The following is a 144179-nucleotide window of genomic DNA, read 5'->3' on the forward strand; positions in this document are numbered from 1 at the left end:
AAATGTCTTTTCTCCATAGTTTGTTCATAGATTCAATCAAAGCATTTCCAATCAAATCCTTGCTTTCTATTTGTAGAGCTTCAGAAGTGGATTATAAAAGGTACGTGGAGCCCTTCCCCCTTTCTTCTTTCTGTTCCCCAACAGTTGAGTTCACAAGTATGGGGACAAAAACAGGGAGCTGTGGGGCCCAGACTGAGGTGTGGGAGCCTGGACGGAAGAGGAAGGCATAGGTGTGGGAGGCCCTGCACAGTCCTGGAGCTCAAGGCCCAGCGTCCCTGAGAGGCGAGGGGCAGGGAGGGAGAGAGACGGGGCTGGGTCAGGAGGCGTCACACAGGAGCACAGGGACCGCCCAGATGGGACCTCGGGCCTGACGGGGGCCACCTGCAGAAGAGGGGGCCCGGCACAGGGGATCTGAGAGGATGTGGTGAAGAGGACACACACGGGAGGGACAGCAGCGGGGTCCGCAGCAGAGACGACCCAATGAGGGGTGTTGGAATCCAAGGGACAGTGAGGAGGACGTGCGTGGGGATAGGGACATCAGAGCCTGGGTCCACAGGAGGAGACTGGACAGGGAACCAAAGATGTTGATGATGGGAGGCAGCGTCCTGACAGAACAGGGAGGTCACAGATGGAGGGACACCGAGACGATCCATGTGCAGTTTGATCGGAATTGGAAGACTTGCTAAGAATTCATGGTTTTCCATATACTTGGTAAGAACCATAGACCGATAGTTCTACAGATCCACCGGCTGTAGTCCTGGATCTCCAGTACCACAGACTCATGACGTGTCCACACACATAATCCCGGCTCCTCCCTGAGGAGGCCCATGAGCAGTGACAGCCCCATAGCGACATGCACACCGAGCACAACGAGGGCCCAGACCTTGGTTTCCCGAAGTCACTCTCCCCTAAGAGGATTCAGGGCTACTATGAAGAATGGCTGCTTCCAGGGCCGGGGCAGAAAACCCCAAGGTGAGCTTGTCCAGAGAGTAAGGAAGTGCTCAGAGACTAATGGGGACAGGCCAAAAGACATGGAGGGAGCTTGGAATGGCCACCACGGGCCAGATCTGGGGCGATTTAAGCACCAAAATAATAAGCTTTCTCTTCTCCCTCACGGTTTGCTTGTTTCCTTTGGTTTGATGTATTGATCAATGCAGGCGGGATGATAGAATAAGAATATCACCATTTGGCAACCACCATAATAATTGACTCAAGCAAGAGTCATCAATGGATGCTCCATCTAGTCGGGGAGATTTTGAGGAGTAACCTACTATTTACAGAGGCTCAGAGTATCTCCACACAAGATATTTGGGAATTACGAAGGGTAATAGAAATGTTACTGTGGACAAACCAGGCAGGCTCTTCTTCACCTCATGATCAAAGTCAGCATTGCCAGTAACGGAACCCAGCACGTGCCTCCAGATGTGCTGCACTGGGAAGAAGTCAGCATCATTCGGGTGACATTTCTGCCCAGATGGCAGACAATTCCAAACTGAGAGAGTGTCTGCAAAATGACTGACCGATACTCTCCAGAATGTAAATGTCATGAAGAGCAAAGGAAGACTCAAGAACTGTCCCAGATGAAAGGAGACTGAAGAAACACGACAGTTGGACACAATATCGCATCTTGGATTTTCTTTGCCTATAAGGGGTCTTGCTGAGACAATTGGAAAAATATGAATAAAGTCCATGGGTTAAATATTAATCCTGAACCAATTTTCATCATTTCCTGATTTTGATAATTATGCTACAGTAATGTAAGATAATCCCTTTTCTCTAGGAAATACACACTTAAGTATTTAGGAGTAAAGAGGCAACTTACAAATGGTTGATATATTATATACTTACATTGATATTTATCTAAAAAGAGAGGAGAAGGGAGAAAGCATAAAGCAAATATAGTAAAATGTTAACATTTGGGGTAAAGTACCCAGGAATTCTTTCTACGATTCTTGCAACTTTTCTATAAGTCTGAAGTTACCAATACAGAATATTTCTAAAAGAAAAATAATTTTTAAAAATAAAGTGAACAAGTTAGGACCCATTGGATACAATACACCGTGACTCCATACTGATAAATGAATGGAGAAATGAAAACAGACAATGATGAGGAACAGAGATATTTACATAGTCTGAAAGGTCTCCGCCGTGAAGCACTAATGAATTGTACAGTGAAAAGAGAACATCACAGAAGAGAAAACCGGCAGATACTACCATCAGTGATCAACGTTAACAGCACCAAAAAATGGCACAAATCAAAATTGTAGTCACATCACCAGATGCAAAGAGAAGAGCACAGGACCACTTCTGTGATGCTCTTGTGAAAAACATATGATCTGAATCTTATTACAGAGAAACATCAGAAAAACCCACATCGAAGGACAGTCTACATTACTGGAACTTACTCTTCAAAAGAGTCAAGGTCATGAAAGTCACTGAAAGACTAGGGAACTGTTCCAGACTCCAGGACATGAAGAGACATGACAATTAAATACGATCTGTGGATCTGAACATGATCTTTGCGCTATAAAAAGAATATGAGGATTAAAGGACAGAATGCAGTAGTGTTAATTTTCCGATTGTGAAGGCGCTAGGACAGGTCAGTGGAACGTACTGTCTTGTAGGAAATAAATAAATCAGGGATGATGGCATAATGTCAGCAATTTGCTATCAAATGAATCAGGCGAAAAAAGTTCTTTGTGTTAAAACTTGGAACTTTTCCCTAATTTTAAACTGCTTCCAATAAATAAATACACTCAATAAATAAAAAAGGTGAAAATCCTTAGACAAATCTTATTTCTCTATGAGGACAGATCTATGAATCAGTGTTTAAAATTATATCCAAGTGTTATGGCACTATAACCATCGTAATACATCCAAACATTGCTCATAGCAATAGCAGCAGATATCAAAATGATGCTTGCCTAAATCTTTAGGTTCATATATGGTGATAAAAACTGAAAAATACAAAAAAAAAAAAGCTATCAGTTAACACCATCGAAGTATTAATGACAACTTTGTTGTTTGGGTGTTGTTAAACACTGGTATTCGGATAGTTTGAGTACGTAAAATGCAATACTTCTTGTTTTCATTTCATTGCAAAGTTAGTTAGATGCCAAGAAAACAGTTTAAAATACTATTAGGTTTGTGCAAATGTAACTGCGATGTAAAGGGTTTAAAACAGCTGAAAACACCTCAATTAATTTTGCACCTATACACATGATACGAAATAAATTTTCCTATACACATATGATACAAAAATATTTTCCTTTAGTAAGAATTTCACATGCCATATGTTTTGGGATACAATTAAAATGTTATTTAAACAGCCCAGTAAATACATTTGTGTCACGTCCAGCGCAACAAGAGCAGTGAGGGTGCGAGAAGGGATGGTTTGGGTTAAGTTTTTAAGAAAGAAACAAACAGAGACTTAATGCAGTTAAATCTCTCAGGAGGCCAGGGGTCTCTCAGTCTCAGAGGACTGGAGCCCAGAATAAGGCTGACTGAAGGTTTTTATTGATAGCTATACAAATACAAGAAAGTAACATTGTTTCTTACACGGTCTGTGAGACTCATACATCATAGCAGAAAAATGTTTATTCCAATCACCCTTTATCTATAAACAGCCGAAGCACAAGGTCCCATGATGTCTAACCTAAGGTATGTACCTTTTCAGGGTCAAGTCTCTCATATTGTAACAGCTCCATTGAGAGATAAGTGGAGAGAACTGATCTTTATTGTATTTATGACTTCTGTCACAAACAGGTGCAAGGGAAAAGCCAGGGCCGGCAACAGACTTTCCCAGGCAGGGGGAAGGGGAGGCAAGGCCCCTTTCCATATTTCTTTAAGGCAGCTCATTAGGGGTCCCCACTCGGTTCCGCCTAGCTTAGGTTGTATCTCCCGTGAGATACCTTACTCGTCTTTGGCTGCAAACCATCTTTTGGGGACCAGACAGAGAGACATAAGGTGTAAACACAAGGATGGAAGAGAGTCCCAGAAAGACACAATCTTACAGACTCTTCTTTCCTTAAGGAAAGACACGGGGGGACAGTTGGCTAGGCTGCTGTGTGACTACACATTTGTACTATTTATATTTTAGATCATATACTTTTTATTCAAAATTTGGACATATTCTTTTCTTGCATTCTCAGGGTCATCAATAGGTAATGGAGGATGTGTTCGATTGTATTCAGATTCTAAGTCAGCAGCTGGAAAGAAAAAGAAAGAATTATGTTCTTTAAAATACAACTGAGTATAAGTGTTAAGAAGAATGAAAAAGCCCGTATATGAGGCCACAGTGCACAGCAGGAGATCATATTCAATATAATTTGCCCACGGCGGCACACTGACTTAACTGCGATTGTGGCTAAGTATCAGAGCTTCTGGTTGTCTCATTCTTCATTCATTTATTAACAAGGTCGTACGACAAGCACTGAAGTTACAAGATGAAGATGACACGGTCCACCCCAGACCCATCATCTACTATAAACTGAGGGAACAGATGAACAGGCAATTTCCATTCACAGTCCCCTGTACCATACAAATGCACAACAAGACGCGGGTGGGACACACAGAAGGGACCTCCCAATATTGGCTGTCTGCTCTCTGGGGGAGCTGATATGTACGTTCATTCCTGAAGGACAAGGACAGAGGATGCCAGATGGCGGGAAGACGCAGATGCAAAGACTAGAGTGGGGGAGAACACCTACGGAATGAGAAGTGGTCTAGTTCAGCTACACGCTAGAGCAAAGGGGCAGACGAGGGTGGGTAGCAAGATAGAAGGCTGAAATATCTGGTGAGAACTAAATTGATTTGGGTGTTTTCATTCCATGCACAGGAATTTGGAGTTTCTCCTGAGGGTACATGGTAAACTAATGACAAAGTCAATGACTGGAGATTTAAATGTCACCCATCAGGTGACAGCTACAGGTTTTCCCCAAAAATAAGACTGACCGGAAATTAAGCCCTAATGCGTCTTTTGGAGCTATAATTAATATAAGACCTGGTCTTATTTTCGGGGAAATAAGGTAGTTTGGCCCTCCCAGGAAGTACCGTATTTCCCCGAAAATAAGACCGGTCTTATATTAATTTTTGCTCCAAAAGACACATTAGGGCTTATTTTCCGGTTAGGTCTTATTTTCGGGGAAACACCATATATGAACTGTAATTGCCTAAGTATCACTAGATAAGTCTGGTTATTGGGCCTCATATCACTGGTAAAAACATGACAAGTTGATGAAGCCCAGTTTTCAATGTGCAGGTAGACAGTTCCATAGGGATGGCAGAAGAAAGGAAGGGGACAGACCAGAAATAAAAAGAGATACATAGACTCTTGAGATACTTAAAAAGATATACAATGTCGTAAATACTCATACGACCTTGTCTTCACTATGAATGTTTATGCTTTCACCTTTTCTATTTGCTATGCCCAAGAAAATATTTAATGTAGTATCTCTTATCAGAACATGGAAAGGGATGCCATTTACTATTTACATTTTATTCCAGAAATCAATGATATCTAACTTCAATTAATACATTTTGGCAACATACCGAATTTCTGTCGTTCTCTAGTTATTTCTTCCCGCATTTCCTGCAACAACTGAAATAAATCAAATCTTATTATACCATTTAAGGTAAACAAGAGACTTTATTGTAGAAATGATATATATCTTATGAAATGTGCTCTTTAAATAATACCTTTAGAGCCTAGACTTAACGTACAGATTGCATAAATACAAAAAAGTTAAAAAATAAATAAAATAAATTGCTTCTTATTTTGATTTTACATAATAGAGACCATCTATATGAGATGCTATTTAGCTTAATCTGACCAACAGTGCAATTGATATTGGTCTACCGATGATACATAATTTCAAAAGGGTGACGTTTGATTTGATTGGTACAAAGAAGTTTAAACAAGTCAAGTCATATTGTACACTGAATGCATTACTTTGCAATTCTTAGAAAAATTGTCCTTTATAAATGTTTCTTGTTTTTTGTTTTTACTTTAATGGACTTTTCCTTAAAATGAGATTTCCGTTCTAGCATTTCTAGAAAAGTAATCTTAAGGTGTATTCTAGGCTATTCATTTTTCAGCATAGAACCTTAAAGGCATAAAATGATGAAAGTGGGACTGTGACGTCATGTGACAATTCTACTGACAGAAACAATAACCAAAACGATTTTCCCGTCTATGACTGAAACATTACTGTATTCGTATGGACAGAAAGATTTCCAAAAAGCTGCTTGAATAAAGTATGACCTAGAGCTACTTTTCAAATTTACTTTCTTATTCATGACGTTGTAGAGTTAGAAACAAAAAATAGTATATAATTCTTTAAATGTAACTTTGTTCCTTAGAAATCAGGTCCAATTTTAGAAACACTCAAGTAGCTGTAGTTATAGTCCATTTAATTATGAAATGTGTGGGAATATTTCAAACTATATTACAAGTGTCCCAGTCTAGAGTGTTCTTACTTAAACCTTCCTTCTGAAAGCTATCGTCTCACGAAATGTCCAAAGAGTGCTTAAAATAATATCCAGAACCCAATAGACACTGTGGTGACAACAATGTGACACCCAATCCCTGTACAAATTTAGGGGTGAAGAGAAATTCGTTGGCCATCATATTTTCCAATAGTTGCATAACACTTTTTTGTGTGAATGGCTTGATAGACAGGGCTTATAACATCAATAATGTGAGAACAACATCACTAGACAGGCCGTGTGAAATCAATTAACTAAATACCATATGAAGGGAGAGGACTTTCATGAAACAGTTTTAAGTTACTGTTAATCAACAATATAAAATGTAAATCACATTTTTACACGACTTGAATTAAGGAACTACCAATGTAGCATTATTATTATTCGCCCCCAAAACAGCTCTTTTCCTAAATATTTACTTCAGCTCTTTCTACTGTGTTTCCCCGAAAATAAGACGTAGCTGGACAATCAGCTCTAATGTGACTTTTACAGCAAAAATTAATATAAGACTCGGTCTCATTTTATATAATATAAGACCGGGTCTTATATAATATAATATAATATAATATAATATAATATAATATAATATAATATAATATAATATAATATAATATAATATGATATCAGACCGGGTCTTATACTAATTTTTGCTCCAAAAGACGCATTAGAGCTGATGGTCGAGCGACGTCTTATTTTCGGGGAAGCACGGTATGTTTGTTTCCTGGTGAGGAGTGTGTTCAGATGGTGTGAGTAGCTTGAAGTCCAACATTAATAAGGACAACACGTCTGCAGTCTTATTTATACTTTTCCATTTATCAAATATAGCGAAAGGTGAGAAAACTATACATAAAATAATGTATCAGCAAACGTTAATTCAAAGGATTTCAACTAGAAGGATTTTCTCCTAACTGGCGGTTCTCACTAGACTACGTCTCGGAGAAAGCTCAGGTTCCCGTGGGACACCCACGGGATAGCACAGCTTAGGAATCTGCATCCCTCCTTTAGCTAGGGAGCTCTACGGTCTCTGCTTTGCTTTGTTTTGTTTTAATTGGGGACTATTGAGGAACAGTTTGCTTTTCCAGGATGTCAAGTCCTTCTTTTTTTTCAATCTAGTGTGGATGGTGCATCTCACTGGCCAATGTGGGACTCGAACCAGTTACCTTGGTGTTATGGGCACCTTGCTCCAACCACTGAGCCAACAGGCTCCCCACCAGCAGCCCAATTCCAAGCTCAAGCCGTTGCTTCTCACGGGTCTATGTGGGAATCGAACTGGCAACCTTGGCGTTATGAGCACCGTGCTCCAATCACTGAGCCAACCGGCTGCCCACCATGGTTCATCTCCAAGCTCAAGCCGTTGTTTTCAATCCAGCGGTGGAGGGTGCAGTTCACTGGCTCATGTGGGTATCGAACCGGCAACCTTGTCGTTAAGAGCTTGCACTCTAACCAACTGAGGCTTCTGGCCGCCAGTGGTCTCTGTTTTTATATACCGTGTTTCCCTGAAAATAAGACCTAGCTGGACAATCAGCTCGAATGCATTTTGGAGCAAAAATTAATTAAGAACTGGTCTTATTTTACTATAATATAAGACCGTATATGATAAGATATGATATGATAGGATATGATGTATGATATGATATGATATGACATGACGTGACATGACGTGACATGACATGATAAAATATAATACCGGATCTTATATTAATTTTTGATCCAAAGACATAATAGAGCTGATTGACCGACTAGGTCTTACTTTTGGGGAAACACAGTAATAGAGTTTTAAACAAAAAAATTTTCTCAAAAACGGTACTATTCTTTGAGAAAAAGCATATTTTTCAAGTCTGAAACTCAGTGATTTAGTGAAAGTCCCTAATTTTACATAAGAGGCAACCAAGGCTCACAGAGATTATGGGTCACCTTTTGGTCACCAAACCAATGAGCGAAGGGCCAGGAATGGGATAAGTCTTCCTACTGAGGCTAGAGTGCTATGCCAGCTACTAACTCATATTCAAGAAAATTCCATCAATTTCTAAGTACAACTCAAAGAAAATGAATACGTAAAACTTTATCATGAAGCTCAATAATGTTAAGGCATGAGAAACAAAGTAGTACCTTTCTAACTCAAGTATAAGCTTTAAAGTCATGAATAAACATAAAGACACACATTAATATCACAACTCCTATTAACAGAAGTCAACACACTCAATTTATAAAGCATAAACACTTCTAAACACACAGCAGGGAACTTGAAGGAGAAAATCATGAGTTAAAGAAAGCAAACTCAAGTTGTGGAAATTCTTCCTTAAAATGACTTTTCTTTTCCTCAGAATCAAACTTGGTTGACCAATATAAACCAACACAGGTATTATTCATTTTGGGGGTTAACTATGGCGAAATTGAAAACACAAAACTGATTTCTCTTTACCATCTAGTGCACTTCTGTCCAACCTCACAACCTCACAACTGTATCGTAAGTCTTTCCAGTGTTCTGTAGTGATTTGGGACACTCATCTCTGGATCTTGACAGAGTGCTGCCTTTCCATCTCTTATTCAGCCTTGCGTGATTGGGCAACCCAACGCCTCGCGAGGGAACAACGTGGCCTTGGAATAAGGACGTTGACTTTAACATGAACCATTTTTCAATTTATGAGGAAATACTGAAAACTAAACACCTCTTTCCTACCAAAAATTAATTAAAGGAAAAATGTCCACCAGCATATTCTCTTGCACTGCTTATGCCTTTACACTCTTTCATCTTCTGATTTCTGTGGTGAAACTGCTGAGAACATTTTAATTGTGCATCACGCTTAACAATTGACAGAAGCATTGGACATTCACTTTCTTTTTGTAACCAGTCCTTCCTCCAGGTTCACCACTTTGAAGGACTTGGACTCCATTTAGCTGAAGGGCTGTCTGAAAATCCTTGGCTTTGTTCTCCTATGATTTATTAAGGGGAAGCTAAATGAAAACATGAGTTTGGAGCCCCATTCAGCACAGGCCTGTGCTATCTTTCTCTGCATTAAGAAGGCCACAAAACATCATCAAAACCAGAAACCACCATGTACTGATTGAAACGGATATTCTTTGGAATGATGTAAACATCATGTCAAGTGAGACAACCCCTGTCTATGTCCACCGATATCTACACCTCATCAGGCATATATAGTCCAAGAAAGTTTCTTCTGCTCAACACACTACAATTCCTTAAAAGACCACGCATCTGTAAAAGATAAGGAGGGTGCACTGGATGTGAAAGGGAGGCAGGATGGAGGCAAGGACAGGGACAGGCCCACAGCTGCAGTTCCAGGTGGACAAGGCTGAGCCTGAAGCCCGAGCAAAGAGAGTAGCGGAGGAGGCGACGGGGTGCAGCTCCCACATCACAGCCCAGGGGTGGCTAAGCAGGGCAGCAACAGCCTCCTCCCAGCTCCCCAAGAATCCCCACCCCTCTCCAGATGCAGCATTGCTGGCACCATTAGGGGCCAGTAGCAGAAGCAGAAACAATTCTCCAGTCTCAAGACCACACACAGTGCTACCAGTAGACATAGGGAACCAGGTAGCATCTCAGTGGGCTCAAGAACAGGCTCCACTCAACCACCCACTTCCCCCACCTGAGTGGTGGTGGTGACCAGAGACCCTGGAGACCTGGATACAGCGGCAACACCCACCTCCCTGGTCACCCAGGCCTGGACTCCCACACCCACAGCTAAGCCCCCACCCCTGGACCTCTCATACTCAAGGAGCACCTGTGGGAGAAAACAGAAACTACACTATTGTACCATCTACTGAAAACAAACGAGAGACCTCCAATTAGATACCTGTTTAATTGTTCAAATCGAAATGTACCTACATAAGAAAGTGTTCAGTACTTCAAATGTGCCTGTTGAGGAACAAGCCATTCAGCAGCATGAACAAGCAAGGTGACACGGTAACACTGAGACAAGATGACACTACTCCCGAAACCAAGTCAAAGTCACAGAAGATTGTGATCTCCGTGACCGAGATGTCAAAACAGCAGTCATGCTCTCTGCTCATCACACAGAACAGCTAAGAGACTTGTAGGAGGATTACTTGAAGGTGGGCAAACTGGGCGAGCAGGGAAAGTAGCAAGGGAGACGAGGCCCGCATCCATGGCTGCGGAGGTGCAGGTGGTCCCAGAACAGAACAGAGACCACAAGAGCCAGGAGGGGGGCTCCTTCCCTGTGTCCCACAGCTGATCTCCCTGCCCAGAGAGCAGCATGTCCAGCATTTGATGCCGTAACCTCAGCTGAGACTTCCAGCTGGGCCCTAGGTCAGACAAGGGAAGTAAACACCGTACCTGGGCCCCTCCCCTGACCCTCCCAATCCTACCCCTACCCTTTTAGAGACTCAAGCTGGCCCCTGAACTGAGGAGTAGTGTCACATTACAGAGGAGCCCTAGTGCTCAGGACCTGGAAGGACCTGGTTTGCAGCTGCTGTGACCCAGGGAAGAAGCTGGGAAGAGTGTGACACTGCTGGGCTGGGAGAGAGAAGACTCCTCAATCCCCAGCCCCCACCTTTTCTGACCTGCCTAGGGCAGGGCAATTACAACTGTGGAGACACGCCCAGGGGTCAGCAGTAGGCAGCAGTCCCAGGTCTGGGCTTTCAGCAGCTCAGAAATCTCCCACCCTCCACACACACACACACACACACACACACACACACACACACTCGGAAGAAGTGCCCTAAGACTCAGGAGACCTGGGCACAGGGCTAGTTGTGTTACTCTCAGTGCGCATATATGCAGGCAAGAACAGGAACTGCACTGACTGTGTAGAAACTACCATCCAGACGCCATAGCCTCACTCATCTAGAGCTGCAGTTCCAGGGTCACTCTGGGCACCAGGTGACCGGCTCTGCCTGAACAATACACAAAGGACTCTGGTAGAGCAGAGGACGACCTGGAGGTTACGTGGTGGGCTTCAGCCAAGACTGGCGCTGCTTTTCTTGTTTTGTTTGGTTTTTGTATCATTGATACGTTTGCCTGTGTTGAGTGTGGGTTATTGGTTGTTTTTACACGTGAGTGTATTTGGTTTTTTCTTTGTTGTTGTTGTTGTGCTTCGTGATTTGCTTTGTTCTGAAATTGCCCTACATCGGGACACAGCCCAATGGTCACAAGATTCAACACACCCAGACACCAACTCCAGAGCAAACCAGAGTATTGTTGGGTTTGACCTACAAGTGACACACCCGGAGGGAATTCTCTACAGGCACAAGAGCCCATAGGGGCCGAGCCTAATTTGAGTGGTCAAGCCTCACGCAGCACATCATCCACCGTGGGCAGAGCTAAGTCTCACAACTAGTCAACCTAGGATCAATCCCACCTACTGACAAGCGAAAAGCAATGAAAGTTCAACTTTGACAGGACAATAGACACAAAACAAGGGTCACCTTTCGAGCACACGCACAGGAGAATAGGGAAGTGGTTCAAGTCAAATATAAAGGACACACACTATATAAGATGACCAAGCAAAAACCAAGAACTCTAGAGGATCTACGTAATCCATCGAAGCAAACACAGAGAGTCAGCTAGAATGGGGACACAAAGAAACATGTCCCAAATAAAAGAACAGAAGAAACCTCCAGAACTGGAACAAAATGAAATAGAGGTAACCAACCTATCAGAGACAGAGTTCAGAACACTGATGATAAGAATGTTCAAAGAGCTTAGTGACGACATAAAGAAGGATAGAGAAATCATAATGAACAACCAGTTAGAACTAAAGAATACAACAACTGAAATAAAGAACACACTTGGAAGAATTACCAGTGGGTTGGATGAGTCAGAGAATCGAACCAGCGACTTAGAAGACCAGTTAACAGAGATCACCCAAGCGGAACAAAAATAAATCCATGTCTACGTGGTCATTTAATCTATGACAATGGAAGCAAGAATTTACGGTGGGGTAAAGACAGTCTATTCAATAAATGGTGTTGGGAAACCTGGACAGACACATGCAAAAAAATGAAGCTGGACCACCTCCTTACACAATACAAAAGAATAAATTTAAAATGCGTTAAAGACTTAAATGTAAGATCTGAAACCATAGAACTCCTAGAAGAAAATATAGGAAGAAACTTGACATATATTACCCGGAGTAAGATTTTCCCTGATATATCCCGTTGGGCAAGGGAAGTGAGAGAAAAAGTAAACATGTGGGATTACATCAAACTAAAAAGTTTTTTCACAGCAAAGGAAACCGTCATTAAAACAAAAAGGGTCCCTACTGAATGGGAGAAGATATTTGCCAATGATATATCCAAACTTTATGGAAAAACTCACTCAACTCAACTCCAAAAAAACAAACAACCCAATTAAAAAATGGGCAGAGGACATGAGGAGACATTTTTCTAAACAGGACATACAGATGGCAAAGAAACATATGAAACACTGCTCAACCTCACTAACCATTAGAGAAATACAAATAAAAACCACAATGAGATACCACCTCACCCCAGTCAAAATGGCTATCATCAATAAAGCAACAAACAACAAGTGCTGGCGAGGACGTGGAGAAAATGGAACCCTTGTGCACTGTTGGTGGGATTGCAGATTGGTGCAGCCGCTATGGAAAACAGTGCGGAGGTATCTCAAAAATCTGAAAATGGAACTACCTTATGACCCAGGAATTCCACTCCTAGGTATGTATCCGGAGAAATCCAAAACTCTAATTCAAAAAAAATGTATGCACCCCTATGTTTATTGCAGCACTATTCACAAGAGCCAAGACATGGAAACAATCGAAATGGCCATCGGTAGACGACTGGATTAAGAAACTGTGGTACATTTATACAATGGAGTGTTACGCAACCATAAAGAAGAAGGAAATCTTACCATTTGCAACAATTAGGATGGACCTAGAGAACTTTATGCTAAGTGAAACAAATCAGATAGAGAAAGACAAATACCTTATGATCTCACTTATATATGGAATCTAAAGAAAACAATAAATGAGTGAACTAATCAGAAACAGTCTCAGAGACATAGAGGAAAAACTGAGGGTTGCTAGATGGGAGGGTGAGGGTGATAAGGGGGACGGTGAGGGGTTAGAAAGCACAATCGGTAACTACAAGATTGCCACGGGGAAAAGAGAGTCAATTTGGTGAATGTAATCAATAATGTAAAGATTTTGTAGGGTATCCGATGGACACTTGTCTCATTAGGGAGACCACGTCAGGGAAGATGTAAATGCCTGACCACTGCACTGTACCCCTGAAGCTGAAGCTGAACAATAATGAACGTTAATGTTAACTACAATTTTTACACACACACACACACACACACATACACACACACACACGTATGTGTATATATGGTTACAAGAAGTGGAGTACAGCACTAGGGACAGAGGCAGTGGAAATGTAATGGCTGTGTGTGACGTCAGAGGGGTCGTTGATGAGGGGAGAGGGGTCATCATTATGTGAGGCATACAAAGTATAAATGTTTAACTATTACGTTGTTTTCTACACCTGAAACTAATAATACAAAAAGTTTAAAAAGTAAATAAATAAAACTCATTAACTGAAAAGAAAAGAAAACACGCAGAACTAGTTTCTGCACAGTAAAACAAACAAATAGCACTTCTTGATGACTTTCAGGCACATATATAACTCCTGTCAATCAGCAATCTGGCCCTCAGCCTAAATAACCCAGTTCAATACAGTCTAGTCATGGCCGAAGAGAAACAGGGCTGAGCTATTTTCAGCTGTAGCCCCAGCAAGAAGCTGAGTACGTTATATACTATATTATATAAAATACTATATGTCAATAGTCAAAAGACATACAGTATTTACTTCTAGGGCCAAAGATTAGCACGAACCAGGAAAAACTTGTTCTCCTGAAACTAACGACATACATTATACTTCACTTAATTTTTCAACTACAAAGGAGATAACAGACTCTCTGCCACATATTATATACTCCCCCATGAAAGAATTATTATTTCATCATCCTTTTGATGCCTACTGCTGCCTAGAGAAAAACATTCAAACTCACTTAAAGCCCTCCTCAATTTGACCTCTACTAACCGTTTAAACTAATTTTCTATATTGTATGCTGCATGTAAATTAGACCAATTGTTCCGAGCAGATGATTTGTGCTTTCCTTCCTGTATTCTGCATGTTGCTTAAATGTAATAAACATTTTGGAGGGGAAAACAAAACAAAACAAAACAAAGAAACAGCAGTCATGAAGAATCTCACTGAGATATAACAACACTCACAAGGCAGTTCAATGAGTTCAGGAGTAAAATTAATGACCAGAAGCAGTACTTTATCAAAGAGATGGAAACTATGAAAAAGAACCAAACAGAAATCCTGTTGGTCAAGAATGAGTATTTTTAATAACCATGTCACACGAAGAAAACAAGTTGTGATTTAAAGATTCTCTAGCATTGCCACCTTACTCATCAATTATTCAAATGCTGTCAAGACATATAGACATAAGTGAGCTTCATTTTAAAAATTCAAATATTTGCTTAATGTCCCTATTTAGAATATGTACAATTGAGAAGCAACTCGTTTTAAAACACTGAAATAGATAATGCTATGAATAAAATAAAACTTAAGGATGTACTCTCTTGTTAGAAGATAACTTTAAACATAAAAACAGAGATTAATCTTTTTTAGTATTACAAGTTTGCTGAATTCATAAAAAGGATTATATCTGTTTCATTTAATAATAAACATCCATTTGTGGTTAAGTGTTTGGACGTCCATCATTCACTTACGCTTGGCTCAGACTCCCCTTGCTAGCACTGCATCTACAAGTTGACAAGCACTTTACAGCCATCGTAGGTAGGAATAGAACAGTTCCCAATAGCAATGGCACCCCCCTGCACACTAACAAACACCCATCATAGACGGGAACAGGATGGTTCCCAATTGCAATCGCAATCCCCTGCAAGATGACATCCATCATAGATGGAAACAGGACAATTCCCAGGAAAAGACAATTGTAACAGCAGCCTCCTGCAAGCTGACGAACACCCCACATCCTGCATGGAGAAATATAAAGCCCCAGCACTCCTTCTCATCGGTGCAGCTGTCCCCCATTGGACTCTACCCTGGCACAACTCCATTTGCCGGTATCTCTCTATGACCCCTCTGTTCCTGCAGCTGTCTCCATCAGACTGCTCTGGCAAACTTCTGCAAATATGTCACTCTTACACCACTGTCTCCACAACTCTCCCTCTCAAACTGCCCTGGCAAAACTTCTGCAAGTTCCAAACAGAACTCTGTCTTTCCTGTTTTGACTTTCAATAAATCTTTTCTCTGGATACTCTTGTAGAGTCTCATAAATTTTTTTCTGTGAATGACCAGGGGTTAATTCTATGCCAACACATATTCTTTATTTCTGACTGGTTCTTTTTTATACTTTTATCTCTATTTTTATGTGTCCTATCTCTTTGTTGAAGTTCTTCCTGAGGTAACTGAGCATTCCTATAACCAGTGTTTGGCACTCTGTGTCTGATAGATTACTTGTCCTCATTTTGCTTAGTTCTTTTTCTGGAGCTTTGTTCTGTTTTTTGGTTTTTGTTTTCTTTGGGGGGTGACACATTTCTTTGTCTTCCCATTTTTGGCTGTCCCCCTGTGTTTGTTTCTACATAAGGCTGGTATACCTCCTGATCTTATGTGATAAGTAGAGTAGTCTTATGTGGTAAGTGTCTTGTGGGACCAGTGGTACAGTCTCCTTGGTCATCAGAGCTGGGTACTCCAGGCATGTCCCTTGTGTGGGTTATGTATGCCCTCCTGTGGTAGTTGAGACTTAATTGCTGTTTGCAGGTCAGTAGGAGGGATTGACCCTTGGGCTGATTGCTTGGGAGGACTGGCCATGACCGCAGTGGAGAAGCTGTTGTGCAGAGGCTGACCCTACAGAGCAGGTTTGCTTTAGCAGTGCCCTAGTGCCTGCCCAGTGTGCCCTTTGGGTGTGTGTCATCCTTGGAGGTGGCCATGTGATGAACTGGCCCATTCCAAAGGTGGCCACGGGGCCTGCCAGCCCTGGAGCCTCCTGGCGGGGACACAATGAAGGTCAAGTTCAGCTGCAGTCTGTGCCCTGCCCTACCTAGCATGAACCACAAAGCAATCCAGAGATGGTCGCCACCTGCACTGTGCTTGAAGGTGCCCTGAGAGGCCACACTATGAACCAAGGCTCGTTGTTGCTATAATGCCAGGATTCAGCCTTCTCAGCCAGAGGTACAGGATGCTGCTTGTTTGAGTTTTGTGAATCTTTGAGAGATTTTAGGAACATCCACAGCATGAGCAGGCTATTTATATGGAAAAGTTCTGGAAGTGGCTTGGGTATGCCCAAAAGTTGGGTGGGGCATGATCTCAGGAAATTACTAGGGTGGGGCAGGTTAAAGGTGATAGCCAATTTGATGGAGACTCAGATACAGCCTCTGTGTGCATTTGCATGCAGGGATGGGGAGGGTACAACAAAGAAACAATGGCTAGCTCCTGCAACTGGGAGAAAGCTGCCTCTCCAGGCTTCACTCTGTAACATGACACTTCAGTTCCTTCCTGTATGTCCCTGGCACCTTCTGAGCTCCTGCCCCAGCTCTGGAGCTCAGAAGGAGTGAATCCGTCAGTGAGTAATTTCGTATGTGTTCCTTTAGGAGGAGCACCTGAGAGTGCAGCCACCCTCTGTCTCACTTAGACACAATCTCTGCTGGTTTTTACAGTCAGAAGTTATGGGGAGTTCTGTCCTCTGCACTGAAACCCTGTGCTGGGGTGGGGCTGAGATCCCTCGCTCCTCAGGGCAGGACCTCCACAACCAAGATATCCTTCCCTATTTTTAATGGTCACACGCAGGTATGGAACCAGCCCATTCTGCATCTCTGCCCCTCCTACCAGTCTCAAGGTAGCTTCTTTTGTATGTCTGTAGTTGTAAGGCTTCAGTGCAGCTAGACTTCAGGTGATTCTCAATAATGGTTATTCTGTGATTTAGTTGTAATTGATGTGGTCCCTATGCTGAAATATTGGTTATTCATGAGAAGTTGATCTTTCTTGAATTGTATGCAATGTGTAGCAGTATTTTCCAGGGGGCAGTCTATTCTGGTTCACTATCATCACCCTTTCCTTTGGCTATCATAGACGTGTTTTATCATTTAAGTTTTTCTGTATGCTTCATATTATCTTTTTTTTTTAATTTATTGGGGTGACAATTATTAGTAAAATTACATAGATTTCAGGTGTGCAATTCTGTATCACATCATCTATAAATTACATTTGTGTGTTCACCACCCAGAGTCAGTTCTCATTCCATCACCATATATTTGATCTCCCTTACACTCATCTCCCACCCCCCAACCCCCTTACCCTCTGGTAACCACTAAATTACGTTCCCCAGATTAATTTTCAAACCCCGTGGCCATCTTGTGGCTACTGATTGTTTTCTAATCCCCTCACCTTCCCCCTTACCCCCACCCCCCCCGCCAATCTAGCAACCCTCAGTTTTTCCTCTTTGTCTCCAAAACTGTTTCTGATTAGTTCATTCACTTATTCTTTTCTTTAGATTCCGCATATAAGTGAGAACATATGGTACTTATCTTTCTCTGTCTGACTTATTTCACTTAACATAATGTTCTCTAGGTCCATCCATATTGTTGCAAATGGTAAGATTTCTTTCTTCTTTATAGCTGCGTAATACTCCATTGTATAAATGTACCACAGTTTCTTAATCCAGTCATCTACCGATGGGCATTTCGGTTGTTTCCATGTCTTAGCTATTGTGTATAGTGCTGCAATAAACATAGGAGTGCATAAAGATTTTTGAATTGGAATTTTGGATTTCTCCGGATAGATACCTAGGAGTGGAATTACTGGATTATAGGGTAGTTCCATTTTCAGATTTTTGAGATACCTCCATACTGTTTTCCATAGTGGCTGCACCAATCTGCAATCCCACCAACAGTGCACAAGCGTTCCCTTTTCTCCACATCCGCGCCAGCACTTGTTGTTTGTTGATTTATTGATGATAGCCATTTTGACTGGGGTGAGGTGGTACTCATTGTGGTTTTTATTTGCATTTCTCTGATGGTTAGTGAGGTTGAGCATTTCTTCATATGTCTGTTTGCCATCTGTATGTCCTTTTTAGAAAAATGTCTCTTCAAGTCCTCTGCCCATTTTTTAATTGGGTCGTTTGTTTTTTTGGAGTTGAGTTGAGTGAGTTTTTCATAGATTTGTGATATTAATCCCTTATCAGATATATCATTGGCAAATATTTTTTCCCATTCAGTAGGATCCCTTCTTGTTTTATTGATGGTTTCCTTTGCTGTGAAAAAACTTTTTAGTTTGATATAATCCCACATGTTTATTTTTTCTCTTACTTCCCTCGCGCGAGGGGATATATCAGTAAAAATCTTACTCCGGGTAATGTCTGTGAAGTTTCTTCCTATATTTTCTTCTAGGTATTTTATGGTTTCAGATCTTACATTTAAGTCTTTAAGCCATTTTGAATTTATTTTTGTATATGGTGTAAGGAGGTGGTCCAGCTTCATTTTTTTGCATGTGTCTGTCCAGGTTTCCCAGCACCATTTATTGAATAGACTGTCTTTACTCCATCGTACATTCTTGCTTCCATTGTCGTAGATTAAATGGCCATATAGGCATGGATTTATTTCTGGACTCTCTATTCTGTTCCATTGATCTATGTGTCTGCTTTTATGCCAATACCATGCTGTTTTGATTACTGTAGCCTTGTAGTATAATTTGAAGTCAGGTATTGTTATACCTCCCACTTTGTTCTTATTTCTCAAGATTGTCTTGGCTATCCGGGGTCTTTTATGGTCCCATATAAATTTTAGGATTATATGTTCTATTTCTGTGAAAAGCGTCGTTGGTAGTTTGATAGGAATTGCGTTGAATCTGTATATTGCCTTAGGCAGTATGGACATTTTAACTATATTAATTCTTCCTATCCATGAACATGATATGTGTTTCCATCTATTTATATCTTCCTTCATTCGTTTCTTCAGTGGCTTATAATTTTCTGAGTACAGATCTTTTACTTCTTTGGTTAAATTTATTCCCAGGTATTTTATAGTCTTTGGAGCAATTGTAAATGGGATTGTTTTTTTAATTTCTTCTTCTGATGTTTTATTATTGGTATATACAAATGCAACTGATTTCTGAATATTAATTTTGTATCCTGCTACTTTACTAAATTCATCTATCAGCTTGAATAGCTTCTTGGTGGAGTATTTAGGGTTCTCTATATATAGTATCATATCATCTGCATATAATGATAATTTTACTTCCTCCTTACAAATTCGGATGCCTTTTATTTCTTTTTCTTGTCTGATTGCTGTGGCAAGAACTTCCAGCACTATGTTGAATAGAAGCGGAGATAGTGGGCAACCTTGCCTTGTTCCTGATCTTAGGGGGAATGGTTTTAGCTTTTCCCCATTGAGTATGATGTTAACTGTGGGTTTGTCATATATGGCCTTTATTATGTTGAGATATGATCCCTCTATTCCCACTTTCTTAAGGGTTTTTATCATAAATGGCTGGCTGTTGGATTTTATCAAATGCTTTTTCTGCATCTATTGATATGATCATGTGATTTTTACTTTTCATTTTGTTAATGTGGTGTATCACATTAATTGATTTGCAGATGTTGAACCACCCTTGCATACTAGGGATGAATCCCACTTGATCATGGTGTATGATCTTTTTAATGTATTGCTGAATTCTGTTTGCTAATATTTTGTTGAGGATTTTTGCATCTATGTTCATTAGAGATATCGGCTTGTAGTTTTCTTTTTTTGTGGTGTCTTTGTCTGATTTTGGGATCAGGGTAATAGTGGCTCGTAAAAAGTCTTCCCTCCTTCTGGATTTTTTGGAAGAGCTTGAGGAGAATAGGTGATAATTCTTTTTTGAACATTTTGTAAAATTCACCTGTAAAGCCATCTGGTCCAGGGCTTTTGTTTGTTGGGAGACTGTTGATTACTGATTCAATTTCCGTGGTGGTAATCAGTCTATTCAGGTTTTCTGTTTCTTCTTGAGTTAGCCTTGGAAGGTTGTACGCCTCTAGAAAATTGTCCATTTCTTCCAGATTGTCAAATTTGTTGGCATATTGTTGCTCATAGTAACTTCTTAAAACTTTTTGTATTTCTGCGGTGTCCGTTGTCACTTCTCCTCTTTCATTTCTGATTTTATTAATTTGGGTCCTCTCCCTCTTTTTTTTAATGAGTCTGGCTAACAGTTTGTCGATTTTGTTTATCTTCTCTAAGAACCAACTCTTGGATTCATTGATCTTTTGTATTGTTTTTCTGGTTTCTATTTCATTTATTTCTGCTCTGGTCTTTATTATCTCCTTCCTTGTGCTCCCTTTGGGCTTATTTTGCTGTTCTTTTTCCAAATCCCTTAAGTGTGAAGATAAACTGTTCATTAGTGATCTTTCTTGTTTCTTTAGGTAGGCCTGCAAAGCTATGAATTTCCCTCTTAGGACTGCTTTCGCGGCATCCCTTAGATTTTGGGTCATCGTGTTTTCATTTTCGTTTGTCTCGAGATATCTTTTGATTTCTTCCTTGATCTCCTGCTTGACCCATTCATTATTTAGTAATAAGTTATTCAGCCTCCATGAATTGGTGTGTCTTCCAGTTTTTTTCCTGTAGTTCATTTCTAATTTCAGAGCATTGTGATCAGAGAAGACAATTGGTATGATTTCAATTTTCTTAAATTTATCAAGACTTGTTTTGTGGCCTAACATATGGTCTATCTTAGAAAATGTTCCATGTGCGCTTGAGAAAAACGTGTATTTTGCAGCATTGGGGTGAAATGTTCTGAAAATATCGATTAAATCTAAGTGGTCCAATGTATCATTTAAGGCTGTTGTTTCCATATTGATTTTCTGTCTGATTTTCTTGTTGTCAGAGGTGTGTTGAAGTCCCCTACTATGATAGTGTTACTGTTGATCTCTGTCTTTATGTCAGTCAGTACCTGTTTTATATATTTTATATATATATATTTTATATATTTAGGTGCTCCTATGTTGGGTGCATAGATGTTTACTAGGATTATGTCCTCTTGTCGGATCGATCCCTTTATTATTATATAGTGCCCATCTTTATCTTTTAATATGTTCTTCATTTTAAAGTCTATTTTGTCAGATATAAGGATTGCAACTCCAGCTTTTTTCTCGTTTCCATTGGCATGAAATATCTTACTCCAACCCTTCGCTTTCAGCCTGTGTGTGTCTTTTGTTCTGAGGTGAGTCTCTTGTATACAGCATATACAAGGGTCTTGCTTTCTTATCCAGTCAGCCACCCTATGTCTCTTGATTGGAACATTTAATCCATTTACATTTAAAGTGATTATTGATAGGTACATAGTTATTGCCATTTTTAAATTTGTAGTTAGGTTGTTTTGATCTTTCTTCTATTTACAGAAGTCCTTTTAGTATTTCTTGCAATGCTGGCTTGGTGGTAATAAATTCCTTTAGCTTATTTTTTTCTGGAAAGCTCTTTATCTCTCCATCAATTTTAAATGATAGCCTTGCTGGATAAAGCAGTCTAGGTTGTAGGCCTTTGTTTTCCATCACTTTGAGTATCTCCTGCCACTCCCTCCTGGCCTTCAATGTTTCTGTAGAAAAATCATTTGATAGTCTTATGGGAGTTCCCTTGTATGTAACCCTCTGTCTTTCTCTTGCTGCTTTTAGGATTCTCTCTTTGTCTTTAAGCTTTGCCATTTTAACTATAATGTGTCTTGGTGTGGACATGTTTGGGTTTATCCTGGTTGGAACTCTCTGCACTTCCTGGGCTTGTATGTTGGTTTCCTTCATCAGGTTGGGGAAGTTTTCGGACATTATTACTTCAAATATGTTCTCAATCCCTTGCTTCCTCTCTTCACCTTCTGGTATTCCTATGATGCGCATGTTGTTGCGCTTGATGTTATCCCAGAGGTCTCTTAAGCCATCCTCATTGTTTTTTATTCTTTTTTCTTTCTGTTGTTCCGTTTCGGTGATCTCTGCTACCTTGTCTTCTAAGTCGCTGATTCGATCCTCTGCTTCATCTAACCTGCTGGTAATTCCTTCAAGTGAGTTCTTAATTTCGGTAATCGTGTTCTTTAGTTCTAACTGGTTGTTCGTTATGATTTCTACATCCTTCTTTATGTCTTCTCTAAGCTCCTTAAACATTCTTATCACCAGTGTTCTGAACTCTGTCTCTGAAAGGTTGGTTACGTCTGCTTCATTTGGTTCCAGTTGTGGAGGTTTCTTCTGTTCTTTTATTTGGGACGTGTATCTTTGTTTCCCCATTATGGCTGACTCTCTGTGTTTATTTTGATATATTAGGTAGATCCCCTAGAGTTCTTAGTTCTTGCTAGGTTATCTTATGTAGTATGTGTCCTTTATATTTGACTTGCACTACGTCGTTCTTCTCTTCTGCATGTGCTCCAAAGGTGACTCTTGTGTTGTGTATATTGTCCTGTTCAAGAAGATCTTTAATTGCTTTTTGCTTGTGAGTAGGTGGGGTTAACTCCTGGGCTGACTCCTTCTGAGACTTGGCTCTGCTCCCCGCAGGGCATTCTGCTGCGTGAGGGTTGACCACTTAAATGTGGTTTGGCCTCTATGGGCTCTAGTGTCTGCAGAGAATTCCCTCTGGGTGAGTGACTTGTAGGTCAAACCCGGTAGTACTCTGGTTTGGTCTGGAGTTGGCCTCTGGATATGTTGAATCTTGTGCCTCTTAAGCTGGGCCCTCCTGGTCTCTGTGCTCTCCGTTCTGCCCTGGGATCCTGTGCGTGCCCGGAACTGCGGGTGCCACCGCGGTTTTTGCTGCCGCCGGTTGAGACTCCGCCCGGGCTGGGATTTCCCCGCCGCCGCCGCCGTTGCCGCCGCCCCATATTATCTTAATGAATATGTAAAACAAATATTCCCTCCCATTCTTAATGAATATCCCTTTCCTTTTTTTTCCTCTTCCTTATTCTTAGCCTTTTAAAAATCTACTTTTATTTTTGATATTTATTATGAAATGATTCATGAGTGCCTGGGTCCCAGATTTGATATTGTAGTATCTCTGAACCCACCACAATATTGCATATTCTGGCCAACATAATGTATGTTTTACTTCTATTATTCTAGTCGCTATTTTTCAATATTTTGGGCCAAGGAATTAGATGTTATAATTGGATAGGACTAATAAATAATAATTTATTTTTTTTCCTTCCTGAATCCAGAGGAGTAGAGTCAAAATATCAGCTTTATTACTAACAAAGCTTGACTTTGTTAAAAAGGTTGACTAGAGAATGTAGCTTTTATATATAGGCACATGAGTTTTGTAATACAGAAAGGCATATGCATCTAGGTATAAGAATAGCTTGGTAATGGCAAGTCTCTCCAAAGCAGTCCATCCCTAACTTTCTGATACCAGTAAGCTGAGAATATGTGTTCTCTGAAGACAGAAGTATAAACACAGAAAAGAGGAGGAATTGAGACATGCATTTTAAGTTCTTTCTGTAATACTCATCAAACATGTAAATCATTCTCTTGCCTTGGGGAGTGGTGAAGAGAGTATAATGTAAAGTTATAAGCATGGTTCTCTTTTAAACAATGGTCCTCAATTTATAACCCTAAATATAGGGGTAAGGAGCCCCCACCCCAGTCTCACGCCAATATTTGCCATGTGCTAAGTGCCAATTTAAACTGCATCTATAAAATTATTGTATTGCCCTCTAGATTTTATAATATAGAATGAAATATAGACATATTTAAATAATTAGAACACGATGAGTTAAATGCTATTCTAAAGATGTATAAAATACTGTTAATGAAATTGAGAGATGGAAAATTAGTTCTCCTTCAAGGTGGGGAGAGGGAAGACAAGAGGGTAAGATTCATAGAGTATTGGTATTTAAACACACAGTGACCATAATGTGACAGAAGGAAATATATAATTTTACAAATATGGAAAAAATTACCTGTCAAAATAGTTTGTAGTATTCCTTTCATCTTACACAAGCCACTCATGTTGTAAAATGTTCACTATCTTCAGTGACATGTGTGAGGTTTGGTGAATCATCTGGGGCAATAGAATGTTGATTCCCAGGATCTTTCAAAATTCATGAGACTGTAACCATTGTCTTCTTTGTGAAAATGTAGAGTTGTGTAAAAAAAATTTTTTTGATGCATTAGCCCTCAGTAAATTTTTAGTTTAAATGACTGGTTTTCTTTTTCCTTCCTCTCTTTCTCTCTTTTTCTTTCTTTCTCTATTTTTTTTCAGTAAGATACTAGAGAGTGCTAAGTCCCCATCCAAGAATATTAATTATACTGTTGCTGTTTGTTGCTCTGTTTACTCCATGCAACATATCCTGATACCCTGTATTTCCTGGAGGCTCTGGTGTTTTATTTATCTGTCACATAATAAGAAAAAACCCTTCACTCACACTGTAGACCCTCTGATAAACCTCAAAGAACATGTTTCAAAATTGTTCCACTGGAGGATGAGAACCTGAAGCATTTATCTGAAAAAAACACACATTTATTATCTCATAGCTGCTGGGGGTTAGGAATCTGGACCAGTTTACGTGGGTCCTCTGCTGAAGAGTCTCTCAAAAGGCTATGATCAAGATGTCAGCCAAGGACTCAGTCATCTTAAAGCTTGAACAGAAAATAATTCACTTCCCAGCTGACTCACGTGGTTGTTGATAGAATTCAACTCCTTGTGAGCTATTGAACTAAACACCTCACTTTCTGAGTGATGGCTACAGGCTTCCCAGTTTCTTGCCATAACAGCCTCTCCAATATGGCAGCCTCTTCCTCAAAGCATTCCAAATCAAAGAGGCAGTAAGTGTCAATAAGCAAGATGAAATCAATGTCTTTTGTAAACTAATCAAAGAAGTGACATCCTATCAGTTTTATTGTTTTCCATTCTTTAAAAGTGAGTCACTAGGTCCAACTCACACTCAAGTGGAAGGAATTATACAAGAGTGTGACTATTAGAAGGCAGGGTTGGTGTGGCCCAACTTTGTGTGGTCCATCTTTGTGTCTACCACACAAATTGTTCTTCAATAATGTAGGCTGAGGAAATGCGGTCCAGTGCATACAGTTAGTTTTACAGTTTTAAATGCCTTAATATAGCAGATACATGTGGAATTATATCATTCCACATGAATGTATTAATAAAAATATATGCATACTGTATATTAAGGGAGGCTTTATAACCATTCATACTTCCTCTTCTCAAAAAATGATAAAGGAAGTAATTATTATTTATACAGAGGGTGCCAAAAAAATGTATATACATTTTAAGAAAGGAAAACACTATTAAAATTGTAATACTCAATATACACCAATAACAAAAGATGAATAAAAGTGACATATGACTTCTGCAATTACAAGAGGTGCTCAAAGTGGTTACCATCAACGTACATTTAATACAGTTTTTTTCCGTTCCTAAATGTGTATACATTATTTTGGCACCTCCAGTATATTTTCAGTCAGAGACACTGAAAGTCCAAGGATTGCCGGTGGTTTTAAGCTGAGTGGTTACAGAACAACATACACAGGAGCATTCAAATAGCTAAACTAAAGAAATAATAAAGCAATTTTTCAATATCATTACTTGATTATAACCAAATTAATCATGACTAGCAAAGCACTAATCAAACCATGTAAAACAAATTATATGCTAGAGAGATTTACAAATGAGTCAAGTTTAGCCTAGATTTCCTGAATTCAAATCCTCATTAAAGGATCTTTATCCCAGTGGATTTAAGTAAAACGCAAGCAGGACAATAACTACTTCCTTTCTTCTAGAAAGAGAAGAGGGCTGATGAAGGATGGGAGCTATAATTTATTCATTTTAACAACACAGGCAAATTAAAATGCTAACTCTTACTTTTTGGTAGTTTAAATAAAAGCCCCATGTCATATAAACATACAAAATAAATTTTCCTAGAATTTGTCACAAGAACATATAACTCTTTTTAAATATCCTCCTACAGCCTTGCAATGATGTACTCCAAGAATTAGAGAGGTATAAAAATTATCTATATAATTTTGTCTTTCAGAATGACTGTCTAGGAAATAGTGGTAAATCAACCTATTTATCACATTCCTAGACTTAAAAACCACTTTTTTAATGATATGGATTAACAATTTCCAATAAAGATATAAAAGCCATTCCTTTCAAATAACTTAAAGATTTTGGTATTCTGTGTTTCTGTTGTTTTAGATATTATGTTTGCTGGTCTGTCTATATCTTATGTAATAACATATTTTCATTAAGAGAGTTGTTACTACTTATCATCCTAGTTTATTATAAACATTTAAAAACAGATCTCAGGTTGTGGATTTTCTTCCTGTATGAACAAATGGACCAATTTCTGCTTTTTATAACAAACTAAATACCTCTCTCTCTCTCTCTCTCTCTCTCTCTCTCTCTCTCTCTCTCTCTCTCTCTGTGTGTGTGTGTGTGTGTGTGTGTGTGTGTGTGTGTGTGTGTGTGACATCCCAATATCACTCAGGTACAAATGCATTTAGGAAACAGAGTGAGGAAAAACTGAGTCAACTCACACCAACATTCAGTTCACAGACAAAAAATGTTGTGGCTTTTATAAATAAACCTGCTTCTCTCTGACTTGATGAAGAAATTGGATCTTTAAAAACATTTGAGGATAGGAATCTTCACAGTTTTCTCCACTGCAATCGTTCAGTTCTAACACTCCAAAAGTCTCCTTGCTAGTGGTTGCTGCTGTAGAACCCACCATAGACCATTTTTCCTGATATGTCTACAGATAGGAATGAATAGATGCTAAAACAAGAAATTCTGGACACAAGAAAAAACAAGGGAGCACTTACATGAGAAAATCCATATTGTTTGCCTTGTTTTTCATATGTTTAAAAGAAAATGAATTATTTAGTTCAGGGATCTATCACTTGATTTTCTAAAACATGAATTAACTAAATGAAATTCATACAGGATAATAATTTAATTGAAATATTTGTTTTCGGTTTATGATGTGTGATAAAACAATACAATGAATGTTTAAATTTAAAAAAATTACTACAGTAAAAATACATTGCCATTAATCCCCCTCAAAATACTCTCCCTCGCTTCAAACACAATTATCTCATCATTCTTGCCGCTTCCTGAAGCAGTTCTGGAAGTCCTCTTTCGTAAGTATCTTTAGTTGTGCTGTCGTGGTTGCCTCAATGTCCTGAATTGATTCAAAACATTTACCTTTGGTGGTCATTTTGACTTTGGGGAAGAGCCAGAAGTCTCACAGTGCCAGATCCTGTGAATATGGTGGATGAGGACACATCCTAATGTTTTTATTTGACAGAAGTTGCTACACCAGAAGGGATGTGTGACACAGAGCATTGTCATGATGAAGAATGAAACCATTTGTCCATTTCATGTTAATACGTTGTTCGTGATTCATGATTTACAGCACACTTTAAAACACACCTTCTCTCAACTATAGCTCACCCCCAACTGGCTGTACTAAACAAGTTGAAATTGTCATACACTGTTACTGAGGATCAACACGCCACTTCCCGTATTGAAGATCTCTGCCTTTCTGTTGGATGGCACTGGGCAGCAGCATTCACCGTAATTTTTTTTTTTTTTATCGTACCTCATAAAATAAGTTTGTATGGGAGTACTTACATGTACCAAAAATATATCCAATTTTAATATATTGTATTAATGAATTGAGTTTTGTCTTTAAAATCAAGAGGGATTTTCATTGCAACAGTATATACATATACCTAGTTTCTAGACAGTATCTTTTAACAACAACTAATAAATTATTTTTTATAATAGTTATAAATCATTTAACAATTAATAAATTGTTTTTCAAACCATTCTGAAAATTTGTACTCTAAGGAGAAAAAAGTAGGGAGAATTTACCAAATTTAGATTCTTGCTTAATAGATTGTAATTTGTGTTAATAATATAAAGTCTATGTTATATATAGTATCTGTGACTAAATGTGCATATATTTGTATATACATATGAATATATGTACATACAGTACATACACACTCCACATTTACAAAGAGAGCTGTGTTTTGAAAGTGAAAGCTTGTAACTCAATTACGATACTCAATAAATATATTTATATTTGAATTCCATATCTTTGCTTTTTTCAAGTACATAATAGATTTTCATGCTGAGTTAAACACAAAATCAGTTTTGTAAACAATAACATAAAAACAAATTCGTGAATTTGTTACTCGCTTTTTTATTTATAAACATTAGGCAAATATAAAAAATAACCTCTCTTGCCCCAAAATGAGAATTTACCACATGTACACGATTAAAATTTTAATGTTTCATACCAGATTCCAAGGAAAGTATTAAATTGAAGATTTAAACTGGATATTAAATCAAACTTCATGTGAATTGAATATCTTTCCTTCACTTTGGAGTGAACTAAAATTAAAACTTTATATGTATTTCTTCTTTGCCATGATTGCTACTTTAACTCAGTTCTGACTTAGTCAATATTTAATTTTGATAATATTAAATTTCAAAATATTAAAAACACAAAAAGTATTTAATAGAGTTGGAAAAAAATTCCTAACTTATTAGTATAATAAAACTAAACCTATGTCTTAATGCTATTCTTATTTTATGAAAATATTTTTATTTAGTGATCTTAAATTAATTAAATGACTCGATATTTATTTAAATTATCACATTTTTTCCTTTCATTCCTTATAACATATTAAATTGTGTTAATAGAGTTAGAACCAAACAAATCATGCATGTTCTGGGGATATAATACTTTAAATGTTATATTTCTAGATTTAATATTCTTATATTTTATTAAATAAGAATAAAATATGCCACAGTACATAAGACTATTCCTGAATCACTTCCTACCACCTCATGCTCGAAATGTATACTTTTCTCTAGGTTATCTTTTTGCAGAGTGTGCTTTCACTTCTTTTATTATATCTGTCATTATCTTTATAGGAAACAGATGGCACTCTTAAATTAGAATAAGTCAAGGAAGCTTTAAGAAAGGAATTGTTCAGAAAAGCTTAGAGAGTGTATGTGAGAACCACAAGTTCCTACCATATTGAGAACTGAAGATGTTACAGGAAAGTAGAGTTATCAAAAACCGAAGAGAATCACCTCTTTAAAAATGACATAGCCAACCAAGGAGACTTAAACCCAGGGGATTAAGTACCCTGCTCTCACACTGATCCATCCCTTCAATTGCATGCTGGGGCTACATGTTGACTGAAATCAATCAGAAGCCATAAGACAAGGAGCCAGATGATATGCATCGTTCATACAGATCAGTCACTGAGGCAGAGAGGATGAATCTGGAGATGTAAAATATTTAGCAGGGTGTCATATTAGATTTACAGAAATAATTGAAAGAATTTGCTACATGCTATTTCATTGGAAATTTATAGATGGGAATGTATATTTCTGGAGATGATGGTGTCAAAGCAAAAATTGCACCAGAGTTAAACAGGTAAGGAAGATTATTGCAGGAAGTGTAGTTTGAACTGAACTCCACTGTAACAATGAGTGTGAGAGACCTTTAAGAGCTGGAATGGGGGGGAATCATATGCCATCTGTTTGCTCTTTGCCTTATCCAAAAGAAAAATAAACTCTCTCCAATCTTCACAACAGTGTGTGTGAAGTCAGGGGCCTAGAAGCAGAAAGAGGCTTGTCTAATGTTTAGTCAAGCTGAGGGAAAGTTAAGGCCACCTTAGTTTGTAGCCTCTATCTCTTCAGGTGTCACTTAAGTTGAGGGAATTTACAATTCTGCCCTCCTCACTTTTTCTTTCTTTCTTTCTTTCTTTTTTTTTTTACTTTCTGTATTCAATAGGCCTCATGTTCAGTTGGGAGTGAATACTTTACTGGGGACCTTTCTGATTTTTTCTGAGCAGGCTCAGCCTTATGCCTACACACAACCTTCAAGACCACCAAAAGAAAGTGAGGTTTTAGCAAGGCCTCTGGCTGTCGCATAGGCTAGATCTCCCTGTTAAACTTCTGGGTGATCTGCCTTTCTATTGCTTGCCCCAAACAGTACCATGACCTTAAGCTACCCATATTAGCCTTCTCTAATTATTTGCCACTGAGATCTCTATTGTTTTTGACAGTGCCCCAGGCACAAATGTTCTCCACACTCCAAATAAAATTAGCCCATCTGGTAGTACAGCAGAGTTGCTGGTGCTTACACCTGCCCTACTGTTGCAGGGACGAAAGCAGTCCCTGGCTAAAATGCCTTGGATTCCCAATCTTACTAGGATTTAGCAGGTTTTCTTGAATAAACAATGCTTCTCAGTTTAAGTCTTGAAGTGTTTGTTTTGACAACTTTATTCAGTCTTATCACTGATTTTGGTGGAGAAGATTAATATTAACCAAACCCCTTATTCAGCCATTCTGGAAGTCCCACCCCATCCACATTGTACACTTTTTTATCCAGGATTTTCTTGCCCCTACATGTATAAGGTATTTCCTATCCCTGAGATTACAAAGGCCATTCCTTTAAGTGCTTAAATGAGAGATATTTTATTTTCTTCATTTTCACATCTTTTATATCTAATCACAAATTGTCACCAATCTTATTGCTAAACATTCTTTAATTAGGACTGTGATATTGTTATTTATAATAAAATATATGTATTTGGTCATTTTTCTAGTTTCTGGCATAGAGCTCCTAAAACCCTTGGAATTTTTTAAGTGATGGGAGCTGTAATGTTGTCCTTTATTATGCTAATGGGGTGGCTTTTGGACTCCACCTAACATTGGGGACTGGTTGCCAACCAGAAAATGAGGGTTGGAACTTGAAATACCATCCCAGACTTCCCTGGAGGGAAGATGCTGCAGATTTAATCAATCCTCAATGACAGATGATTTAATCAATCAAGTCTATGTAATGAAACCTCCATAAAAACCAAAAAAGACAGGGATTCAGAGTTTCTAGGTTGGGGAACAAAAGTGATTCTACACGCAACGCCCCAAACTCCACAAGGGCAGACGCTCCCTTGTTTAGAACCTTGCTATCTGTATCTCTTCATCTGGCTGTTGATCTTTTGATATCCTTTATAATAACCTTGTAATCTAGTGAGTAAACTGGTTTCTTGAGTTCTGTCAACTGGGCTTGCAAATTAATCAAATCCAAGGAGGGGGTTGGTTTATAGCCAGTTGGTCACAAACATAGGTAACAACCTGGCTTTGGACTGGTGTCTGAAGGAGTAGGTGGTCTTGTGAGACTGAGCCCATAACCTGTGGAATTTAATGCTATTTCCAGTTGAGTTGAATAATAGGACACCCAACTGACATCTAGAGACTTGCTCGCTGTTTGGTGTTGTGGAGGAAAAACCCCCTCCACAAATTAGAATTGTGTGCAGAACCCCAAGTGAGGACATTCTACTCCATTCCACACTGCCTCATTTCGGGGGGGGGGGGATATCTTCTGCCTTATCTAAAACCTTCTGCCTTATCTACCCCATCCTACCCCTCTGTCTCGTGTTTATTACCTGTTACTTGTACTTTATCTTTTAGTAACATGGAATTTTGGTACGCAGCATACTGTTTCTTGTCTCTGAATCTTGGAATGTTTAAATTACAAGGCATGCTTTACGTTTCCCTAATATTTGTCTTAGTATTATCATTTAGTTATCTTCTAAGAGTACGTAAGTATATGTTCTCAGAACACCCACCCTGAGGCTAGGTAGGTTAGCTCTTCACTCTCGCATAGCTCTTTGTGCATACTTGTGACATTTTATCATAGTCTTGAAAATATTTTGTTAAAATTATCTATTTCTTAGGTATTTTTCCATTTACCTGGTTGCTCCTCAAAGGCACATAATCTTTCTTATTTGCAGTACATAGCATAGTGTGTGACAAAGTGCCTGGTAAAGAGAATGGGTTTTATAAATACTCCTGAAAAAAATCCAACTCATTCTGGTTGACAGAAGTGCAAATTATAGTTTGTTTTTCTCTATATAAATGTGCGTGTATTCCTTTACATCAATTCAATTTTTCCACACCAATTCTATGAACATAAGCCCAATGACTTATGTTCGTTTGTAAATGGCAAGGATGGACAGATGTTCAACTCCATGAGCCTGATTATCTTTTGCCTCTGAGGGGAAAGCAAGGGGGCATTGGATGTCTCACTCTTCTTTGTACTGGGTTAGAGAAAATTACTAATTCCTTCATATGCAAGATCAAAACTACACTATGTCTCCATGTCACCATGTCATTGTGCCCATGTGCTTCTCTTGGCTTTGACAATTTCCCCCAGAAGCCATTGCCTGAGGGCACTAAGACTTTGCACAGATGCTGCCTACTATGCACACAGCAGCCTGATCTGTGTTCCTTTTGGGGATTATTGTTATGCTCATTTTGAAGACGATTGATGACATTCTTACGGAGATGGATCTGCTGTTATGAAAGAGATATCTAGAATGCAGAAAACAGTCTTTCATTTCATTATCTTTCTATGTTTTTTTATTACATTAACAATTAAATGAAAACTAGAAAGGTTTGGGAAATCAATGTCAACTATATTAATGACATAATAATAAAACAACTCTTCAGTTTCTTTTTTTTTTCTTTTTCTTTTTTTTTCCCCACCCCACAACTCTTCAGTTTCTGAATCAGTTTTTTTTAATGATAAAAGAAGAAAAAGATAACACCACGGCAAGATGTATTTCAAGTCAGCTCTATATCATCAGATTTGGTAGCAATGTTTCTAATTCCTCAAAGATCCAGAAACTAGAGAAGTCATGATGGTAGATCAAATTCTCACTTAATAAAAATTTGTAAGATTGAGAAATTAGGTAAACTAATTCCACACAGAGAACTTCACAGAGAAGTTCTCTTAAATAAAGTTGTCTTTAGGATTCCTTAGTTCATGTCTCCTTGAATTATTCAATCACTTACTATATATTTGTGTACTTAAAATATGAGAAGAGCTAATATAAGCAATGGGTGGGTATATACTGATTTTTCAAAATAAATAATCTTCATAAATTTGTGTTCTAAGAGGGGCAAAAACAATCCAAATTAACAATGTTTAAATATACGTCCTAAAATGAAAATTAAGAATATATACAAACAGTGAATATATTCAAGATTTTATTAGATATTCTGTATAATGCAATATAATAAGAAAATAAATAAAGTATAAATATCAGGTAAAAATAAGAGCTAAAACTCATTATTTGTAAATAACATGCTTGTTTACACAGAAGGCCAATAGAATTAATCACCAAACAACAAACAAACAGTTCTAACTAATAGAAGAGGTCAGCAAATTTGACCTAATACAAGCTCCACATATTCAAAGCAATAACTTTCTATCTACCAGCAATATGTAAGGCCTAGATGAAGACATACAATATCTGTAAAGAGATTTCAGAGTATTTTGCAACAGAAAGATAAAGGATGTATGTGTGGGTATATTATATTCATGGCTAATACTATCAATACTATCAATATTGATACCAAAGTAAAATGTATGCACATGTAAGAGATCACATAATTTGAATAGGCAAAGCAATTCTTTCATTATGCAATAGGAGAATAAATAATCATTGTGTGTTTGGTCATCTACTCTGAAAAATTCAGGGAGTACATCAATCAAAAACAAACATTTATAAAGTGGAATATCAATATATTCCTATTTTATTGTGTTTAAAAGTACGTTTGAAAAATGATAATCTATTATAAAGAGTTTTTTAACTTTTAGCATGATAACTGAGATTGTTTTATATTATTTATATGTATTTGTTTTTACTATATTTGTTACACCAGCCCACTAAGATTTTAAATAACAAGTGTTAATTGTTATACCAACCTACTTAGATTTTAAATAGCAATATGTTTTTTAAAAACCTTACAAATGTACACATTCCTAAGAAGAAGAATAGCACTGGCACTTTTTCACTAGGACTTTAGTTTTCAATCTCATGATGCTCTTTCTTCTGATGTCCATCTATTTGAGAACAGTCCAGGATTATTACTACTTTACGCACACACAGAGGCAAAGCAATACTTTAACAAGTTTCTATTACTGTTAATTGTCTTTTCTATTTGTGTTTTATTATACTTCAGGTATATGAATTGAAAAGAAAGCTAAGTTTGTAGTCACTAAGATATTTAAAAGTGTATTGTCTGGCATATTTCTTACATTCTCTTCTTTTTTTATATGCTCACAATGTTGTCCATTTCAAGCACTGGTAATGTTAGAACTTGAACTGTCACTGGAAAGATTTTTTTCCCAAAATAAACTATGAATTAATATGGTTAAAATGTCCATACTGCCGAAGGCAATATACATATTCAATGCAATTCCTATCAAACTACCAATGACATTTTTCACAGAAATAGAACATATAATCCTAAATTTATATGGGACCATAAAAGACCCCAGGTAGCCTCAGCAATCTTGAGAAATAAGAGCAAAGTGGGAGGTATAACAATACCTGACATCAAATTATACTACAAGGCTACAGTAATCAAAACAGCATGGTACTGGCATAAAAACAGACACATAGATCAATGGAACAGAATAGAGAGTCCAGAAATAATCCATGCCTATATGGCTATTTAATCTACAACAATGGAAGCAAGAATGTACGGTGGGGTAAATACAGTCTATTCAATAAATGGTGCTGGGAAACCTGGACAGACACATGCAAAAAAATGAAGCTGGACCACCTCCTTACACCATATACAAAAATAAATTCAAAATGGCTTAAAGACTTAAATGTAAGATCCTAAACTATAAAATTCCTAGAAGAAAATATAGGAAGAAACTTCACAGACATTACCCGGAGTAAGATTTTTACTGATATATCCCAACACACAAGGGAAGTAAGAGAAAAAGTAAACATGTGGGATTACATCAAACTAAAAAGTTTCTTCACAGCAAAGGAAACCATCAATAAAACAAAAAGGGACCCTACTGAATGGGAAAAGATATTTGCCAATGATATATCTGATAAGGGGTTAATATCACAAATTTATAAAAAACTCACTCAACTCAACTCCAAAAAAACAAACAACCCAATTAAAAAATGGACAGAGGACATGAAGAGACATTTTTCTAATAAGGACATACAGATGGCAAACAGACATATGAAAAAGTGCTCAAACTCAATAATCATTAGAGAAATGCAAATAAAAACCACAATGAGATGTCACCTCACCCCAGTCAAAATGGCTATCACAATAAATAAACAAACAACAAGTGCTGGCGCAGATGTGGAGAAAAGGGAACGCTTGTGCACTGTTGGTGGGATTGCAGATTGGTGCAGCCACTATGGAAAGCAGTATGAAGGTATCTCAAAAATCTGAAAATGGAACTACCCTATGACCCAGTAATTCCACTCCTAGGTATCTATCCGAAGAAATCCAAAACTCCAATTCAAAAATCTTTATGCACTCCTATGTTAATTGCAGCACTATACACAATAGCTAAGACATGGAAACAACCGAAATGCCCATCAGTAGATGACTGGATTAAGAAACTGTGGTACATTTATACAATGAAGTATTACGCAGCCATAAAGAAGAAAGAAATCTTACCATTTGCAACAACATGGATGGACCTAGAGAACATTATGTTAAGTGAAATAAGTCAGACAGAGAAATACAAATACCATATGATCTCACTTATATGCAGAATCTAAAGAAAAGAATAAGTGAATGAACTAGTCAGAAACAGTTTTGGAGACAAAGAGGAAAAACTGAGGGTTGCTAGATGGGCGGGGGGGTGGGGGTGGGGATAAGGGGGAAGGTGAGGGGATTAGAAAACCATTAGTAACCACAAGATGGCCACGGGGTTTTGAAAATTAATTTGGGGAATGTAATCAATAATGTTGTAAAGATTTTGTAGGGTATCCGATGGACACTTGTCCCATTTTGGAGACCATCTCAGGGAAGATGTAAATGCCTGATCACTGCACTGTACACCTGAAGCTGAAGCTCAAAAATAATGAATGTCAACTACAAGTTTCTATGTATATATATGTGTGTGTGTGTATATGTATGTACTTACAAGAAGTGGAGTACAGCATTAGGAATAGAGACAGTAGAAATGTAATGGCTGTGTGCGATGTCAGAGGGGTAGTGGATGTGGGGAGGGGATTCACACAGTGTGAGGGATATAAAAGATAAACATCTAAGTATTACTTTGTCTTGTGCACCTGAAACTAATAAATAAATAAATAAATAAATAAATAAATAAATAAATAAATAGAATATATGAGTGTAGTCAAATCAGGGACTTGAATATATGTCAAACAGAAGACACCAACCAAAATACATATGAGGTCTGACAATTAAGTTCGCAAACTTGTTGCAATTATGTTCCTAACCTTGTTTTGATATCAGAGGGATTATTCATTATGAATTTGTACCCACTGGACAAACAGTTAACCAAGTTTACTCTTTCGAAGTGCTGAAAGGCTGCGTGAAAAAGTTAGACAGCCAGAACCTTTCACCAACAATTCATGGTACATGCATCACGACAAAGCATCAGCTCACACAGCATGTCTGTGAGGGAGTTTTTAGCCAGTAAACAAATAACTGCATTGGAACACCCTCCCTCCTCACCTGATCTGGCCCCCCATGACTTCTTTCTTTACCTGAAGAGAAAGGAAATATTGAAAGGAAGACATTTTGATAACATTCAGGACATCAAGGGTAATACAATGACAGCTCTGACGGTCATTCCAGAAAAAGAGTTCCAAAATTGCTTTGAAGGGTGGACTAGGCGCTGGCATTGGTGCATAGCTTCCCAAGGGGAGTACTTCAAATGTGACCGAAATGATATTCAGCAATGAGGTATGTAGCACTTTTTCTAGGGTAAGTTCACAAACTTAATTGTCTGACCTTGTAGTTCTTAAGATTTAAACAGGCATTTCAAAAAAAAGAAGATATTACGAGTCAATAAATGAAAATCAGACATCAAAGAAATGCAAATCAAAACCACAAGATACCATTGTATACCCATCATAAGAGCCAAAATTAAAAAGAAAAAGACAGAACCAAACATATATGAGGTTGTGTTATTGTCACGCGGGGCGGCCTGCGGCGTCTCTGCTCCCGCTCCCCACATAAGAACACAGGACATGGTGAGGCCAAAAAGGAACACCCACGGAGCCATGGGTAGGGGAGTCATACCGCTATAGTCTCACTGGAGGCTGGATTCACATGATGTGCGACCTGCTGTCCACTTTTCTGCCAACTGACCGATGACTCTCCTTGACTGACTCCCTCTCGACTCCCTCTCGACTCGACTCCCCAGCGCAGCCACAGCAGTTATATTAGTGGCCAATGGCTCAAGGGTTACAGCTGACGGCCAACTAGCCACAGCTGACGGACATCTACTACCCGAGCCAGCACCCTTCCACGTGAGGCCAAGAGCCTGGAAACTGCTCTCTGGGGCTCTGACCCCACAGTCATCACTAGCATTCACATAGCAGAAATGTAAATTAGTACATCTCTTATATATAATTGAATATATTTTATAGAAAATATACAGGAAAAGAACAGAAGACAGATAATATTAAAAATATGTTCTTGCATGTAGAATAATTTATTTAAAAAAGTATACTGAATGGATGTTATCAATATAATTTTTTTAAAAGACTATGAACATCATTTAGTTAACGTCAATAAATGTACTTCCTTTGTGAACTTCCACATGCAGAAAATATTGTTTTATTTATAATTGTTTTAATGATGAATTGTTAAAATTTGTTCAGTAAAATATTTTGATTTCAATTTTATGTCTCCACATTTTTACTAAATATTTACACATAAATTAGTATAAAAAAAATCTTGTAAAAACCTAATTTGGTACTCTATATTTCCTTTTGGTATTATACATTAAGTGGTTTCAACCCAATGGAGAAAAAATATCTAGTATTCAGTACAACAACAACAACAAAAAGTTTTCTTCAAAAAGAAATTTATGTTTCCCATTAGATTGAACATTAAGTACTTATGTGAAATGGTACTGAATGTTTTTTGACACAATTGTTATACATTTTGCATGTCTAGAAGGCGGGTATGGTAGATACCTTCAAACAGGTCAGACGATTGGGCGTCACTTGTCCCTGCATATCACCAATAGCTTCTTTTAGGAAGTACGGGTGCATTTTGAAGACCTGTACAATTTTCCACATCAAATGGTGGCAAAGGAGTTTACAAATCAGGACTTTGGGGAAATTCTGATAATGTCTGATATTGTGTTTTGTTGTACTGTACAATGTATGGCACACTAAGAATCTTCATCTGTCCAGTAGTAGAGAAACTCTCGCAAAGAGTTCCTGCAGCTAATTGCTTTGCAGGCAGTTGGCTTGGTCCATGGTATAAAAACTCTTTGCTTACCCTCTCCTTGTTTACCTTTGGCTCACAGAGGGAGAGGCACTGCGGGCGCTAGGCAGTGACTGCTCCCACAGAGGCAGCAGCTACAAATTCAGGTACAATCACTTTTAAAAGTCATTTGCATTACAATCCTAAATTTATATCCTAACATGGTTTAACAAAACATATATTCAAAATGCCATCTGGTTAACAGGAGAGTTTATAAATTGTAGTATATTCATATAAGCTTATACTGTACAGTAACAAAAAAAGCACGCTATTGGAATATGCATCAACGTGGGTCATAAATATCAAGTTGAGTGAAAGAAGTCAAACATAAAATAGTACATTTGTATCATTACATTTAAATAGAGACCAGAAATAGATGAAATTAATCTTGAATTTCATTTTGTTTATATTTTAAAAACAATGTTTTGCCATTGTCTACTATTTAGCATTTTATCTAATTGGTACTAAAATGCTAAGACAAAAAGGATCATCTGACCTGAAAGTGTATTAGAAATTGAGGCATTGTTAACTTATCCTGCACCTCTCTCAGCATTAGAACTGCTACACTGTTATCTTTGTAATGTCCCTTTTAAAAGTATTATATAAACAAATATGAAAATATTAATGCTACAATTGTATGAAATAAGTGACCAACAAACACCGTGAAGTATTTTTAACACTTTAAAATATGTAGAACAATTTAAAATAGAAATACTAAGGAGTGTCCAACTGTCCTAGTGATCAAAATGGCTTGTTTTTTATAACGTATTTGTTATCAAGGACAAAAATCACTCAATTATCTTTCTACAAATTTAAAAGGCATGATGTTGAGAATTTTGTAAAAATTATTTTGCTTTTTTAAAGAATAAGACACCCTTAATTTCAAATTATTATTCTAGCACATAATTAAAACAGATCTGTATGCAAAATGATGACAAATAAAACTTTTTTAATTAATAAAATTAAGTATTTAGACATTTTAAAGCAATGTAAAAGCATTCTAGTTTATGATCTCAGTTTCTGTATCCTTAGGACAATCTCATGTACCAGCGTGTTTTACTTTGTTTTCATTTTCATGACTGATATTTTGTGTTCCTTTGTACTCATTCTATCTTATTCAGATTTTTTTCTCATCACTTCTGAAAGCTTTCAGTACATTTAACAAATTGCCTAAAATATATTTACCATTTCTACTATAAAGCATCATATAACAAAATTCTTTTAAAATTTACATGTGTGTATTACAAAAAGATTGTCTTAAAAATATCTCTCTACGTTTTTTTAGAATTTCTTAAAATTTGCTTTCTATTATTTTACCAGATAACTTCTCTGTTTTGCTGAAAGTAGATGGGAATCAGTAAATAATGTAATTTAGAGTCTGTTTCATAATAACCATTCTAAGAAAGCTGTCAAAGTATGGAATTGTGAGCAGATACTTCTTAAATCTTTCTCATTTGCAGTAGTATCGTGACTTAAGTAAGCATATTATTTTAGAGAAACTGCCAGACACTATCAAGCTTATATAGCATTAATTTTGTAAACTTAATTTTCATTCTTTCCTTTACAAACTATTGAGAGGTTACAATTTGCAAGGCATTATGTTAAACACTCAAAATACAAAGGTGAATGAGATACTTCCTGATTTTTAGGAACTCTTAATCTAATGGAAGGTATTAATATGTATTAGTAAATTATTATAACGCAGAGTTGTAAATTTAGTCGTAGAGATTGTTAAGGAAAGTGATGGCACACAATATAATATAGAGTCAGAAAGTCTTTCCAAGAAAGAGAGTACACAAGCAGAGATTTAAAAGGTAAGTAGGAGCTAGCTAGGTAAGTCAGCCAGAAAATGATAAATTGATAGCATGCTCTGTAAAATATATTATTTGACATACTTTTGAGTTTGAAGACAAAATTAGGAAGTGACAAGAGATTATGCTAGATCAGATCATGGAAGGATTAATATTTCACACATTTTGACTTTCATCTTGTCACTATTTCAGAGGTGAGGGGAGTTTTACTAAGTGAGAAGACAGTCATATTTTAGCATTAAATAGGTTACCTTTATTGATGAATAAAGGATTAATTTAAGATAAGTATTCCAGAATTAACACCTCTTAGGAAGTGGTTAAATTTATTCCTGTGATATATGATCGATACCAGACATATGATAGAGTCCTGACATATGGTGGGGAAACAATTTGGGGAATGGGTGCAAAGAATAAAATTACGAAGTGAATACAAAATGAAATTGCAGTATTTTTATTATTTGATTGTGGGAAGGGATTATCAAGTTTTCTAATGATACTGAATGGCTTTGCAATATTTACTTTCTGTAAGGAACATTAAGATGAATTATTTATGAATTGTTCTGTATAATCGCTAGTTCATTTGACACAACCTAGTAATCAAAGTTCTCCTAAAGTTAGATTTTTTTCTATAACTCTTTTCCATTACATACTCTTGAAATCTTCTGTTGGGGACTGGACGGGAGTGGGACAGAGGGTGAAGGGAGTGGTGAAGTGGCCATGATTCACCAATATAATGAAATAAATCAAAGAAGGCATATCAATAAATATATTTCTATTAAATGTGGGAAAATAAGTGCCAACATCATGAATGTATCCATAAACCAAATTATATTCATTTTCTCACTTATTAACAACTATCAATTAAGCACTTAATCTATGGAGGCATGATAAGTACTGTGTGGAAAATTACATAGTGTTAAAATCTGTAAAACTCTGTAAGAATATAAGAATATAAATCTTTGCCCTTATATTTAATGTATCTCTCTTTTATGTGACCTGTAGACACTTTCTCCCCTGAATTCAGTGTGAAAATTATAATCCTTTAATTGTAGTATTTATTTGGTTTACATTTTACATATATAATTACTACTGTTTCTTACTTTGAGTGTTCCCTAAAGCAAAGACTGAGTAGGGTTAGTACAAGCAGCACTTTTGTTTAGGAAGGTGATTCCAGGAAACAGCAGGGGAGTGATATTGTGAGACTGGTAATGGCAAGATACATAATATGATTTTGCCAAATCCTACAAAACACTGTTAGTCTCTGAATTTCTTGCTTGAGCCAATTATTAATTCTTCTCTGTATTTTATTTTTCTCTTGAGTGCACTCCTTTATTTATATGCTCTAGATCCACATAGCATCTACCCTATGAAACTGAGCCAGCAGGTTAGTTGCTGCCTCCAGAATATCTTCTTGGCATGGCATCCATATATATACAGGCATCCATAAATGAGGCAAAATAAGTACCAATCCCTGTCCCCAAGGACCACGTCTATCATCATTCACGGCAATAACTTTAAATTAGGCTCTCTCTTTGGTCATCAATAAGTCAGTTTAGGGTCTTATACTTATAGCAGTCCAACCACTTTAAAAGGAGTATATCATTTGTAGGTAGAGAAGGGTCTGGAAAAGTAACTCTTCTTAAGACAGTTTTGTCACAGCCTCTCTTTATGCTACAAACTAGCTGTCACACCCATTCAGAAGCATCTGCTCATAGAAGTTTGCAGCCACTTAGTTACTGGAGGTCTTATTCCATTTTTTTTTTTTTTTTTTTTTTTTTTTTTTTTTTTTTTTTTTTTTTTGCCATGTAGAACCTGAAATTAGCAATGTACCTGCCTGATCATTGAGTCTACATATCCATACCTAAGTAGACCAGGCTTCTGCTAGCATTTCTCTGTGAAATACTCAAGCACTTTAGCAGAATATCCGTCAGCTTCAGTAGTCACTTATTGGCCTTGAACTATAGAATTTCCTATTATTATAGACCTTATTTATCTTAATTTGTGAATAGATAGGGCATATTTCCTATCTACTATATAGGTAGCAGAGAAGAAAAAGTAGGCTGTCCAGTATTAGGAAAAAACAGTTTGAGATGATTTCTCCTCCTCTTTTAAGGGCCTCATTATTACTACTGCTGCTAAAAATTGGCAGGAAATAGAATTTTAATCTATTGACCTAACCCACAGGATTGGATAGTCAAACATACTTATCAATATCAAGGTTTACTAAGTAGTGTGAAAGATATAGGCTACCCCAAGGCTTGGATGAAGCAAAGAGAAATCTGGTATTTCAGAAGTTGTTCCTCAGGTCCTCCCAACACCAAACTTGCCCTTCTAGCCTAGAAAAGATGAGGTCTCTAAAAGAAGTCCAACGGATCATCTCATAGATCAGCAGCAGTAAAATTATGAAAGATGTTCGTTTTATGCTCCAGAAACTTGTATAGTCCTCACATTCTCCAGGCAGCCATGTCTTACAGATCCTGAGTTCAATTAGATTAATTTGGCCAAGGATATTCACTAAGGGTATTTTAGAGATATGCTATATTCATCTTAGCAAATATCAGTAGTCTTTTTACCCAGGTTACCTTTTTTTTTTTTTCTTGAGGTATCTCCCTGAAAAATAAAATGAATAGACCTTCCAGGTCAGCTCTTTTAACTCCTCTCTCCCATTACTTTTTCCTTTGAACCATCACTCCCTAATATTTCACTTAGTTTCCTCATGGGTCTAAATCTTTTTCCTCCAAATTCCATTGGTGATACTTGTCCTTCTTAATTTCCTCCACCCTTTTTTTCTTGCTAAATGTGTCTTAGCCAATGGTTTGAGAGTCCAGAAGACAATAGTATTCACAGCACCAGTACAAACTAACACAAAGCACCAATTATCAAACTCACACAAATTGGAGACCTTACCCAGTATCACACATTCCTAATAATTTAAAAGATACAGGCAATCAAAAGGTGTGGGTAAAGCAGAAAGATGTCTAGGACATTTAACAGGGATAGCCAGGTCTTTCTTTCCTGCAATGGGCACATTTGGACACTTACCTGCTTAATATGTCTAATTAAAAGATAAGGTCTTTGATAATTCAGATTATTATCTCACACAGCTGGGAGCACTTAAGTTACGAAACATCTCCATTTTATATATCAGAGACATATATGGCTTAGGTGAAATTCTCCTGGGAGCCATGCTTTATACTTGATAGCCTGTAGATGTGTTTACCATAAGAAATCCTAAGCTAAGTGTTATGGACTACACGTTTATATCTTTCTAAAATTCATATGTTGAAACCCTACCACACAATAGGATGGTATTAACGGATGGGGTCTTCGAGAGGTAGATTTAGATGAGGTCATGAGAGTGAAGCCCCCATGATAAGATTCATGTCCTTATAAGAAAAGGAGACTAAATTTGCTCTGTCCCTGCTATGTGAGATACAGTAAGAACGTGGCCATCTGTAAACCAGGAAGAGGGCTCTCACCAGGAACCTAACTATATTCTTATCCTGGGCTTGGACTTACAGCCTCAAGAACTGTGAGAAATAAATATTTGTTGTTTAAGTCATATAATCTATTGAAATTTGTTAGAGCAGCCCAAATTAAGATACTAGGAATAGTCCGCTCAAAGCATTTCATCGATAAGAATTCTTCTCTGAGTAAATAACATTAGTCCATTAGTCTAGAGTTCAAATTATCATTTTTTAAATAAAATTAGACTGAATCATCTGCCTGCCTTTCTTTCCCCTGGGAATTTTCCTCAGTAAGTAGCTTACTACTAAAATAACAATTAAACACCTTTTGAACTTGAATTGATTATCAGTAGATATGACTAAATCTTATGTGCCTTTTAATATATACCCACTGCCAACTCACAAGCTGTGAGAGTAAAGAATGCATGCTGTCACTCTGTCCTTGTGAAACATAACATAGCAACTGTTCATGACACAATCATATTACTTTCTGCTAATAATAAAAATATAGATAGTTGATACTAAAATTTTATTTCTAAACCCAAAATCATTACTGTAGTGCAGGGGATCCTGCCAACTACGCCAAGTGTCATGCGGGGTGTCAGGCGGGGTCTCTGGTCCCACTCCCCACATAAGAACGCAGGACATGGTGAGGCCAAAAAGGAACACCCACGGAGCCATAGGTAGGGGAGTCATACCCACTATACTCTCACTGTGCCGCTTGCAGACTCAGCCACCATCTTCTTGCTAGCTCCCCCCTTTTTTTTTTGCTAGCCTAGCCACGGCAGTTATATTCATGGCTAATGGCTCACTGGTTACAGCTGACAGCCAACTAGCCACAGCTGCTGGCCATTTGATCACAGTCGATGGCCATTTACTACCTGAGCCAGCACCTTTCTATGTGAGGCCGAGAGCCTGGAAACTGCTTTTTGGGGCTCTGTCCCCACAATTACTTTAAGTACTTTTGCCATCATTCACAGACAAGTACAGAGAGGAAAAAACTGGGTTGCCAAATACACGTATTCCCAACTGATCTGAAGGAGGTTATACTCTGGTTTCTTGTTTCAGTGCTCATGCTATAAACGTGTCCTTTTCAAAGTGTATTTAGTGCCACACTGTTTTGCATTTTGATGCTTTATACTGGTTATTTTGCTATTCAAAATGCCCCCCAAGCATAGTGCTGATGTGCTGTGTAGTGTTCCTAAGCACAGGAAAACTGTGACGGGCCTTATGGAGAAAAATGTGATTGAGATCCGCTTCCTTCAGGCTTGAGTTATAATGCCTTGACTGTGTATTCAATGTTAATGATTCAACAATATGGTACATCCAGAAAATGGAAGAAGAAATTTGCTAATCTGTACACCAGGCCACTCCAGAAAGTGCTAAAGTATCACGTAGCTTGTGATCAGCTATGAAGAATTTGGAAAATATGGCTAAATTTGTAGATTCATGAGCTGAAAAACAACTAAAAAAAAATTATAACAGTGAGGCTGAAAGCAATATATATGTGTATATGGTCTCAGATATTGTGATTTAATAGAACTGAGATGGAAATAAGATTATTTATATTTATCTAGCAGAATGGGTAATTCAGATATAGATGGTACCTCTATGAGAAACAGTAGAAAACAATAGATACACAGCTATTCAATTTGAGGACTTTTTTGTATGTTATAAATCAAATTTATTAAACTATTAGTTAAGGCAATATCATGAAGCACTAGTATTTCAAAAATATCACTGAGATTCCAATCTAGTTGGTCATGGGAAGACATTAATTTTCTCTTCCTAAATCCCATGCCCTTTTATATGAAAAGGAAGAAGTGTGCGTGGAAATAGACTGATTGCTCCTATTATGCTTGAACTAGTCCAGAAAGAGCCTGATAATTGTTCAGCCATGACTTCCTCTAAATCAGTATCCTTTTATGTTGGTAGCAACCTGATCAAGGGTTGGTTTTCAAGGCTATGTATTATTTTATTTGTATGAAAAGAGAAACTGGTAAATTTCATGTATTTTAAATATTTTTAGTTAAAAAATACTTTTAAAAATTATTGTTCTTATTTGGGTGGTGTTTGCATGCAATTAAAGTTCCAACTATGGTTGTAAATTTTATGATTAAAATGGTTTTATAGATTAACAGTTTTATAGGATGTTAATGTTAAGATAATATTTAAAGTACTACAGTTTTTCTTAACAATTTCCAAATATTTTTATTGTTAATCATATTTTCATGAATTATGTAACCTTATTTCATTAATGTTTGCATCAGATGTAATATAGAAATTATTGTATATCTTTTTGTCTAATATAAGCACTTAATGGGCATTAATATCTTATTTCGTAATACATACATAGTCAGTGATTCCAGTGATAAACAAAATTGTGACTGCTTTGCTATATATATTTATATCATAGCATTTTGATTTATTATCTAGAGTAAAGAGTAATTCAATATTTTCCTTTATCATCTGTTTTGAATACAACATGTTCACATTTACTGATTACATTTCTGCCAGAGATTTCCACCATCTGTACTCTATAGTTGCTGAAAATGTTAAACTCAAAGGAGAATAAACAACAATAATCATTATCATGAAACAATAATAAAGAATCTAAATTTGCAAGCTCTGAATTTGCCTACAGCTTATGATTAATGAAAGCAAATGTATACTGAAAGCTGATTATGTTTCATTTTATGTGACACCTAAGGAGCTACAGCTTAAGAGAAACAGTATTGGAATCCCTCAAATCTCAGTACAAGTTCAATTTGTTTTCACACTCACATTGATTTTTTGATAATACTTAGCAAACTGAATCAGCAATAATAACTTGCACTACAGTGAATTTTAAGCAACTTGAATATATTTATCTCCCATTCCCCAAGTAAGTGTTGTTTCATTTAGTGAAACTATGATACCTTGATTCTTAGATTAATAAATTATCTTGAGGACAGATAAATAAGTAACACTATGCAATTCTTGAGTCTTTTTACAAGCTCTAATGTAATTCCTGAGTTGTTGTTGTTTGTTTTTTGGGGTTTTTTTTGTTAGTTTGTTTTTACATGCTCTAATGTTTTTTTTTAAATATTTCCTCTGGTTTTATTTATTCAAAAAATTTGTCTTACATAAATATCTCAAGATACCCTCACAGTGGTTCTGTCTTCTACACTGTTAATTCATGATTTACTAATCAAGAGAAATACTATGAGTACTTTTATTTTTTAAATTGTACAAATCTAACAAAGTGTAGCAATAGACTCATCACTATATTGAAATTTTCACGTGTTCATTTTATTTCATCCCATCTAAGAGATACCTAAACTTTTGCTTAGATTTAATATTCATATGTAAATTTTGTGATTGATTTGATTCTTCATTTATAAATAAATGTAAAACTCAGATTTGTTTTTTATCTTATTTACTTATGCTTATAAACTCATAAAAGTCCGTATTCTAACCTGCAATTAAGTGTTTTCTTTAATAGTTTCCTCTAATAGTTTAGAGGACCAACAATTTTAAATTTATATTGAATTTGGTAAAATATTAAAAACTGGGGAATTTGGATGAAAGATATATGTGATGTACTATTGTACTATTCTTGATGTTTTTCTCTTTAAATTTAATGTTATGTCAAAAGACATGTATAGTACAAAAAACTTTCAGGAGTTGAACATTTCAAGTAATTAAAATGGAGGAGAAAGCATTTCAGTTGATGTCGGAAAATTGTGACATAAGGCACTGAATATGATGACACGTGGTTCTGAAGACATTCACGATGAAACATGTTTAATAGGGATGAAGATAGCTAAAGAAAAGAATCTTGAAGGAAGCAAAAGAAAAAGGAACTCTTAAAACAGAAGATCAAAGATGATAAATTACAGCAGATTTCCCATTAGACTCTATAAGACCCAGAATAGGAAAGAAACATTGAGAAAAAGAGAAAAAGAAACAGTCAACCTAAAACTAAGGTAAAATACAGAACTTTCAGGCAAACCAAAGCTGAAAGAATTGGGTACCGGCAGAATTGCATTATTTGAAATGTTAAAGGAAGGTCGTCAGGCAAAAGAATGGTACTAAGGAAGAATGTCTGAACTTAGCCTAAAATCTGGGACAACAAAATATCACTGTGTTATGCACTGAATGGAATCTTATGAAAAATAATAAATAAAAATTTGGCACAAGTGAGTGCTGAATATGTATTTGTAATAGACATACTTAGTAGCTTGCAGCATCCCACTATCAGCCTCATAACCCATCGATCTTATGGTTATGAATTAAAAGTTCAGGTCAAACCAAAGCAACTTCCTCTCTCTATCAAACGAGCCAACTAAATTCATAACTGCATTTCTTAGGGAATTTCAGATTTAAAGCAATGAAGACATGAAAGAACAGGTGATTTCTATTATGTAATCAGGTGAAGACTTCAGTTGCACTGGTGTCCTATAGTTGTAAGTGCAAATCAACCTCTGGTAACTGAGATAAAGCTATCTATTTGAAAAAAAAATATGCTTTGTTATTTATACCAAGCAAGGAAGTCCACTCGATTTGGTAGGAAAAGAAGTGCACTACTCAGTCTTACCTCAGAGTTATGTCATCCCCATTGCTGTCAAAGTCTTGTCTCATGATACCTCGATCATCTTGATACTGTGTTTCCCTGAAAATAAGACCTAGCCAGGCAATCAGCATCTTTTGGAGCAAAAATTAATATAAGACCTGGTCTTATTTTACTATAATATAAGACCAGGTCTTATTAATATAATATTATATAATATAATATAATATAAATATAATAAAAAATAACTGTTTTGCAATTTCAACTGTAAACTTTAAGAAAGAGACACAACTCTCTGGATTATGAAAGTTATATAACATAGTATAATACAATAATTTGACCCATTTACCAAATAACCTACAAGACTGTCAAGTTTTGTGGGCCAAGAACAAGAGCAAGTTGAGGACACTGAAAACTACTTAGCCACTTAAGCTTCATGAACCAGATCAATGATGCTGCAGTGTCTGTGGCAGATGTGGTTGGTATGTGGAGCCTCTGGCAAGATCTGATAAGACAAGGATTGCAGTTTGGGGAAAGCTTGTTCTCTTCCAAAGAGTATTCTCCTTTCAGCAACAGCTTCTGGCTTAAAGGTGTGCTATGGTAAAGGCAGAATGCTTGACCTTGAATCACTAAGTGACCTTGTGGTCTGACCTTATTAGGAAATACATACAATCTGATCCAGGAAAGCATACAATTAAGTATCCCATTACCAAGTATGAGTGTAGTATAAAACACCGGACCTAAACTGTTTCTGAAGGCAATATTAAACTTACTTCCATGATTAGGTTACAAAAGGTTGTGATTTTTATCTGTTATTCTCTTACTGGCATTCTCTCACTCTCTCTCTTCACTCATTGGCTGGCTCAATTTGATGACTCAAGCTACCATGTTGGAAAAGTCCATGTGACCCTGCAGTTCACAGACTCTAAAGGAACTAAATCTTTCCAACAAGTACTGTGAGATCTTAGAAGCGGATTCTGCCACAGTAGAAAAGAGATGACTTGGCCATCTTAAATAACAGCCTGTGAGAGGCCTCGAGTCAGAGGATGAAATTAAACCATGCCCTCATTCCAACTTCTAGAAACTAAGGATATAAGTGTGCCATTTTAAGATGTTAAATTTTGGGGTGATTACTAAGCAACAGGTAACTATTATAAGCAATTACTTAAAGAAGAAAACATGACTACAAACAACTCTATACCAATACACTTGAGAGCTCAGTTAATAATCAAAAAACCCTTTGAAGCAAACATATATTTGATAAAATCTGAACCAAGAAAAAAAAATGAAAGGCAGAATAATAGTATAAATATTGGAGATATTTATTCAGTGGTTAGGAAGATTTACATTAATCATATGCCACACAGAGAATTTAAATTGATAAAAAAAATTATGAAATAACCTGATGGCAGACATGGTATTAGGCTATTTTATAATATAGAAAACTAAATGCTGCCAACAACTGTTTATCACTGAGCTTTGTAAATCAACATACTGTATTTTACCTTTCTTTTCTACAGTACTAATTTTATTATGAATAGGTAAGTATATTTCTAGACATTATAATTGAGGGCTTTGTTACATAAATCAGTTTTGAATTGCCTATTTGAAGTTATTATATCATTTATAAATCTGTCCAACACCATATAAGAATTAAGAAATATGCCAGATATTTAATAATAGTTAGGTGGTTCAGGTATTTCTAAGACATTTCTATGTTTGATTATGATCAGAGCATTTAAACCAAAGCAATACAGAGAAGATGTTCTTGAAAGATTGATATATTTATACAAAATGGGCATTTTTCCAGATTATCTAAATTATTTTGAAGAATGACAATTAATCACATCAGTTATCCTCATAGAATTTGAACAGAATGAAAGCACAGATAATGAAAGATAAAATAATACCACACTTGCTTTGCCATAAAATATGAAGATAATAGAGTATACACAAAAGTTCCACTAAATTAAAGGTTATTTAGAGTGCCAAATATACACTGGGGAATATATTTCTGTAAAGAGATTTCATTGGATAGTAAAAATTTTAAAGAACCGTTTTATAGAGACTTTGAAAATTAGAAATAAAAATTCAAAAAGCGTTAGTTGATATGACTATGTTATTGCACAACAAAGACACTAGAAACAGGGAATCTTTAAACCTGAACGTGGTATCAGAGGCGTAACATTACAGGATGGCTTATGATGTGAAAATAAGGGAATTGTTAAACCTTTCCAATGGTTGATTATTACAGTGGAGTTACCAGAGGGCAAAGTATTGGTTAAAAGTGATTATCTCATGCCATTTTTGGAAGATGACTTACGTTTTGTTTATGACTATCAGAGGCATTTTCAAAAAGTAACCTAAGTTAAGGTTTGCTTATGTTTATGAAAAAAAGACAAAGTTGCTTATGTTGCTTCACTGTTTTGTCTGCTTAGGGAATGTTCAAGTCCGGTCTCTATTTTATTTTAACAATACAGAGAAATATAGCTAATATGAGAATATTAAAAGGAATGTTCTCCTCTTATACATCAAATCCACTGGTTCTCAAATGAGGGTGATTTTGCCCCTAAGACATTTGGCAATAACTGGCGACATCTCTGCTTGTCAAAATAGGGGTGCTACTGGCATCTAGATAGTGGAAGCCAGGGATGTTCCTGAACATCCTATGATGGATGCACACAGCAGCTTCTCATAAAATCCCTATGAAAAAGAAATTGCCCTCCTCAAAATGTCAACATTGGTGCTTTTGAGCAATTCACCTATAACATCTCTTCTGATATGGTCTCATTCACTTTTATAATTATTATTTCCACATCTAAGCAGAGGACTCAACAAGTTGTATAGCTACATTAAATCTCTTCTTTGAGCTTGACTCGTTTATTTCACTACCTACTTCATATTTGCTCTTCACTGTTTCTAAGTCACTTGAGCTCGTCATCTTCCTGCCTGAAATACCATTCACATTCTCTGTCTCAACAAATGGCAACAATAACCATCCAACTGAAATTCAGGAAACATGGAGATGTCTTTCTCATATTTCCCAACGGCCATTTATAGTCCACTTTGTGTTTTTAGGACTTTTAACACTACATACTTCTGAAACCTGACCACAACTCCTCATTGTCCGCAGTTAGAATTCACACCCCTACTGCCCCTCCTCACTTCTCTGAGGCAGAAAGAAAGACACCCCCCCACACACACACACACACATGCATCACATATACACAAACTGCACCCACACAGGGTTGTCTTTTCAAAATGCATATTTAATGCTGCTATTCTCTTCTTATAAACATTTACTTATAAAATCCTTCACTGGTCACATGAAGCTCTGCAATGTTTGGCCTTCCCTTCTCATGAAGCTTACTTTGCAACACAATATTTAATTCTCACTGCCTCAGAGGCCCTCATTCACACCAGATCTCAATCCCATCCCACCTTTGCTTTTGCCAGTTGATTTCCGACTCTTTTTATATTTAGTAGTCCTTATTTATCCTTTCCACTCAACAGAAGACTATTCTAAAAAGAGGGAACCCCAAGAATATATCAAATCTCTTTATTAGAAGTGTTCAAGACAGCAGGAGCCTTAATAAAGAAGCCCTGTCATGTCATGGTGCTGGTTCTATTGTGTGTGCGTGGGGGGTGGCAGGGCGTATTTAATGTAGGTCTTCCTTGTGGATGATAAATGCAAGCAAAACAGGGATTTTAATGTTTGTTGGCCTACGAATTCACCTGTAACTCCTGGAATAATACCAGCTATATAATAAAGTTCTCAAATATTTCTTTAATGGATGATGAAAATCACCTTCCTTAGCTATATTTATCTAGTAAAAATCCATTCAAATGGAAAGACAATATATTTAGCAGCAGGGAACCAAAACAGAAAAAAAAAAAATTAGTGAAAACATTTATCCTAAAAACCTGTGTTGGACCCAAATACAGAATTAGAGTTGACAAGGGAACATTAAAAAATATATTTTAATCCAAAACTGGACACTTCCAGGAGTGAAAAGGGCAGAAAAATAAAATATCTCTATATTTATATACTTTTGTAAAATTTTTATTGAACGAAATGTTGAATTTATTATGTTGTTCAGTACAAAAATAGCTATATTAAAAAATCACTGACAATAAAATACTTCTATTAATTAACATCTATCCACATTTGTTAAATTGAAATTGCATGAATGTTTTATTAATTATATGAGCTTTAAAAATAGCATAAATTAGATTACTATTCAGGACTATATTTCTACACTTTAAAATTTATAATCTTATCTCACCTAATATTTCATAGTCTGTAACTAGTATTTTTTGAAAATGTTTCTAAATTCTACTATTTATTTCTTATAAAATTATCTGCAGTAGTCTTCAAATTTGCATTTTGTGATTAACAAATTTTAAATATTTGTTAATTTAATTATTCTTTGCTATAATTTTCCATTAAGAAAACATTGTCTTTACAGCTTACCTGACAAAGTCAGAGAAAATTCTTAATTACGTATTTTTTTTCTAAAATGTAGAAATACTATCCAAAATATTTTCACAGGTATAGTCTGTTTTGCCTTCATTAGATTACATTTTCTTTACAAATAGTATTTTAAAAACTTGCTAAATTAGATGACTATTTTGGGTGCTTTGCCGAGTTTAGATGCCGCAAAAAATTTAGGACTCAATTCCATTCTGCTGTGAAAAATAGTTTTATCCAACTACAAGTAGGAACTCCTTTGAAAGACTTTTCCCCCCAATTCGTAACATTTTAAATTGAATCTGTACACAGTTTAAAACTCATTATTTAATATTTTAGTTGTGTCTTTGACAATAAAGTGATAACTGTTTTTCTATTCCCAGTCTTTTATTCAGTAATTACATTTTAATATAATCTTAAAAACTAAAAAGTTTTGGAGGTACAGTTATTAACTAAATTAAATAATTTAAAGCCATTTTAAGCAAAAAGACAAACGAAACCAGAAAACACATTAAAATAAAAAAATAAAACATTTGTAGGACACTTAGATTCATTTATAAATCTTTACATGTAAATATTTCTATTGATAACAGGCAGTATAGAATAAAATACATACTAATGTATATTTTTGGTTTCAAAAGCATTTTCCTCACTAAAATTAGTTAAAATAAACTATGTACAGAATTTATTTATATATTTTGAAAACTATGACTTCTAATTCAATTGACTGAATAGTGTGGTTTATTCAGAAGTGTTTATGAATTATATCTGCAATACAAACAATTCCAAGTACATTTCAGTTTCTAGATATTTTTCCTTTGGACCTTTGCAGAAAATGAATAGGCTGTATATGTGTATCTTTGTACTTTGCAGGAGTCAAACTTGCATGTATTTTGTAAATTTATACCTATGCATTTATTTTTTGTGGTATAATTGGTTGTATGTGGTACTATTAAAATTCAACTTCTAAGTTTTCAGTTCTAGAATATAACAATACGATTTTTGGAGGGGTAGGGGTATGTTTATCTTGTGTTCTGGAGGCCTTGTTAAACTCATTTTTTTGTTGTAGCAGCTTTTTAGCAGATCCTGTGGAATTTTATAGAAAAAATCATGTCTGAGAATAGCGATTTTTAAATTTCTTTCTTTTCAATCTGCATGTCTTTTAATTTCATGACATTGTTTCATTAAAAGATTTGAAAAAATTACTGAGGATACTTTTTGCTATAATGTTATACTTCAGGAAAATTTTTCTTTGTGTTATCATCTCAAAATAAATAGTTTTAGCTTCATTGTTTAATTTTTAACTGAATTTAAGTAGCATTCATAAAATTTCACACATTTAACCTTTACGTGTATGAACTTCCACAAGATTTATTTAGATTCTATGAATTGGATGGAAAAATATTAAATCTTACTGAAATTAACTGGTTTTCCTGAAGTAGCTTACATTATTGAATTTTTTAATTCTTCTTTTGTTAATGGAGCCAGCACGTTAAAAGCTATCATCTCGCTTTTCATGAACTCACAACCAAACTTAGAATTGGAAATGAGTTCAATTAATTACAATACATAATCTGATCAATAGGAAAAGGTATGTTTCACAAAGCAATATTCATCTAAGTATTACTTTCTAAATAAATGCTCATGCTTCTTCAATAATTTTTTCTTTTCTAATTTTCATATGTTTAGTAATATCCCTAGGACCTCTACATTGGATTGTAAATGTTGAAAAATATTTTGTGCAAATATTTGTTCAATATCAATGTTGTTGTTGAAAAAAATTCAGGATGACTTTTCATTCAAAAATCCATTTTTCATATTTAACATGTTGCTCCAGGAAAGGTTTATTGCATAACTAAACAATAAATTGTGTTGACATTATACCATACAGAAAAAAATAATCCCTATGTCCTGTAGGTTCAAACTGCTCTTTGTACCAGCCCTTCCCTTAAACTCAGGCAAGAGAAGGGCTTTCTCTGAGTCCTGTAAATTAATTAGCTGACTCTTCCATCCCCACCACCATTCAGAGCTTCCTCTGGACATGCCCCTCCCCACAGCACAAGGTGTCTGTAAGGGCAATTGTAAATTACCACCCCAAATACCACAGGCAAATATACGAGGTATGATAATTAAATTTGTGAACTTGTAACGATGTTGCTGAACTTTTTTGATATGATAGGGATTATTCATTATGAATTTGTACCAACTGTGCAAACAGTACAAGTTTACTATTTGGAAGTGCTGAAAGGCTGCGTGAAAAAGTTAGATGACCTGAACTTTTTGCCAACAATTCAAAGCTCTTGCATCACGACAGTGCACCAGTTCACACAGCACTGTCTGTGAGGGAGTTTTCAGCCAGTAAACAAATAACTATATTGGAACACCCTTTCTTTTCACCTGATCTGGCCCCCAATGACTTCTTTCTTTACCCGAAGATAAAGGAAATATTGAAAGGAAGACATTTTGATGACATTCAGGACATCAAGGGTAATATGACGACACTTCTGATGGCCACTCCAGAAAAAGAGTTCCAAAATTGCTTTGAAGGGTGGATTAGGCACTGGCATTGGTGCATAGCTTCCCAAGGGGAGCACTTTGAAGGTGACCATACTGATATTCAGCAATGAGGTAGGTAGCACTTTTTCTAGGATGAGTTTGCGAACTTAATTGTCAGACCTCCTATATACAGAATATTTTAAAGTTGTTTTTTTGTGATTCTGTTGCCTGGTTAACACAAAGCAATTGGGTACATGATCACAAAATCAACTGCAAGAGTTTCACTTTATTGCCATTACATTTCCTTTAAGAAAGATACCATATTTGATGTTTACTTTTTCTTTTGCTGTGTGTATGTGTATGTGTGCCTTTTCTTTAGTTGTTGACTGTAAGCTCGTTGAGACGAGAACTGTGATTTATCTATGTATCATCTAAACTATCTAGCAGCCTAAATGTTCAGTGAATGAATGTTCTTCCCATAAAAGCTAGGAAACATGAAATCGAGATTTTCAAAAGTCTGAGTTGAACATATTATATGTTATGTAGCACCGAGTGTTTCCTTTCATTTAAGATACACTATTCTATCAATAATGACAGATATTGGAAAGATAATGTGTATCCTCTCCACACGTTTGTAGTTTTATTCATAAATAATATGAGTTTAATAAATATTCATTAATTCCTTGTTTTGGAAATCCAGCATTTGTTAGCATATTTTTTTGTGTTTCACTAGTTTATATTGCTTAAGCCTCCAAATTAATTGCATTTTCAGATGTAGACAGGGACATGGAAATACACATAAGACTAGAATTGGTAGTAAAATAACACAGTTGTGTCTGTTTGCATGTAAATTACTGTTATTATGAGCTATGGTGCTTCCTGAAATTGTAAAATAACAGTTGGGTTATAATTTTAGGAGACAGTAACTATTGCTGCCCCTGAGTATCCATTAGAGATACCTCTATTTATTTGAGAGATATGGCTTTTTACTTATAAGTGTGGCATCTTGACAAGCATATCTGACAGCATTTAAGTATTTATTAGAAAACTAGGCACCTAATTCACATGCTTTACTTTGCTAGGACAAATCTGCATTTCAGTGTGCTTAAAATTTATTTTAAAAGCTGCAGAGACATTGAAAGTTTCTTTGTACTGTCATGCACAGTGTATTGAGAATTGTTGGTAAATCAACAATCCCTGACCATCTTCCTGAAAACAATATTTTATTTTTTGTACACCAATATTTTTTAAATGGTGAATTTTATTCTATATCAATATCAATAGAGCATCTTGATTCCAAATACAATTAGGATTATATACAGTGCTAATTGGCATATATTCCTGCCAATAAATCACTCAGGATTGGTAGTTACATTTGTTTTGAAGTTCTTATTCATTGATGACCTCCAGAATATCAAAGCATTATTTCTGGTACTAATTAAAGAAATAATACATTATTTCAATAATTTTCATTATATTAATTATCAAAAATAATTAATCAGAAAATGTTTTTTCTGATTTCATTAAGCATGTAAGCTTGTATTATTTGATATTTCTTTGTGGGAATTTCCATTTAGATTTTGCCTTCAACTAACAGAAAAATTATTATAACAAATAATAGTGGTTTTAAATTTTATATATAATTTTGTTTATATATAATATGCTAAGAAAATACAGATTCTGTCATGGTCATGCTTTCACACATGGGCCAAGGTCAACATTTTAAGGTTAAAGGACGGATAATTTAGAAGTATAATTACATGTTATAAAAATAGAAATTTACTAAAAACTCTCCAGCAAAAAAAAAAAATTCTTTAAAAATATGATTTAATTAAGGTTACCTTTCTACTTAAATGAGACACATTTTAAGCTAAATAATGAAGCTGCTTAAAAATAAGTAGAAAGTTGTCTAGAAAGATCTCAAGGTGTCTGTCTACTCAGCCCTTATTTTCTTTTCCAAGGACTTCCTGAGAGGATCTGTAGTCCCTCCTGAGAGCAACCCAGACTTATGGCCATAATTCATTGTATCAGGAGGATTCTCTCGATCCAAATGAGCCCAATAAGTATCTGTGTCAAAGGAAATTTAAGTTGGATGGTAGAAATTTGGGTCAGCTTATGGCAAATATTAGATTTTAGGGTGTTGACTTGAGGCGATGGGAGTCCTTTGGGAGCAGCTGTGATTGTGCATGGATAACCAAAGTAGAAAAACTGAGGAGAAAGAGGGCGCCCAGGTATCCCTGCTGAAGTAATGAGAGACCTGAGGTTTCACAGAGATTGTAACAGTTCCAAATGTGGTTCAATTTGACTTACTACCTTTTAATTTTATGAGATACCTTTAAATATTACTAATAAGTGTACCTTTTCCCCTCAAGTTAAATTCGTTTGAGTGGACTTTTTTTCCTTGAAACCAATGATTATTGATTAAGACTTTTCTTACATCACTCAGTTTCATCATTCTCCTACCATAGATTCAGCATATATTTGATTTTGATATATATCTTATAAATTCATTTAAATTAAGACAATGTTGTAACTGATAAGGAAGTTCATATATTGCATAATATTAGAAATGCATCTACTTTCACCTGAAACTAATATAAAAAAATTGATTTAAGAAAATTAAAAAGAAAAGAAAGGCATCTATCAACTCCAATACCTTCCTTTTAGAGTTGAATATGAAAAACAGAGAATGTTCAATGCATTATACCAGATCATACAGATGAGTAGCAAAATTATTGAGAATAAACCTGAAATGGTAGTATCTGGAAACCTGGGCTTAAAACTACAACTTTTGCAGTGAATTGTTTAGACAATTTTGATAATAACGAGAATACTGGATTAGAAAATGTTAATGTCAAGACGTCATTAAAATGGCAGCGTGAGGTAAGCCTCTGTAAAGCTCCCCTGGAATTTACAATTAATCGAACAACAATAACTCCACAAAGGACTCCCTGCACAGAAGACAGGCAAGACGAAGAGGCCCACTACTGAATTCACCTAAGGTGGGCGAATCGCTCGAGCAGGGCCGGGGGAAGGGAGAATTAAGGAGATGGAGCTGTGCAGGTGGGCGCAGGACGCAGACCTAACTCAGTGTTCCGAACTCGCTGCATCCCGGAACTACCGCAGCTGCGGGAGAGGGAAGAACTCGGACTGCTAGGGCTCCGCTTATAGCCGACAGGGCTGAGGGGGCAGCATATAACACGGCTGAACCCAACGCTCACGGCTGAGACCTCGGAGCAAAGACTGAGGAAAGAAGGCTGAAAACGGTGGTTTAAGCCCTCACTGCCAAGCAGAGAACGGAAGCCTTAGGCACTGAGACTAGCCGCCCCCTCCCCACCCTCCCAGAGCTCGCCCCACCCCCACCTGCCCGGTGCTAGAAGCGGAACAGTAGCAGTGTCAGATCAAAAGAACAGAATATTTGCTGTTCTGAGAATTGTGGACCGCAGACACAGATTCTCAGGCCAACTAGTTCCGGAAAAGGGGAGGGAGCACCAGGCTGTGGTGGTGGTCGCTGCCGTTGCTCTGGGCCACCTCTCACAAGTCACCCCATCCCTGTCCCCACCTATTTGGGCAGACCCCTGCAGGAGTAAACAGAACGACTGAAACACACGGGCTCTGAATCTGGTGCAAGAAGAGCTTTGGAACTTCAAAAGCTCTCTGCATACCCACACGGACACTGCACCCTGTGACCCAGGTGAACTATTAACAGAGGAGAAGCCCATTTCCCAGGGAATCCCTCCATTGTGTGAGAAGCTGGAATAGTGCAGAGAAAACATAGCACTACCGTGTGAGAGAGAAAAAAAAAAGGCTGCAGTCAGAGAGAAAATAAAACATTCTACCAACAAGTACTGGAAAACAAAAGAAAGACCTCTTCCTATCAACCTGTTTCAGAACCCACTCCTGTAGATGTCTAGGAAGAGAAACAATAAATCATTAATGGCCATGAATAACCAAGGCAACAAGACAGCTCAGAAAGAAAGTGAAAAGTCTCCAGAAAAGGAACTTAAAGATATGGAAATATGTGACTTAAATGACAGAGAATTCAAGATTGCAGTTCTGAAAAAACTCAATGAGGTGCAAGAAAACACAGAAAGGAAGTTTAATGAACTCAGAAACACAATCAAAGAACAACATGAGCATTTTACCAAAGAGATTGAAATTTTAAAAAAGAACCAAATAGAATTTCTGGAGATTAAGAACTCAATAGAAGAAATTAAGAATGAAATAACCAGCTTAGGTAGTAGAGTTGACCAGATGGAGGAAAGAATCAGCGACATCAAACATAGAAACCTGGAAATTACACAGATGGAAGATGAAAGAGACTTGAGACTTAAAAGAAATGAAAGAACTCTACAAGAACTTTCTGACTCCATCAGAAAGGGCAATACAAGAATAATGAGCATACCAGAAGGAGAAGAAAGAGAGAAGGGAACAGAGAATATATTCAAACAAATAGTTGATGAGAACTTCCCAAACTTGTGGACAGAACTGGATCCTCGAATCCAAGAAGCAAATAGAACACCTAATTACCTCAATCCCAACAGACCTTCTCCAAGGCACATTGTATTGAAGCTGTCTAAAATCAATGACAAAGAAAGAATCCTCAAGGCAGCGGGGAAAAGAAGACAGTAACCTACAAAGGAAAGCCCATTAGATTATCATCAGATTTTTCAGCTGAAACTCTACAAGCCAGGAGGAAGTGGAACCAAATATTCAAACTATTGAAAGAGAGAAATTATGAGTGAAGAATAATATATCCAGCAAAGATATTCTTAAGATATGAAAGAGGAATAAAGACCTTTCCAGACATACAGAAGCTGAGGGAATTTTCTAATACATGACCTACATTACAAGAAATACTAAAGGAGGCTATTCGACCACCATCAACAGGGACAATTTGTGGCAACCAAAACATAAAAAGAGGGAGAGTAAAGGCCTGAACCGGAATATGGGAAGGGAGAAAGTAAGAGTGCTGAAGAAAATGGAATACTCTAAATATCAAACTTTCTTTTACATAAACTTAAGGGTAACCACTCAAGAAGAATCCAGAACTGAAATATATACTGTAATAAAAGAAGAAACAGAGGGAAACATCATAGAATACCACCACACAGAAATAATAGACAACAACAAAAAGGCAAAGAAAACATGGAGACACAATCTTACCAGAAAACTAAAGATAGAATGATAGGAAATCCTCACATATCAATAATCACCCTAAATGTAAATGGACTGAACTCACCAATTGTTGTCGCATAGCAGCCTGATCGTCTGTCCCCTTTAGCCTTTCCTTAGGAAGGAAGGTTGTAGGGTTGTATGCCCTAGGGGGTTGAGTTAATAAATCTCTTATCTAGGTCCCAGTATGTAGGGTCCGCTATGGAAGACGAGTAAGTTACCTCTAGGGAGGGACGACTTAAGCCAGACGGGACCCCCATGAATATTGCTAAAACTTAGAGGAAGCTCTCCTCTCAAAAGTTCCATCATCGGTTGCTGACGCTTGGCTCAAGCAGCAGAGACCTTGATGTGCAAGGAACAATAGTGGAGCGGAACCTCCTGGCTCCTCGTTTATCTCATGGAAAAGCAATACAGAGATCCACTCCTCCCTAGGATTAGCATACTGTATCAGCGACCATCTGGGGACGGTCTGTTTAGGTTGATTTACGACAATGAATGGGTATTGGCGATAAGGTGTTTGTCTTAAGCAGTGTTTTAACAGACCCTGCTCAGAGTCACAGTAATGCCTTTTGGAAAATCAATAAATACTCAGGAGGAACCTGATTCGGGGCTCCAGTCTTTTATGGCTGCGAGTCCCTTGGTCGTCTGTGATTTCTTACTATATAAGTGTTTGTGTCTTTATTTCTTAACTTAGCCCTCGCCGCCTCCCTCGTTTCTTCCCACTGCTTGTGTTGTACAGGTCACAACAACCAATAAAAAGGCACAGAGTAGCAGATTGAATCAAAAAACTAAACCCAACCATATGCTGTCTCCAAGAGACACATCTCAGCAACCAGGACAAGCAGACTCAAAGTGAAAGGGTGGAAATTGACACTCCAAGCAAATGGTACCCAGAGAAAATCAGGTGTAGACATAATGATATCAGATGAAACAGACTTCAGGGTGAAAAAGATAACAAGAGACAAAAATGGACATTTCATAATGGTAAAGGGGACTATACAACAAGAAGACATAACAGTCATCAATATTTATGCCCCCAATCAGGGAGCACCGAAATATACCAAGCAACTACTAACAGAACTAAAGGGAGAAATTGACCAAAACACAATTATACTAGGGGACTTAAATACATCATTGACAGCCATGGATAGATCATCCAAATAGAAAATATATAACAAAATAGCAGCCCTAAATGACACATTAGATGAAATGGATATAATTGACATATATAGAGCACTTCATCCTAAAACATCAGACTATACATTCTTTTCTAGTGCACATGGAACATTCTCAAGGATACACCATATATTGGGACATAAAATCAGCCTTAGCAAATTTAAGAAGACTGAAATCGTACCAAGCATATTCTCTGATCACAAGGCTTTGAAATTGGATATCAACTGCAAAAAGAAAGCAGGAAAAAACACAAATAAATGGAGATTAAACAACATACTTTTAAAGAACGACTGGGTCAAAGAAGAAATTAGAGGAGAGATCAAAAGATACATAGAAACAAATGACAATGAAAATACATCCTCCCAAAATTTTTGGGATGCAGCAAAAGCAGTTTTAAGAGGGAAATTTATATCATTACAGGCCTATCTCAAGAAAGAAGAAAAATCCCAAATAAACAACCTCATGTTACACCTTAAAGAACTAGAAAAAGAAGAACAAGTGAAACCCAAGGTCAGCAGAAGAAAGGAAATAACAAAAATCAGAGCAGAACTAAATGAAATAGAGAACAAAAAGACAACAGAAAAAATTAATGTGACAAAGAGCTGGTTCTTTGAAAAGATTAACAAAATTGACAAACTCTTGGCTAGACTCACTAAGATAAAAAGACAGAAGACACTAATTAACGAAATCAGAAATGAAAGAGGGGAAGTTATCACGGACACCACAGAAATACAAAGGATCATCCAAGAATACTATAAAGTACTATATGCCACCGAATTGAATAACCTAGAAGAAATGGACAAGTTCTGAGAAACATATAGCCTTCCAAGGCTGAACCATGAAGAACGGGAAAATCTAAACAGACCGATCACCAGTAACGAAATTGAATCAGTCATCCAAAATCTTCCCAAAAGCAAAAGTCTGGGACCAGATGGCTTCACTAGTGAATTCTACCAAACCTTCAAACAGGACCTAATACGAATCCTGCTCAAACTCTTCCAAAAAATTGAAGAAGACACAGTACTCCCTAACTCATTTTATGAGGCCAACATTACCCTGATACCAAAACCTGGTAAGGACAGCACAAAAAAAGAAAGCTGCAGACCAGTATCTATGATGAATACAGATGCAAAAATCCTAACAAAATTCTAGCAAATCGAATACAACAATGCATTAAAAAGATTATTCATCAAGACCAAGTGGGGTTCATCCCCGGGGCACAAGGATGGTTCAACATCCGCAAATCCATCAATGTGATACATCATATCAACAAAATAAAGGACCAAAATCATATGATTATATCAATTGATGCAGAAAAAGCATTTGACAAGATACAACATCCTTTTATGATTAAAACACTTAATAAAATAGGCATTGAAGGAAAATACCTAAACATAATAAAGGCCATATATGACAAGCCCTCAGCTAATCTCATAATTAATGGTGAAAAACTGAAGCCCTTTGCTCTTCGTTCAGGAACACCACAGGGCTGTCCCCTATCACCTCTGCTTTTCAACATAGTGTTGGAAGTCCTTGCCAGAGCAATCAGGCAAGAGAAAGAAATAAAAGGCATCCAAATTGGGAATGAAGAAGTTAAATTATCACTCTTTGCAGATGACATGATGCTATAAAGAGAAAACCCTAAAGACTCCACCAAAAAGCTATTAGAAACAATCAATGAATACAGTAAAGTTGCTGGCTACAAAATCAACGTACAAAAGTCCATTGCATTCCTATATACTAACAATGAAATCTCAGAAAAAGAAATACAAAAAAACAATTCCTTTTTCAATTGCAGCAAAAAGAATAAAACACCTAGGAATAAACTTAACCAAGGTTGTGAAGGACCTATATGCTGAAAACTATAAGACATTTTTGAAAGAAATTGAAGAAGACACAAAGAAATGGAAAGACATTCCGTGCTCATGGATTAGAAGAATCAACATAGTTAAAATGGCTATATTACCCAAAGCAATATACAGATTTAATGCAATCCCCATCAAAATCCCAATGGCATTTTTTTAAAGTAATAGAACAAAAAATCATCAGATTTGTTTGGAACCACAAAAGACCCCGAATAGCCGAAGCAATCTTAAGAAAAAAGAACAATACTGGAGGTATCACACTCCCTGACTTTAGATTGTACTACAGGGCTACAATAATCAAAACAGCACGGTATTGGCAGAAAAACAGACACATAGACCAATGGAATAGAATTGAGAACCCAGAAATAAAACCACATTAATATGGACAGATAATTTTTGACAAAGAAGCTAAAAACATACAATGGAGGAAAGACAGCCTCTTCAATAAATGGTGCTGGGAGAATTGGATAGCCACGTGCAAAAAAATGAAACTGGACTGCTGTCTGTCACCATGTACCAAAATTAATTCAAAATGGATCAAAGACCTGACACAATAAACTGCATAGAACAAAACATAGGTACTAAACTTATGGACCTTGGGTTCAAAGAGCATTTTATGAATTTGACTCCAAATTCATAGGGGTATAAAAGCTAAAATAAATGAATGGGACTACATCAAACTTAAAAGCTTCTGCACAGCAAAATAAACCATCAACAAAATAAAGAGGCAACCAACTGAATGGGAGAAGATTTTTGCAAACAGTGCCCTCGATAAGGGGCTAATATCCAAAATATACAAGGAACTCATGAAACTCAACTACAAAAAAACAAACAACCCAATTGAAAAATGGGCAGAGGAACTGAAGAGACATTTCTCCAAAGAGGACATGCAAATGGCAAATAAACATATGAAAAAATGCTCAACATTGTTAATCATCAGAGAAATGCAAATAAAAACCACAATGAGATATTACCTCACCCCAGTCAGAATGGCTATCATCAACAAGACAAATAGTAACAAGTGTTGGAGAGGCTGTGGAGCAAAAGGAACCCTCACACACTGTTGGTGGGAATGCAGACTGGTGCAGCTGTTATGGAAGGCAGCATGGAGGTTCCTCAAAAAATTACGAATAGAATTACCATATGACCTAGCAATCCCTCTCCTGGGTATCTACCCAAAAAATCTGAAAACATCTATACATAAAGACACGTGTGCTCCAATGTTCATTGCAGCTTTGTTTACGGTGGCCAAGACATGGAAACAACCAAAATGTCCTTCGATAGATGAATGGATAAAGAAGTTGTGGTATATATACACAATAGAATACTATTCGGCGTTAAGAAAAGATGATATAGGAACATTTGTGACAACATGGATGGATCTTGAGAGTATAATGTTAAGCGAAATAAGTCAGACAGAAAAAGCAGAGAACCATATGATTTCACTGATATGTGGTATATAAACCAAAAACAACAAAAGAACAAGACAAACAAATGAGAAACAAAAACTCATAGACAGACAATAGTTTAGTGGTTACCAGAGGGTAAAGGGGGTAGGGGAGTGGGAGATGAGGGTAAGGGGGATCAAATATATGGTGATGGAAGGAGAACTGACTCTGGGTGGTGAACACACAATGGGATTTATAGATGATGTAATACAGAATTGTACACCTGAAATCTTTGTAACTTTACTAACAATTGTCACCCCAATAAATTAAAATTAAAAAAAAGAAAATAGGAATAACTTAATATTATCAAAAAGTATTAAAAAAAACTTGTGTAATGATAAATTAAAGTTTGAACAGTAGTTAAAAAAAAAAAAGAGTGCATTGGGTTGTTGGTCTATTTTTTCCCGATCGACCCCTGCTGCCAGGAGATCAAGCCACATCTGCGTGTGTGTTACTCTCTGAGGCCCGCGACCTCGCTCCCTTACTTTTGATTTGGGCTTCCAGGTCTCGACTGCTAGGAACTCCTGTCTTAACATTTTTGCCACTGGCTTTCAACATCCCCTAGGGTGGCCATGGCAACGGTAACTTCAGGGATCCGCCGCCCCACACAGGGCATAAGAATGGCAACCAAGGATCCAAAAGCACTCGTAGGTGCAGTATCCAAAATCAGATCTCTCCTGCTGGCTGTAAAAAGCTCATCATTTGGTCCCCACATTTAGGGTTGAACATAGCACGTCTCATACCCATTTCATGGAGGATTTGAGTAACTTCCATTCATGACTGCCATTTACTCACAGGGTCTGACAGCTCGCCAGCCTGTCCCCATACTGTGCGTACAGCAGCAGTGAGCCACTCCATTAGAGTGGTTGCCCTGGTCTTGGGCCAACCTATGGCAGTTCTGTAACTTTTGCTGCAGGGACGCATGCACTGTCACAAAGGCTAGCTTTTTCATCTCGCCTGGGGAGCAGAGAATGTTGTCTGCTCCCTCATCCCATAAACGCAGTAGCCAAGCTGAGACTGGCTCTCCAGGGCTCTGTCTGTACCGCCTCCCCAGCTCCTGCAACTCAGTGGGAGTGTAAGGGGTGTAGGTTGTGAACTCAGTCACAGGTAGGTTGCCTGTAGCAACGCGTCCGGGGCCCAAAGGTTGCTCATGCTTTACCTTTTGCTTCATAATGGGCTGGGCTTGGGGGTTAGGAGCTACATTGTCTCCACTCGCTTCCTCCGCCTCTGCCTCACAGTCTCTACTGTGGGGCCCCTCTTCTAACAGGCGAACCGAGCTTCCAATGCCTCCAACCAGGACACCTGGTCCGGCACCTGGGTTATTCCAGCAAGCGCTTCCTCTGAGTTATGATGCACTGCGGTGAGAACCTCCTCCAACTGATGGTCCAGCACCTCCCCTCGGGGCTGCTGGTCCTGCACCTGAGCTATTTCAGGAAGCACGTTCTCCATGACAGGACGCAACGCGGTGAGGAACATCCAGCCTACATGGCCAGCTATACCCTTTGCCTCCTCCGGCAACCACTCAGTTAGAATCTGCAGGGCCCTCTCCACCTGGCTGGAGAGCCATCCAAGTCCTCCCAACCCTCCTTGGGGGTCCAACTTCTGAGAATAGTGGCTACTGGGTACCACACACTGTATGGAGGCCACATGTCCTCCTGCCCAGAGTCAGACGCCATTTCTACCTGGCCGGAATCCTGCTCGCCTTGCCAGGCATCTGATTGGGTGGAGGCCTCAGTGCAAGGTGTCCGCAACCCTTGGAGCCCACAAAAGCAGCAGATCACCAAAAGGAAGGCGACGCCTTCTGTGGCCAAGAGGGTGGTATGCCATCAGGAGGCTCGAGTCTCCCAGGCAGACCGCTCCTCCAGTTCCCAGCACAGCTCCTCACTGGCCTTCTGAAACTGAGCTTTCATACGTATAAACTGCTCCATTACTTTACAGAGTTTCGGCCGACACCAAACCCTGCTCGCTGTGCCATGTGTCATGCAGGGTGTCATGCGGGGTTTCAGCTCTTGCTCCCCACATAAGAACGCAGGATATGGCTAGGCCAAAAAGGAACACCAACGGAGCCATAGATATGGGAGTCATACAACTATAGTCTCACTGGCAGCTGGGATGAAGACACAGGAAGCAGGAGCCACATTATCCGCAACCTGCTGTCCACTTCTCTGAATGCCAACCAGCCAACCAACCAGTGCAGTCATGGCACTTACATGAGCAGCCAATTGGCCAACCGGTTACAACCGATGGCCAGTCACAGCCGACGGCCATCCACCATCCGAGCCAGCTCCCCGCCACGTGAGGCTGAGAGCCTGGAAACTGCTCTCCGGGACTCTGTCCCCACAGTCTGGTACCCTAATATTTTTATTGTTGTCTTATTTCTTAGTAACTAGAAAAACATTTAAAATGTCACCCAGAATAACCAGGACAACTTTCATATCCTTTTCAGTTACAAGACTCATCAGGCTCTGTAGTACTAGATAGAGTACACAAGGTGGGCAATCTATTCCAGAGCGTCCCCACTTGTAGGGTTGGTAACCACTTGGTTTCATTTTGTGCCTTCAAGTCTTCCTTTGAGAATATGCCAACAAGGAATATCATCTGACCTGATCGTCAGCAAGGTAAAAAATACTTGGCAAGTATCTGCTAATATTTCTGGATCATCATGATGCAGGAGGAAAGAATTTGCTCAACAAACTTCTTCTTAGGACATGCATTTTAGAATTTCCAGGCTTTATTTCTAAAGATGGAAATAGTGCACCAAAAGCATGGACATTTTTTTTAATGTTTGTTTTGAAAGTATTTCAGACCTACAAAGTTTCCAGGAATAGAGTTCCTTTTACCCATCCTCCCAGACACTGACATCTTGCATAACCATAGGACAGTTATCCAAGCCAGGGAATTCGTATCTATATAGTATAATCTACAGACCTTATTCAAGTTGCATCAGTTCTCCCACTCATGTCATTTTGGGAAACCATTTTTATGGCACCCAGACCAGAATCACACTTTGCATTTTGTCATAGCTCCTTGGTCTCGTCTCATCTTCAACAGTTCCTTATTCTGTCTTTTACAGCTTTGAATCCTTCAGAGTGTTAGTCAACCATTTTGTGGAATGTCCTTCCAACTGGGGTTTGCCCTAGGTGTTCTCATGATTTGGAATTCAGTTTGACATTCTCGGCAGGAATACCACAGTTGTACCATACTTGGTAGGTGGGGGGAACATATCATGTTTCTACGTCTTGTTACCTTTTTAACTTTGATTGCTTGTTTGAAGTGGTGTCTGCTAATTATTCCACTGAGGAGTTACTGTTTACTCCTTTTGTAACGGATGCAATCTTGTGAGGAGATGCTTTGCCCTACTAACTTTAGCATCTAGTTCTTGCCTGCAAAATTACAATCATGTACCGCATAACGTGGTTTCAGTGGACAGACATATGACAGTGGTCCCTAAGATAATAATGGAGCTAAAAAATTCCTATCACCTAGTAACATTGTAACTATCCTAATGTTGAAGCACAATGCATTCCTTCCATATGTGTGGCGACGCTGGTGTAAACATACCTACTGTGCTGTCAGTTGTATAAAAGCAAAGCACATACAATTATGTACAGTACATAGTTAATAATAGATAACTGTTACCGGTTTACGTATTTACTATACTTTTTATCATTAGAGTGTACTCTTTCTACTTATTAAAAGAAAGTTTGCCGTAAAAGTATGCCATGTTATGCCAGCAGCAGCCTCATATATTTTGTGCTTCCTGTGTCTCCATTGCATAATTTTCTCTTGTATTTGATCTAATCTCATATTGTTTTGTACAATGATGTGCTGTACAAGCATGTAACGCAGGAGCAAGAGGCTACACTACACAACTTAGGCTACCATCTAGGTTTGTGTAAGTGCACTCTGTGATGTTCACCCAACAAAATCACCTAATGATGTATTTCTCAGAATATACCCCCATTGTTAAGCAGCACATGACTGTACTGTGGTGTTTGACAAATAGTATTTTATTTCCATTCTACATTTACTACTTGAGATTCTACTGAAGGGAAGATGTGTCTCTTATCCCCTTTATTTATTTACATAACTATGGACTAAACATTTGCTTTATTTTATGGGTATAAACAATTTTTAAGATTTTGGATGGACTTCAGAAAGGTTTTACAGATTTACACTCTCTCAGGTACTGCATTCTTCTGCCGCCTTTCTATACCCCCACCAACAGTAATTATGTACAAATAACAAATGCATTTGATGAAAAAAGGATGTATAATAATTGTTTTTCTTTGCATTTTATTACCACCAAAGTGGAGTCTCTTACATTTATCTTCACTGTTCATTTATTTGTCATTATCCATCATTTGTCTTTTAATATAACATTCCACATTTTATCCTTCAAGGTTTTTATGAGATCTTGATTCATTGAGGATATTACAAATATAATACTTTGGAATATACTTCCTCAATTTATTTGCATTTTAACTGATAATGAATGTTTTACAGTTTTATACAGTCAAAAACATTGATGTGCTCCTTTTTAATCTGTGCTGTTATAGAAAGTCCTTTCCCAAATAAAGACATTCAACATGCTTTCTTTGATTTCTGATAGATCAAAATTTTTACATGTATTTATTTTATTCTTCTGAAATATATTCCACTAGGTTTTCCAACATAAAATATTTTCTATATTTCAATACTTTTCCCCAAACTTCAGGAACTTACAAGGGTAGAATTTAAATTTATATATATATATATATATATATATATATATACACACACACACACACACACATATATACCTATACACACACACACACACACACACACACACACACACATATATAATTTTTAATTAGTAATGGAAATCATCCATTTTGGGGTAAAAAAAAACAGATCCTTACCTCACACTACTTATAAAATGGATTCCACATCAACATGTGTATGTTGGGAAAATATTTTTATCAAGAAAATACAAACTACAAATCTAGGCATCTGGATAAACAAGGCAGCTTATCTATGCCTGGACAGTTTGCTAGCATTGGGTTAAAGTAAAATAAATATGATTAAGATATCCTTCATCATATTGATACAACAATACATAATACGTACTACTGCCTATGTCTGAGATTATAACCAACAGCACACAATTGTAGAACCTTTTCACTATTCATGAAAGTTTCTCTAAAGGGGTTGGTCACACCGGATTGTCCTTACCAGAACTCAGCTATACCCCAAAGCAAGATTTTTTTTTTAATAAAAAGGGGCCCATATGTTGCAATCAATAAGAGTATAAAATACAGATTTACAAACACGATTACTACCATAAACACACATGTAGGTATAATAGAAGATAACAGAAAGGTGACTGTCGTTAGGTGGGGAGAAAACGAATGATGATTCGTCAGGGGTTCAGGTCTTTTTTCCAACAGAACTGGGACAGGGGCCTTGCGCCTCCGTGTCACCGGACGTGGTACTCCCGGAAGCACTTGGCGTGCACGCCCTTCTGGCACTTCTCGCAGCGGGTGTTAGTCTGCGAGTGGCAGAGGGCGCAGCGCGTCCTCCTGTCCTGGTGCACGATCCAGTGGCCCACCATGTCGAAGCGGCTCTCGGTCTCCAGCCGCCGGCTCCGCCTGCCCTGGGAGGACGTGTGGGCGTTGCTCTCCAGGTACACGCAGGCCACGTACCTGCGGAAGGCCAGGAGGTCCACGTGCGCTTCGCGGCAACAGATCCTGTGCAGCTGCCACGCGTTGTTGAGGGCGGCGTCCAGCACGTAGGCCATGAAGCTAGAGTACCACTTTGTGCCTCGCACCTTCACTTTGTACCTGGCCATGTTCTGATCCAGGCGGCCCACGCCGCCTGCCTTGTCCTGGTACAGCCTCAGCAGGGATGGCTGGCGGGCCTGGCCGCGCGCCCCCATGGGCGCTATGTCCGCAGCGTTGGAGCAGATGTCCAGCACGCTGCCGTCGTGCCAGCGGCATACAATGACCTCCTCACGGTCGTCCACTTTGTAGTCAAACGAGCCCTTCCTCATTTTCTTCAGCGCTCTCGGCTCTTTAAGGGGACATCGCTCAGTTCTGTACTCACGTACAGTTCCTGTGGCCTTCACCCCCTTTTTCCTCAAGATGGACATCAGTTTGACACTCGTGAAAACCTTGTCAAAAACTATGTGGTAGGGTAGACAGCCGCGTTCCCGCAGAGCATCCGCAAACTTGAGCACCATGCTGGCGCCCAGATCCAGGCCGCGTGCTGGCCTCGTGAACAGAGTGCCCTGCGATGGCTCGAACCATACCAGGTAGCCGCTGCTGGTGGTGCCACACCATACCTTGCAACCAAGTGGCGCCGACTTGGCCGCAGGTGGCCTGGGCCCCCGAGGCCCAAAGTACTCACACAACGACTCACCAAAGCTGTAAAACTCCTCCAAGGGCGCGTGCTGCCGGAAATTTTGATTCATTCGGTCGATGAGAGGCCGCACTTTGGAGAACCTGTCGCTGGCATCCAGCTCATGGTTGTCTGAAAAATGCAGGTATGAGAAGATCAGTTCGAATCGGTCCCTTCTAATTGCATCAGCCACAAGACGGTGATGTGAGTCTGGGGACGTTTCCCAGAACACCCTTCTCCTTGGGTAGGACACATACCCACTCAGAATCAAAACGCCCAAAACACACTTCAGTTCCTGGGCCGTGGCACCCAGACTCACGTTTTTCTGCCGGGCATAACGATTAGTTTCATTAACAATAAAATTAATCATTCCTTCATCAAAAAACAACTCAAATAGGCCTACAGGACTCAGTTCCTGGCTCTTGAGATCGTCCATATGGGGGTCTGACGCTGTCCAACTGCTGAAGTCCGGGTGGATGTCCCTCTTGGTCCAGAGTGGCAACGCTGCCACTGCTGCCTCCTTCCTCATGGCTGCCCGAGGCTGCACGTCATCATCTGGCCCAGGGCCATCATCCTCGGGCACCACAGAGGCATGCAGTACACTGCCAGGCAGAGGGCCACCTCGCCGGCCATCCTCATCCCCCGAGTCCTCGTCAGTGAAGTCACCCGCCGCACTGTCAGGCGGGGCAATAAAGATCTCCTCCCTGCCAGGGCCAGACCCCTCCTCCAGAGCCTTGAGAAGCTCCAGCAGCTTGGTGGACTTCAGCTTGGAGCCGGTGCCTCTCCCAGCAGTGAGGCCACTGCAAGACAGCAAACAGAACAGGGAGAGATCATGCAGGAGAGGTGATGCTTCAGTGAGGTGGCTCTCCCGCTGCAAAGCACCTGCGCTTCAACAGCGTATCGCATGGCATCCCCAGGCAGTGGCAGGCAAGTGAATTTTCCACCCAAACACAGATTAAAACTATTTTAATGATGGGAAGCATTCTAAAGAGGCATTCCATACTTCCTTTCCTCCTGAATAGAGAATCCCCTCCAGAAGTGAACCCAGGTGCCACCGTCATCACCCAACAGTAACCACCTACAGCAAGCCTGGGCCACCTGACTCAGTGGCCCCAGAGGCCTGCTTCTTGCTCTGTCTTACCTGTCCCTTCCCTTTCTCTTACTCATTTGGCAAAAAGATTCCTTGCTTCCCAAATTCTGAAACACTGTCAGCAGCCACACTCAGGACCTGAGAAGACGCAGGCAGACCTTCAGATGGCTCTCCAATACCAGGTATGTCACTGCATACTGACTGCGATTCAGAATCTAACACATTTGGGACACATGGAAACCTTGGGCACATGGGGACTAAATGGACGGCAGGAGCTATTTCTCGGGCAGGCACCACCCAGAAGCTGGCAGTGGGCTCCCTGCACTCCTACCTGCTCAGGGTCTGTTCTAACTGCAGGAGACAGTGACAGATCGACAAGCTAGTGGCCCTGAAGAGTGGCATCAGGTGCTGATGAGGTCTACCCTGGACAGGGATGGAGAACACAGCCAAGGAGCAGGACTGGGGGTGCTACTGCACGAAGATGGTAAGTGAAGGCTGAAGTAAGATGGCCTGAAAGTAAGGGAGTGGCCTAGCAGATAGCTAAGGACAGGGTATCACAAACAGAACAAAGAACTGTAGGCACAAGGCCCTGAGCCTGAGAGGACTTGAAATCCATGAACAGAAAGGAGGCCAGTGAGGCACAGGTGCAGTGAGGGAAGCAGGGCTGAGGCAGCCAGCTGGGCCCACAGGGCTCCAGAGGTCCTCACCAACACTCCGGTTGTGCTCAGCGATCACAGGGAACCTGAAGGGGGCCCACAGGGCTCCAGAGGTCCTCACCAACACTCTGGTTGTGCTCAGCGATCACAGGGAACCTGCAGGGATGTAGGGGGTCACATACATCACTCTGGCAGTGAGAATGGGCTGGACGGGAAAGGTTGGCATACTGCTGCCCTGTGCATACTCGTACTTCCAGCCCGATTTCCATGTGCAAGCAGAGGGAAAATGAGGCTTTAGCACAGAGGCTGAGCCTCCGGAGTTCAGGTCACATTAAAGATCCCCTCCAAACTTACTTCCCGGACACTGGCTCCACCAGTCCCCATGCTGGAGGCATGGACCATGTCTGACCTCTAGGGCAGTAAGGTGTTCTTCAGGCTCTGCATGGCCAGGAAGGGGGCCAGCCCTCAGGAGAGGAAACCTGAAATCCTCCCATGGGTCACTTGCACTGAGACCGATTCTCAGGGTAGCAGCACCTTCACGCCTCCTCCAGCCTCGCCCACTTCCCAGCAGCAGGTCTAGGCCTGCCCAGCCAGAGTCCTGCCAGTGTCACTATCGGAGCTGCTGCTCGTCCTGTGGCCTCCAAACCTCTGCACGTGGGGTGGGAGAGTATGCAGGAACTGAGGTGGCCCTCAGGCACCGGATTCTGTTTTAAAAGTAAATCACATTTCCGATCAAGTGTAGACACAGCAGCTTCACAGCTATGCCCCTGCCACATACTCCTTGTCTACCTCGTCTTTTCTCTAATCGTCTCCCTTCCCTGCTCTTTCTTCCTTGTTTTTGCTTCCAAGACACAAAGAACTTAGTGAGGCCGGTAGGATGAAGGGCTGAAAGTGTCATGGGCCTGGCCTTTCAGAAACAGGGCGTAAATGCCTGAATGAAGCCTCCCATCAAACAGCACTCCTACCTTGACGTTGAAGCCATGACGAGCTGGGAACCCTGGTTTGTCTTGATAACAAAGTCTAGGAATCTGGAAGACAACACAAGACGATTTTTAAAAATTGTACGTTTATTAGCAAGGCAGTCAGATCTTCTCTACCATTTGAGGGGCAACATCTCTAGCTGAAGGTTCACCTCCAACCAGAGGGAAATGAATTGATGACACACAGGAAATGATGTCTAGTTGACTGGCTAATTAGAGGGAAGAAGGACAAGATCCCTCATTGTCACACCTCGGTTTCCACCACCAGAACTGGCATTTGGGGCTGGATGAGTCCTTGCTGTAGGAGGCTGTGCGTTACGAGATGTTTAACAGTACCCCAGGCCTCTACCACTAATACCAGAAGAACACTCACCCCCCTCACTATGAAAACCAAAAATGTTTCCAGGCATTGCCGAGTGTCCCCTGGGGACAAAACACACCCTGGTTGACAACTACTGCTCCAGATCAGTGGTCCAATAGAACTTCCTGACAAGAAAAATGTTCCACACCAACGCTGTCCAGCATGGCTGCCACCCGCCGCCATGGTTATTAAGCACTTGGTACATGACCAATGTGACTGACAAACTGAATGTTTAATTTTATGTAACTTCAATTAACTTTAATATAAATAGTTACATGTGGCTGGCTGGTGGCTACTGTATTAGACAGTGAAGTCCTAGATGTATTAAGAACCTACTATGAAAAAGCAGAACTATTAAACTTTTAAAGTATACAAATTGTGATAAAAAGATACAGTGAAAGTTTAAACTTAAAAAAATATATATTACTGTAAAAGACACATTGCCATTAATCCCCCTCAAAATACTCCCCCTCACTTCAAACACACTTTTCCCATCATTCTTGCCACTTTCTGTATCAGTTCTGGAAGTCCTCTTTCCTGAATGTCTTTAGTTGAGCTGTCGTGGCTGCCTCGGTGTCATGAATCCATTCAAAACATTTACCTTTCATGGACATTTTGATTTTGGGGAAGAGCCAGAAGTCATACAGTGCCAGATCCAGTGAATAAGGTGGATGACGACACACCATAATGTTTTTATTTGACAGAAATTGCCATATACCAGAAGCGATGTGTGACACAGAGCATTGTCAGGATGGAGGATGATTTATAGCACACTTTAAAACACACTTTTCAACCGTAGCTCACACCTGACTGGCTACACTGAACAAGCTGAAACTTGTCACACACTGTTACTAAGGTTCGACATGCCACTTCCCATATTGAAAATCCCTGCCTTTGCACTGGATGGCACGCAGCAGCAGCATTCACCATATGTTTTGATCACAACAGAAAGGCTCCGTGTTACACATCACTTCTGGTATTGAGACAGGTTAGTTAGCATGGTGTTAGGTAGACAGGGGTTCCCTGGTGGAATAAACAAAAAAGCAGCCATATCCTGAAACTTCAGGTTCTGAAAATGTCTCCTTCACTCCAGGACAGAGACATGAGAATACGCCTTGGTTAACAGATAATCTCAAATCCCTCCCGGCTGGACAAAGGAGCAGATCTGGTAGATAGGAATGGGTTACTTCTTAATCCCTTCAGGATGGGCAAACAGGACAAACCTGATAGACGAATTCCATTAGAAGGCCCAGCCCCCTTCCCCAAGCAGGCAAGGGAAGGTATAAAAGTAAGAGCTTTTGCCTCAGTCACTGGGCACCCCCATTCGGGACCCCTTCCTGCTCGGGAGCTGCAACCTCTTCTCCTGCCTCTAATAACCCATCTTCCTTTACAACTCCTTGCCTCTCCCTGATCAGTGTGTCCATTGTTCGGTTTCACAAGATATAATCCTGGCCTACATCCAGAAACCGTCGACAGATCCAACATTGTTTACATCATTTGGGGACTCACAGAAAAATATTCCTACTTCAGTATGACAATTTCTGTCAAATAAAAACATTATGATGTGTCCTCATGCCCCTTATTCACCAGATTTGACACCGTGAGACTTCTGGCTCTTCCCCAAAGTCAAAAGGATCACGAAAGGTAAATGCTTTGAATCGATTCAGGACATCGAGGCAGTCATGACAGAGTAACTAAAGACACTCACAAAAGAGGACTTCCAGAACTGCTTCAGAAAGTGGCAGGAGATAGAAGTATTTGAAGAAAGGGGAGTATTTTGAGGGGGATTAAGGGCAATGTGCGTTTTACTGTAGTAATTTTTTTTAAACATTCACCGTATTTTTTGATCACAGCTCATTAATGACCACAAAATAAAGAAGCCCTTCTTGTTAGGTCAGCTACAGGCATAGTCAAAGCAGCCAGGAGCCAAGTCATACCCCTCTGCCAAGTCAGACCCTCCTCTCATGATGGAAACTGGGGCCCCTGGCGTTTCCCGGAAGAGGCAGCGGACCTTTGGTGCGATAAACAACTCTGGATGCAGCCGCTCGCGCCCAATCTGCACTGGGGGGGCCTGCTCATCTGCCACCTCACTCAGCCAACCCCCACCCCAAAAATCGCATATATGCCTCCCTCACTCTGCCCTGGGCGCGACTTCACCGGCCCTGTCTGCGGACCGGTGAACCTTGCCCGGGAACGCAGAATAAAGCATTCACCTTTCTCAACCCACCTGACTCTGTTAGCTTCATTATCTCGCCGCAAGCCTTACAGAAAACATAAGGACTTGACAATGGATAAATTTAACTACATCAAACTTCCAGCAAGTCTGTTGCAGGCAGTCTCTAAGATGGCCCTCAAAGCTCCTGACCTCCCAGTACTTATGCCCTGTGTCATCTTCTTCCCTTGAGTAAGTTGGACCTCATGACTTATTTCTAACAAACAAATATGGAGGAAGTGATGAGACGTCTCTTCTGAGATTAGGCTACAAATAGACAGGGACTTGTGTCTTGTGCTCACTATCTCTCCTGCTCCCTCTTTCACTGACGGTAAGGAAAGCCAGCTACAATGCTGTGAACCACTCAAGGGAAAGGGCCATTGGTAAGAGGCTGGAGAGGTCCCTGGCCAGGAGCCACAGGGCACTGAGCCTTCAGTCTAACAACTCACAATGAACTGAAGCCTGAGGAACACCCCTTCCCAGTCACACCCCCAGAGGAGACCACAGACCCTGCTGACAGTTCGCAACCTCAACAGACACTGAGCCACTGGAACTCTGCTAAGTCCCAGCTGGATTCCTATCTGGCAGAAACTGAGCGATAACAAGTGTTTATTGTTTTAAGCTTCTAAATTGTGGGGTAATTTGTGATGCAGCAAAAGGTAATTAATGTAACATCTATAGAACAACGCACCAAAAACAACAGTCAAAGCTATAGCTGTCACCAGTATCCAGAACATATAAAGAATTCCTACAAAACAATGAGAAAAAGATAACCCTAACAGGCAAGTTTGTTAGCCAGCATTCACACTGAGGAGCTCTCATGAACCCTGGTGATACTGAGCTTCCAGTCTGAGGACGACACAGAACGTAGAGGAGACTAGAAACAGACCTACATGAAGGGCTGATAATAAACAGGACTGCATAAAAACCCTGCAAAATGCTGTACCAGTATAGAAGGGTAAACGACAAATAATCCCACTGCACACAAGTGACCAGCAAGTAAACATGCTGACTGCAGGTGTATGTGTGGGGGGAAATCCTAAGAATTTTTAACAATGAAGGTTTATGAGGTCAATTCACACTTCTCAGTGGTGCCAATAACATCAAGTGAAAATTTTAATGGAAAATGACCTTTACTGGTAGTGCCCCTCAGGGGAACAGTGGAGACAAACAAAACTCTCAGGAGGACTATATCCCAAACAAAACTTGAAAGAACTCCACTGATAATAGTTCCAAAAAAATATAAACTGATAATCAGGAGATAAAAAAGGAAAGTCACAAAATAAACAAGGAAACAAGGCACCATGGGAGCCAGCAGAAACAATACACAGCAGAATCAGACCCACAGACTCTAGATACTATAAATACTAGAAAAAGAATATAAAATAAGTATGTTCAATAAGTTATAAGAAACAGTATGAATAAGAAACAATAAATAAATAAATAAACTATAGTTAAAAAGAACCAAATAAAAATTTTAAAAAACAAAAAAAACCTAGCAGCAAATAAAAAAACCCAGAAAAACCACGAAGGAAAATAAACAAAGACCTAAAAACAGAACCACAACAAAAAAACATCAAAAGTCACCCAGAAGCTATCTAAAACAACTCTGTAGGACCTCGGAAAACACCCAAAGGTTTATAGCAACCAAGTAAATATTCAATCAATATAAAGCGATCTTTGCCACCTCTGTGCAAGGAAACTAATCCATAGCCCCACCCACTGCTAAATACAGCCTTCAGCCTGCCTCACCAGAAAACCTAACCAATGCACACAGTAAACTTCATAGCCCATCCTACAGTTGCACTTACAGTGGCATTTAGCAGAGCATAACCATCTGCACAGCAAAAGTGGTGGTCCCATCTGGCCAAGTAATTCAGTGCATAGTCCAACCTGATTTGGGTCCCCAAACGACAAGCTATGCTGGCCTCCAGGCCCATTCTGGTGCCTTGCTCAGGCAGAAAAACTAATTCATAGCCCTGCTTACTGCTGAGTATAGTACCTAGTTCCAACCATCTAGGAAGCCTGACCAGAAAATCCAGGCAGCCATGTAGACCATCCTACAGCCTCGCTTGAACAGGGAACCAAGCCAGCAGTTCTATCCAGCTGTTCTCAGCCAGCACCACTCCCCATCATCTGACTTCAGAGCTGAGGCAGTGGCCTTACCCAATACTAGACCCAACAGCAAGCCCCACCTGCCCAAGAATAGTACCAACTAACATATCCAAAACCCCAAAATGACCTGAGTGGAAAGAACTGTCTCTGCCAAAGCATACCAGTGAAGTCTGGAAAAAAAGACTGATTACACAAATGCACAGACACCAATGTAAGGAAACAAGTGTCATGAAGAATCGGGTAAACATGACAAAGAAAACTAATAAAGCTATGATAACTGACCATAAAGAAATGGAGATTTATAAAATGCCAAAATTCAGAATAATCCTCTTTAAAAAGTTTAATGAACTACAAAACACACAAATGGACTAGACAAAATTAAATAAACAATGCATAAACAAAAGGAGAAGTTCAACACAGAAATAGAAACCATTCAAAAAAACAAACAAAAAAAAACCCTACAGCTAAAGAATACAGTGGTACCTCGGTTTTCCAACGTCTCCATTGATGAACATTTCGGTTTACGAACGCCGTAAATTTTATGGATCAATGGTATCATTAGATAGTAAAATTCATGCTAAATTTGCAGTTTTAGGGGTTGATTTTAAAGGTCTGGAATGGATTAATCCATTTTGCATTACGTTCTATGGGGAAACCACACCTCAGTTTTCAAACGTTTCAGAACTCAAAAGGTCTTCTGGAACGGATTATGTTCAAAAACCGAGGTACCGCTGTACAATAACTGCAGAATTCAACAGAGACTTTCAACATCAGACATTATCATGCAAAAGAACAAATCAGTGAACTTAAAGACTGGTCATTTGAAAATGGCCAGCTAGAAGAGAAAAAGAAAAAAAAGAGTAAGAAAGCCCATGAGATTTATAGGACACTATACACACAAACATACACACATGTGAGCATGTGCGTGTGTGCAGATATTATGGGAGTCCCAGAAGGAGAAAAGAGAGATAATGAGGTAGACAGTTTATGAAACAAACAATGGGGCCGGCCTGGTGGCTCAGGTAGTTAGAGCACCATGCTCCTAACACCAAAGTTGCCAGTTTGATTCCCACATGGGCCAGTGAGCTGAGCCCTCTACAGCTAAGATTGTGAACAATGGCTCTCCCTGGAGCTGGGCTGCTGTGTGCTGCCATGAGTGGCCAATGGCCAGCGTGAATGGCCGGCAGCCAGCGTGAGTAGGCAGCAGCCATTGTGAGCAGCCGGCAGCGGGCGAGAGCTGCCATGAGCTGCTGTAAGCAGCCGACCTGATGATTGGCCACCGACTGCCTCAGCCGGGGTGGGGGTGGGGGGCTCAAGGCTCCTAATACCAGACTGGGCCAGGGAGATGTGTCCTACACAACTAGACTGAGAAACAAGGGCTTGAACCGGAGTGGGGCAGGGAGGTGGAAGAAGGGAAAAGAATAAACAAGAAACAATGACTGAAAACTTACAAGATATAGGGACAGAAATGGGCATCTCGATTCATGAAACCCAATATTCTCCAAAATATTGAATCTAAACAGATCTAGACTGAGACACATTAAACTGTCAAAACTTTAAGACAAAGAAAGAATTTTGAAAGCAGCAAGAAATAAGTTACATACAAGGGAACCCCATAAGAGTAATGGCAGATTTCTCAACAGAAACTTTCCAAGCTAGGAGAGAATGGGATAAATTTAAAATATTGAAAGAAAAAACATTGTCAAGCAAAAATACTATATCTGGTAAAGCTGTCCTTCAGAAATGAAAGAGACATAAAGACTACCTAACAAAAGCTGAGGGCATTCATCACCACTAGACCCACTTTATAAGAACACTAAAGGAATTTCGTCAAGCAGAAGTAAAAAGATGTTAATCAACATCATAAAAATATATAAAGGTAGTGTAAAACTCACTATAATGGTAAATATATAGTGAAAGCCACATTATCTAATATGGTATAGTACATAATTCACTTAACAACTCTAGCTTAAAAAGATTTTTAAAATGTATTAAAATAACCATAATTACAATAATCTGTTATTGGATACATGTATAAAAAATAAGTAAACTGTAACATCAGTAATCTAAAATGTGAGGGGAAAAAGTAAAAGTGTAAAGAATACTATGGAAGTGGCTATCAGTCGAAAACAGAGTTAAAATTTTAAAGTGTTTTATGTAAGTATCGTGGTAACCACACATACCAAAAAAAAAGCTAGTTACACAAAAGAATGCGATTTTTTAAAAAGTCAAAACATAAGGATACAAAAAGTCATCACATCACAAAGGAAGACAGCAGGATAAGAAGCAAAAAACAAAGGATCTATAAAACAGGAAACAATAAATAAAATGGAAATGGTCCTTCCATATCAATGATTATGTTAAACGTAAATGGATTAATTCCCCAATAAGAAATATTAATAGAAGGACTGAATGGATAAAAATGATGCCTACTGACTTGATCTTTAAAGACATACACAGATTGAGGCAGAAGGATGGATAAATATATTTTGAGCAAATGGTAGTTTTAAAAAATACAGGGGTAGTTCTACTTATATCAGGCAAAAATAGACTTTAAACTACAACTTCTTTTGAAAGGATTACATCACACAGAGGCAGCGTGAGGAGTGCTTCTTGAAATCACCCGTGGAATTTACAAAAAACCGAACAGTTATAATTCAACAAGGGACTCCCTACACAGTACACAGTCATGCCTGAGAGATCTGCAAATTGAAGCATCTAAAGGTGGGCAAATTAGGCGAGTGGGGGAGTGGGGAAGGAGGAAGTGCAGAGACACGGGCCTCAGGCCCCAGACCAGAGGTCAGGACTCCCTACATTCCAGAGCTTACTGCAGTCGCAGGAGAGAAAAGAATTTGGGCTGCTAGTGCTCCCCTTATGACCTACAGTCCCACCTAAGGGATCAGCATGTAACACAGCTGAACCCAACACTCAAGGCAGTGACCTCGGAACAAAGACTGAGGAAAGAAGGGTAAGAATGGTGTTTTAAGCCCTCACTGCCAAGCAGAGGACGGAAAACATAACCTGGAGCCTGGCCGACTCCGCCTTACCATCCCAGAGCTCACCCCACCCCCACGCTCCCAGTGCTACCGTGTTTCCCCGAAAATAAGACCTAGCCGGACAATCCGTTCTAATGCGTCTTTTGGAGCAAAAATTAATATAAGACCCGGTCTTATATTATAGTAAAATAAGACCATCCCTTATTTAAGACCAGGTCGTTTACCCCAGAAGAAACAGTAGCAATGTCAGATTAAAGAACAGAATATTTACAGCTCTGAGCACTGCAGCCCCGCAGCCACAGACTCACAGAGCAACTAATTCCAGTGAAAGGGAAGGAACTGCGAGTTGGTAGTCGACATTGCTCAGAACCACCTATGACAATCCACCCAGCCCCTGGCCCACCTATCTGGGGCAATCCATGCAGGGGCAACCAGAGCCGCTGACATACGCAGGCACTGAATCTGGTTGTAGGAAAGCTTAGGGACTTCAGAAGCTCTCCACATCCCCCCACGGAGGCAGTGCTCTGAGACCCAGACAACCTGCTCACAGAGGAGGAGCCCTCTTTCCAGGGAACTGCCCCCCTCCATATGCGAGTAGTCGTAACAGTGCAGGACAAAATATAATTCTACAGCATGGAAGAGAAGGAAGACTGCAGCGGGAGAAAATATAAAACATTCTACCAACATGTATTGGAAAGCAAGAAAGAAGACCCCTTCCTATCAACACGTTGCAGAACCCACTCCAGTAGATGCCCAGGAAGAGAAACAGTAATTCATTAATGGCCATGAATAACCAATGTAACAAAACAGCTCAAAAAGAAAATGAAAAGACTGCAGAAAATGAACTCGAAGACAGGGAAATATGTGACTTAAATGACAGAACATTCAAGATTGCAATTCTTAAAAAACTCAACAATATGAAAGAAAACACAGACGGGCAGTTTAATGAACACAGAAACACAATCAAAGAACAAAATGAACATTTTACAAAAGAGATTGATATCTTTTCTTTTTTCCCCTTCTTCCACCTCCGCTCCCCCCACTCCAGTACGTTGGTCAGCCGCTCACAGCAACACTGGTCACCAGCCACTCATGGCGGCATACGGTAGCTGGCGGCAGCCCTCGGAAGCACACAGCAGCGCAACTCCAGGGAGAGCTGTTGTGCACAATCTTAGCTGTAGAGGGCGCAGCTCACTGGCCCTTGTGGGAATCAAACTGGCGACCTCAGCATTAGGAGAATGGTGCTGCAACCACCTGAGCCACCAGGCCAGCTCCAAGATCTTAAAGAACCAAATAGAATTTCTGGAGATTAAGAACTCAATAAAAGAAATGAAGAATAAAATAGCCAACTTAGGTAATGGGGCTGACCAGATGAGGAAAGAATCAGTGACATTGAAGACAGAAATCTGAAACGACACAGATGGAAGAAAAGAGAGACTTAAGAGTTAAACGAAAGAACTCTACAAGGACTTTCTTACTCCGACAGAAAGAGCAACATAACAATAATGGGTATACCAGGAGAAAGAAAGGGAAAAGGGTACAGAACGTATATTCAAACAGTCAACGAGAACTTCCCAAATTTGTGGAAAGAATTAAATCCTAAAATCCAAGAAAAAAAAAATAACACCTAATTACCTCAATCCCAACAGGCCTTCTCCAAGGCACATTGTATTCAAATTGTCAAAAATTAACAACAAAGAAAGAATCCTCAAGGCAGCCAGGCAAAAGAAGACAGTAACCTACAAAGGAAAGCCCTTTACATTATCATCAGATTTTTCAGCAGAAACTCTACAGGCCAGGAGGTAATGGATTCAAATATTCAAACTATTGAAAGAGAGAAATTATGAGCCAAGAATAATATATGCATCAAAGATATCCTTTAGATATGAAGGAGGAATACAGACCTTTCCAGACGTACAGAAACTGAGAGAATTTTCTAACACACTACCTGCATTACAAGAAATATAGAAGGAGGCTATTCGACCTAAAACAAAAAAGCAAAAGAATACAAAATCATGCGTAGTATTACAAACAGACAGAAGCAGGAAATGGCAATGCCTATATAAAATAGGACACTATATACTTAAACATAACATATAAGGTAAAGGGGAAAAAAACATTAAAAAAAAAGAGGAAAAAGACAACTTGCTATCTTGCTATTGTAACACAGAAATCAATTCACAGCATACATATGGATAATTTCTGACAACGAAAACAAAAAGCAGAGAGAGTAAAGGTCTAAACCGGCAAAGAGGAATGGAGAAAGGAAGCATGCTGAAGAAAAGGGAATACTATAAATAGGAAACTTTCTTTTACATAAACTTAATGGTAATCACTCATAAAAAAATCCAGAACTGAAATATATAACATAAAAAAAAGAAGAAACAAAGGGAAAATTCATAGAACACTAGCACACTGAAATAACAGAGAGCAACAAAAGACAAAATACAATGGAAACACCAACCTACCCGAAAACAACAGATAGATTGATGGGGAATCCTCATATATCAATAATCACCCTATATATAAATGGACTGAACTCACCAATAAAAAGGCACAGACTAGCAGATTGGATCAAAAAACTAAACCAATCGTATGCTGTCTCCAAGAGACACATCTCAGGTACAAAACAAATATAGACTCAAAGTGAAAGGGTGGAAATTAGCACTCCAAGCAAATGGTATTCAGAGAAAAGTAGGTGTGGCCATACTTGTATCGGATGAAACAGACTTCAGGATACAAAAGGTAAAGAGACAAAGATGGACATTTCGTAGTGATAAACAAGATATGCAACAAGAAGACATAACAGTCATCAATATTTATGCCCCCAACCAGGGAGCACCAAAATATACAAAGCATCTACTAAAAGAACGAAAGGGAGAAATTGACAAAAACACCATTGTACTATAAAACACAATTATACTAGGGGATCTAAATACATCATTGACAGCTATGGATAGATCATCCAAACAGAAAATAAATAAGGAAATATGAGCCTTAAATAACACATTAGACCAAATGGACATAATTGAAATTTATAGAGCACTTCATCCTAGAACATCAGACTATACATTCTTTTCTAGTGTACATGGAACATTCTCAAGGACAGACCATATATTGGGACATAAAACTAGCCTCAGCAAATTTAAGAAGATTGAAATCATATCAAGCATATTCTCTGATCACGAGGCTTTGAAATTGGATATCAACTGCAAAAGAAAGCAGGAAAAACCACAAATGTGTGGAGATTAAACAACATACTTTTAAACAATGACTATGTCAAAAAAGAAATAAAGAGATCAAAAGATACATATTAATAGAAACAAATAAGAATAAAAATACGTCCTATCAAAATTTTTGGGATGTGGTGAAAGCAGTAATAGAGGTTAATTTATATCATTACAAGCTTATCTCAAGAAGAAAAATTCCAGATAAACAACCTCATATTACTCCTTAAAGAACTAGAAAAAGAAGAACAAATGAAACCCAAAGTCAGCAGAAGGAAGGAAATAATAAAAATCAAAGGAGAACAAAACAAAAGAACAAAACAAATATATATATATATATATATATATATATATATATATATATATATACACACACTAATGCAACAAACAGCTGGTTCTTTGAAAAGATTAATAAAATTGACAAACTCCTAGCTAAACTCACTAAGGTAAAATAAGACACAAATACACAAAATCAGAAATGAAAGTGGAGAAGTTACCACAAATGCCACAGAAATACAAAGGATCATCCAAAAATACAGCAAAGGACTATATGCCACCAAACTCAGTAACCTGGAAGAAATGGACAAGTTCTTAGAAACATGTAGCCCTCCTAGGCACAATCACGAAGAACTGGAAAATCTAAATAGGCCAATCAACAGTAAGTAAATTAAATCAGTCATGCAAAACCTTCTGCAAGGGATAGAATATATGAAGGTCTGCCTGGGAACATTTGGGGATGTAAACTTTCACAGTGACTTGGATATGTGCTTGGCTTTGGGAGGACTGGCTACCCTCCCAAGGACCAAGAAAAGTACAGAATGGGGAGCTTGGCCTTCGCAGGCTCCGGCACATCTAATCTCGTACCCTGGCTCCTAGCCAGACCCAGACCAGTTCCCTGTGTTGCTGACACGTCTGTTATTGGCTCCTTACCACTGTTGTTAGTGAAGTCCTTAAAACCCCAGAAGAACAAAGGCAGGCACGGTTGTTCCCCGGGCCACCTCTGCTGCTGCAAGATATTTCGCCCGTGCTGATGAAGGGCCGGTGCTGTTTCTACTAGTCTAATTGACTGGGCCCTGGTGGTATGATGAATTGCCTCCTTGCTTGTTAGTGGTATGATGATATATTCCTAACCTCTATCTTGTCTTATTTACTTTCGCTTTGTAATAAAACACTTTAATTCCTCCATCCCAGCTTGTGGTGGTGTGTCTTGCGTATCGAGCCTTGAAATTAAGTCTGTACACAGCAATTGATAATACTTATCGATACACCTTCCCCAAAGCAGAAGTCCAGGACGAGATGGCTTCACTAGTGACTTCTACCAAACATTCAGAGAGGATCTAATACCTGTCCTACTCAAACTCTTCCAAAAAAATTGAAGAAGAGACAATATTCCCTACTTTATTTTATGAGGCCAACATTACCTTGATACCAAAACCTGGGAAGGACAACACAAAAAAAGAAAATCACAGACCAACATCTCTGATGAATATAGATGCAAAAATCCTAAACAAAATTCTAGCACATCAACTACAACAATGCATTAAAAAGATTATTCATCACGACCAAGTGGGGTTCATCCCCGGGGCACAAGGATGGTTCAACATCCGCAAATCCATCAATGTGATACACCATATAAACAAAATAAAGGACAAAAATCATCTGATTATATCATAGATGCAGAAAAAGCATTTGACAAGATACAACACCCATTTATGATTAAAACACTTAATAAAATGGATACAGAAGAAAAATACCTTAACATAATAAAGGCCATATATGACAAACCCTCAGCTAATGTCATAATAAACGGTGAAAAACTGAAGCCCTTTGCTCTAGGTTCAGGAACAAGACAGGGTTGTACGCTATCACCATTATTATTCAACACAGTATTGCAAGTCCTAGCCAGAGCAATCAGGCAAGAGAAAGAAATAAAAGGCATCCAAATTGGGAATGAAAAAGTTAAATTGTAACTTTTTGCAGATGACCTGATGCTATATAAACAAAGACCCCATCAAAAAGCTATTAGAAACAATAAACGAATAAAGTAAAGTTGCTGGCTACAAAATCAACATACAAAAATCCACTGCAGGGCGGTGGCTCAAGCGGTTAGAGCTCCATGCTCCTAACTCTGAAGGCTGCCGGTTCGATTCCCACATGGGCCAGTGGGCTCTCAACCACAAGGTTGCCAGTTCAATTCCTCAAGTCCGCAAGGGATGGTAGGCTCCACCCCCTGCAACTAAGATTGAGCACGGCACCTTGAGCTGAGCTGCCTCCCGGATGGCTCAGTTGGTTGGAGTGCATCCTCTCAACCACAAGGTTGCCGGTTCAACTCCCGCAAGGGATGGTGGGCTGTGCCCCCTGCAACTAGCAACGGCAAACTGGACCTGGAGCTGAGCTGGGCCCAACACAACTAAGACTGAAAGGACAACAACTTGAAGCTGAACGGCACTCTCCACAACTAAGATTGAAAGGACAACAACTTGACTTGGAAAACGGGCCTGGAAGTACACACTGTTCCCCAATAAAGTCCTGTTCCCCTTCCCCAATAAAATCTTAAAAAAAAAAAAATCCACTGCATTCCTATATACTTACAAATAAATCTCATAAAAAGAAATAAACAAAAAAAATACCAATTCCTTTCGCAACTGCAGCAAAAAGAATAAAACACCTAGGAATAAACTTAGGATGTGAAACCAAGGATGTGAAAGACCTATATGCTGAAAACTATAAGACATTTTCAAAAATTGAAAAAGACACAAAGAAATGGAAAGACATTCCGTGCTCATGGATTGGAAGAATCAACATGGTTAAAATGGCCATGTTACCCAAAGCAATATACAGATTTAACGCAATCTCCATCAAAATCCCAATGGCATTTTTAAAGAAAGAGAACAAAAAAATCATCAGATTTGTATGGAACCACAAAAGACCCCGAATAGCCAAAATAATCCTAACAAAAAAGATGAAGGCTGGTGGTATCACATTCCCTGACTTCAGCTGTACTACAGAGGAACAATAATCAAAACAGCATGGTATTGGCAGAAAAACACACACAGACCAATAGAATAGAATTGAGAACCCAGAAATAAACCCACATATATATGGACAGATAATTTTTGACAAAGAAGCCAAAAACATACAATGGAGAAAAGACAGCCTCTTCAATAAGTGGTGCTGGGAGAACTAGAAAGCCATGTGCAAAAGAATGAAACGAGACTGGTATCTGTCACTATGTACCAAAATTAACTCAAAAATGGATCAAAGACCTAAACATGAAACCCGAAACAATAAACTGCATAGAAGAAAACATAGGTACTAAACTCACGGTCCTTGGGTTCAAAGAGGATTTTATGAAGTTGACTTCAAAGGCAGGGAAAGTAAAAGCTTAAACAAATGATTGGGACTATATCAAGCTAAAATGCTTCTGCACAGCAAAAGAAACTATCGACAAAATAAAGAGGCATCACCTGAACGGGAGAAGATATTTGCAAAGAACGCCTCAGATAAGGGGTTAATATCTAAAATATACAAGGAACTCATGCAACTCAACAACAAAAAAAAACAAACAACCCAATTGAAAAATGGGCAGAGGACCTGAAGAGACATTTCTCCAAAGAGGACATACAGATGGCCAATAGACATATGAAAAAATGCTCAACATCACTAATCTCAGAGAAATGCAAATAAAAACCACAATGAGATATCACCTCACACCCATTAGAACGACTGCCATCAACAAGATAAATAATAACAAGTGTTGGAGAGGCTGTGGAGAAAAAGGAACCCTCATACACTGATGGTGGGAATGCAGATTGAAAGGCAGTGTGGAGGTTCCTCAAAACATTAAGAACAGAATTACCGTATTACCCAGCAATCCCTCTCCTGGGTATCTACCAAAAAAATCTGAAAACACCCATAAAGATATGTGTGCTCCGATGTTCACTGCAGCTTTATTTACGGTGGCCAAGACATGGAAACAACCAAAGTGTCCTTCGATAGATGATTGGATAAAGACAATGTGGTATATATAGACAATGGTATACCACTCGGCAGTAAGAAAAGAAGAAGTAGTACCACTTGGGATAACATGGATGGGTCTTGAGATTATTATGCTAAGCGAAATAAGTCACACAGAGAAATTAGAGAACCATATGACTTCACTCATACGTGGGATATAAAAATGAAAGCAACAAAGAAACAAGACAAATAAAGAAACAAAAACCCACAGACAATAGTTCAGTGGTTATCAGAAGGTAAGGGTGGAGGAGTGTTACATGAGGGTAAAAGGATTCAAATATGTGGTAATGGAAGGAGAACTGACTCTGGGTGGTGAACACACAATGTGATATATAGATGATGTACCACAGAATTGTACACTTGAAAACTATGTAATTTTACTAACCACTGTCACCCCATAAGTTTTATTTAAAAAAAAGAAAAACAAGGCCATTATATAATGATAAAGTTATCAATCTGTCAAAACTTATGTCAACTGTAAAAATTTATGCACCCAACATAAGAGTACCTAAATATATGAAGCAAATGCTAACAGAACAAAAAGAAGAAATAAACAGCAATATAACAACAGTGGGGAATTTAACACCCCACTCTCAACGATGGATAGCTCACTCAGACAAGACAATCAATATGGAAACACGGTACGCATATTTAAAAAACACTATAGGGCAAATGGATATAACAGATATATACAGTACATTCCATTTGACAACAGCAGAATACACATTCTTCTGAAGCACACACAGAACATTTCTAGGACACATAATAAGCTAGGCCAAAAAACAAGTCTTAACAATTTTAAGAACACTGAAATCATACCAAACATCTTTTCTGGTCAAAATGGCATGAAAGAGAAATCAATTAACAGAAGGATAACTGAAAAAACTCAAGAAGACATAGAAATCAAGTAGCACTCTCCTGAACAACCAATGGATCAAAGAAGAAATTAAAGGGAAAATTAAAAAGTATGTTGCGACAGATGAAAATGAAACAGAACCTACAAAAACATGTGATGCAGAAAAAGCTGTTCTAAGAGGGAAGTTCATAGCTATATACACATACATTAAAATAGAAAGATCTCAAATAAAAATCCCAACTTTGTACCTTAAGAAACTAGAAAAAGAATAAACTAAGCCCAAAGTCAGAAGAAAGGAAATAAAAAATTACAGCAAAAACAAGTGAAATTGAGAACCGAGAATTTAAAAAAAGATTTAAAAAACAAACAATTGAGCCAGCCCAGTGGCTCAGGTGAATATAGCGCCATGCTCCTAATGCCAAGGTCGCTGGTTCGATTCTCACATGGGCCAGTGAGCTGCGCGCTCTTCACATGAGATTGTGAGCAATGGCTCTCCCTGGAGCTGGGCTGCCATGAGCAGCCGGAGGTCGGCGTGAGAGGCAGTGTGCTTCCAGGAGCTGCTGTGTGCTGCCAGGAGTGGCTGGTGGTCAGCGTGAGTGACTGGCAGTCAACGTGAGTGGCCGGCAGCCAGTGTGACCAGCTGGCAACCGACTGCCTCAGCAGGGTGGGGGGGGGGGTCGGAGCACACGGCTCATCATACCAGCATGTGCCAGAGAGCTGTGTCTACACAACTAGACTGAAAAATAACGGCTTGAACCAGAGTGGCGGCGGGGGGGGGGGGGGGGGTTGAGGCGGAAGAAGGGAAGCAAAAAAAAAACAACTAAAAATTGGTTTTTGAAAAGATAAAAATTAACCAATCTCTAGCAAGAGCACCCAAATAAACAAAAATAAATGATACTAGAGAAACACAAAGGATCATAGAGACTATGAACAATATGACAACATATGCCAACAAAAAGGACAACCTGGAAGAACTGGGTAAACTCTTAGAAACATACAACCTACCAAGACTGAATCAGGAGAAACAGAAAATTTGAACAGTCCAATTACTAGCATGGAGATTCAATCACTAGCCTAAAATTTCCCAACAAAAGGAAAGCACACAACCAGATGGACTCACTAGTAAATTTTACCAGACATTTAAAGAAGAAATAATACCAGTCCATGTCAAACTCTTGTAAAAAATCAGAGAAGGAAACATTCTCAAACTTATTTTATAAGATCAGCATTACCCTGATACCAAAGACAATAAGGACATTATAAGAAAACTACAGAATACCCCTGATAAATATTAAAGCAAAAATTTTCAATAAAATATTACCAAATCAAATTCAGCAACATTTGAAAAGGTCATATACCATGATCAAGTAGGATTCACTTCTGGGATGCAAGGATGGCTCAACATATGTAAATCAATAAACCATTTCAGTAAATACATTTGACAAAATTCACCACTCATTAATGATAAGAACTCTCAACAAATCAGGTATAGATGAAACATATCTCAACATAATAAGCCATGTATGACAAGCACACAGCTAACATCATACTCAGTGGTGAAGGTTAAAAGCTTTTCCCTCGATCAGGAAGAAGACAAATGTGCACACTCACAATACTACTATTCAACATAATACTGGAAGTCCTAGCCAGAGCAATTAGGCAAGAAAAAGAAATAAAAGGCATCAAAATTGGAGAGAAAGAAGTAAAACTGTCTCTTCTGAAGAAGACATGATTTTATATAAAGAAAACCCTAAAGACTCTACCAAAAAACAAACAAAACCTGTTAGATATAATTAAAGACTTCACTAACATTGTAAGATACAGAATCAACATTAAAAAATTAGTAACATTTCTATACATTAATAATGAACTATCTGGAAAATGTAAAGAAAATTATCCTATTTGTGATAGCATCAAATAATATAATACTCAGGAATAATTTAGCAAAGGCAGAGAAAGATCTCTACACTGAAAACTATAAGACACTGATGTTAGAAACTGTGAGGGGAGCTAATGCAGTGCTGATACATAAAGAGTTAAAATGAATAGAAGAAGTCTAAGCAGGGACTTGGCTAATCAGGAGGCACAAATAGAGAATTCCCAAGGGGAACTTATCTAAACTAAAGAAACAAGTAGAAGCCATCTGTCCTGGGAACAGGGATTTATCTGAAGCTTGGAGGACAGTCAAGGCCTAACATTAGACACTACAAGGTTCCTTTACATTTACTGTCTCAGTCTTCTGATGTAACCTCCCTGTCTTTGTGCACATAAAAGAGAGCTGTAAAATAAAGCAGGAGCTGCAGACTAATAAGAACTGCTTGCCCTCCCGATCCCATCTTTGTTTCTTGTCTTCTTTTTTCTCAATCCTCGCTCCCCACTTCAGGACCGTTCGTCTCGTCGGCAGGCTCCGACAAAACTGAAGACCCAAATAAATTGAAAGATATCCCATGCTCGTGGACTGGCAAAACTAACATTGTTACAATGTCCGTACTACCTAAGCCATCAATAGATTCAATAAAATTTCTATCAAGATTCCAGTGGCATTATTTTACAGAAGAAAAACAATCCTAAAATTTGTATGAAACCACAAAAGACCCCTAACAGCCCAAGGGATCCTAGGAAAGAAGAATAAAGCGGGAGGCCTCACACTTCCTGATTCCAAACTGTTATAAAGTTATCGTGTTCAAAACAGTATGGTGGTACCACAGAAACAGACACATAGACCTATAGAACAGAATTCAGAAGCCAGAAATAAATACATGCAAAGGCAATCAATGAATATTTGACAAGGGAGCCAAAAAAACTCAATGGAGAAAAGACAGTTTTCAATAAATGGTGGTGAGAAAACTGAATATTCTCATGTAAAAGTATGAAACTAGACCCCTTACACTACTCACAAATATGAATTCAAAAGGGATTAAAGACTTAAATGTTAGACCAGAAACAATAATACTCAGGAAAAAAACACAGGGGGAAAGCCCCTTGCTGTGGGTCTTGGCAATTATATTTTTGGACGTAACACCTAAAGCACAAGCGACAAAAGCAAAAGTCAACAAGTGGGAATACATCAAACTAAAAAGATTCTGTATAGCAAATGAAATGATCCACAAAAGGCAACCTGTGGAATGAGAGAAAATATTTGCAAATCATGTATCTGATAAAGGGTTAATGTCCAAAATATATAAAGAACTCATACAACTCAGTAGCCAAAAAAAACAAATAATCAGTTTAAAAATGGACAAAGGACCTGAATAGACATTTTCCCAAAGATACTCAAGTGACAAACAGGTATGTGAAAACATGCTTAACATCACTAAACATGAAGAAACTACAAATCAATTTCACAAGATACCATCTCACACCTGTTAGAATGGAAAAGAGGGAGAGAGAGAGAAGGAAAGGGAGGGAGGGGTGAGGGAGAGAGAGACAGAGAGACAGAAAACAAATGCTGGCAAGGATGTGGAGAAGAAAGAAATCTGGTGTGCTGTTGGTAGGGTTATAAATGGCTGAGAGCCACTATGGAAAACAATATGAAGGTTCCTTGAAAATTTAAAAACAAAACTGTCTTATGACCCAGCAATTCTACTTCTGGGTATTTATGTGAAGGAAACAAAAACACTTTATGTGTCAATTTATGTGTCAAAGAGATTTCTATATTCCCATGTTAACAACAGCATTATTTACAATAGCCAAGACAAGGAAACAACCTAAATGTCCATCAATAAATGAATGGATAGGGGCGGCCGGATGGCTCAGTTGGTTAGAGCGCAAGCTCTGAACAACAGGGCTGCAGGTTCGATTCCCACATGGTCCAGTGAGCTGCACCCTCCACAACTAGACTGAAGATAATGAGCTGCCGAGGAGCTTCTGGAGGGGTGGCCAGATGGCTCAGTTGGTTTAGAGCACAGGCTCTCAACAACAGGGTTGCCGGTTCAATTCCCTCATGGGACAGTGGGCTGCAACCCCTCCAACTAAAGATTGAAAATGGCAACTGGACTTGGAGCTGAGCTGCGCCCTCCACAACTAGATTGAAGAACAACTACTTGGAGCTGATGGGTCCTGGACAAACACACTGTTTCCCAATAAAATTAAAAAAAAAAATGGATAAAGAAAGTGTGGTATATGTGTGGTATATATACAATGGAATATTACTCAGCCATAAAAAACGAAAGAAATCCTGCCATTTGCAACATGAATAGACCTTGAGAGCATTATGCTAAGTAAAATAAGTTAGAGAAAGACAAATACTGTATGATCTTGTGGAATCTTAAAAAAAAAAAAAAAAAAAAAAACCTCAGAAAAATAGATTTGTCATCACCAAAAGTGGTGGGTTGGGGAGAGGGGATTAGAGGAAGGTGGTCAAAAGGTACAAAGTTCCTTTGTACTGGGGAAGTAATGTACAACTTGATGACTACAGTTAACCCTGCTGTATGGTATATTTGAAAGATGCTAAGACAGTAAAACCCAAAAGTTCTCATTGTAAGGGAAAAAAATTTTTTCTTTGTAACTATGAAAAGGTGTTAACTAAACACTGTAGTAATCAATTTGAAATATGTGTATGTCAAGTTATGTGGTACACCTTGAACTTACACAGAACTGAATGCCAATTATATCACAAAATAAAAATAAATGAATAAAAAAAAAACATCTTTAAAACAACAGGAAAATTTTATGGAGTTCTTACTCACCCTTGACCAAACCCCTATCCAGTATTGCAGCCATGTTAGTCTTGATCAGGGAGAAGCCCAGTTCCCAGTTTTCTCCTCAAACTAAGGGGAACAGGACAAACCATATTTGCAAATTATTGTCTATTTCTGTTCTAACCTCTCTTGGGTATACCTGAAAGACTGAAAACAGTCACTCATCTCTATTTCACAAAACTGGGAACACACACAGGAAAAGCAGCAGGTTCTAACACTAAAAGCTATGAGGCAAAATACAAGTCCACAGATGCCTGGAGCTGCAGATTATGGTGGACAGATATAATAGACCACCGAAGGCCCAACGGAAAAACTAAGGTGAGACTCGGAAATATAGGACATTCAAAACCAGCCATGTATATGGGGGAATTTAGTCACCCACAAGCCCAGGCAAAACACATGCTCAGAAAACTCCTGAGATAAAACAGACTCTGGGTAGCAAACACACAATGTGACATATACGAGATATGATAAAAAAAATACAGTGAATGTTTAAATTTTAAGAAATTTATTACAATAAAAGACACATTGCTGTTAATCCCCCTCAAAATACTCCCTCTCACTTCTAACACAATTACTCCAATGTTCTTGCCACTTTCTGAAGCAGTACTGGACGTTCTCTTTTGTGAGTGTCTACCTGTGCTGTCGTAGCTGCCTCGATGTCCTGAATCAATTCAAAACATTTACCTTCCATGGTCATTTTGACTTTGGGGAAGAGCCAGAAGTCACATGGTGCCAGATCCTACGAATAAGGTGGATGAGGACACACCACAATGTTTTTGTTTTGTTTTGTTTTTTAAGAAATCCTGTTTTTGCTTTGTTTTGTTTTGTTTTTAAGGAGGGCGCATCTCACAGTGGCCCATGCGGGGATCGAACCAGCAACATTGGTGTCATCAGCACCATGCTCTAACCAGCCACCCCATAATGTTTTTATTTGACAGAAATTGCAGTACCAGAAGCGATGTGTGACACGGAGCCTTTCTGTTGTGATCCAAACATACAGTGAATGCTGATGCTAAGTGCAATCGAATGGAAAGGCAGGCATTTTCAATACGGGAAGCGGCACAATGAATCTTAGTAAATATGTGTGGCAAGTTACAACTTGTTCAGTGCAGTCAGTCCCATCTGAGCTACGATTAAGAGAAGGTGTGTTTTAAAGTGTGCCGTAAATCATCCTCAATCATGACAATGCTTCGTGTCACACATTGCTTCTGGTATAGAGCGATTTCTGTCAAATAAAAACATTACTGTGTGTCCTCATCCACCTAATTCATCAGATCTGGCACCATGTGACTTCTGGCTCTTCCCCAAAGTCAAAATGATTCAGGACATTGAGGTATCCATGACAGTGCACCTAAAGACATTCATGAAAGAGGACTTCTAGAACTGCTTCAAAAAGTGGCAAGACTGATGGGATAAGTGTGTTCAAAGTAAGGGGGAGTATTTTGAGGGGAATTAGTGGTAATGTGTCTTTTACTGTAATAATTTTCTTATTTATATTGTTTGATCACACCTCATAGATGATGTATTATAGAGATGTACACATGAAACCTATACAATTTTACTAACCATTGTCACCCAAATTAAAAAAGAAAAAGAAAACTCCTGTGAAAAACCTAAACTTTCATCTTGGGCTAATCCCAAAATTAAATGTCCTAGCTAAGTGATGGAGTGCCCCAGCAAAGAGGAAATATGCAAAGACTGGGAGAAGTAGCTGTAATCTCTTTTTTGTTTTTTCAGTGTATTTTGTTTGTTTAAGTTCGTAGCATTCAAGGAAATCTCTGTCAAGAAAACATTAGCTAAACAAAAACTATAGGAACAGAGACTTCAGTGATCACATGACAAGATACCGTCTTTGAAAAAAGTTTGGAAAAGTCTCAAAACAAATGGACTACCATAGTTTTCAACAACAAAAAAAAAATAAGAAAAAGAAAAAAAAAAGAAAAGTCAAAGGAAAAGTGAAAATCTAATTGCCAAAGTTACCACATTCTAGAAAATGTTCAATTTTCAACAACAAAAAACAACAACAAACAAACAAAACTTACAAGGCATAAAAATAAACAAGTATGGTGCATTCAAGGAAACAAAAGAAGTTGACAGAACCATGTCTGAGGAAGCCTAAACATCAGATTCATTAGACAACCACTTTAAAATAGTTGTGTTGAGTATGCTCAAGAAACTAATAGGAAAAAAATGGACAAAGAACTGATAGAAACCAGAAAAAACTGTATGAAAAGTCTTAAATGAAAACTCACAAAAAGAGAACAGCAGAGTTCAGCAGGTAGAAAAAAGAACTGAATACAGAACTATTAAAGTTATCAACTCTGAAAAACAAAAAAATTGTATGAGGAAAAGTGAACAGAGTCTAAAGCCTTGTGGGAGACGATCAAGTGGACCAACACACACATTTTGGAAATCTCAGCGGAAATGAGAGCGAAAAGAGCACAAAGATTATTTGAGAAAATAATAGCCAAAATTTTCCCAAATTTCAGGGAAGATACATATCTACAAATCCAAGAAACTCAACAAACCTGAGCTAGGAGAAACTCAAAAACACCCATTTAAAGACGCATTATAATCAAACTATCAAAAGCCAAAGAAAGACTCCTGAAAGCAGGCAGAGAGAAGTAACTCATACATACAAGGGATCTGCAATTAAGACCATGAGCCAATTTTTCATCAGAAACCTTGGAGGCAAGAATGTAGTGTGATGCTATATTTAAAGTTCTAAAAAAAAGAAAAAAAATACTGCCAACCAAGATTTCTGCATTAAGCAATACAGTCCTCCAAAAATAAGGGAGAAATTTAGATATTCCCAGACACACAGAAGTCGAGGGAATTCATTACCACTAGACCTACAGTGTCAGATGTGCTCAAGAAAGTCCTTCAAATTAAAATAAAAAGATGCTAGACAGTAACTCAAAGCCATACTGAAGAAAATATCAAGTTCACCAATAAAGGTAAATACACAAGCTAATATAAAAAACACTATAATTGTCCTTTTGATTTACTTTTATTATACTTGCCGTGTTTTGTCATGCTTAATGCACAAATTGTTGCCCAAATTTGTGAGGGTAAAATAAGGATGCGAATTATACATGGGTAGTACTAATTCCATATCTATATAAATGTTGTTAATTCTTTTATTTATGCTTAGAAGTCAAAAGTGTAAGTCTATAAATTAATAATAATATCTGTATGCAAAATAATACCCTGGAATACAATAATTGGTTTTGTTGAACTTATGACGAACTTGCCATGGTGAAGAGTTCTTGGCCTTCTATGATGCATAAATATTGCAAATGTGTTACCAGTACATAAAATTTCTTGTACCTTTTATCTGTTCTTGTATTTTGTAATTATTTGCTAAAATTTGTACCATGTTTTAAAATAAATGCAAAAATTCCTTTGTAATACAAAAAAACAAGTACCTAAATGCAAACAAATAAAAATTTGAAATAAAAGATTTTTTCCCTGAAAGTTTGGGCCAAAAACATGGGTGCAAATTATACATGTGAGCACCTTATACATGGCAAAATACAGTATTCTTTATTCATTTTTATCCACTTTTTATTTCTATATGATTTAAAAAATAAAAGTATAAAATTATCAAATTTAAAATGTAATTTGTGACCTCAGTAAATATAAAGGGGGCAGAACTTTTTAAGAGAAGTCTTATGTTTGCAACTGAAGTAAAGTTGGCATTAACTAAAATTAGTTACATTAGGATATTCTATGTAATCCCATGGTAACCACAAAAAATATGTAAAGAATATTCATGAAAAGAAATAAAATCAAAACATGTCACTACAAAAAAAATCAACTAAATAGAAAATTAGGCATTAATAGAGGAATTGAGAAAAAAAGCTATAAGAAAACAAACAGCAAAGTGACAAAAAGGAGTCCTTATCAGTAATAATTTTACATGTAACTACATTGAATTATCCAATCAAAAGGCAGATCTGAGGGGTGCTATAAGTAGATGGACAAGGCAGTGCCAGGCCCTCAACTCCCATGTAAATGCAAGTCAACAATAATATATGGACCAGAATGCCTTTGTGAGCACTCTGGGGACCACATGAGACAGCATATACCCAAGCCAACAGAAAATCAACAAGGATTCCACTGAAAAGGGTGGAAGGTTGGGAAAGTTCATGGCACTGTGTGCACACGTGAGTCCTCATACTCAGCACAGTGAGGGTGGGCCACAGCTGGGGTAAACCTCCCCTCCAGGGCTCCTCCCTCAGAGTGCAAACAAGAGCACACCATGTAGCCAATATCCTGGCGTGTCTGAGGGTCTCCCGAAGGGCAATTTCTGTCTCATCAGACTCGAAACACTGACAGGAATGGCCGCGTACTTCGAAAGCCACTGAAAATAAAGGCACGTACCAAAGCACTCTGGAGGTGCAGAGATTCTGCAGTCCTACAGGCAGACAGCAGGAACAGCAAGAGATTATGAGCTCCCAAAAAGAATTAGGGCGTGCACCTTACGCAAACGGAGGCAGTTAAAAGTACTCAGGCCAAGTCCAGAGAAGAAACATCACAGAAAACACTAGAGGTCCCAAACTTCTAACGGGTGATGCGTGCAGGTTCTCCCCAGGACAAAGCCCACCCATAAAGACTGGGAGAGGAACTTGTTTTTACAAATGGCCAACTCTCAACAATCACAAAGCATACAAGGAAACAGAGAAACAATCAAAGAAAACACACACAGAGATTGTGCATTTGGTTCCAGACCTCCGCAATAAAGCAACTATCACAATACAGCAAATCACTAATTGTTTAGTTTCCCAGTGCGTATAAAAGTTATTTACACTATACTGTAGACTATCAGATGTGCAATAGCATTATGTCTAAAAAAAAAAAAAAAAAGTATATACTTTAATTTAAAAACACTTCTTTGCTAAAAAAACAATGTTAACCATCTGAGCCTTCAGCGAGTCATAATCCTTCTGCCGTTGGGGGGTCTTGCCTTAGTGTTGAAGGTTGCTGACTGATTAGAGTGGTGGTTGCTGAAGGTTGGGTAGCTGTGGAAATTTCCAATAAGACAATAATGGAATATGCCGCATCCACTAACTCTTCCTTTCATGAATGGTTTCTCCCTAGCATGTGGCGCTGCTTGACAGCATTTTACTCACAGCACAACTTCAAAACTGGAGTCAATCCTCTCAAACTCTGCTGCTGCTTTATACAACTATAAGATTGTAAATACCTTATTGTCATTTCAACAGTCTTCAGCAGTAGATTCCATCTCAAGAAACCGCCTTCTTTGCTCACCCAAGCAACTCTTCATCCGTTAAAGTTTTATCATGAGATTGTAGCAATTCAGTCACATCTTCAGGCTCCACTTCTAGTTCTAGTTCTCTTGCTATTTCCACCACATCTGCAGTTACTTCCTCCACTAAAGTCTCGAATCCCTCAAAGTCACCCATGAGAACTGGAATCAACTTCTTCCAAACTCCTGTTGATACTGACATTTTGACGTCTTCCCATGAATCAATGTTCTTAATGGCATCTAGAATGGTGACTCCTTTCCAGGAAGTCCTCAATTTACTTTGACCAGATCCATCAGAGGAATCGTATTTACAGCAGCTATAGCCTTATAAAATGTAGTTCTTAAATAATAAGACTTGAAAGTCAAATGACTCCTTGATCCATGGGCTGCAGAATGGATGTTGTGTGCACACGCATGAAAACAACATTAATCTCGTTGTCCATTGGGTGACCAAATGCATTGTCACTGAGCAGTAATATTTTTAAAAAGCATCTTTTCTAAGCAATAGGTCTCAACAGTGGGCTTAAAATATTCAGTAAACCATGTTGTAAACAGATGTGCTGTTATCCAGGCTTTGTAGTTCCACGTATAGAGCACAGGCAGAGTAGATTTAGCATAATTCCTAATGGCCCTAATGGGGATTTTCGGAATGGTAAGTGAGCAGTGGCTTCAAATTAAAGTCTCCAGCTGCATTAGCCCCTAGCACGAGAGTCAGCCTGTCCTTTGAAGCTTTGAACCCAAGCACTGACTTCTCTCTAGATATGAAAGTCTACATGGCATCTTCCAGTAGAAGGCTGTTTTGTTGTTTAGTACAGCCACCTTCATTAATTATCTTGCTAGATCTTCTAGATAATCTGCTGCAGCTTTCACATCAGCACTTGCTGCTTCACCTTGCACTGTAGGGCAACTGTTCTCATGTCAATATTCTTGTGTCTCAGGGAATAGGGAGGCCGAGAAGGGGAAAGACAGGAATGGCTGGTCAGTGGAACAATCAGAGCACACAGCATCTATTAAGTTCACCGTCTTACACGGGTACAGTTCGTGGCACCCCAAAACAATTACAACAGTAACATCAAAGACCACTGATCACCACGACACATACAATAATAATGAAAAAGTTTGAAATATTGTGAGGATTACCAACATGTAACACAGAGATGTGAAGTGAGCAAATGCTGCTGGAAAAACAATGCTAATAGATATGCTCAATGCAGGACTGTCACAAACCTTCAATTTGTAAAAAATGCAGTATCTGTGAAGCACAATAAAGCAAAGCACACTAAAACAAGGCATGCCTATAAAACTCCATAAATGGATCCTAAAAAAAGGCAGACTGAATTTCTTAATGAAGAATTTGAAACAACTTCTTTAAAATATTCAGTGAGCTAAAAGAGAACACAGACAACAAAATCAGAAAATACATGAACAAAGTGAGAACATCAACAAAAATAAACTATTAAGGAAAAAAAACACAGAAATTCTGGAACTAAAAAATACAATGACCGAGCAAGCATTACCCTGAAACCAAAGCCAAAATTACTATAAGAAAACTAGAGATGAATGCCCTTGATGAATATTGATACAAAATTCCTCAACAAAATACCAGCAAAGTGAACTCAATAGTACATAAAATACACCAAAATACAGTGGAATTTATTTCTAGAATGCAAGTATAGTTCAGCATGCAAAAAACTAACCAATATAATACATCACATGAACAGAATGAAAGACAAAACCATATGTTCCTATCAACTGCTGCAGAAAAAAGCATTTAACAAGATCCAACACTCTTTCATGATAAAAATGCTTAATAAATTAGGAATAAAAGGCCACCTTAAAATAATAAAGATTAAATATGTAAAAAGTCACAGCTAACATATGAAATAGTGAAAGGCAGAAAGCTTTCCTTATAAGATCAGGATCAAGACAAGGATGCCCCCTCTGGCCATTATGTTCAACGTAGTACTGGAAGTCCTGGCCCAAAAATTAGGCAAGAAAAAGAAATAAAAAACATCTAAATTGGAAAGAAAGAAGTAGAATTACCTCCGTTTGCAGATGACATTATCTTATATATAGAAATCCCTGGACTCAAGAAAAAAAAAAAAAACCTGTTAAAATAAACAAATTCAGGGGGCAGACGGGTGGGTCACTTGGTTAGAGCGCAAGCTCTGGGCCATGTGGGTTCGATTCCCACATGGGCCAGTGAGCTGCGCCCTCCGCAACTAGAGTGAGGTCAATGAGCTGCCGCTAAGCTCCTGGGTGGCCGGATGGCTCAGTTGGTTGGACTGTGGGCTCTCAACCACATAGTTGCCAGTTCGACTACTGCAGGGGATGGTGGGCTGCGCCCCCTGCAACTAAGATTAAACACAGCACCTTGAGCTGAGCTGCCACTGAGCTCCCGGATGGCTCAGTTGGTTGGAGCGCGTCCTCTCAACCACAAGGTTGCCGGTTCAACTACCGCAAGGGATGGTGGGCTGTGCCCCCTGCAACTAACAACAGCAACTGGACCTGGAGCTGAGCTTCGCCCTCCACAACTAAGACTGAAAGGACAACAACTTGACTTGAATGGAGCTGATGAGTCCTGGGAAAAAGACACTAGTGTTCCCTAATAAAAAGTCCTGGAAACACACATACACACACACAAACTGTTCCCTGGAAACACGCACTGTTCCCCAATAAAGTCCTGTTCCCCTTCCCCAATAAAATCATTTTTAAAAAAATAAAATAAACAAATTCAACAGGGTTGCAGAAATCAAACTCTACACACAAAAATCAGTTGCATTTCTATACACTGACAATGAACAATCTGAAGTGGAAAATTAAAACAATAGAATGACATCAGCATCATGGTGGATTAAAACAATCCCTTTGTTCCCTGAAATCTACAACCAGTGGGACATATACAACCCAACAGAGGTTCCTCTGCTCGACACACTCAACACCCGAGAGAGTCACATGTGTACATCTCGAGGTAGGTGGACTGGAATGAACAGGAGTGGAAGGGAAGAGAGACAGGAATGATGCCCATGACACTAGTTCCTCGACTGCTGTAGCTGAGTGCACAGGGTCACAACTCTAGCCCCTACACCACAGCCACGGTGAAGAAAAAAAAAAAGGGCAGCAGCACATCTATGCCTAAGATTATGGCTCCCTCCCCAGCTACAGCAATGCTCACACCACCAGACTGCCGGATAGCAACAGCAGACACAGCACAAGCAACTCTGGCCTTCCAGCCACAGCAATGCCAGGGCCCAGCCGCAGGAAAACAGGCAGCAGTGGTGGCAGAGCTCAGAAACCCAGCTACCCTCCTACCTGCCTTATACCCACACCATGCTGGCAGTGCTCCAGGATCCATGCAACCCAGACACAAAATAGCGAAGTCCAGGACCAGATGGCTTCACTGGTGGATTCTACCAAACATTCAAAGATTTAATACCTATCCTCCTCAAACTATTCCAAAAAACTGAAGAGAACAAATATTTCCTAACTCATTTTATGAAGGCAACATTACCCTGATACCAAAACCTGGCAAGGACAACACAAAAAAAGAAAATTACAGACAAATATCTCTAATGAACACAGATGCAAAAATCCACAACAAAATATTAGCAAACTGAATACAATATTATATTAAAAAGATAATACATCACGATCAAGTGGGGTTCAGCATATGCAAACCAATCAACATGATACACCACATAAACAAAATGAAGGACAGAAATTATATGATCATCTTACTAGATGCAGAAAAAGTATTTGACAAGATAAAACATTCATTTAACATTAAGACGCCCAATATGACAGGTATAGAAGGAAAGTACCTCAACAAATTTATATGGCAAACCCTCAGCTAACAGCACACTCAGTGGTGAAAAACTGAAAGCTTTTCCTCTAAGATCAGGAATAAGACAAGGATGCTTACTCTCGCCAGTGTTATTCAACATCATACTGGAAGTTCTAGTCAGGGCAATTAGACAAGAAATAAAAGGCATCTTACATGGACAATTAAGTTCACGAACTCATCCTAGTAAAAGTGCTACACACCTCATTGCTGAATATCAATATGGTCACCTTTGAAGTCCTCCCCTTGGGAAGCTATGCACCAATGCCAGCGCCTAGTCCACCCTTCAAATAAATTTTGGAACTCTTTCTCTGGAATGGCCATCAGAGCTGTCATCATATTACCCTTGATGTCCTGAATGTCATCAAAATGTCTTCCTTTCAATATTTCCTTTATCTTTGGGTAAAGAAAGAAGTCATTGGGAGCCAGATCAGGTGAGTAGGGAGGGTGTTCCAATGCAGTTATGTGTTTACTGGCTAAAAACTCCCTCACAGACAGTGCCATGTGAGCTGGTGCACTGTCGTGATGCAAGAGCTTTGACTTGTTGGTGAAAGTTCAAGTCATTTTCATCTTTTTCACGCAGCCTTTTCAGCACCTGCAAATAGTGAATTTGGTTAACTATTGGTCCAGTTGGTACAGATTCATAATGAATAATCCCTCTAGTATCAAAAAAAGGTTAGCAACATTTTTGCAACACATTCGCGAACTTAATTGTGATACTTGTATATACACAATAGAATACTACTCCGCCATAAGAAAAGATGAAATATTGGGGTGGCCGGTTAGCTCAGTTGGTTAGAGCGTGGTGCTGGTAGCACCAAGGTTGCTGGTTTGACGCCCGCATGCCGGTTCGACCCCCGCATGGGCCACTGTGGGCTGCACCCTCCTTAAATAAATAAATAAATAAATAAATAAATAAATAAATAAATAAATAAAAAGTTTAAAAAAAAAGATGAAATATTGCCATTTATGACAACATGGATGGACCCAGAGAGTATTATGTTAAGTGAAGTCAGACGGAAAAGGACAAAAACCTTATGTCTTAATATGTGGAGTATTTTTTTTTAAAGTAACAAATGAACAAACAAAACAGAAACAAACTAATACAGACAACAGATTGGTGGTTACCAGAAAGGAACAGAGTGGCAGGGGAGGGCAAAATGGGGAACCAGGATCAAATTTATTGTGACGAATGGAAACTAGACTTTTGTTGGTGAGAACAGTATAGTATGTACAGATATCAAATTATAATGTTATACACCCAAAACTTTAATGTTAACCAATGTTAACTCAATTAAAAAAAAAAGAAAGAAAACTCCATTTACTACAGCATTGAAAAGAATAAAATATTTAAGAACAATCCCAACCAAGGAAGTGAAAGACTTGTACACTGAAATCTACAAAACATTAATAAAAGCATTTTTTAAAAAACAAAAAATGAAAAGATGTGTTCATGGACGAGGAGACATAATATCCCTAATACAGCCATACCACCCAAAGCGATCCACATAGTCAATGCAATATCCATCAATCCCAATGGCATTCTTCACAGAAATAGAAAAAATCCACCCTAAAACTCATATAGAATATCAAAAGACTCCAAATAGCCAAAACAATTTTGAAAAAGAAGAATAAAGTTCGAAGACTCACACTTCCTCATTTCAACACATATTACAAAGCTATAGAAATCAAAACAGTGTGGTACTAGCATAAAGGCAGACACACCGACCAATGCATTAGAACAGAGAGCCAGAAATAAACCTTTATGTATATAGCAGGTAGTCTTCCAAAAGCATGCCAAGACCACTCAATACAAAAAGGACAGTCTTTTTAATAAATTGTGTTGGAAAAATTTGATATCCACATGCAAAAGAATAAAGTTGGACCCTTGCTCCTTACTTTACACCAGATACAAAAATTAACTTAAAATGTATCAAAGACCTACATATGAAGGTTAAAATTATAAAACTCCTGGAAGAAATAGTACAGGGCAAAAGACTGATAACATTGGATGTGACAATGATTTATTGACTATGACACCAAAAGCACAGGGAACAAAAGCAAATATAGACAAAAGGGACTACAACAAATTTAAAAGTGCATCAAGGATACACAACAGAAGAGACAATTTATGGAATGGGAGAAAATGTTTGCAACTGGTAAGAGTTAATATCTGGAATATATAAGGAACTCTTATAACCACACACACACACACACACACACACAAAATAAACCACAAGTAACACAATTAAAAAATGGACAAAGAACCTGAACAGACGTCGTTTCCCGCAAAAAAGCCAAATGACTAATAAGCCTGTACTGATGCCCAACATCATGAATCATTAGAGAAATCAAACGAGGCTGAGATACTGCCTCACACCCATGAAGGTGACAACTATCAAAAACACAAAAAATAAGAAATGTTGGCAAGGGTGTGGGGAAATTAGAACCCTTTGCACTGCTAATGAGAATGTAAAATGGTGCAACTACTATGTACAACAACCTGGAAATTCCTCAAAAATTAAGAATAGAATGACTGTATGATTCAGCAATCCCACCTCTGGTCATACAAATAAAAGAACTGAAAGCAGGTCTCAAAGAGACACTCATGTTCATGGCAGCATGATTTACAATAGCCAAGAGACAGGAGCATCTCAAATGTCCACCGAAAGATGAATGAAGAAAACCTGGTGAATACTTACAGGGGACCATTGCTCAGCCTTAAAAATGAAGGAAATCTTTTCATACGCTACAACACAGATGAACTTTGAGGACATTATGCTAAGTGAAATAAACCAGCCACAAGACAAATACTATATGATTCCGCTTATATGAGGCACTTAAAGTATTTAAATTCATAGAAATAGAAAGTAGAATGGTGGTTACCAGAGGTGTGTTGAGGGGGAAATGGGGAGTCAGTATTGAATGGTTGTAGGGTTTTGGTTTTGCAAGATAACAAATTTCTGGAGATTGGTTGCAGGACAATGTGAGTGTAACTACCACTCCTTAAAAATGGGTAAGATGGTCAGTCCAAAGGAATGAAGGTGCTGCTTTTAGGAAAATTATCCTCAAAGTTCACCAACCTTGATGTGCTTCAGTCTGAAAAGCATCTCTACAAGTTGTCTTTGTTTATATTCCATTGAACTGTGATGATATCCAATGCCCCACCTTAACAGACTATGCAGTTTGTGGCTTTGCCTGGTTCCTCTCAGCCTGCGTAAGATCTTTGTCAAAGTCTGAAAAACCCAAACAGTTCTCAATACCGTATTAAAGTATTTATACTTCAACTTAGGAAAAAATAAAGTGGGTAAGATGGTGAATTTCATTTTGTGTCTTTTTACAATTAAAGATAAAATATAAAACAGAAGCATTATCAGAGAAAAAGGGTCACTTCACAGGAAAAAAGTTTTAACTCACCAAAAATACACAGTAACTTTAAACTTTATGCATCTAATAACATAATTTCAAAATAGAGTGAAAAATAACAGAACTATAGAAATCAACAAATCCACCACAGGAGTGAGAAATTTCAACACACCTCTTTCCATGACTAAGGATCAGCAGACACACTACTAAGACGTGGTTTGACCTGTCCTGAGTAAACAGCCAGGTGACGTCAGCAATGGCGGACCAGGTAACGCCCAGCTTGCAGACCCCACACAAACGTGATTTGGCAGCCAGCCACAGACAAAGTGCCTCTGTGGGAGCTTTGGGGTCCAGGCAGGAGGCTGCAAACCCGTGAACCCCGAGCCCAAGGACAGCTGCTTTGAAGAGGTCAGCCTGCACCCTGGTGGCAAGCTCGCCACACGTGGTTCCACTGCAAAGTCAAAGCAGCCCAACACCCTGTGGAGTCAGCTACAGGCCTGTGTGGCTATGGTCCTGCAATCAGTCCCCTCTGCCAAGGGACCAAGGAGGAGCCATGCCATCGGTACCCACAGTAACAGGCCTGCCAGCCTTGGACCAGACTCCGGATCCTGAAGCAGCTGAGACCTTGCGCTAGCCCCGTTCCCCTAGGGACCCAGCAGCACCCAGGCCTGCCAACCTCTGCCAGCTGTGGTCCTGAAGCGACCTAACACATGGTTTCAGCACCACTGTGCCTTTCCAGGAACCAGTGGCAGGCCTGTGGCCCTGAGTCCTAATGGGGGACCCTGAAGCCACCTGTGACCAGCTCCAGCCTGCTCAATGTGGTCCAGGAGGTCCAGGAGCTACCTGGGGGTGTGCCTCCAGAGAACATCAACCGCAGAGAGAGCAACTGCTACATCCCACCACATCGAAATTCAGAACTTGTCTGTTGACCAGAAGAAACTTGTAAGAAGTTATCTGCCACAAATATGAGGGATTAGTATCTATGACATACCAAGAAATCCCCGGAACAATTCAGAAAAACACAAATAACACAGCAGGACAATGGGCAGAAGTGTACCAGCAGGCACATCTCAAAGGAAATACAAACATGAAAAGATGTTCAATCTCACTACTATTTGAGAAATGAAAATTAAAACCACAGGAGATGTCATTTCACATATACCAGGTTGGCAACAATTTTAAAGGTCATCATTACCAAGTGTCAGGGGGGACAATGAGGAACGCAAGAGGCCACAGTCAGGAAAGCAGTGTCTGCAGTGCATCCACACTGCTGCCTCCCCAGAAGGGCTTTCAGCGGGCACCAGCACTGGGCCAGCACTCAGCCCCTTGGGATGTGACAGGGCTGGAGGGGGGAGGCCGTCCTGGACACTGGGCTGGTTAGCAGCCAGCCTAGCTTCTACCCAGCATGACACCCAAAAGTGTCCCCTCCGCTCCCCACCCGAGAACCAGCAGCCCTAGATGGATTGCTATGCCCATGCACCAGGGAACATAAGCCAGAGTACCCACTGCAGGGTCTCTCCACAGTGGCAAAAACTAGAGACAGCACAAATCGCCACCAGGGAAAGGATACAGGGTGTACACAGAAAAGCTGAAGCACTTCAGCCACACACAGCAGGGATCTCAAGTTAAGACACACTGAGCAAACACCAGGGAAGTGGTACACGGTTTCACTTTACAAGGACCAAAAGTTAAACAGTAATGGAAAAAAACACACAAATGTCATGTGGACGTGCATACATACACTGGTAAACTGCACATAAAAGTGAGGGGCCTCAGGGCCGCGCTACCTATGAAGAGAAAAGATGCAATCAGGGCCAACACATGGGGCTCCCAGGTTTCAATAAGGCTCTAGTTCTTGAGTGCAATATTCAAAACTGTTCTGTTATCCTTTAAACTGTTCCTGTGCGTTTTACGTATTTTGAACGCACACTCACAAAGGCACAGGAGACACCTGCACATATGAGAGCAAACATTATCAAGGTGACTCCTCAATGCCCCTGGAGACAGTTGCCTGCAGTGATGAGGGAGTGGCAGGCAAAAGGCACGTCTGTGCCTCCAGAACACACGTCTCCTGTACAGCAGTCCTGTGAAGAAGCCCCTCAGACAACCCTATGAAACTGCTTACCTAGACTTCCTGCAGCCGGGCCGGCCCATAGGCCAGCTGGTGCGCACCTCCTCTGACCCCCATTCCTGAGCTCCACCTGACGCTGCACATCATTTCCTTGACAGCCGTGAGGAGAGCTCAGCACTCAACCAGGCCCCAAGTCCCAGGCCTCTTGGAAACCAGCAGATCAAGGACCAGCACCTGTACAGGGCTCCCTTGGCACTCAGGCAGACTGGCTGCAGACGCCAGGTGTCTGAAGACTGGGGAAAGATCTGGTCCTTCAACCCCCCATCACCCACATGTTAACAATGTGATGAGCTGTGTGACTACAGGAAGACCACTCACCCTCTCTGTGCCCTCAGCCCCTCACCTATATAACAGGTCTTCACTGTTCCCAGTAGAACTGTTGAGAGTCAGGCCATGTGAAGCACACACAACATTTCAGATGCACACCCCTACCCACAAGTCTCAAATTCAAAACATTGTGAAAAACAGAACATTTTTTCAAAATTTGGCAACAAATGATCTGAGGTTCTTTATAATCTCTAGCTCTTTTACTTACTCTAAATACCCATTTTGCTACAGAAATATATTTGATTAAGGGGTGCTTCAGTATGATTTCAACGAAATTCAAACATTCTGACTTTTTACCCACGTCTGGGAGGGTAAATGTGAGTGTCAGGGATTGTGACCTGTGTTACCATTTCACAGTCACTCTGATCCTCACCAGCTCATGTCATCATCGTTTCCTCTGGGGCCCTGTTCCCCTGGGCCGTCCTAGGGCACAACATTCAGTGACCGCCCCCACCCCGTCATGCTGACACCAGCCCATCCTCTTGGCCTGCCGAGAACCTCCCCATGTCACAATGCCACATCCCCAGAGTGAGGTCGAGGCCACTCACAGCCTGCTCCCCAGCCCCCGCCTCAGCTCAGAGCCCCCCATACCCTGCAATGTCCCTCTCCAACTCCAGGCTTCCCCAGGGCAGCTTTCCCCCTGATTACTGCCAGCTGATGCAGCACAAGCCCTGATGGCAGGGCAGAGGTAGAATGTATTCACCTTGTATCCCCAGAAGCCAGCACGACCCCTGGCACGCAGCAGGCACCCAGTAAATACTCGCTAAACTGAGGAAGTCACACTGCAGAGCCAATCGCCACCCTGCAGCAAGTCACCATCTCCATCCTGACACTCTGCTTTCAGTGCTGCTCATAACAGAACTAGGAACTCCTGCTCTACACTGACCCTGCCCAAGATCCATTCCTAAAGGTTCTCTGGAACCCTGCACAGGACACGTCTGTCAATGAAGAGTCCATCAACGCAGTGGGCTCAACCAGGACAGAAGGGGTAGCTAGGCAGGAAGGCCCACAGAAGCCACTTCTCCATCTCAGAGGTCCTCAGACTGTGCCCCAGACCCTCCCTCCTCTCCTGTATGGCCCCTGCATCCTTCTTGTCCTGCCTGATGAAACCGACAGAAGAATGGACCACGAGTAAGCAGTGCCCCTACAAGCTATGCAGACTCCCACTGGCAAAAATGTCCAGGGAGAGGTTCTGGGGCATCCACATTAAGCACCCCATCACTTCTTCATTCACTTGGCAAACAGAAGTGGCTACTAGGTGCCAAGCCTGCATGTACAAAATTGCCACTATGACAGAGCTACCAAGGAGAGGAGTTAAGAGAGACTAGGGCCTGCAAAAAGGGACTGAACCTAGTCAGGGAGGTCACAGGACATATCCCCAAGGAAGGGATGACTAGGCAGCCCTTCAGGAGCAGTAGGAATTCCCTGAGTAGGCAAAGAACAGACTCCCAGGCAGAGGGAACAGCGAATGAGGGGCAAAGCACAGCCAGTCAGACCAGAGTAGGGAACCTGAGGGAGAAAGGGTGCATGAACAGATTGGACCAGCCGTGCACGGCCTTGTCTTTATCCTAAAGCAAAGGGCATCAAAAACGATTACAGGCAGAGCATGACAACAATCAGGTTTGTATTTTAACAAGCTTATTCTGACTACGGTGTGGACAACTGAGTGAGGAACCAAAGCAGGTGCAGGCAGACAGAAAAGCAGGATGCCAGTGCCAATGGAGAAAGGAGAGGAAGGGCTGCACTGATGGGAGGCCTCTTGTGGTTCCAGCTGTGTGACTGGGGTGGAGTGGTGCCACTCAGAGGCTCGGAGCACCAGAAGGGGACCAGACGTGGGTGACCTCCAGTTGCTTTTTACCCATATTGAGACGGAAATGCTTTTGAGATAGCCCAGAAAGTCAGCAGGTAGGTCACAGGCTCTGCAGGTCTGGGACAGAGAAAGGGCCTTGGCTGGAGTCATGAACGAGTGTTTTCTGAGGATTTGTGGAATGCTCAAAGCCACAGGATCCCTGACACCACAAAAGACCAGATGGCCAAGAAAGGAAAGATGGCCAAGGAGGGCGTCTTTAGAGCTATGAGGGCAGAAGGTCAACCTGAGCCATAAGAGGAGAACCACGAGAGTCTGGGCAGCCAGGGTTAGGTGGGTCAAAGCGCAGAAGGTGACTTCCTGTGCCAACGCTGCCCAGAGGCCCAGCTGTATCTTAACTGGCCCAGGCCCCCAGGAAGAAAAGGCTCTTGGATTTGAGACCTGGCTCTCCCAGGACCACACTGATGGGTCTTGGGGGGAAGGGACTTCCACTGTTCAAAATGTGAATTTTTCCAATGAGACACCACAACTAAATGTAAATAAATCATGGCTTGGGTCCTATACCAAAAAAGGAAATGGCTGAGACAAACAGACAAATCTGAGTAAAAGTTGTAGATGTTAAGTGTTCTGGTTTTGCTAACTGCTCTGTGAGGTAAGATGTTAACATTTGGGGAACCTATGTGAACAGAATGTGGGAATTCTTTGTATGATTTTTTAACTTAAAATTAATTTTCTTAAATACGACACTTTATAAAAGTAAACGCCTCCTGAGCCAGGTGCAAAACGGCTCCGGAAAGGCCTTTGTGAGATATGGGCCCCCTCCCTTATTCTCCCCATCTCAATACCAAACGATGAAGAGGAAAAGTGGAACACAAACACCCTCTGCAACCTCAGCCACCCCAGAGACAGGCAGAATCCGCAAACACCCTACATCCAACGCGTGTCCGCGCAGAGCCCCGCCTCCTCCGAGGAGGCGTGGCATAGGCTCCGCACCTAAGCCCTACTCCCTGGCCCCGCCCACCGGCGTAAGCCCCGCCGCCCCGGCTCCATATCCGCCCACAGTGTGTCCCGCCTCAGCCTGGCCCCGGCAACAGGTATGCGCACACTCCGCGCCCTTAGCCAATCGCGCCCTTAGCCAATCCCGCCCCGGCTCCGCCCCGCCCCGCGGCCGGAGCGCCCTCTTGCGGCCCTGGAGCTCGGCGCCCAGAAGCCCATTGTTCCTGTCCCGGTCCCATCCGCCCAGTCTGAGCGTGGCAAGGAGAGTCAACCGCTGGAGCGCCGTTGAGAAAACATACCGCCAGGGCCCGCCGCTCCCGCACCCAAGCTGGGGCCCAGTGGGCGGCGCAAATGGGGTGACGCCTACCTGCGCTGGCCGGGCCAGAGCCTCACGGCACTGCGCGGGACATCGCGGGCAACGCTGTGCCCGGAGCGTCGCGTCCGCGCAACGTCCGGCACGAGAGCGTTTGCTGCGCCTCTGCCCGCCTCCCGCGCCCCGCCACGGCCCCGCCTCCAGCCACGGCCACGCCCTCAACCCGGCGACCGGGATAGGTCTAGGCCTCTGCGGCGCCCAGAGAGAACACGGAGGGGCCTGCAAGGCCCGGGCCTGGTCCCACGAAATGTACGTTGCCGCTCTGGCGAGTTCCGCTCACGCCGCTGCCTTGCGTGGCATGCTAGACACATTTCTCGCTTCTGCTCGCGAAGGCACGAAGACTTTTTTTCTCTCCAGGACGGAAGCTGATAGACGTGCAAACGGGAGCCCATCCCAGACCTACTGCATCACACTCCCAGCAGTCCGAGCCTTCCCCACCCTCAGGCGATTGTGCAAACCAGGGTTCTAGAACCACTGCTCTCAACCTCCACACTCTGGATGTTTGCGTCTAGATAATTCTTTGTTGTGGGGGTGCCTGTCCTATTATTTGTAGGTAGAGAGTCACCAAATTAAATACATGGCGCCCAGTTCAATTTGAATATCAGATGGACAATGGTGCTAATCTGATTCAAATTTACCCGGGAGTAATGTACTTAATTTGGCCAACCCTACTCACGTGTATTTTTATTTGCCAAAGCTAGCAAGCTGATTGCAGGATTGAGCATCCCTGGCCTGTACCTACTAGGTGCCAGCACACCACAGCCCTACAACCCTGGTTAGGATAACTGAAAATGTCTCCAGTGTCCCCCTCCACCCTAGTCTACCCCTGCCCTCCCACCCGCCCACCCACACAGATTGAGAATCATTACTCTATAAGGAATATAGAACAGTGGACTTCACAAAAAGGGTCCCTTGGCCTGGAAGTCTTTGTCCAAACACAGAAATCCTTGGGATGATACCGTTAAACATCCAAGAGGGCAAAGTAGTGAAGGTTTTGCATTTGTTTCTCCATAAGGGTTTGTGTTCACTACTGTAAACAAAAGATTGTCTTTGCTGATTCAATGCCAACAGGTGTCCCCAGTATGGGTGCAGTGAAGGAGAGAGAGACTTTACTCAGTGCAAACAGCTCCATTGTGAAACAGCAGACCTGTCAGGCAGCTCCATTACAGCTCTGCTCTGGTCTGCTGAGACAGCAGCCCAGGGAAAAGGAGTCTTAGATGGAAACAGAGTGCACTTCAAGGAGACTGCAGTGAAGCTGACTTATTCCGTGAAGAGTTCCTGCCCCCCCCCCCATTGGTTTATTCTCATGCAAATGAAGAGTCCAAATCCTCACATTGTGATTGGTCAAAAAAGCACTGTCTTGATTGGTTAGAATGGAGTTCTGATGCCTCAGTGAAGATACAAATGAAGATAGCTGTGTATCTCTGATTGGACAGGGAAAGTTTAAGTCCTATTGGTTGAATTTCGATTCTAGGAGCTCCTTTATAAGGGCTGACTCAGGCAGTAGGAGCACAGTGCAGGAGGCTAGAAACCCAGTCTGTGGCTTCTCTGTAAACAATGGCTGCTAGATTCTGGTTATGAATTTGAGCCAAATTAACCATGAGGACTCCTTTTTGTCAGGTATATTTTTATCAGGGTCAACATTGTAAAGTGTGATTGAAAACATCTGGGTCAAAAAAATAAGTCATCAAGCCTATTTGTGAGATTATGCAGCTAAGGACACACGCAAGTTTTCATTGTTCATTCCACATGTATACATGGAGGCCCTGGGCACCAGATACAAAAGAGAACAAAAAATTCTTTTTCTCATGGGACTCACTTTCTAATAGGGAAGGCACTCAGGTAACAGAGTATGTAATGTCTCAAAGTGTGATAGGTGCAGTGAGGAAAAATAAAGCAAGTTAAGAGCCCTGAGAGGGTGGGGTGCTATTATAGGTAAGGCTGGGGCAATGTTTCCTGGCTGTTTTGTTCCCCAGACCCTGTGTCTCATTCATTCATTCATTTATTCAATAAGTGTCTAATGAGTGTCTACTCTGTGACAGCCACTGCTCTAGGAATTGCTGTTAGAACAGTGAAGGGGAAGCGCGCGTGCACACACACACACATACACACACACACCTTTTGTCTTCATGGTTGTGGGGACAGAGCCAGGAGTGCAGTTTCCAGGCTCTTGGCCTCACATGAAAAGGTGCTGGCTCAGGTAATAAATGGCCATCAACTGTGATCAGATGGCCATCAGCTGTGGGTAGTTGGCTGTCAGCTGTAACCAGTGAGCCATTGCCCACTAATATAACTGTCGTGGCTACGCTAGCAGTGGATGGTGGCTGAGCTAGCAAGTGCGGGTTGCAGTTAGCAAGTGAGGTTGGTTGGCAGAGAAGCGGACGGCAGATTGCACATCGTGTGGCTCCTGCTTCCTGTGTCTCTGGCCCAGCCACCAGTGAGAATACAGTGGTATGACTCCCCTATTTATGGCTCCGTAGGTGTTCCCTTTTGAACTAGCCATATCCTGCTTTCTTATGCAGGGAGCAGGAGCTGAGACCCCCCCAATAACACTCTGCATGACAATGGTGCTTACATTCCAGTTACAATAAATAAGTAAAATATATGGTTTGTCAAAATGGAAAGTGCCATGGAGAAAAATAAAGTAGGGAATGGGGATAGTGGGTCCAGTTATAAATAGTGTGGTCAGTGAGAGCCTCATTGAGAGACTACATTTGAAGGGAAAGCCAAAAGATCTGAAGAGCATACCATGCAGAACTCAAAGGAAAAATACCTGAGTCGGGAAGAATGGCATGTTTAAAGGCTCTGAGGTGAGAGCAAGCCTAATAAGTTTGAGGAGAAGCATGGCTAAAGCTGAGTAAACAAAGAGAGTCAAAGAGATGGAGTTGCAGAGGTGAACTGGTGGCCGTGGTGTTCACTCATGGCTCCAGCAGATGAGGAATGCGGTCCATGTAGCCATAACATATGCCCTATGGAGTGAAGCAGAAGGAGGCAGCCAGACAGGAGGTTACTGGAGGTTACCAGACATAAGGGACAGGGTTCTCATGGTAAAGCGGGAGAGAAGTAAGAGGGTCCTGGATATAATTTGAAGATAGAAACTAGAGGATTTCCTCATAAATTGGATGGAGAACATGAGAGAAAGGAGTCAGGTAAGACTCAAGGCCTTTGGCCTTCACAAATAGAAGGATAGCATTGCCAGCAACTGAGAAGGGAGAGGTGGTTTGGTGGGAGGTCAGAGTTTGAGATTTGACGTGTTATATGTGTGTACTGAAATCCTCATTTTTTGGGAGCCTTTCTTAGCAAGGAGGAGACTGACTGATTTGTCTTTTCTAGATAAATACCTATCTAGTGCATACCCAGCCTTTGTCCTAATTAATAAGGAGGATCCAACCTAAGCTATTGTGAATAATGGGAGTATTTACAACCTCTAGCTAATTCATAGTGTTTAACCTGGGGAGGGGTTACACTGAGCCCTGCCTCCCACTCTATCTCCCCACTTCCCTCCTCAGATAATAGAAAGGGCATATGAAAGAATTTCACTTCAGTCATATACCATATAACATTTTGGTCAATGATGGCTGCATATATGATGGAGATCCCATAAGATTATAGTGCAGCTGAAAAATTCCTTTTGCCTACTGACATCATAGCCATTGTGACGTCATAAACTATTACACATGTGTTTGTGATGATGCTGGTGTAAGCCAACCTACTGTGCTGCCAATCATACAAAAGTGTAATATACAATTATCTACAGTACATACTACTTGAAAATTATAATGAACAACTGTTACTGGTTTACATATTTACTATACTATACTCTTTATCATTAGAGTGTACTATTTCTACTTATAAAAAAGATTTGCTGTAGAACAGTATGCCATGTACACTGCCAGTAGCCTCATACATCTCATGCTTACTGCCCCTCTTCATTGCATCATCTTCTCTTGTGCTCGGTTTAATCTCATGTTGTTTTGTGCAGTGACATGCTATGCAGGGTTGTATCCTAGGAGCAGTAGGCTATTCTATGTAGCGTAGGTGTGCAGTGTAAGTGCTGCAATGCTCACACAGTGATGAAATTGCCTAATGACATTTCTCTGAATGTGTCCCTATCACTAAGGCACATGACTGTATTCATATGGCAGTGCACGTGCTTGAAACTGGTTTGTTACTCATAAATGAAATCAAACAGAGGATGGAGAAATCTGAGAACAAGAGGCTAACACTCATCCAGAATAAATCAGCATACCAACCACCAGAAATGTCAGGTCCTACTGTGGGCTATTAAGGATTATAGAGATTTGGGGAAGTGGCGGGGGAGTTGGGGGGTGACCTAGGTTAAATGGAGAAATAAGTATAGACTAAAAATAGATGGAGAGTAAGATAGCCATGGAAAAATGGATGGACGTTAGAGAAGAGAAGGAAGAGGGTGGTGATGGAGGGGTGGGTGCCAGGGTCCTCCAGGTAAGCCCATATGATTTCTCCTTGACTAAGCTATCTCCTTAGAGTGCACTGAAGGTTGTATAAAAAGTAACACTTGCTTTGCTTGTGGTATTAGAAGTTTTAACCTTCTCTTAGTGTGCCTTCTCAAAGGATATATCCACCCAGAAACTCAGAATATGGCCTTATTTGGAATAAGTGCCTTTGAAACTGTAATAAAGGTAAGGGTGTTGAGGTAAGATCATCCTGGATTAGAGCAGGCTCTGAATCCAATGATGGATGTCCTTAGCACTCCTGGACCCATATCTGCCTCTGTCCCCGTGGCTTTCTCCCTATGTCTTTGTGTGTCTTCTCCTTTCCTGTCTCTTATAAAAACACCCATCACCCTGCCTTTGAGTTTTAAGCTGTTACTCCTAGTACTATTACTCTGGCAAAAAAATAAAACTGATCTATTATTTGGTGTTTGTTTGTTTGTTTTTTATAAATTTTATTGGGGAATATTGGGAAACAGTGTGCTTCTCCAGGGCCCATCAGCTCCAAGTCATCGTCCTTCAATCTAGCCATGGAGGGTGCAGCTCAGCTCCAAGTCCAGTTTCTGTTCTCAATCTCTAGTTGCAGAGGGCGCAGCCCACCATCCTATGCAGGAGTTGAACCGGCAACCTTGCTGTCGAGAGCTCGCGCTCTAACCAACTGAGCCATCCGGCCGCCCCAGTAACCTATTTGTTTTTAAGTTTAAGGCTTAGAATATTGGTGTCTTAGTTATCATATTTAAAAACATTTTGTAGCTTATTTTTATTTCAACTGGAGCTTTTTACAGCTTTGCTTTAAATTTTACTTTATTTCTTGCTTCTCTTAAACATGCCTTATGCCAAGCTTTATTGAGTTAATCATGTGACAACAGTGATTGGCATGAAATTTACCAACCCTTACATGTGCTGCTTAGTATAAGACAAACTTCCATTTATTGTTTAATTTGTATGACTGCTGTGTCCCATGGGGGTGGATTGAGCCAGGAGTAATGAGCTATCGAAGTGGTGATGAGCTCAGTGCCTGCTCCTCTCAGATTTTTAATGTCCAAAAAGCATTCTCGCTGCAGTGTGGATTCCAGCATATGTAATTTTATCAAAAGTTAGTAAAAAGATCCAGACTAACTCTACATGTTTATGGAGTTTTTAAGAGCCCACATAGACATTTTCAGTGCCTTGATTTGGAATAAGTATATTAACAATAAAAAAGTCAAATCTTTAGGAAAAACATTTCAAATTTTGTGTGGAAAGAAGGGAAAAAATCCTACATAATAGGGATTAGCAAAATTCAGCCAATTAAACCAAAATTCTTTCTAAAAATGAAAATTTTGAAATTCTCTTTAACTGAGAAATAAGGTAAATAAGTTTTAAATAATTTTTTAATTATTAAAATTAAGTGTATTATATTGTGAGTAAATTTTATATAAGCATTGTGATAGTTTGTTTATAAATACCATCCTTCTTTATAGTAGAAAAATTGTTTTAAAAGCTGCAGCTATAGGTATTTGAGGAAGGAAAGGGATTTGGGGAATTAATTTCATACCTTTATTTATTTATGTCATCATTTAATTTCATGTGTATGCATGTACATGTACATGTGTACATCTGGAGAGAAATTTTACATATAAAAATTCTCATGTCATTCACGCATGACTAAATAACACTTTATGGTTGATGATGTTGGTAAATAATATTCCATTAAAGTTCAGCTACGAGTTGCTTGACTGCATCAAGGCCTTCAACAGCCATCAGCAGAATCATCTGCCCAACAATGAGGAATGCCACACACAACACCACAGTTGTGTGGGAACATGGGCGTGTGACTAATCTCTTCATCAAAGTGTTGTACTTAGGGGAATGGGTGCAGACTTTAGGCAAGAAGGCTCTGAAGAAAGAACCAGATGCCAAGTTTAGTGTCAGACTAGGACCTCCCACTTGTAAGGGGCCCAGGGCAAGAAGAGGGGGGTTGACTAAGAGGTTGCTGGTTTCTCAAAACTCACCTGTTAAGAATGATGCTGGAGTTGAAATGCATGCTGACAAGAACTGGATTGGATGCACTGTGTACAACTAAAGATTTAATGTCCTATGTAAAGTTAAGAATTGCTATTGGTAAAGAATACCCATGGGGACAATAAATGTATGCACAATTACATATGATATGCATTACATAATGTCATTCAGGGTCTCTGGTCCCGCTCTCGGCAGGTGGACACAGAATATGGTAAGGCCAAAGAGGAACAACAATGGAACCATAGATAGGGGAGTCAGACCACTATATTATCGATGGTGGCTGGCTGAGGCACAAAAGCAAACATCCACCAGTACCCCAACATCCACCAGTACCCCAACAGGGGGTCTTCCTGTACCCCCCCGCCACGCTGGCGGCCGGGTGAGACATGGGAAGTAGGTTAGCTTTAGAAGGTAAGGTTAGCTTTTTTAGTAGGTTAGGTTAGCTTTTTCTTATGTAGAAAGTGTAAATTTCCTTATGGCAGCTGTTACCGGTTAGCCATTAGCCACTGATATAGCTGCCATGGCTGTGCTAGCAGGTACGGATTGCAGGTAAGTTTGTTGGTTGGCAGAGAAGCGGATTGTGGATTGTAGATCATGTTGATCCTACTTCCCGTGTCTTGCCCAGCCTCCAGCGAGACTGGGGTGCAGGAAGACCCCTCATTGGGGTACTGGCAGATGTTTGCTTTTGTGTCTCAACCAGCCGCCATCGAGAATATAGTGGTATGACTACCCTATCTATGGCTCCATTGTTGTTCCTTTTTGGCATCACCATATCCTGTGTTCTTGTGTGGGGAGCGTGAGCTGAGACCCTGCATGACACCCCTCTATTCTTCAAGCTGGGAACTTGTAATCCCTTGTCTCTGCCATCGGAGCCTCTCTTAGACAACTGTTCTGGGCCTGTATGCCATCTGGGCTTCGTGCCAATCTGGGCCTCTTGTCTGAGCCCAACCTGGGCCTCTCTGAGGCCAATCTGCAGTGCTGGGCAGTCAGAGACCAGTTTTGAACCCCAGCTCCTCATTTCAGGAGGATTTGGTTCCGTAAGTATTCTGGTTTATGTAACTTACTTGTTTTATTTTCCTCTTGTCTGTCTTTTCCCTTTTTCTTTTCCTTTTTATTTGTGTCTTAGACACCAAACTGATGGGGAGCTCTGTATCTATACCTTCTGAGAGCCCCCTAGGTCGTGCATTAGCAAACTGGTCCACTTATAATTAATAGCCAATGATGTTTTATTGGCACATATACATTCTAAACTCTAAGGAAAGGTAGCCTCTCAATGGGTCTTTAAATTATTATACTATTTTTGAAGTTAAAATTGTTTTGTACACCACTCTATATTCAGATATTTGGCAAAAGTAAGTCTTAAAAGGTTTTTCTAATTCTCAGTAACTTTCAGGATCTTACAGATAACCTCAAATGTAAACAAAAGGCTGCTGCAGCCGCCGCTTGAGGCTGAGGTAACTGAAGAGAAAATAGAAGCACTTTTAAACCCAGGCGGCAAGCCCCCTTCACCCCCTCTCCTTGTCACAGCCTCTTTGAAGTTGTAAGGACAACGATAAGATCGTAGGTCCTCTCTGCAATTATTGGTGGTTCTGTTTTTATACATGGTCTCTAATATTTGTATTTGACTGTGTTTTATATATTATAAAGTTGTTTCCTCTAGATAGTATTACCAGTTTGTAATGTTTGATTGGCTTAAAAATAAAAGATTAAGAGCTTATATTAAGTAAGATAATAAAAATTAACTCAAGTACTTCTCAGGATCACGTGATCCAAGAAATATTGCATACTAAGGCTGGTTTAACTTTTACTTAAATAGACATGTCTTTTAAGGTTATTAATGTTAAATATGGAATCTTTTGTTTTACCTGAGTATACAAAAATAAATTCATGAATTTGTCAAGAAAATAGCTTGGGTAATAATTGACTTTGAAATCTCAGAGTTAAGAACTAGTAAGAAGTAACTGAAATAAGGTTTTGATAAAACTTTTCAGTAATAATTATACATAAGGATGCTTGGATGTGATTTCTCAGCATCTATTGGTAACTTAAGATCTTGGTTTTGCTAAGTTGTGTTGAATGGTAAAAGTTATTAACTATCCAGGTGTTCCAAAATAACGAAATACTGAAATATCAATTATTGGATTGGTCTGAGTTTATCTATTTCTGACTTCTTGTCACAGGAATGTTAAAAGATAACTTAAGATCTGTTAATAAATATATCTTGTATTGTATTGCAAAAGCCTATGCTTTTGAAGTGCTAATTACTTGCTTTTGGTTATCAGTAAAAATTAAGATTGTGAACGTTATAGATTATGATTAATATAAAACAATGACGTGTGTTTTCAAGAAAGATACAAGGTATGAAAATACATTTTTAAGGGAACTAAAAGAAAGTAGTTTGTCTTGAAGATAGTTATTTCTGAGTGAGTGAAAAGAGACAAATTAACATGGACCAGAAAAGCTGTAAAAGGCTTGTAAAGAAAAATCTTGAGAAAATTTTATATATATGGTTAAGTTAAATATGATTAACTAAGTAAATTTAAATAGCAAAGATAAGCTAGTACACAATTCGAGTTCAGTTTTCTCTCTCTGCTAAGCTAGACAAAGTTTGTTAGACTATTGATCTACTATTAATATTATGAAAAAGTTTTCTTTGCTGAAAAGCAAATTTTTGCTTGCTGAAAAGCAAAGATTACATATGTCATCACAATAACGTCTATTTTATGTTATCTTAATCAGGTCCTTGGTTACTGAAGAAAACTAAATCTAAGAACTAAGTTTTGTTAATATTTATATAAATTTCTATGTTCTTGAACTACTGGCATTCATGGTCCCTTCTCATATCAGATATAAGTCAGTATAAATAATAATTCAACTTATTATTTTTTTTTTTACCACAAACCTAGATAAGTTGGGGTAAATCCCTAATATTTTCCTAACCTGGCAAGAAATTATAGTAATTCTGACCCATTGTTGCATTTTAATGAAACGATACAGAACCTAGAGAAGGCCAGGAAATTTGTCTAAATATCTTTAACAACCGAAGCAGAGAAAATGAGGAATAAAGGAACAGTGAGACTAGAGATGAGGCCAGAGACAGGCCAGACTTTTGGCCATAGTTATAGACAACCTAGGGCTGAGGCTACCTCAGGGCACCCCAGAAACCCCAGAAGAGGAAACGCCAGATAAAACGAGCCTGCTTTGGATATAAAAGCCCAGACCACTGGAGTAAGAAGTGTCCTAATCCTCCAAACCAGCCATGTCCCCAGTGCAAACTAAAGGGCACTGGGAGAGAGATTGCCTCCTACTCTGAAGAGAGTGGGGACTAACTCCTTCACCAGAGATGGCTGTGATCACTGTTGGACCTGAAGTTCCCAGAGGCTCCCAAGCTCTTCTCATCACAGTGGTGGAACTGAGGGTGACTGTTGACGTGGCAGGTAAGCCTGTTAATTTCCTGATTTATATAGAAGCCATTTATTCTTTCTTGAGCCCTCACTCTGGGCCTATTTAGTTCCTCTAAAACTTACTCGGTTGTAAAGATAAAAGGCCCCTAGATTAAGGCTTATTTTACCATTATTCTATACCCTAGAGGAAATGTAAAATGGACAAAGCAGACTTAAAAAAGACTCTGAAAAGTTTTGTCAGGAGACCTCTACGCCCTGACTCTAATTGCTGCCCATTGCTTTGGAGTCTGACCTCAATTCTATTATTTCCTGTATTATCAACTTAGGAAAAAGTCCAGCAGGCACTCAAAATATAGGGACTGGCACCTCCCCCAGGCTGGCTCCTCTACACATTACAGCCCCTTAAAGTCGGGAAGTTGTAAAGTCAGACCAAGTACTGTTAAAAGCCTAGAGGGGAAGGGGTCTCTAACAGCCCAATTAACTCCTAAACAGAAGGGACCCTTTGCAGTTCTCCTAAGCACCCCAACTACTATCAGGCTGCAGAATGTCAACAGCTAGGTCCCCTTCCCTATAATCAAACATGTTTTATTAAAGTTTCCACAGGACACCCCCAGAAGAAAGACTACTGCTTCTGTTCCTGTGAGCCAACTGAAGGCCTTAAGCTCTTCTTCGAACAAACAAACAAGTCACTCTCCCAGGACTGATAAGCACTAATAACTAACCCCAGACTCCTGGAGCTGCTCTTTATTACCTTTATCTGAAGAGCTCCAGTTTTCCTCTTTACTTTACACCCCAGCTTGGAAGCCCTTCTCACTCTTAGGGACCCGAGTTATAGTCCCTTCTCTCACCTTTACTTGTTCCTCTTCTCATTATCCTTGGGCTACTCCTATTTGGACCTTGCCTTTTTAACCTTCTTGTCAAGTTTATCTCTTCCAGAATCGAGCCTATTAAGCTACAGATGGCTCGTGTGCAAGGCTTCCAGCCCATCCCTGAGAGCGACTCTGTAACCACCATCAGCCCCTTGGATCGGAACTTTAACTTCCAGCTCAAAGCGCCTAACTTAGTTAAGTCCATAGACAACGCTGCCCAGATTTTCAGGGCCCAGTCATTCCACCATCCCTGACCAGCAGTCTCATAGGTAGGAACAGCTCTACGCCCCTACCCAGCCTGAAGCAACTACAGAAGACTGACCTTCATCCATTTCCCAAAGATTTTTCATTTCCGATCAGAGATGGGAGAATGATGGGGCAGAAAAGGGTTAATAAAAGTGAACCTGAAGGGGGACTGCCCAGGCTTGCATCCCCTCCCCAGGAACCGGCCAGGCTCATCCCTTAGAAATAAACCTAAGATGTCTAAACCCTCATAGAAAGAGGAGATAAGACACAACTGGTTTTATCTGGTTATTCACACATGTGCAAAATGCCAAAACCTGCCCATTAATTGAGCTCTAACCTAATTATAATGCAATTAGAATGGAATGAACATTAAAGCTTGGCCTCCCCATGGGTTTTCTGTATGCATTCTGGGTAAGAGCATGCACAGAAAGAAACTAGTTATATAACCAACATGTCAATCAAATGACCTCAGTCTATACGTCACAGCTCCTGCCATAAGGAAATTTGCCTACACTTTCTATATAAGAAAAAGCTAACCTAAAGTTAGGTGCAATCCTCTACCGTGGCAATGTCTAGGCCGGCTTCCTTCTTCTTGAATAAACTTACCTCCTTGCTCTCCTCATTTCAGGCTGAGTCTGTGAAGTCTTTTCACCTTTTGTGAACGACCAGGGGTAATTCCAATGACGCAACAACTTCTACAATCCATGGTATGTGGTACCCTTGCCTTTAGGTAAAGGTGTAAAACAGGGGAGGTCTCCACTTACCATGCTGACAACAGACAAGGAGGGCACAGCGCATGCAGACAGAGGAGACAGCTTGGAGGCTGTAGTGGAGATACCCAGACAGGACATGCGGGCAGAGGGAACATGCTGCAACAGTGGAGGGCTGCGAAGTGGTTGGGTACATTTTGAAGGCAGAGCTGACGGAATTTGCTGGTGTGAGTGCAAGGGACAAGTGCAGAATGACCCCTCAGGTTTTTTCTCAAGCAACTGGAAGTATCGAGGTGCCACTAGTCAGGACCAACTGTACAGCTATGATAGAAGCAGGTTGGCATGGGGTTGGGCAGAGGTGTGAATTCAGCTTGAACTCTGTGAGAGGTGCTGATAAGTCAGGCCAGTAGATCCAGTTGGAGGTCAGGGAGGAGGTCCTAGCTAGAGAGATGGATTGGCTAGACAGTACAAATGGTATTTAAAGCTGCAAACCTATGTGAGAGTGCCATGATAGTGAGTGAATTGGGTTGCAGGCAAGAGCTGAGCCCCTTCCAGGCCACCTATTTGCCACCAGGGAGGCTAAGCTGCGTGAGTTTGGATCCCTAAGCTGGCCTGGATGCCTGCCTGTGCACGCAGGCAGATCTGCTGTGCTGAGCTGGAAAAAATCTGGCCTGGGAGCCCAGGACACTCGGATGAATGTCAGAAAGGAACACAGCTCATTTTCTGTAATGTGAGGTAGAAGAGAAACTTCGAGTTGAACTATTCCTGAAACGCATCGATCTGCTCACAGACCTGTGAGCATCACTAAGCCACTCTCCAATCACTTCTTACTAGAACAGGGCTCCTGAACTCTGATCTCCCCAGTGGAAGCCAGGATGCTGCAGTCCCTCATCCCCAACTCAGCCCATTTCCCTATCATTTAACTCCCTCCCCACAACCACCCCCATCCCCCAGAGGAATATCAGAAAAGCACTTTTTCAATTAAATGAGGATTCTGATTAATGGAGTTCTGAAAAAGCAAGATTTGACTTTGTTTGTCCTGGTCCACAACACCAACCAAGCCATTCACCATGGAGGAGTAGGACTAACACCGAGTGAGTAGGACTGGTCTCCACAAAGCCCATGCACAACCAGAAGTCAAACGCAGTCACAGCCTCTGCTTCTTCCTGTTGGTTACATCCCCAAACATCAGCATGTTGTTGGGGCTCCCCAAGACCACCCTCAGATTTAATAGGAGGTATCACAGAATGGAGAAAATCTGTTAAACTCACAGTTATGGTTGTCACAGTGAAAGGACACAGATTAAAATCAGCAAGGGTAAAGCATACGAGGTCCAGAAGAGACCAGGTGCAGGCTTCACTTGTCCTCCCAGCAGGGCCTTACCAACAGCACTTAGTTTCCCCAGAGATGATGCGTGACAACACATACAGAGTTCTGTCTACCAAAGAAGCTCACCTGAGGCTCAGTGTCAGGGTTTTTATTGGAAGTCAGTCATACAGATGTGATTGACTGCCTGGTGGCTGACTTCAGTCTCCAGTCCCTCCAGAGTTCAAGCTGATACTGGTTACCACCAAGTTCCCCACCATAAGTCACACTGTTGTCACAGATTATCTGAGGAGGCCAAAGTTCCAGGTAGATCTTAGCAGGCAGGACATTCCAGGGGCTTATATATTACTTCCCAGAAGCCAGGCAAGGACTTTTTTTGGAGGTACAGGGTTTGAACTTTCCAGACCTGCTGAGTCAACTCTTTACTGCAAAGACCTCACAGAAAATTTAGGAGTTTTCATTTTGTTGGTCATTGCTTAGAAAAGTACAAGTTAGCTCTAAAGACTTTGGTTACAAGGGGTTGTACTTTTCTCCAAAACATTTTTTTTTTAAATATCTTAGACCATTCTCTTTTGACTCTCCATCAAAGTACATATTTCTTATTAAGCAAAAGAGATGACAAATCACTGAATCGAGTCTTCAAAATTTATATGGGGAAATTCAAAAAGTGTAAGTCATATTCCACACTCATAATTGCAGATTTTCTCAGAAATGCTATCAGCACAGCCAGTCCACACTGTACGATCTGGCCCCAGGATTAACAGATAAAGGAGAGGATAGCGTGGCATCTCTCAGGCTAGTGGGCTGCAGATAGGGTTTTCCCATCTTTTAGAGAACTATTAATGTAGTTAGCAAAGTCCACCATTTTTAAAAATAAAATTTCAGAGCATCACAGCTGTTAGAGACAGATTGTGCACAATTTTTGTTTTAGTTATATGACTATGTGAGTATGTGTGTAACTGTGTGTGATTGTGTGTGAGAGTATATGTGGTATTTTAGTGTGTTATGTGTGTATGAGGAGGTGGGTGTGTGTTTATGGTTTCTGGTCTGTATGTGTGAATGTGTGTGTGATATGTGTGGTGTGTGGTGTGCACTGTGTATGTCTAGAGTATGTGTATGGTGTGAGGTGAAGGGTCAGACTCAAGGACCAGGAAGCCAGGACTTAAATGCCGGCCCTGTCTCCTAGGGTTTTGTGATCTTGGGAAAATTTCTTGATCTCACTGGGTCTCAACGCCTTTATCTAAGAATTGTGAACATAATTATAGTACCTACCCTATAAGATTGTTACCAGAATTGTATGAAAAAATATTAAATATAAAACATTTAGTACCATGTCTGGCTCAGTGTCATTTATTTTATTTTCCTCATTCTCGTTATTGTTGTTATTATTATAGGTCATGGCCAAACATGTGTGAGAAACACTCACTGAGAGGGCAGGTGCCATCCATCAAGCCAGCCACATCCTTCAGCCCCTGACGAAGAGGCAGGTGTTTAGTGCAGCCCCACCCAACAGAGGGAAGGCCCTTAGGGTACACACCCCTCTGCTGGCTGTGAGTGGACAGACTTCTCAAAGCAATGGCTGGTGGCTCACCCAGCCTGGAACATTCTGCTTGTTGTGGTGTGTTTTCCCCCCAAAGTCTTCTAACTCAAAACGAGTCTTTGCCAGTCAAGGTTACCGTCGTCACTAACAGGATGGCTCTGCACAGGCTACCCCTACCATGAAGCTCTGGAGAGGACACACTGTCACTTCTGTGGCATTCTTGCCAAAAATGCATGACCTCCATGAAATAATGAGAAAACAGCCAACAAACCCAAACTGAGTGTCATTTAATGAGACCCCTGAGTGGCACTCTTAACAAGTGTCAAAGTTAGAAAAAAATGAGGCACCATCAGAGATGGAAAGAGCCTGAGAAGACATGGCCATCAAATGCAGTATGGAGTCCTGACTGAACACGAGTGGAAAAGCTCCTGGACGTGAGTGAGGCCTGAGATTTGGTTAACTTCCTGGTTTTGGTAACTACTCTGCTTTGCAAAGTGCTGGCATTAGGAGAAGCTGAGTAAAGAGTCACTCATCACCACTCTTGTAAATTTTCTGTAGGTTTAAAGTACTTTCTACATAAATAATACACATGTGTGTGTGTGCATATAAACACATAAATATTATCTATGTTCGTGCTTGGCTGCCGCACCCCCAGCAAGCTGCAGGGCTGTGCCACCTTACATTTTCTGATCAGCCTTCTCTTTGAGAAGTAGGGTTCTCCCACTGCCAGTTCCTGGTCGACTGCTCTTGTTATCACAGACAAGTAAGCATCATTTTTTAAAGTTTCCTGCTGAATTCCCGGGGAGAACCCATCAGCACTGTCGATGAGGACATCCCTGGTCCAGCCAGAGTGCCTCACTCCCAGAAGGCAGCTCAGGACACACACAGTGCATCCCTTCAGGAAGTGCTGCCTCTGCAAGTGGAAGACACATGGTGGGGAGAAGGAGGGTGCCAGGAGAACTGACAGGGGCAAGTAGGTTCCAGCTGCACAAACACATGCACAAACACAAATGGAGCCACACTCTTTATTTCCCATCTCCTAGGGTATGCTGTTTGTTCAATACCTGAGTTTGCAATTTGAATCCAAAGAGACTAGACTTTCACAGTAAGCAGAGAGGACCCCTGAAGGAGCCCTGACAGTGACGGGACCCTTGGCACTGAGAAAGGTGAACTGGGACTTTAAGAAAACTGATCAGGCTGGGAGGTCTGTGGGTGGACTTGGGCTCCTTGAACTCCAATGGTCCTAACTTCCATTTTATAAAACTTTATGGTTCTAACTTGCTGTCTTTCTGTTATATGTATGCTCCACCTTCAAACAGAGGGGGAATGTGCAGTGGCTTCCTGGGTCTGCACATTCTGATGCTCCAGTGCGTTTTTTCTCTTTTTGTTTTTCTTTTTCCCAAATAAATCATTTTGGTGATGGGCTAGAACTGTTTAGCCAATGTTATTGTTCAGTCGACAGCACCAAATCAACAGTGACCCTCATTTCTCAACCTGAGAGATTAACTAGTCCTGGAGGTGAGTGGAGGTGAGGCCCCAACTGGGTGTCCTTGGCTGCTTGCCATTATCCTATTTCCCCGAAAATAAGACTAGGCCTTATATTAATTTTTGCTCCAAAAGATGCATTAGGGCTTATTTTCAAGGGATGTCTTATTTTTTCATGTACAATAATCTACATTTATTCATTTATTCATGTACAAAAATCTACATTTATTCAAATACTGTTCTGTCATCTTCTTCTGGAACATCGTCATAACTCTCCAAACCCTGAATTCCTGCTTGAATTTCGTGCGCCTCCATTTCCTGTAGAACCATTGACCCCAATCTCTTATGTCCAGCCATAGAGCTCTCCTTAAATGAGCCCTTCTTGTCCACGTAGCCTGCTCGTAGTGCATTGGCAACACAGCTGTCAGGGATTTTATCCCATGACTTCTTCACCCAAGTCACAACCTCTTGCAGACCAGTCTTCACAAAGTTTCCACGCTGATTTCTCTCCATTCTATTTTTAATGTAGTCATTGATTTCCATGTGCAAATGGTCCTTGAATGGCTTTTTTATTGCAATATCAAGAGTCTGGAGATAGAGTCATTCCTGCAGGAATCATCATTTGGTCTATTCTTCTTTCTGCAAGGAAGTTCTTCATGTCTTTAACGCGGTGAATGCTGGCTGAAACCCAGACTAGCAGACCTCTTTGGCCAACTCAGTGGCAGCATTAAATTTACCCACTTCCTTATAACTGCTTGTGTGCACCAGGCTTTTTCAGTTTCAAGAACATAAATGCCTGAAACACGTTCAACCTTATCTTTCTTGCCCTTAGTGATGATTAGAGGTGGGGCTTTCTTTCCATCCAGACGAATTGCCAAAATACAGATAACACATGCCCTTTTGTAACCAGCGGAGGGAATGTAGATTGACAAGGCACCCCTCTGATCAATTGTCATTTGAGATCCTTGGCCCATAAACACTGCAGTTTCATCCATAGTAATCATGTTGGAAAGTCGATGCCATCAACAAAGGACTTGAATGCAAGTGCACATTTAATAACTTCAGTATCTTCCAGCTTGAACAGTGTAGTCAATCTTCTTACTATAGACAGTTCATATCGCTGAAGGAAGCCATCCAGCCAGTGTTGTGATGCTTTGAATTGTTCTGGGGATATTTCTAACTGTGGTGCCATTGCAAGGGCAGATGCTTGAATATCAGCCCTGCGCACAACCAAAGCCTTTGCGCTCCTGTCAGCAATCCATTCACAGGTGATGTCTTCCAGCTCAGGAAATAATGGTTGCTGACCTGATCCACACTTGTACATCTTAGCATTTCCCTCGTCCACCTGTTGACTGAGGTTATCGTATCATACTCTGCTCGCCATTTTCGGACCGTTCGGCGATCCACCTTCTTCTCTTTGCAGAAAGCCGTAAGATTCTTGCCCCTGGAGACCTCCACAATTCCTTTCTTGTACTCGATGGAGTAGCTCTTTCTTTTGGCATTCATCTTGTCTGGGGGTCAAGATATTATTCCCTTTAAATCTAGAATTAAATCAAGTGTTAATTGAAGACGTACGAGACAGGAGTGGCAACAAAAATGATGACAGTTAAGAATGATGGTCCACACAAAAGCGATGAAAAATTGCAGGCACAGATATTCAGAAAACCTTTCTTTATTTCATATGAGTGCATTAAGTATGTCTATTACAACACACGACATATTGAATTATGAAGATTCATATTAGACAAAACCACATCTGTTCATTATCAAGTGCGCAGGTTATTAGTGCGTTGTGTCTGTACTCCAATTGGTCATTCGGCAAGAAGTCTCAAGTTCATCTGTTTACATAGGTGTTTACCTCTCGTCCAAAGGGGCCAGCTTGGGTATTTACAAATACTTGACTATAATTTATATTGTCATCTATTTTAAGTGTTAAGGTCAATAATATTTATTTGTATTTAATTATATATTAATATTATTATTTTATAATTCAATACATCTGTCATGTGTTGCAATAGATCTACTAAATGCAGCCGGCTGGCTGACAATCTTAACTGGGGCTTATTTTTGGGGTAGGGTTTATATTACGAGCATCCTGGAAAATCATGCTAGAGCTTATTTCCGGTTAGGTCTTATTTGGGGGGAAATATGGTAGAAAACCAAAGTCTGAGAGACAAGGGTTGGTGGAAAGCAAAGGAGGTTTATTCAAAATGCCGGCATTCTGGGAAGATGGTAGACTCCTGTCTCAAAGGCCATCTTCCCTGTTCCTAAAACAGCCAGAAGGTTTTATAGGCACATAAGAAGAGGCAGAACAAAGGAAAGAGGGAATTAAGTGATTCCTGGGTGCTGATGTCTAGAAAAATGCATCCTACAGTCCGGTTTGTTCCAAGGCAATGTTTTCTCAAACCAGACTTAGGAGCCATTCATGCGTCATCTGGTGGAAAATTGCAAGGGAGTTGCAGTCTGGTTATCGGCGTCTAGAAGTCTAAGGGCTGAAACAGATTCTGTCAGTGTTCTGGCAATTAACCAGATTAACGAGGTATGCATGCAACCTTGGGAAAACAGCAATTGAATCAGGGAGGAGGGGAAGGAAACAAAGAAAAGAAGAGAAAAGAAAAATAAACTAGATTGTTAAATCGTGTAAAATATACCTTCACCCTTACATGGTCAAATTAGGATTCACACAGACAACACTCGGGTCTCAGCCTGGTAACATTGATAACTATGGCTCATACTTGTATGTAATTCATGATTATCTTCATGCCAATAAACTGAGCAGTCCTGAAGAAGCCTGGTGTGTGGCAGCCCAGAGCCCTGTTGCATCATTATGCCAGTTTGCACATGGGGCAAGCGCATGTAGGTAACCTTAGTGAAGCCTTTGACACCCACTGTTTGTACAAAGTACCTTAATGCAGATTATTGAAGGGGGACACATTGTGCTTTCACGTAAACACACAGGATAGGAAAGCTCAGAGCAGAAGCCTGATGACCACTTGACAAAATGAACTTGTGAAAAGTTCTGGATTTTTTTTGAGTGGTTACCCTTAAGTTTATGTAAAAGAAAGTTTGATATTTAGAGTATTCCGTTTTCTTCAGCACTCTTACTTTCTCCCTTTCCATATTCCCGTTCAGGCCTTTACTCTCCCCCTTTTTATATTTTGGTTGCCACAAATTGACCCTGTTGATGGTGGTCGAATGGCCTCCTTTAGTATTTCTTGTAGTGCAGGTTGTGTATTAGAAAATTCCCTCAGCTTCTGTATGTCTGGAAAGGTCTTTATTCCTCTTTCATATCTAAAGGATATCTTTGCTGGGTATATTATTCTTGGCTCATAATTTCTCTCTTTCAATAGTTCGAATATTTGGTTCCACTCTCTCCTGGCTTGTAGAGTTTCTGCTGAGAAATCTGATGATAATCTAATGAGCTTTCCTTTGTAGGTTACCATCTTGTTTCCCAGGCTGCCTTGAGGATTCTTTCTTTGTCGTTGATTTTTGGCAGCTTCAATACAAGGTGCCTTGGAGAAGTCCTGTTGGGGTTGAGGTAATTAGGTGTTCTATTTACTTCTGGGATTCCAGGATCCTGTTCTTTCCACAAGTTTGGGAAGTTCTCATCAACTATTTGTTTGAATATACTCTCTGTTCCCTTCTCTCTTTCTTCTCCATCTGGTATGCCCATTATTCTTATATTGCTTTTTTTTGATGGAGTCAGAAAGTTCTTGTAGAGTTCTTTCATTTATTTTAAGTCTCAAGTCTCTTTCTTCTTCCATCCATGTCATTTCCAGGTTTCTATCTTCAATGTCACTGATTCTTTCCTCCATTTGGTCAACTCTACTACCTAAGCTGGCTATTTCATTCTTCATTTCTTCTACTGAGTTCTTAATCTCCAGAAATTCCATTTGGTTCTTTTTTTTAAAATTTCAATCTTTTGTTAAATTGTTCATGTTGTTCTTTGATTGTGTTTCTGATTTCATTAAACTTCCTTTCTGTGTTTTCTTGCATCTCGTTGAGTTTTTTCAGAACTGCAATCTGGAATTCTCTGTCATTTAAGTCACATATTTGCATATCTTTAAGTTCCTTTTCTGGAGACTTTTCATTTTCTTTCTGAGCTGTCTTGTTGCGTTGGTTATTCATGGCAATTAATGACTTATTATTTCTCTTCCTAGACATCTACAGGAATGGGTTCTGAAACAGGTTGATAGGAAGAGGTCTTTCTTTTGTTTTCCAGTACGTGTTGGTAGAATGTTTTATTTTCTCTCCGACTGGAGCCCTTTTTTTCTCTCTCACACTGTAGTGTTATGTTTTCTCTGCACTATTCCAGCTTCTCACACAGTGAGGGGATTCCCTGGAAAGCAGGCTTCTCCTCTGTTAACCATTTGCCTGGGTCATAGGGCACAGTGTCTGTGTGGGGATGCGGAGAGCTTTTGAAGTTCCAAAGCTCTTCGTGCACCAGATTCAAAGCCTATGTGTTTCAGCAGTTCTGTTTACTCCTGCAGGGATCCACCCAGATAGGTGGGGACAGGGGCGGGGTGGGTTGTGAGAGGTGGCCCAGAGCAATGGCGGTGACCACCACCACAACCGGTCCTGCTCCCACCTCTCCCTCCTCTTTGCTGGAATTAGTTGGGCTGTGAATCTGTGTCTGTGGACCACAGTTCTCAGAACTGCAAATATTCTGTTCTTTTGATCTGACACTGCTACTGTTCCACTTCTAGCACTGGGCGGGTGGGGGCAGGGCGAGCTCTGGGAGGGTAGGGAGGGGGCGGCTAGTCTCTGTGCCTAAGGCTTCCGTTCTCTGCGGCATTGAGAGCCGCAGCGTTTTCAGCCTTCTTCCTTCCGAGGTCTTTGCTCCAAGTTCTCTGCCATGAGCATTGGGTTCAGCCGTGTTATATGCTGTCCCCTCAGCCCTGTGGGCTATAAGCAGAGCCCTAGCAGTCTGAGTTCTTCCTTCTCCCACAGCTGCAGTAGTTCCAGGATGCAGCGAACTTGGAGCACTGAGCTAGGTTTGTGTCCTGCACCCGCGCGGCTCCATCTCTGCACTTCTCCCTTCCCTCCTCCCCTGCTCGTGCAATTTGCCCACCTTTAAGTGAATTCAGTAGTACACCTCTTTGTCTTGCCTGTCTGCTGTGCAGGGAGTCCTTTGTGGAGTTATAGTTGTTCTATGTTTTGTAAATTCCAGGGAAGATTTCCAGAAGTTCACCTCATGCCGCCATTTTGATGACCTCTGACTATGTCTCCTTCTAATGCACAGGAAAACATAACGTTATAAGAAGAAAGAGAATAGGAGTGAGCAAAATCCCTGCAAATGATGGACATGTGCCACAAAACAGATCACTATGATTTCAGAAGAATAGAAAAATATTAATAAAATAACATAAAACATGAAAGAACAACAGAAATCAAAAATAGAAAAAGTCAAAAGCAAGGTTTCTATTCAGGAAAGAATTATGAGGTGTGATCAAACAATACGATGAATTTTAAAAAATTATTGCAGTAAAAGACACATTACCACTAATCCCCCTCAAAATACTCCCACTCACTTCACTTCAAACACACTTATCCCTCATTCTTGCCACTTTCTGAAGCAGTTCTGGAAGTCCTCTTTCCTGTGTGTCTTTAGTTGTACTGTCTTGGCTGTCTTGATGTCCTGAATCATTTTGACTTTGGGGAAGAGCCAGAAGTCACACAGTGCCAGATCCGGTGAATAAGGTGGATGAGGACACACCATATGTTTGCTTTTAGTTGACAGAAATTGCCATGTACAAGAAGAGATGTGTGACACAGAGCACTTTAAAACACACCTTCTCTCAACTATAGCTCACACATGACTGACTGCGTTGAATAAGTTGAAACTTGTCACACACTGTTACTAAGGTTGAATGCGCTGCTTCCTGTATTGAAGATCCCTACCTTTCTGATGGATAGCACTCGGCAGCAGCATTCACCATATTGTTTGATCACAATAAAAGGCTCCGTGTCACACATCATATATCAAGCTATGTTTATGTCTATTTTGAGTTGGTGGTTGGTTAAGTTCCAACACATTCTAAAATCATTACCATTTTTTACTCATCCCTTCCACATTTATGTTTTGTCGTTATTTTATACTTCTTTTGTGAGTGTTTGTGTGTATCCCTTAAATTACTATTGTAATTACACATGATCTTTCTACTTTTGCCTTTTAACTTTTGTACTAGCTAAGTGTTGGTTGATAACTTCTTTTATTAAGTGTTTGCCTTTGTCAGTGAGAATTTTTTCCAATATTTTCTTATTCATATTTGTGATTTTTTTCTTCTTCTTCTTAAAGAAGTCCCTCTAAGATTCCTTGTAATACTGGTTTGTTGGTGATGAACTCCTTTAGCTTTTTCTTATCTGGGAAGTTTTTATCTGTCCTTTGATTCTAAATGATAGCTTTGCTGGGTAGAGTAATCTTGGTTGTAGTTCCTTGCTTTATATCACTTTGAATATTTCATGCCAATCCCTTCTAGTCTGCAAAGTTTCTGCTGAGAAATCAGCTGACAGTATTATGGGAGCTCCCTTGTAGGTAACTAACTGCTTTTTGTTTGTTTGTTTGTTTGTTTTTGTTCTGCTTTTAAGATTCTCTGTTTGTGTTTTACCTTTGGCATTTTAATTATGGTGTGTCTTGGTGTGGGTCTCTTTGGGTTCATCTTGTCTAGGACTATGTGCTTCCTGTACTTGTATGTCTAGTTCCTTCACCAGGTTCGGGAAGTTTTGCATCATTATTTCTTCAAATACGTTTTCAATCCCTTGCTCTCTCTCCTCCTTCTGGTACTCCTGTGATGCGATTGTTGGTGCACTTGATGTTGTCACAAAGGCTCCTTAAAGTTTATTTATTTATTTATTTATTTATTTATTTATTTATTTATTTATTTATTGCTCTTCTGGTTGGGTGTTTTCTGCTACCTTATCTTCTAAATCGTTAATTTGATCCTCTGCTTCTTCTAATCTATTATTGATTCCTTCTAATGTATACTTCATTTTAGTTATTGTATTCTTCATTTTTGACTGGTTCTTTTTTATGTTTTTCCATCTCCATTTTTATGTTTCCTATCTCTTTGTTGAAGTTCTCACTGAGCTCATCGAGTATCCTTATAACCAGCATTTTGAATGCTGTGTCTGTTAGATTGCTTGTCTCCATTTTGTTTAGTTCTTTTTCTGGACCTTTGTTCTCTTCTTTCATATGAGGAATTGCTTTGTCTCCTCATTTTGGCTGACTTTCTATGTTTGTTTTTATGTATTAGGTACAGCTGCTATATCTCCCAGTCTTGGTAGAGTGGCTCCACTGTGGGGCCCAGTGGAGCTGTCTCCCTGGTCACCTAAGTCAGGTGCTGCATGTGTGTCCCTTGTGTGGGTTATGTGTGCTCTCCTGTTGTAGGTAAGCCTTGGTTGCCGTTGGCACGTCAGTGAGTGGGGTTGGCCCTAAGGCTGACCGGATATGAGTAGTGGCTGTGACTATAGTAGAGGAACTATTATGTGGGGACTGACCCCACAGAGCACGATTCACTTTTCTGGGGCTTTGGTGCCTGCGCAGTCTGCCTTTTCGGTGTGTCATTTGTGGAGGTGGTTGTGTGGAGCTCCTATGTGATCTGAAGCTGGCTACCAGGTATGTTTGTTCTAGGGCCTCTAGGGAGGGGCTCTGTTGCAGGCCAAGGTCAGCTACTTACTGTGTCCGCCTAGGGCCACCTGGTAGGAGCTACAAAGTAATCTGTGGTTTATAGCTGCCTGTGCTAGGCTTAGAGGTGCCTAGGAGAAGCTATATTGCAAACCAAAGCAGACTTCAACTAGTGCTAGGCTTAGGGCTACTTAGAAAGAAGTACATGGCCTGCTGAAGCCAGCCACTGCTTGTTTGAGGTTTGTGGACCTTTGAGAAATTTTAGGAGAGTCCACAGTGCAGGCCCAGGCCAGTTGCTTATGTGGATTTGCCTCTGAAAGAGGTTCAGGTGGAGCATGTGAATTGAGTAGGGGTGGGATCTCAGCAAATCACCAGTGTGGGGCAAGAGCAGTGTTAACCAGATTAATGGAGACTCAGATTTGGTGCTTCCGTGGGCCTGCAGGCTGTGTTTGTGGGTGGGGGGAGGGGGACTCAACAAAAGAACAGTTGTGCCTGCCAGCACTTTAGTCCCAGAGAGAGCTCCTCCTCCAACCCTCACCCCACAGCCAGACAATTCAGTTCCTCCCCATATGTGCCTGGTGGTTTTTGAGTCCCTTCTCTGGAGATCAGAACAAGTGTTTGTGAGTGAGTTTGTGTGTGGGCCTTTTAAGAGGACACCTGTGTTTCCAGCAGCCTTTTGTCTCATCCAGATGGAATCCCTGCTGATTTGCACAGCCAGATGTTGTGGAGGTTCCTCTTCCCAGCACTGGAACACTGGGCTGAGGAGCCCAGTGTGGGGCTGGGGTCCCTTGCACCTTAGGGTGACCTCTGCAGTGGAGATATCCCTCCAAATTCTAAACTGTCATATGCAGGTGTGGGACCAGCCTGTTCCACGTCTCTGCCCCTCCTACCAGTCTTGATATGGTTTCCTCTGTATGTCCTTAGTTATAGGGCTTCTGTTGAGCTAGAATTCATATGGCTCTCAAGGATGGTTGTGCTATAATTTAGTTGTAATTTTGATGTAGTTGTGGGAGGAGGTGAGCACAGCATTTACCTGCTATGCCATCTTGACTGGGGGCCTTATAAGTATTTATTTGAGCCAAATTGACGACAATTGCCAGGAAGCAAAATCTCAACAGATTGAAAAAATGCTCTGAAGAATGGCAGTTTTGCAGGTTATTTTATACATTAGAATCAAAGGAGGAGATGTCAGTAAGGTTTCATGAAACCCACTGGTGGTAGATTAAGAGGATGGGAAAAAAACAAAGCCAGGAAATCTCTGGGATTGGATAAAAGTAAAATGGAGAGACACATGCTTCTTTTACATTGGTGGGTGCAAGATGGTTAACATTTATAGCACATACAGCAGCTATGCCTTCAAGGGCTCTGGAAAAGAAAATTACTTTGTCATTTCAAAGATATGATATCTTAGATCCACAAACACAATAGACAATTTCAAAGGTAAAGGCTGACATTTGTCAAGGAAGCTACAGACCTAGGGCCTACACATCATGACTGCTTTCAATTAGGAGTTTTTATGTTCAGGCCACCCTGTGTGGTTTGGTCCCTGTGTTTGTAAGGCCCACCATGCGGGGCTCCTCTGAGCTTGTCAGGTTTAGTATGTGGCCCCTTTTACAACCACAGTAGTTAATTTTATTTCCTTTGTTTAATTGTTATTATTTTGCTGAGTAGTACTGAATATATATACATACATATGTGTGTATATATATATATATATGTGTGTGTGTGTATATATATATATAGATATATATATATACACACATATATGATAGCTAATGGATGTAAAGAGTGTTGACTTAATAGAAAATTTTGTCAGAGTTTATTTGAGCCAAACTGAGGACATATGTGAGAGCAAGATATATTCTTAATGAATTGAAAAAGTGCTGTAGAGAATAGCAATTTTGCAGTTTTGTTTTGTTTTTGTTTTTTGCATTTGCAATCATTGGAGGCAACATAAGATTGCATGAAATCCATTGATGGTAGATTAAGGAGATGAGAGAAAACAAGGCAGGGACATTTCTATTATTGGATAAAAGTAACATGGATAAATAAAATACTTAATATTTATAGGGTAGTTAACATTTTTAGCACATAGAGATGGTATGTGGGCAACAAAATAACAATGTAGTCTCACGCTCTGGTGCTTATGTCAGTAGCTCATGAGTTCCTTCATCAATCTCGTAGGTCAACCTTATTTCAAAAGGTGACAATTGATGTTTCCTAATTTAATACTTACAGTAATTATGGATGGTATACAGGCAACAAGAGCAAGTGATCCCTTGAAGGGTCTGGAAAAGGGGGCCACTCTGGCATTTCAAAAGTTTGTAACCTAGATGTACAAAAACAGTGGATAGGACTTGCTTAAGGCAAAGACAAACCTTTCACTGAAAAAGTCATAGGCCTGTGTCGTGACTATTTACCATGGTCTGCCCAATTAGGAATTTATGGTCAGACTGTCCTATGAGGATACTTTTTTTCATAGAACCCCTTATTCATCCACAATTCCCCCTTCTGGTAATAAAATGACCAACGCTGTGGTTGGAGAGTGTCGTCTCACAGCCCTAGGAAGGCTCATTCCTAGGAAGCCTCAGTACTGATTTCGTCCTGTGGAAATGGTGGACCATTGGGATGGGGCAATATCATACCCACAGGATGTGGACTGAGACTGAATTTTCCCACAGGCAAGGGCATGTAAATGCCCTTAGGAAGTTAGTCCTATACACCTTCATTACAAAAACACTCTGGATCATTTCTATCCTGTAAACTATCATGACCAGAGTTTTGCTGTTGGTCACACTTTTCTGTATTTTGCATCCAGTATAACATTACATAAGCCATAAAAAGAGTATCAAATGTTATCTTATACACCTTTAGCAATCATTAACAGTTGGGCTATATAAGAATGAGGTTTGAGAAAAGCCCAAAGAACAATTATAACTATTGTTATGTCTAATATTATTAGCAGATATGTAAAGACAATTAAACAAATAGGGTCGGAGTTCAACACCAATTCACAAGTATGCAGGCCTTATCAATGTCTGGGGATAGTTGTCTACCTCTGACATAAGTGGCTTCTCAACCTTGAGGAGTCTTTGATGTCTATTGTAGGCGAGTGCCAGCAACAGGGATCGATGTCCATTTGTGGTTAGGCTTCTGATAATGTCCCTTCCAATGAGGTTGGAGAGTGTCTTTTGATGTCTTTTCCAATAAACAAAATCTCCAGGTGGCAACCCGTGATTTTAAAATATTTATCTCCTGGGAGCTCACTGTGAAAGGAAGCAATTACCAATTTGGCATTTTCTTAAAGTGACTTTATCAAACCTTGGCAACAGTGTAAGATGTCTCCTTTCAATAATGTCAGCTCATAAGTTTCTTCATCTACTCTCATAGGTCAAGCTGTTATTTCATAAGGTGACAATAGATGTTTCCCATAAAAGGTTGGATTCACAAGTTGAGGATTACCAAGGGGAGAGCTTTTGGCCACAGAGGGTAAAAAGCATCTGTTAATTTTGCCAGTTGAGTCTATTGTTCCATTGGTTTGTTCCACCAATCCTGAGGACTAGGGGTGATAAGCACAATGGAAATGATACAGTATGGGCCAAAGCTCACAAATATACCCTTTTCCTCTGGAAATAAGACCTAGTCGGACAATCAGCTCTTATGCGTCTTTTGGAGCGAAAATTAATATAAGACCCGGTATTGTATTGTATTCTATTGTGTTATGTTATTATATTATATTATATTACATTACATTACATTACATTACATTACATTACATTACATTACATTATATTATATTATATTATATTAAAGACCCAGTCTCATATTATAGTAAAGTAAGACCGGGTCTTACATTAATTTTTGCTCCAAAAGACACATTAGAGCTGATTATCCGGCTAGGTCTTATTTTCAGGAAAACACAGTATTTAATCTCTTGTCCAATAAAATGACTTCTTCTGTCATTGTGTAATTTGGAGAGAGTTCCTCGTGTCGGAATAATTTTTCTTCCAATAAAATTTTTCCTACAGTTTATGATATTTCTCTTCTATAAAGACAATTATAATTTTGTCTATAACTCAACCCAATGCAAGGACATACAAATTAATACTAATATGTATTTATAACCTTGAGATGATGGCATTTGGATGAAATCCATTTACCATATCTCAAAGATCCAGGGGTTAAATGAAAATACCCCTGGGACCCATGGAGGGGTTTTCCGGGGTTGTATTTAGGACAAACAGAACAATGGTTATAGCTTGTGAGTCATCATGGAGGGAAGTTTCAACCCATCTAGAAAATCTACATACAAGAAGAATATATTGATAATCCATACTAAGTGGCTGTTGAATGAAGTCCAGCTTAAACGCACTAAGATGCATGGAGGAATGCAAAAACCAAAACATAGTGTTTGCTCGGCAGCACGAAAGAACTAAGCAGCCATTTTTTCCATAGCCACAACTATTTGTTTAATTTACAACCATAGTTTAACCATACAATACACCCTATGAGTTTTGCATAATTTATTTTATAACGTTTCCCATGCAACTTAACATACCAAATTAGTTTAAATTAGTTTAAAATTTTAGAATTCACAAGCCTCTACAAGAGTAAGAAAAGATTTATTGAAAGTCAAAAAGAGAGAGTTCTGTTTGGAACTGGCAAAAAGAGTTTTGCCAGGGCAGTCTAATAGAAAGAGCTGCAGCCGGTTTCTGTTTAGCTCAGGTTTTATATTTTTCTAAGCAGGATGTAGGGTGCTTGTCAGCTTGCAGGGGGGCTGCCATTATACTTGTCTTTTCCTGAGAACTGTCCTGTTCCCATCTATAATGGGTGTCAGTTTGCAGAGGGTTGCTGTTGCAGTTGGGGACTGTTCTGTTCTCATCTATGATGGGTGTTTGTTAGTTTGCAGTGGGTTGCTATTGCGATTGGGAACTGTTTTGGTCCTACCTCTGATGGATGGAAGGTGCTTGTCAGCTTGCAGGTGCAGTGCTAGCCAGGGGATTCAAAGCCAAGCAATTAATGTTTAGCTCATTCCTGTTAGCCCACAAGCCTGCTCCTGTTAACTCTTTACTTGTCTCATCAACACCCATCATAGTGGGAATAGAACAGTTCCCAGAAAAAGACAATTGTAACAGCAACCCTCTGCAAGCTAACAAGCACCCTACGTCCTGCAAAGAAAAATATAAAACCCCAGCTAACCAGAAACCCATGGCAGCTGTTTTATTCTTGACTCTGCCCCTGGCAACTCCTCTGCTGGTGGGTGCTTCTCTCTTTTCTAAACAGAAACCTGTGCCAGCTGTCTTCTCTAGACACTACCACAGGCATCCTCACTGCCAGACTTTCAATAAACCTTTTAAGAGTCTCGTAAATTCTTTCACTTTCTTCAAACAACCAGGGGTATCCAAAAAATAAAAAATAAAAAAAATACAGTTTGTAATGTCAACAAAGTACAAGATATTTCATTAACAGATCCAAATTTATCTTTTAGTTTCTCTGTAATTGGAGGCCAAAAGTATGTAAGCCTATGTCTAGTAATTAATGTTTCACTATTTTACCTTATTTGGAAATGATCTAGATATTCAATAATTTCTATCTTTTAACTTAACTTAGTAAAACTCTAAGGTTTCAAGTTACCAAAAGTTTTTGGGAATCCGATTTTAAGTACACATACTATAAAGCAGCTGTCACTGAAAAGTTTCACACACACACTCATACCTTGTATTCTACTTGTATCTATTTCATTTATTAATCCTTAATAATTATATTTAGATTACCCATGAAAATTCTATAAGACATCAAAGTTAATTATTACCCCAAGTTATTTTCCTGATGACAAATTTTGTAACAGAGATAACATGAACTTATTTTTGTAAACCCATGTAAAATACAAATATTATATTTAATATCAATAATTCGAAAGACATGTCTGTCCTACTTAAACCAATAAACTTAAACTTGCTTTTATATACTAAAGATTAATCTTAGATCACGTGAACTTGAAAAGCATTTGGGTTAGTTTCTGTGTTTCTGAGAATTTTAGAATACCCAGTCCTTACATGTGATTGCCTTCAAATCAGTTAATTTTAATTTACTAAATTAACTTGAACAATAACATCCAGAGGTAGAAAATTATCTCACATTTACAACATACTGTCAACTGAACAATAACATTGACTATGTAGTCTGTCACTAAAAGGATTTATTCAGGAGAAAGAAAAAGTACTGCAGCAGTAGACAGCCGTGCGGATCAGTCAAGCCACGTGCATCTGCCTTATGCCAAGATGGTGGAGATATATGTATATATATATGTATACATATAATTCAGGGAGACGGAAAGTTAGAATTGCCGACGAGAAAACATCCAGCCTAAGAAAACACTTATAAAAGTTTATTTGAGCCAAATTGATGACAATTGCCAGGAAGCAAAGTCTCAACAGATTGAGGAAATGCTCCGGAAAATGGCAGTTTTGCAACTTTTTTTATATATTAGAATCAAAGGAGGAGTGTTACATGAAATCCATTGGTTGTAGATTAAGGGGGTGGGAGAAAGCAAAGTGGAGAAATCCTGGGATTGGATAAAAAATAAAATGGAGAGACACACACTTCTTTTACATTGGTGGGTACAAGATAGTTAACAGCATTTTACAGCACAAAGAGATGGTATTCTGGGAACAAGATAACAATGAAGAATTCTGTAGTTTCCTGCTCTGGTGTGGTGGGTTGTGCCCCCTGGTGGGTACAGAAAAAGGGATTACTCTGACATTCTGTTAGGTAGAAGTAGAAAATGTAGGAGGAGGAAGGATGGGAGGGGGTCCATGGCCTTCAGAAAAAAACTCATAATTAGCTTTGATTAACTTCCTCCAGCCACCTATCTGTTTTTAAAATAACAGATGAGAAGAGCTGATCTGGAGCAAGGTAAGGATCTGAGTCAGCAGACCTCCACCCATCTTAGGAGGTCACGCTCTCCCTTGGAAGAACATGTACCATTTTTCCCAATATGTAACTCCCTCACCCCACCCAGCAAACTATAAGTCCTTGGGACAAGGGCACTCTCTCTCTCTCTCTCTCTCTCTCTCTCTCTGGCCCTCAAGCTCTGGCCCTTGCTCTATCCCCCTTTCTTTCTCCCCCTTTCTCTCTCTTTTCCTCTCTCCCTCTTCCCCTCTCCTCCACCTCAGCTAGGGCCAGTCTCTTCCCTAAGAATGTATCACTAATAAACCCTGCTTGCATATTAATCTGCTTGCTGACCTTTGAATCTTCACTGTGGCAGCAAGAAGAACTGAGAGTCCCGTAACATTTTGGTGCAGTGACTCAGATTTCACCCTTTGTCTCCAACTGTTTGGAAGGCACTGAGTATGGATCAGCAAGCTTTTCTTGCCTTTCCCACCTTCAGAGGCGATTCTTGGCCTTTTCAGGCCTCTTTCTCCTACCTCTCAAATTTGCCTCTCCAATCTCTGAAGGCTATGCTGTTTTTGAACACTGTTGCCCAACTAGGGGTAACACTAATACCAGCAGACCAGTAGGTGGAGGAAC

The 144179-nt window shown here is 39.7% G+C and overlaps 1 protein-coding gene across 3 annotated transcripts; it reads right to left on the minus strand.

The window, feature by feature from the left end:
- Window positions 1-70068: 70068 nt before the first annotated feature.
- On the minus strand, window positions 70069-113110 carry PGBD2 (piggyBac transposable element derived 2). Of its 3 annotated transcripts, XM_033097008.1 has the most exons (4): window positions 112964-113101; window positions 74355-74417; window positions 73744-74093; window positions 70069-72443 (listed from the first exon to the last, which is right to left on the minus strand). In XM_033097008.1, the coding sequence occupies exons 3-4, from the start codon at window positions 73782-73784 to the stop codon at window positions 70724-70726; spliced, it is 1761 nt and encodes a 586-aa protein (XP_032952899.1). In that variant the 5' UTR covers window positions 73785-74093; window positions 74355-74417; window positions 112964-113101; the 3' UTR covers window positions 70069-70723. The 3 variants fall into 3 exon arrangements, with proteins under 3 accessions (XP_032952899.1, XP_032952901.1, XP_032952900.1); XM_033097010.1 differs by lacking the exon at window positions 73744-74093 and having other exon boundaries at window positions 112964-113110; XM_033097009.1 differs by lacking the exons at window positions 73744-74093; window positions 74355-74417; window positions 112964-113101 and adding an exon at window positions 72785-73420.
- Window positions 113111-144179: the final 31069 nt, after the last annotated feature.

This window comes from Rhinolophus ferrumequinum, chromosome 24 (assembly GCF_004115265.2).
Source record: "Rhinolophus ferrumequinum isolate MPI-CBG mRhiFer1 chromosome 24, mRhiFer1_v1.p, whole genome shotgun sequence".
NCBI lineage: Eukaryota > Metazoa > Chordata > Mammalia > Chiroptera > Rhinolophidae > Rhinolophus > Rhinolophus ferrumequinum.

Bases quoted from the DNA above. Each gene is read 5' to 3' on its own strand.
- PGBD2 (XM_033097008.1), bottom strand. From the start codon at position 73,784: ATGCCTCCAGCATGGGGACTGGTGGAGCCAGTGTCCGGGAA. The intron at 72,444-73,743 runs GTAAGTTTGGAG...GCTGTCTTGCAG, and splicing joins GTGGAGCCAGTGTCCGGGAA to TGGCCTCACTGCTGGGAGAG.